This window comes from Mytilus galloprovincialis, chromosome 10 (assembly GCF_965363235.1).
Source record: "Mytilus galloprovincialis chromosome 10, xbMytGall1.hap1.1, whole genome shotgun sequence".
Lineage (NCBI taxonomy): Eukaryota > Metazoa > Mollusca > Bivalvia > Mytilida > Mytilidae > Mytilus > Mytilus galloprovincialis.
The window spans coordinates 44,031,996-44,176,174 of record NC_134847.1 but is presented as its reverse complement, the minus strand read 5'-3'; the positions used below and the strand labels follow the sequence as shown (position 1 = coordinate 44,176,174).

At 32.4% G+C, this 144,179-nt stretch overlaps 3 long non-coding RNA genes across 4 annotated transcripts; 1 reads left to right on the top strand and 2 right to left on the bottom strand.

Annotated features, from left to right (window-relative positions):
• Positions 1-33,681: 33,681 nt before the first annotated feature.
• Positions 33,682-136,381, bottom strand: LOC143047617 (uncharacterized). Of its 2 annotated transcripts, none has more exons than XR_012969614.1 (4): positions 136,334-136,381; positions 35,999-36,077; positions 34,998-35,160; positions 33,682-34,482 (listed from the first exon to the last, which is right to left on the bottom strand). It is a non-coding gene; the product is annotated as an uncharacterized LOC143047617 (long non-coding RNA). The 2 variants fall into 2 exon arrangements; XR_012969613.1 differs by lacking the exon at positions 136,334-136,381 and adding an exon at positions 37,152-37,247.
• Positions 105,184-109,319, bottom strand: LOC143049190 (uncharacterized). The gene is made up of 2 exons (XR_012970110.1): positions 109,232-109,319; positions 105,184-105,729 (listed from the first exon to the last, which is right to left on the bottom strand). It is a non-coding gene; the product is annotated as an uncharacterized LOC143049190 (long non-coding RNA).
• On the top strand, positions 114,336-120,049 carry LOC143047614 (uncharacterized). Its single transcript, XR_012969609.1, has 3 exons — positions 114,336-114,564; positions 117,943-118,100; positions 119,300-120,049. It is a non-coding gene; the product is annotated as an uncharacterized LOC143047614 (long non-coding RNA).
• Positions 136,382-144,179: the final 7,798 nt, after the last annotated feature.

Genomic DNA, 144,179 nt, shown 5'->3' with positions numbered 1-144,179 from the left:
TTTAGAACCAAAGTACTATTTTGTGTCCCTTGAATTATATCTAAAATTATTCGTTTCGCCTTTTATTATAAAAATTGCTATGCGTATAAGCATAAATTCTACGTACTTGCGCGATGTTTTTTAGTTTTACTGAAAACTGCGCAGACAATGACATGTTTTTACAGGTAGGAAATGTTCTATGGTAGATATCATTTTGTCAGACACTTTTCTTTTTTTAATTTGGTTCTTATAATATGCCAGACATCTGTATATCTGATAGAGTTTAACATTAAATTGTGCGTTTTACTCAGACGTATAATCAACCCGATTAACAGACCAATCGCCCATATAGCCACATACTCAATATAGATTAACCGACCAATCTCTCGATTAGCCGGGTGTCGGCTGTGGACATGACAGCTCCGTACGAAAAATCAAGCACAATCCCTCCGTTAGGGATTTAGTATCCTACAATAATAAACTATATGAGGAGAATATCACACGTATTATGCCAACAACTGGCTTTGAATAAATGTTTGTGTTTGTGATGCAAATACCCAATGATTGAATCAATATTAATACAAAAATATGCCATCTTTAATCGAACAAATTGAGATATATAAACACCTATAGATGGTGACAAGATAAAGAAACCATCTAAAATGGATAATTTACAATAGGAAATGAAAAATCATCTCTTTTATCAAAATTTTTCTATTAATTCCCCCATAAAAGATATAGATATCGAGATCCGGGAACGGGCAGTGGTCATTGTTAGTATTGTCTTGATTTAACGTCAGTTCCGTATGATTAATCTCTTTAGTGTACATACTGAAGTCGTCATTATTGAGAGCTTATATATCATCCAAATATATAAAAGTGTTATTATGTTTTTTGTATCAGATGTTGTTTCGATGGATGTTTGCTGCTTTCAGTTATAAATTATAACTCATAACAATACAGAACCAAGTGCGCAATAAGTCGTGAACAGTAAGTCACCTTTAGAATTCCGATAATTTGATGATCTGTGGAATCTCCATAGCGAACACAAGGTTATCTAGTTAAAATTCAAGGGCAGATATAGTATCAAAGCAGTACAGGTCCAATTACATAGTTCTTTTGATATTCTAGATATTTGCATTTCCATTCAATGATTAATTTTCAAGTGGGTTGCTGCATATAAACTCATCATAGACACAAGCAACACGACAAATGTCAGATGTGGAGCAGGATCCAGTTACCCTTCCGACACATCTGAGTTCTCCCCTTGTATTTTATTAGGTTCCTGTTGCTCAGACGTCAGTTTTTCTGAAGCTATGTTTTGAAGACTGTTTCTTGTATCTTGGTCGATGGCGTTGTCAGTTTAATTTCGACTTATGAGTTTGAATACTTGGTCTAATGCAATTGTGATCTTCATGTTATTATTCAACAATTTATCATAAATGATTTCTATAAGTCATATTGTTTGTCAAAGCGTAAAGATATAAAATAGAATATATATTTTCATATTCTCCGATACCAACTACAAAAACGACATCTGGCCGATTTCAGTTACTGTAAACAAAATATATACATATAATCTAGAATATTTTCTGTAGTTGGTGTTACTTCGTGCTCGACATTTCTTCATGTTCAGATCTTAATAGTCAGTACAAAAGAGAAATAATTCTTATTTGTCCAATGATTTTTTTTCATTTTACATATTATGAATTTTAAACCTGTAACCAATCAATTCACTCTTAAAAGCCGCATAGGTTCTCATCCAAAAAAGTGTGTGTGTGTGTGGGGGGGGGGGGGTGATGAGGGGGTCTAGTCAGCTAGATATATCAAATTGAAAAATGGAGGACGCATGTACAAAACAAATAATCGATATGACTTACAAAACCAGCTGTGATCCTTTTTGCCGATTTTTCCTTTTTTTAATACGAGACATACGGCAGCTTGTCAGAAAATAATACGTAAAACTGGCATTGGCATTTACCTTAACATTTCGCTATAAAGGTGATGTTTTATCCCTACAAAAAGACAATGATTGATGGTTAAACACACTTATCACATCGAGTTTGTTTACCAAAAACTCACCTGAGACGCTAGAACCAAAAAGGTCAAATAAAGTCAAGTGTCAGAGCATTTGAAATCACAGATACAGTTTAATGTACCATATCACGACTTTTATGTAGAATTTGAGAGTAAGGGTTGGTTGAAAACAGCCTTGATGACAAAGACATGATTTTATCCTCTCAGTTTGGATTTCTCTTAGATGATGCAACGTTCCAGGAGCGCCTGTATATGGAGAAAATATCGATCCCCAGTAAATACGAAATTTCAGACCGTAGCTGTCATATAATGAGATAATTATTTTGTTATTGCTGCTTTTGAACTAAGGATTCATAGTGGTAAATTTTGAGATATTCCATTAAATTTTTCATTAACGCCATCACGAGTTCTGTGACCACTAATCAGTCAGAGATTGAAGGGATATGATCCAATATTTCAACTTAAATCCCTTGATCATTCCCACTATTGGAAAACACCGTATAAGACTTATCAGCAATAAATCATAAGCAACATGATGGGATCAACCAGTTGTGTGAGGTCTAGTGGTATTACGTGAACAGCTGAGACTAATGGTAGTTTTATTTTATTTGGTTCGTATAATATTAGTTGACAAGTCTTTCAAATACAATAAACAAAAGCTATGATGGCTATACCGAACATTGAAATTCTTTCTCACAAAAAGTATTTTAATTATTAAAGAACATTCTTACATTACAATCTAATAAGAAAAACTATGAAGACTGTCACAACCCAAAGTTATAGACATGACCCTTAAATAAAGTAATTCCGATAAAGTAGCCCGGATGTGTATCTTTTCAAAAGATACAAGAAATTTGGCCATTGGACAACTGTTGCTTGCTGCCTCTTATTACATACTCACACTTTATGCACAGATATTAATCTGACGAAAATAATTGTTTCGAAAAAGAAGATAAACACTTTTAATTTTTAAAATAAAGTTTCTACACACTTTTGTGTGTTTGTTTATGTTTGTTTGATATAGAGTTTCTTACAAGCATGTCTAAATTGGTTATCAAATATAAAATATACAACGGGATTGCAAGCATTATTTATAAAGCATCCACGCAGCAGAACTGATGTAATGACAGCATTTGTAAGTGCTGACTCAGACACAACAATTGCTATTCCAATCGAAAACAAAATGAAACCACAGACCGATAATCCAGTTGCAGCAATTAGGCTGATTGTAACCATGAAGTTCGGTTTCCTTGTATTATAGCTAGGATTTCGTTGAATCTTGTTTAATTTTCCTCTTAGTTTAAAATTGTTTTCTTTTCTCTTTTTCTCTTTTTCAGATTGTTTACGTATTAGATATAATATCTTGCCGTAACAATAAGAACAGTATATGAAGCACGATAACCCGAATAAACCGACTATCCCCGCATATAATCCAGCGGTCAGTTTACCTCTGTACTGTCTGTGCGTTGTACATTGCGTTCCAGATAGTCCTGTATTATTCAACGTTACCGGAACTGTAACAATCCCAAGAAACACAAATAACGGAGAAGAAACTATTACGGATAGTATAATGATGAAAGTACAAACAACGTTTTGTTGGAAAAAAGTGGATTTTGATTTAAGCCAACTTGTTATTTTATTACCTTTTTTTGGCGATGAATGATTACCTAAGAATATACTGTAAATTTTCCTGTATCTCTCGTGTGCAATAACAGTTAATAACAACCATGAAGACATGATTGTCGTATGACCAATAAATCGAAATAGTTTACAAGCTTCATTTGATGACACGGAATAATTTAAGCGAATAGTAACTGTCTCAAACGGCATTACTGCAAAACATGTTATCAAGTCGATAACAGATAGCCATGTAATTAATGTACGAACGTGGGACCTCTGATTCATTTCTTCCACTCGAGCATACACAAGTATCGTATGAATATTTCCGAACGTTCCGATCAAAGACAAACATATCATCAATGAAAATTCTAACCACCGTCTTACAAATTCGTTATATTCGATATCATCTAAGACAGGTGACTTGGCTGGCATTGCTGTTGACATAATTAGCTGTGGCACATAGTGTGAAAATATATATGAGTAATTGTCCGATTGGTATACTGTCACAGCAACGGATGTAGCGTTCTGCATTACAATGAATTGGTTTTTTTTCAATTCTGAAATGTACAATGTCTTTCTATGAGATTAAGTACGTTAATAAAACATAATGAGATTAATTTCGTTTATTTCAGTAGTACCTTTTATTTAAACCAAATTAAAAACGACAATTTTTTACACGTACTAATAAAATAGTTTTATCTTTTAGATTAAATGCCACATTTTCAAATTTAAACTTAAAACGCCTTTAATAGTAAGTTTTAAAAAAAGATTTTATAAGGAAAGCCATAAATACGACCAAAGGTAAAAGTAACAAAAATTAAAAATAAATAAAAATAAATTCAGATTTACAAACCTTTGTTGTGCTTTAATTAAACAGAATTTACATGAAAAAAAATATGTTTCCTTGTTTCGTTCATTTGTTTATTGTTGTTATATCCTCTGTATTTATCATTTGTTTATTGTTGTTATATCCTCTATATTTATCATTTGTACAAATCAAGATTACATAAAGGATAAAATACGCATTTCTGGTTTAGAGTTTTAAAATGATATGATGTTTTTAAATTTAAAAAAAAGGTAATTTCTTTGGTAAATTTTTTTAATTTTCAAATTTCCTTCGGTAGGCTTGGATTAATATAAGAAAAAACAAAATGTTTTATGATTTCATTAACACGACAAAATGTGCAAGCATAGCAATACAAGTGCAATATGAATTCATCATTTATATAAATGAGGCAAGTGCCACAGAAATCTTATGATTGAATGAATGAATTTGGATGTCCCTAAATATTGACAAATTATGATTATAAAAAAATAAGAATATTTGGAATGATAACCAAGAGACAACTATACACTAGTTTTTACATTTATTAATTTAGTTGATATAAGCAATTATAAGTCACTAAAGACATTGCAAAAAAATATAATAACTTGTTATCGGATGGAGGACCTGACATAAAAACGTGTGAAACAATGCTCACAAGAAACGTAGCAGCATAATCTATAACAAACAATTTAACAAATACAAATATAACAGACATGAACTAAAGGCAACATATAAACTATAAGCTTCTGGCTCTAAATATGCACATACAGAATTTGGCGAGATCAAACATGTTTTTGATCGCTCACAACTCACATTTCCTGGTACTGTTGTAAATTAGCACAACACAAGAAGAAAGATTAAAGATCAGGTTAAATGAGCTGAACTAAAATAAAAACGCAAACAAACAACTGACGTTAAAACTTTTAAAAGACAAAAAAAATAATATAGAAGAACTTTCAGTTACAGAGAAAAGCTAAAAATAAATTAATAATGTTCTTCCTGACTAAAGGATCAATCAGTACAAATTCAACAGATGTCATAAGTAGTCTCCGAAAAATATGAACTCCAAGCTTGTGCAACGCCAATATTTAAAGTAGAAAACTAATATAGATTTTTTTTTCAGGCAACAGTGGTAACCTGCTGTTCAAATTCATTAATCGATTGAGAAAAAAAATCGGAGTTAAGAGAGACGACCGACAACCACTTAGTTGCATAAGAATGTGCATTAATTAGGTTTCTATAATTAAGTATCAAATTATGTTACAAATGATAAGAGCTAGCACATAAGAAAATGTCAATCAAATCATTTAGAACATAAACGAAACACTCCATCTTTGTTTAGTTTAAAACGCTTTGTAGTAAGGTGATTAACCAAGTTGTCTTCACAACAAATCCTCGAAAGGTTAATTATTTTATTTCAGGACGTAGCAACTTTATACATATAAATAGAAAAAAAACGATAAATTTAGATTTCAATGAAAAGGTATCTTCTTCTACACTGTATTTTAATCGGCTGTTTTTACTGATGGGTCTTGTGTGGGCGGGGCGCTCGTCTGGTGTGTTAAATTGTAGGCTTGGTACCTTTTGATAGCTATTATTTGTGTGTTTCTCTCTCCTGTATGCATCATGTATATGTTCTCCCATTTATATGTTTTGTAGTCCTGTCATGTAATGTTGTCATTTTAATGTTATATTTAAAATCGCAATAAAAGCGGGAGATTTGGCTAGCCACAAAACCAGGTTCAACCCACCATTTTGTTCTTAAAATGTCCTGTACCAAGTCGGGAACATGACCATTGTTATATTATAGTTCGTTTCTGTGAGTGTTGCATTTTTGTGTTGTGTTTCTGTTGTGTCGTTGTTCACATCTTACATTAAATGTGTTTCCCTCGGTTTCAGTTTGGGACCGAGATTTTTTTTTCTCAATCCATTTACGAATTTCGAACACCGATATACTACTGATGCCTTTATTTATGTTATTAATGTGTAAAAGTACAAATATGTTGGAATAATATCAAAACATTAATACAAAATCTCCCACATTTATCAATAAAGTTGACTCTTATCATTAAAATCTAATAAAAAATAGTTCATTGTGTTTTGTTCGATTTTAATTCATCAAATATTTTCCTTTCCGTCTATAAATGATTTTAATTTCTGATTTCAAGGAACATGATAAAGATCGTGTTTTCCTGGAAGACTGAAATATAAATAGGTATGTTCCAAATGGCATTAGTCGTATAACTGAGCAATGAAATATTAGAATACCAAATAAAGAAAAAAACGTGTCTTACGACAATACATATATATGAGCATTCCCAACCGTTCTTATTAAAGACAAACTTATATTAAATGAAAATTTAAACAACGTATAGAAAATTCATTATATTCGATGTCTCCCAGAATAGATGAACCTGTTGTCAATACTGAAGAAAAGTTGTGATGAGAGTGTCGATATTATGTGTAATCGACCTCTCTGTAATTTGGGACTGCAACAGTTGTAACGTTAATTCTCCATTTGATGGAGACTTGTATCATTGGCCCTCATACCACATATTCTAAGGGAAAGGTTGAACAAATAACTGTTTCCATGTGTTGTTTCTTATTGCAGTGTTGCTGTATCTGAAACCCTTATCATTTATGCATTTTATTCGATGTTTTCAGGAATGATAAATATGCAGTTCTTATGAAATCAATTGAAGCGTAACAGTATTTTTTCTTTATATGAAGAATTTGTCAATAAGTGATTTCAGACACTTTTTTTAACTATGTTTCAGTTAAAAGATCATAACATGTCACAGTAGTGTTTATTAAAGAAGAGCGGTGAAGATACCAGAGGGACAGTCAAATTCATAGTTCGAAAATAAACTGACAATGCCATTGCTAAAAAACCAAAAAGACACACAGACAAATAATGGAACACATTACACAACATAGAAAACTAAAGACAAATCAACAAGAAGCCCACTAAAACCTGGGGTGATCCCAGTTGCTTCGGAAGAGTAAGCAGATCCTGCTCCACACGTGGCACCCGTTGTGTTATTATAAACCCAGTAAATGGTCTAATTTGGTAGGTCATTTTTGTGAAAAAGGAAGGGGATTGTAGTTACGACAAAAATGAGTGTTCATATAACGTTCAAGATCCATTAACAATCAGCATTTATTTTAATAAGGCAATTACATCAGTTGAGATCGAAGCAATTATCAATATAGTCAACTCAAATTTGTTCTAAAATTGATATCTTCAAGATGTATTTTAATTTTCTTGGTAACAGATTTTTAACGTGTAACGAGTTGTTCAGTAAACAGTCTGGATTCTTCTTGTCGACCTATGCAAACGAGACTTTAATTAGCAGTTTCGCTAGACAAATTTAAGAAAGCTATAGTTTTCCTTCAGCTACTCCTTCTGCGTTAAAGATGATGTAATCTCACTAAATTATTCAATGTTTGGTATCTATATGTTATACGGAAGTATTCCATTGAGCTTGGAATAAATGAAACTACAGATTTCGTTAAGACAACCACACATGTGACAATGAGGGTTGCATGAGAACTATAAAAGCCGTTCCAGTCGTTTTCATTTTGTTACACGTACACGTTACAGGTACGCATAACATATTGTTTAACTACCCTGGAGATACGCGAATAGGTTTGTTCATGTACCGTAGAGTTACGCGTATTTTTTTCACGAACCCTAGAGATATGTACACTGTTTGTTCACATGTTTTGAATTGTCTTCATACCTTATCATATACACAATGAACTTGTCTGTTGTAGAACACCCATCCACGTTATTAAACATGGATTACGATTTTCAAGAAATCACATAAAGGTGCTAAATTTTGAATTTTATCTATTAAAATATTTATACTGCACATGTTATATACAGTACGATATATCTATAAATAGATTCATAAATTCAAATCAATAATATAACATATATGGTCTTTGTATGAAGTCCATACTTATATATTATCGTTGATCATCTCAACGAGATTGAATTTCTCGCTCGAGCCGGTAAAGCGAAAAGCAATCAAAATGACCAATTATAATCTGTTTATTGCTATTTTAGCTATGAAGAAATTGTTAATTTCCTTGACAACGGCAAGTGTTTCCTTAGTTTCTAACGAAAATTTTATATCACCTGAATCCGTTTTTCATACCACTCGACTCCACTGGGAAAGGATATAATCAATCAGTAAGATCAAAGGAAAAGTCGTAAAATAGCGATAAAGATGGTTACATATCGACTTTGAGATGTGTATCGTTCTCTGTCGATTGAAGTGAATAAAAATACGACTCAGCTTTTTTTTTTATTTCATTTATTGTCAAGCTTGGTATCTCGGTACTGTTTCTTATTCCTGAATGTTGAAGTTGTCACAAGCTGATATTGTTTGCCTGTACCTAAACGGAGTAGTTGCTTATGCAAACAAACTAAATGCACATCAAAGTAATCATAACAGAGGAAAAACAAAATTGCGATTGGTGAATAAGACATTTAGTTTCGTAGCAATATTTCAAACCAACTTTTTACAAAACTCTATAAAATTGTTGTTTGATCCTTTGGTATATTTAGTTTAAAATGTTTTTTTTTTGTTGCTTTTTCATTGTTCTTTAATTTGTTTCTTATAGACTATGATCTTGTTCATGATAATGATATCAATCATAGAAGGCATCTGGCATATGCCTGGTAAATAAAATTATTAAAAGGTATGCGCTTTAACAAAAGAACAAAATATCATTGATGGGCAGCACCACTACAAATAGTAGAAAAAGATATAACGTTGTGGTGTTATAAATTAACCTTCTTTATTTTGAATAACATGAAAAAGTATCATCTGCATATGTACACTTATTTTCAAAGTAATAAAAGCAATAGTATAAGATAAAACAACAACAATAATTAAATCTGCGGCTATCATATAATATATAGGGTTTGATAATATAAATCTATACATAAATACATACAAAGTGTACAATAAAAAACTGAATGAACAGAACAATACATAAGGTTATTTTATACATAATTTATAAGATAAATAACTCGCATGACTTTCCACACTTTTACCTGCAAAATCAATTGTACAGATGATACCATCACGATAACTCTCGATAACTGATGTTATTGCCCTTCATCATAACGATTCCGTCTTGAAAGGTGCCATCTAAAGACAATGTTTCTTTGACTAGCATCGTTTGAAATATTGTTAAGTCTCCATATGTCTTAAAAAAAATTGTACTGCTTAGTTAGGCGAATCTTTGATTAAACACTTAAACATTCTGTAGAATATTTCACTAAAGGGCACACTACAAAGTTTTCAGAGTTAAAGACTAATAGCCACCAATAAAATATAAAACGATATGTTCTAACAAAAATATCGAACTTAAAGGTTAATTCAAAACGGCAAAAGTTTACCAAACGTGAAAGAGAGCACACTCGACTATATCACATAGCGAACAACTGTAAAACACATACTCTTCTCCTGACTTGGTCCGGATATTTTCCATGAAAAATGGAGATTTGAACCGGGTATTCAAGCTAGTTAAACATCCAACTTCTATTAAAGCTGTTAATAGTAATCGTTATCTTGCTAGACTGTGTGAGCAACCGAGACAGAAATAATTGCTTAACATAAAACTAATTTAAATTCATCAGCCAAATAAATGTAAAAATACATAACAAATATATACAACACAACTGACAAAAAAATCAAAACAAAGGTACAAATAGATTTTCTTAGTAGTTGAAAGCTAAAAAAATGACAATTACGCACTTTGCTGACAAAGTACAAATTAATTAAAAAGATAAAAAAAAGAGAACAGAATAATTAAAAAAAGAGAATAAAAATTTCATTTGTCCAAATTGCACTCTGGGACAAGCCGCGTTCCCAAAGCCAAAAACCGATAGCTTGATGCGCAAAAATTGAGCATCTTAAGAGGCATACGAACAACAAAAACACATACAGGGGATATTGAGAGTAAATAAAACGATACACCACACTAGCCCATATGATTTATAACTCATAACCATCCTGTATTATGTTTTAAGGTGACATTAAACATTTATCTAAAATGTCTTTTAGCGCAGACACCTATTACGTTTTACAAAATCTAAGTAGCAGATGCAAGCTAATGAATGTCGTTCGAGCTGAGAAATATATAATCCTTCGTGGGTAAAGTGGGTATAAGCTTCTGAGGTGAGAGAAAACGACATCGTATCGATAGTCATAGACTTTGGTTGAAAATGACTAATGAAGTCAAATTCGATGTATTGTCTGAAGATTAGTCGGAGGAAGCTGGATATATGGTTTCTTTAATCTCCATTTTAGGCGGATAAAATTAATTAGGCTAAAGAAGAAATGATTGGATTGTTAGAACAACATCACTATACTTGTATGTAAAAATACTTACTCTTCTGGTTTTGTTAAATTGTCTGAAGCGATCAACTCGTATGGAATATTTTGGAAAATCTTGGCATGAAGAGGCGCACAATTAGTTCTTTATCCAAATATCGTAATTAGTTATCAAAGAAAGCAGGATTATAATTTAATACGACAGACGCGCGTTTCGTCTACATAAGACTCATCGGTAACGCTCAAATCAAAATATTTATAAAACCAAACAGGTACAAAGTTGAAGAGCATTGAAAACCAAAAATTCGAAAAACTTATGCCAAATAAATCTAAGGTAATCTATTCCTGAGATAAGAACATCCTTAGTTTTTAGTAAAATATTTTATCCTCATTGTGAGTAATTTTTCGCAATTTGATTGGCTGATATTGTCCAAATAAATTTCAGTACAACTCCTTATTACGTCAATTGGAATTATCTCCCTCATTTAGTACGTCCATCGGAATAATCTCCCTTATACCATTGATCTGATAAAATAAATTTGAGTTGCTTTATAGCTCTTATATTTTTGTTTTGGCACAGTTTTAGATTAAATATCTAAAATATATTTGGTTGATATTGTCCTAATATTGAATTTGAAAATAATAATATGCAATATAACAAAATCAGGATAAATTCGTTACTTAGTGTTCAATTGTCCTAATACGGAATTTATCGGGTCAATAAAATTCGTATCAGGTTTGTCGTCGCCTCATCCGAAATGAATTTCATTGACCCGATTAATTCTCGTATTTGGACAATTGCACACTGTATAACTAATAAACTAGGGTGGCATTTAAGTTCTAAACACAGACTTTTCTTACCATTTTAGTCATGTTTGTTACATTTTGTAACTTTGAAAAGATTAAAACCAAATAATTGTCTTAAGAATCTATTTTTATAGGCTTTATGAGTATTCACGGGATTTTGGAGATTGTATTAGCTTTTACAAAGGAATTAACTGGAAAATCGACCGACTAGTATTCATAGATGTCGTTCAACACCAAAGATCGAAAATTGATCGTTTTTTAGCAAAATTATTTTTAATCAAGTGCACTTTTGTGAAGTCAATGTCTTAGATATATTTACGAATAATTTAATTATGGATGTAACGAGTCTTCTGATTGGCTGACGTTGTTATGTTTATCAGCTCATAGACACAATTTTGTCATGTGACCGTGACGTCATCAACGTTTTTTCATGGATACTACGGTTTAAAATGGAATTTAGAATTAAATTATAAGAAATGATTGTAATATTTTTTGGGGTATTATTCGAAATAAAATTTTAAAAATAGGGTGTAAACTTTTAAATAACACGCTACGCGGGTTATTTAGTGTGCACCCTAATTTTTATGTGATATTTTCATAGACAGAACAAATATTACAGTCATTTCTTATAAATGAATATAGTTAAATGAAAAGAAATTACTTTGATAATTTTCATTACAATTATAATATAATAACTACAAATAAGGCTAAGATATTCATTTCTAAGATAAATTCACAAGTTATTAATTATTAAGTGCATGTTATATAAAGTGAACACATACCGTTCTTGATAATCGTGTTTCTAATCTTTCAAAAAAGTTCCAATTGTTTTACATGGCGGGTGATTTATGCATCGCATTCGGTGCACCCGATCATGCTCCTTTTTGAAATATGGCAATTTCCTCAATTTTGTTATGTATGTACACATCTTTGTTTTGTTCGTTTAGCATTGTTTTGTGTACATTTTCTTGCAAGCATGTCTATATTTGCTGTCAAAAAGAAGGTATATAATAGCATTGCATGAATTATTCAAAAAACAAAGCCCGATTTAGAAGAAGTGTACTGGTAGTATCTTTTAGTGGTGAATCCGAGACTATAATTGCTGATGCAATCGAATATAGAAAGAACCCAAAGAACTAGAGTGAAGTTGCAGCAATTAAACTAATTGTAACCTTGTAGTGCGGTTTTCTATTTTTGTAACAATAAGTTTGCTGAGCCTTATGCACTTTAACACTAAGTTGGATGCTGTTTACTCTTCTCGCTTTTTCTTTTTTGGATTGTTTATGAATTAGATATAATATCTTTCCATAGCAATAACAGCAGTACATAAAGCATAATATGCTACCCAAAACGGCTATCCCTGAATACAATCCAGCGTAGTGTCTAGTTCTGTACTCTTTGAGCGTTAAGCATTGCGTTCCACTTATATTTTCATATTTCAATGGAACCGTTTCAATCCCAATGACGACGAAAATCATGCTGAAGAGTATTGAGGAACACATTATGATAAACAAGCATACTAAATTTTGTCGAAAATGAGTAGACTTCCCTCTTAACCATCTGGTGACTTTACAAATCAGACGACGTTCTACTGGTTTAGTACCTAATAATATACCGTATATATTTCTATATATCTCGTGTCCAATAAACGTTAATATGGAGCATGAAGCGATGACTGCCGTGTGAGAGATATATCGAGTTAGTTTGCAAAAAAAGTTTGATGTTACGGAAAACCAAAATCGAACGAGAATCGTCTCGAAAGGCATTGCTACAACACATGTAGTAAAGTCGACAGCAGAGAGCCAGATAATTACTGTACGAACATGGACCCGTTCTTGCATATCTACTACCCGCCAGTAAACTACTATTGTGCGTATATTTTCAAACGTTCCAACTAAAAACAAAACTATCATAACTAAAAATTCGAACCAACGTCTTACAAATTCATTATACTCGATAACTTCTAGGGAAGGTGAGCTGGCTGGCAATAATAAAGTAGAAGTGTAAGTTCGAACGTGGAAGTGTTCAAAAGAGTTGAATAATTCTGTTCTTGATAGTTTAACAGTGCAACAGTTGAGGTTTTTTCCATTTTAATTATCTGATGATTCTATTCTAAAACGAAAGAAAATGTGTTACATACAAAGGAAGTCCATTAAGAATTGATACATTTAAGTTCTTTTCTATCTAAAAATATGCATTACAATACCGCAATAAATTTAAAAACCCTAATTTTAAATCAATTAGCTTAAATACAAGAAATACTTGTATGTCATGCTAAATATAAAAATACTAGTAATTATCTTGATAGCCTAATTTATATATAAAAAAAGGGTGATATATGATTGCCAATGTAGTCCAATCAATCTAGCATAAATTTGACCCTAACATTGAAGTAAAAGTAACAGAAGATTTTAAGTTTTTGTCCTCAGCATTATACCCCAAATATACACGCACAAAATTCCCATTAAATCTAACTTGAGGAAAACTAAAAAATAATGATTTTAAAATTCCTATGGAGATTTGTATTGATATGGGAGATAGTTCTGCAAAAAAGGCAAAAATATCAATGACAATTGATACAAAATTATAACTTTACCGCTTCTATTCAACAAAATGTATTAAAACTTGATATTTAAGCCGTCTTAAGAGTATAACAAACAACTCTAAACGTGTTTTCATATCTTTTATCAAGCTACAACCTAGATTTCCTAATACATTAGTTCACCACTTGTTAGATTTTTCATGCTAAACAAATATAATTTACAGATATAAACAATACCAAATATTCACAATATTTTTTCCAAAAGGTCACAAAGCCATAAATTTGCAATTTTTTTTAATGAAAAATGTGCCCCCCCCCCCCTTCCCCCGAAAAAAAATTTATACCCATAACACTTCAGTTTTGTTTCTTTCATGAGCAGAAGATTATATCATTTAGTCAAATACAAACTTATAACCCCAACAAAGTATCATATTTTACATGAATTTAAAGATTTTTAAGAAAATCAACTAAAAACTGACGAAAAAGACTTATTTTTTCGGAGTTATCTCCTCTTCCAATGTTAATTTCCATAAGAAATAAAATATGCAAAATTTTAGTTTTCCTCAAGTTATATTTTATGGGACTTTTTTTCTGTGTATTATATATATATATATTTGGAGCTTAATACTATAGATTAGAATTAAACATTTTCTCATGCAATTAGTTTAATTTTTCAAACTTAGTTTGCTTGAACTAATGAGACAAAATTGCATCAAAGTTGAAATAAATTGGATATAAACAATTTTCAAACAAATGAGGTAGTCGCAGGAGTTTAAATAGTATGTTTGCTTTTACCAAGAAATAAACTATAACGGTAGGTTAGAACAGTTTATTATATACTATTAGTAAACGAAGAAAAATGTAAGGACGGACATTTAAAGATTTTTATCAACGCAATAGAATACTAGGAAGTATAGTTTTTAGTTTTATTTAAGTTCATTTTACAGAATGGTTGATAACCATCAGGTTTATAACTTGTTTTATTATTTGTACACTTTTCGAGAATATATTATTCTATCATGATAAATTAATGGTACGATAACTTTAATAGTAGAAAAATCAATTCAAAAACCAAAGTCCAAAGCTTTTACATTAAAATTTTTGAGTTATATTTTTCCGGTTTTGTATATATATTGTGATATTTTTTCTCTGTACCGAGATTTGTGTATAGGCTGAGCCTGGAGCATTCCATACATTTTTCAGGTTTTCCAAATTAGCGATATTTTTCTCTATACCGAGATTTCAGCATAGGCTGAGCCTGGAGCATTCAATACATTTAATTGAATAAGAAAAGTCAGAGTTAAATGAGTAGAGCGTTTGTACCAAAAATTTATGAATAATTCTTTATTGAAACCAAAATAGCGTAGCGTTTTGTCAAACCTTGGGAAGATAAAATTGTATTTTATTCTTATTTCCAATAACATTATTTAAAATTTCCTTTCCATTGTTTCTGCTGCAAAATCTGTAGGTCTATTACCCTAGTTTGAAAAAGTATAAATTTCCTTAGAACCCTTATCTGACCTAATAAAAGCTTATTGATATTTTCCTCTTTATATGTTGTTTCCAATGGCTTGCAATCACTTTTGAGTACAATTATATGCCCTTAAAAACTGGAAGAACTTGGCTGTTGAGTTATACATTCTTTTAAAAAGAAAATCATAGGTTAATATATGTCCATGCTCTTCTAACAAACCATTTACAGTTCATATCCAATGGTGAGAAAAATGTTTAAATTCAACGTTGACATAATAAATTTTGATGTGATCATTATTCAAGAGAAATGCCGACATGTTCGCTTCAAAATAAGGACGACGTCTGAGTTTTGGTGTATTTTTCTAGGTATCAAAACTTCATATGATATGCACTAGAAATTAAACTGCTTGTAAATAAATACAGATACCGCCTTTGAGAAAAAAAAAAACAATCCGATAGAATGAATACTGTATTCAAATGATTATATTTGGTGTGAGGTATAGATATATAGATCAGAGATTATATTACATGTACATGTATACAAAGATAGAGATGATATTTATAAAGATATATGTTGCATAAAATGGGAGTTTTTTTCCTCATTTGTTTTTCCCCGACAAATGAGCCTGTAAAACTTAGGGGCCCCTTAGTTGCTTCCTGGTTGATGTTAATAAACTCATCATAGATACCCGGATTAAATTTTGTATTTAAGCCAGACGCACGTTTCGTCGTCTACAAATGACTCATCAGTGACGCTCGAATCCAAAAAAGTTATGAAGGCCAAAGAAAGTACGAAGTTGAAGAGCATTGAGAACCAAAATTCCTAATCATTTTGCCAAATACACTAAAGTAATCTATTCCTGAGGTAGAAAAGCCTTAGTTATTAGTATTTCAAAAATTTAAAAGTTTTGTGAATAGTTAATTTATAAATATGACCATATCAATGATAACTCATGTTAGCACAGAAGTGCTGACTACTGGGCTGGTGGAATTAAAACTCCACCAGCAGTGGCATCGACCTAAAGGTGATTATTAATAAAATATGTTTAAAATTTAAAAAAAAAACAAAAAAAAAACACTTCATGTCAAAATAAGTCTTTTTTTTATATTTTAATGCTTCGAAAATAAGCACAGGCAAATTCTGTAAAATTTATATTTCATAATGGGGTAAGGGACTATTTTGACAATTTTGGTAACATATTCAAATTCCTTTTACTAGTGGAGCATACTGTAGGCTTTAGATTCTATCTAAATTAACACAAAAAGTGCTACCAAATATTCGACAGTAAAAGAACCCGCCTTCAGTCCCCGCTTTTGACAAATGTTGTCATGACTATGTCTGCTTGTACCTACCCATATGATGTTTTCATAAGTCATAAATTATATAAATCAAATTCAGTGAAAAATGATTCGACCTGTAGCTCTTATCGATGCCTACATTACAAATATCATCACTAAAGCTTCAGAAAAATATTCTAAATTGTTAAAAAGGGTCGTCTTTCCACGTAATCGTTTTATAGCATGGTTCTCTAAATGGGTGGATAAGATTCTTATATTCTTTAAATTCTTAAATTGTTGATCAAGATCTTTTTTTTTTTATTGTTTATATTTTTTATACTTTTGGATATGAGCTAAAAAATTTGAATAAGAAATTGGGAATCATCAATGTTAGAAAATGTCTATGTAATTTATTTTCTTTAGTAGCATAGATTGTACTGAACACATTGTCTTCATGGCTATTGAATAAAATATTAAAATAAAAAAGTGAAATATGCATTCTATCAGTATATGCAATCAAAAGTTGAATTACCCTATCCTCTTATTGTGTATTTACACGTGTAATAACTTTGGACAGTGTGCTATCTATAGATAAGGAACAAAATAAAATGTCGGCCAAATTAAAAAGTAACTATTTGTTTTATTTACAAATAAATGTTGTTACCAGAAAAAATAAATATCAGATTTTGTTAAAAAATTCTATAATCATAACGATTTGTAAAAAAAGGTTACGATTTTGATTCCTTAAAAAAGACAAGGAGAAGAGGGTTGAAAACATTAAATACATGTCATTTATTGGGCAAAACCATTTTTTTTTTAATTTTTCAAATCGTTCAAATATAGTTTTATTGATTCACATGACAAGTGATGTATACACACTAGGAAATGCTTACCATTTGATGAACCATGTGTTGCTCTTTTCTAGTTCATGTGATTCTCTAAGCAGTTTTTTTTAACCTTTATTTGTAATGTTGCTTCTAATTAAGAGCATTTTGGTGAACAAAATATTTTAATATAAATCCAAAATTAGACCAAAATAAAACATTTGTTTAGGAAACGAAGAGATACATATTCCAATCCATGAGACAAAATCTGTACACACCTTTGCTTGTTAGCTCATCTTCTTATACATAAATACAGTTTTTTGCAAGCATGTCTAAATGTTATGTCACAAATAAAATATACTACAGGATTGCATGCGTTATTTATGTAAATTCCACGCTCCAAAACACCTTTAATGGTAGCATGTCTAAAAGGTGAATTCGACACTTCAAATGCTGTTACGATCGCAAAAATAATGAACCCTAAGAACGAGAATCCAGTTGCCACAAAGAGACTTATTGTAACCTTGTAGTGTGGTTTCCTTTTTCTGTAGCTGGTGGTTTGTTGGGCTTTGTGAACTTTAGCTCTAAGTTGAATGCTGTTTTCCCTTCTAGCTTTTTCATTCTTAGATTGCTTGTGAATTACGAATAATATCTTTCCATAGCAATAAGAACAGTACACGAAGCATAATATCCCAAATAAACCGACTACCCCCGAATACAATCCAGCAGTTACAAGACTTCTGTACTGATGATGTGTTGTGCATTGTGTTCCAAGAAGTCTTGAATAGTTTAACGGAACAGTTTCAATACTTCCGACAAATACAAAAACCGGAAAAGACATAATTAAAGCAGATATGGTGATTAGAATACAAACTACATTGTGTTTGAAAAAAGAAGACTTTCCTTTAAACCAATTTGTTACTTTACAAATTTTACAAGGCATAACTGACTTAGTACCAAATAATATACCGTAGATTTTCTTGTATCTCTCATGGCCAATTACTGTTAATATCAACCATGAAGATATGCTTGTCGTGTAATTAGTATATCGAAATAGATGACAAGCAGCATCTGACGGCACGGAATAGCTGAAGCGAACAAAGTACGTTTCGAAAGGCATTACTATAGCACATGTAGTAAGGTCCATAGCAGAAAGCCAGATAATTAATGTTCGAACATGGAACCGTTCTTTCATTTCTTTCACTCGCAGGTAAACCAATATAGTATGAATATTTCCAACCGTTCCAATTAAGCACAAGATGATCATAAATGAAAATTCTGCACACCGTCTAATAAATTCTTGATATTCGATATCATCAAGGTTAGGATATCTGGCTGGTATTAATGTAGACATGTTAACTTGTGATGCAGAGTTTGTCAATAATTTTGTTAAATTGTCCTCTTTGTAACTTAGAACGGTAAATGTTGCAGTTTTCTCCATTTTAAAAACCTGATGGGTCTATTCTGAAACGCAAAAAAAAACTTTAAAAAAGAACAAAGAACATTTTATTTTAATTCTTTTGGAAAAAATCAAATCATTACATTATTAAAATAAAATATTAATCGTAAGAAAATAATTTTGAATTGTATTCCTTACGTTTTATATTGCATATTCAAATTCAAATTCAAATGTTTCTGCAGTTGGCTTAAACATCTTTAAACAAAGAAAACCTAAGACACATCCATAATATATTGGTTGCAAAATGAACGGATAAAAATTACTGACCTTTGCTATAACTTCATTAATCAGAGTGAGTTAGAAATATTTCCTGGCTGTTTGAAAACTTTAAAATACTTCCTTGATTCGTTTCTCAGATACGGATCCCCGCTAGGGAAATGCAAGGAAAAAATATATTGTGCGCACAACTTAAATATATTGTGCGCACAAAATAATGTATTGTGCGCACGTAATAATATATTGTGCGCACGAAATATTTTGTACGCATAATTTAAATATATTGTGCGCACAATTTAAATATATAATATGGTGTGCACCGAAAATTAGTTTTAACTTGACCATGACCTCATTTGATGGATCATTGAACAAGGTTAAGTGATCGTGGTTTGGACGAAATCTCACTTGACAGGTGTCATCTGACCTTGACCTCAATTCTAAAAAATAATCAGAGCAGACTCAATTTATCTGTATAAATTAAAAGGAGACCTAGTGGTTTAAGTTCATATATTTTTATCTGAACGGTCCTTACAAGACCATACAATAAATAATGAAGAGTTTATTCATTCTTTCAGTCAATTTCAGACTGATGCACTGCCGCATTACTGTTTAGACAATTGGCCTGCAGACATATAAGATTGTTTTACTCTATGTTCTGACTGTGCAGTAGTACCCGAACAGTTATGCAAACTGCAATCGATTTGTCTGAACAGTATTGTATTTACCGCAGTTCATTGGATTAATTTACTCTGAAAATTGGCTAAAAGGTGGAATATGACTAATTAATCTACTGTTCAGGCTTTTCAGATTACGCTATGATCAAAATAATCGTTTCATACTTTTTATTCGATAATATTTGACATAAGCCCGGAATTAACTTGTTTTGCAGATAATGCTCGATTATTCTCTGACTTTTTTTTCTGAAAAAATTTGAATCAACGATATTTTTTTTAGTAAAATTGAATTTTACATACAAGTTTCATGAGGAATATCGATTCCCTTTGATTCTGATACATGTAGGTGAAGACAATAAGGATATTGTGCTATCTCATTATAAACTCATAAATGTTAACATTTAGCTGGACTGTCCGTGTATATATGCGTTCATTCTTTTAAAATTATTTTTATTATGAGATATCAGACCAGAAAACAGTTCGTTGTGGAAAATAAGTTATACAAATTGCAATTCATTTAAATACATTTGCACACGCCTTTGTTTTGATTGTTTAGTTTAATTTTATATACAGTTTCTTGCAAGCATGTCTGAATTAGTTGTCCTAAATAAAATATATAACGGGATTGCACACATTATTTAGAAAATATCCACGTTTCATTACATCTGTAGTGATTGATTGTTTAAGTGCTGAATCCGACACATCAAATGCTGCTCCGATCGAAGAAATGATGACTCCATAGCGAAAGAATCCAGTTGCGGTAATTATACTTATTGTAACCCTGCACTTAGATTTCCTCTGTCTGTAGTAAGAGGATTGTTGAGCTTTATGAACTTTTGCTGAAAATAGAATGATGTTTTCACTTCTCTTTTGTTCTTTCTCATATTTTTTATACAAAAAACATAATATCTTTCCATAGCAATAAGAACAGCACATGAAGCAGGAAAACCCAAACAAACCGACTCCAACTGAAAACAACCAAACAGTCAGTTTAGTTCTAAAATGGTTGTACGTTGTGCATTCCGTTCCACAAATTTTTCAACGGAACTGGTTCAATCCTAACAACGGCTATAATCGGTGAAGAAACCACTAAAGTAAATATTACCATTAAAACACAAACTAAATTGTGCTGACAAAATGTAGACTTTCCATTAAACCATCGGGTAACTTTACAAATATCAAAAGGTATTAATGATGTAGTACTAACCACATCCCGCAGATAGTCTTGTATCTCTCGTAGGCAATAACAGTTAAAATCAACCACGAAGACAAGACTGTCGTGAAAACAATATATTGAAACAGTTTATAAGCAGTGTTTGATGATATGGAATAACGCCAACGAAAATTGTACGTCTCGGCAGGCATACATGTAACTACAACACATGTTGTTAAATCTACAGCTGAGAGCCAGATAATTAATGTTCGAACATGGAACCGTTCTCTCATATCTTTCACTCGCAAGTAAACTAAAATTGTGTGTACATTTCCAACCGTTCCAATTAATATCAAAATCTTCATAATTGAAAATTCAAGCCAACGTCTATTAAATTCATTACATTCTATATCTCCTAGAAACGGTCACTTGGATGGCATTAATGATGACATAATAAGTTGTGATGAAGAGTCGGTCAATTCATTTGAATAGTTGTCCTCTAGATAACTTTGTCCGTCAACGGTTGTAGATTTATCCATCTCAATAACAAAAAGATTCTATTCTGAAACGCACGAAAATATTTTTATTTAAGTTTAAAGAACGTACGTGTTTAAATGTTATTCTATCTATGAATTTATCTATAGCATAACAATGTCAAAGTAAATAAGAAATTTTAATTTTTAAGGCAACAAAAGATGAATGAAGGGCATTTCTATTCCTTTTCATTAAATTATATTTTATTCAGATTTAATTTAAATATACCGGCTAAGAAATATTAAAAACCAAGCTTAGATTTAACGAAATACAATGGTTGCAATATTTAGAGATACAAATATAAAAGTACTAACCTTTGAATTTAGTTGACTAAACAGAGTGAGATTGTAATATTTTAGGATCGTTTAAAAACCCTGAATTACTTCCTTTGTTTTGTAAGAAATTCCCATTATTAAGACAACAAAAGTTAAATAAAGGACATTCTATTCCTTTTAATTTATGTTTTATACTCAAATTTGATTTTAATATGTATCTGCCTATGGAAACATTTTTTAACAAAAGAAAGGCGAAGACTCAAACAAATACAGTGGTCAAAATATTTAGAAATGGCAATATAAAAGTACTCATCTTTGTTTTTAATTGCTTATAAAACAGAGTGTTATAGAAATATCAAGGATCGTTTAAAAACCCTAAAATACTTCTTTTGTTTCGTTTCTTATTTAAAGTTACTATATCCGTCCACTCTACGTTCTTACTATGCAGTGAGCCTTACGCCTACATTTGCTCTTTATTTATCAGTTGACAAGCCCACTATGTAAAGGGTCAAATAATAAGAAAAGATACCATCAATCTATATAATTTAATAGGGGTGTATGGGCTTACGGTCATTAATCTTTGCACTCATACTCGATCCAAATTTAGCCAATCAAAAAACTTAATTTGGTGTATCAAGTATATATTTAGTACGCCTAGAACTAATCCATGTTTTATAACCTAGCTTCAGGCACCAATAGACCACTTTGAGTCTGAAACGGTCAATTTGATTGTAATTGATCTTATAAGACGTAACACTAAATTATAAAGTGTTAGTCTGAAGATATCTGCATTTTCTACAATTTTCAACGTTTGCATTAAGTTTAAACAACTCATAGCAAAGTTATTTCTAAGCTACATATATGAGGAAATGTAAGTCATTCCATCGGAAATTGTCGCCGCGTGAAACTCGAGTTGTATTTGTAAGTTACGTTGACTACAAAATTGGAAATATCTCTCACAACTTTAAGTTCGGGATGCATGTCAAAAGATATAGGACAATGTGGTATGAGTGCCAATACGACAATGCTCCATTCAAGTCAGAATTTATAAAAGTAAACCATTTCAGGTCATGGTACGGTCTTCAACACGGAGCCTTGGCTCACACCGAAAACCAAGCTATAAAGGGCCCTACAAAATTTTACTTCTCTCTCACACTCTTTTTTTACTTTCTCTCCCACACTCTTTCTTACTTTCTCTCTCACACTCTTTCTTACTTCTCTTTCACACACTCTTTCTTACTTTCTCTCTCACACTCTTTCTTACTTTCTCTCTCACACTCTTCCTTACTTCTCTCACATACTCTTTCTTACTTCTCTCACACACTCTTTCTTACTTTCTCTCTCACACTCTTTCTTACTTGTCTCTCACACTCTTTCTTACTTCTCTCTCACACTCTTTCTTACTTCTCTCACACACTCTTTCTTACTTCTCTCTCACACTCTTTCTTACTTCTCTCTCCCACTCTTTCTTACTTCTCTCTCACACTCTTTCATACTTCTCTCTCACACTCTTTCTAACTTCTCTCTCCCACTCTTTCTTACTTCTCTCTCACACTCTTTCTTACTTCTCTCTCACAAACTCTTTCTTACTTTCTCTCTCACACTCTTTCTTACTTCTCTCTCACACTCTTTCTTACTTCTCTCTCACACTCTTTCTCACTTCTCTCTCCCACTCTTTCTTACTTCTTTCTCCCACTCTTTCTTACTTTCTCTCTCACACTCTTTCTAACTTCTCTCTCACACTCTTTTTTACTTTCTCTCTCACACTCTTTCTTACTTTCTCTCTCACACTCTTTCTTACTTCTCTCTCACACACTCTTTCCTACTTTCTCTCTCACATTATTTCTTACTTCTCTCTCACACTCTTTTGTACTTTCTCTCTCACACTCTTTCTTACTTTCTCTCTCACACTCTTTCTTACTTCTCTCTCACACACTCTTTCTTACTTTCTCTCTCACACTCTTTCTTACCTTCTCTCTCACACTCTTTCTTACTTTCTCTCCCACACTCTTTCTTACTTTCTCTCTCACACTCTTTCTTACTTTCTCTCTCACACTCTTTCTTACTTCTCTCTCACACTCTTTCTTACTTTCTCTCTCACACTCTTTCTTACTTCTCTCACACACTCTTTCTTACTTCTCTCTCACACTCTTTCTTACTTCTCTCACACACTCTTTCTTACTTCTCTCTCACACTCTTTTTTTACTTCTCTCTCACACTTTTTTTTACTTCTCTCTCACACTCTTTCTTACTTTCTCTCTCACACTCTTTCTTACTTCTCTCTCACACTCTTTTTTTACTTCTCTCTCACACTTTTTTTACTTCTCTCTCACATTCTTTCTTACTTTCTCTCTCACACTCTTTCTTACTTCTCTCTCACACTCTTTCTTACTTCTCTCTCACACTCTTTCTTACTTTCTCTCTCACACTCTTTCTTACTTCTCTCTCACAAACTCTTTCTTACTTTCTCTCTCACACTCCTTCTTACTTCTCTCTCACACTCTTTCTGACTTCTCTCACACACACTCTTTCTTACTTCTCTCTCACACTCTTTCTTACTTCTCTCTCACACTCTTTCTTACTTCTCTCTCACACTCTTTCTTACTTTCTCTCTCACACTCTTTCTTACTTCTCTCTCACACACTCTTTCTTACTTTCTCTCTCACACTCTTTTTTACTTCTCTCTCACACTCTTTCTTACTTTCTCTCTCACACTCTTTCTTACTTCTCTCTCACACTCTTTCTTACTTTCTCTCTCACCTACTCTTTCTTAATTTCTCTCTCACACTTTCTTACTTCTCTCTCACACTCTTTCTTACTTCTCTAACACACTCTTTCTTACTTCTCTCTCACACTCTTTCTTACTTCTCTCTCACACACTCTTTCTTACTTTCTCTCTCACCTACTCTTTCTTACTTTCTCTCTCACCTACTCTTTCTTACTTTCTCTCACACACTCTTTCTTACTTCTCTCTCACACTCTTTCTTACTTTCTCTCTCACCTACTCTTTCTTAATTTCTCTCTCACACTTTCTTACTTCTCTCTCACACTCTTTCTTACTTTCTCTCCCACACTCTTTCTTACTTTCTCTCTCACACTCTTTCTTACTTCTCTCTCACACACTCTTTCTTACTTTCTCTCTCACCTACTCTTTCTTACTTTCTCTCTCACCTACTCTTTCTTACTTTCTCTCACACACTCTTTCTTACTTCTCTCTCACACTCTTTCTTACTTCTCTCTCACACTCTTTCTTACTTCTCTCTCACACTCTTTCTTACTTCTCTCTCCCATTCTTTCTTACTTCTTTCTCCCACTCTTTCTTACTTTCTCTCTCACACTCTTTCTTACTTCTCTCTCACACTCTTTTTTTACTTTCTCTCTCACACTCTTTCTTACTTTCTCTCTCACATTCTTTCTTACTTCTCTCTCACACACTCTTTCCTACTTTCTCTCTCACATTATTTCTTACTTCTCTCTCACACTCTTTTGTACTTTTTCTCCCACACTCTTTCTTACTTTCTCTCTCACACTCTTTCTTACTTCTCTCTCACACACTCTTTCTTACTTTCTCTCACACTCTTTCTTACTTCTCTAACACACTCTTTCTTACTTCTCTCTCACACTCTTTCTTACTTCTCTCACACACTCTTTCTTACTTCTCTCTCACACTCTTTTTTTACTTCTCTCTCACACTTTTGTTTACTTCTCTCTCACACTCTTTCTTACTTTCTCTCTCACACTCTTTCTTACTTCTCTCTCACACTCTTTCTAACTTCTCTCTCACACTCTTTCTTACTTTCTCTCTCACACTCTTTCTTACTTTCTCTCCCACACTCTTTCTTACTTCTCTCTCTCACACTCTTTCTTACTTTCTCTCTCACACTCTTTCTTACTTCTCTCTCACACTCTTTCTTACTTTCTCTCTCACACTCTTTCTTACTTCTCTAACACACTCTTTCTTACTTCTCTCTCACACTCTTTCTTACTTCTCTCACACACTCTTTCTTACTTCTCTCTCACACTCTTTTTTTACTTCTCTCTCACACTTTTGTTTACTTCTCTCTCACACTCTTTCTTACTTTCTCTCTCACACTCTTTCTTACTTCTCTCTCACACTCTTTCTAACTTCTCTCTCACACTCTTTCTTACTTTCTCTCTCACACTCTTTCTTACTTTCTCTCCCACACTCTTTCTTAATTCTCTCTCACACTCTTTCTTACTTTCTCTCTCACACTCTTTTTTACTTCTCTCTCACAAATTCTTTCTTACTTTCTCTCTCACACTCTTTCTTAATTCTCTCTCACACTCTTTCTTACTTCTCTCCCCCACTCTTTCTTCCTTCTCTCCCACACTCTTTCTTACTTTCTCTCTCTCACACTCTTTCTTACTTTCTCTCTCACACACTCTTTCCTACTTCTCTCTCACAAATTCTTTCTTACTTTCTCTCTCACACTCTTTCTTAATTCTCTCTCACACTCTTTCTTACTTTCTCTCTCACACTCTTTTTTACTTCTCTCTCACAAACTCTTTCTTACTTTCTCTCTCACACTCTTTCTTACTTTCTCTCCCACACTCTTTCTTACTTTCTCTCTCACACTCTTTCTTACTTTCTCTCCCACACTCTTTCTTAATTCTCTCCCACACTCTTTCTTACTTTCTCTCCCACACTCTTTCTTACTTTCTCTCCCACACTCTTTCTTACTTCTCTCTCACACTCTTTCTAACTTCTCTCTCACACTCTTTCTTACTTTCTCTCTCACACTCTTTCTGACTTTCTCTCCCACACTCTTTCTTAATTCTCTCTCACACTCTTTCTTACTTTCTCTCTCACACTCTTTTTTACTTCTCTCTCACAAATTCTTTCTTACTTTCTCTCTCACACTCTTTCTTAATTCTCTCTCACACTCTTTCTTACTTTCTCTCTCACACTCTTTTTTACTTCTCTCTCACAAACTCTTTCTTACTTTCTCTCTCACACTCTTTCTTACTTCTCTCACACACACTCTTTCTTACTTCTCTCTCACACTCTTTCTTACTTCTCTCCCACACTCTTTCTTAATTCTCTCTCTCACACTCTTTCTTACTTTCTCTCTCACACTCTTTCTTAATTCTCTCTCTCACACTCTTTTTTACTTCTCTCTCACACTCTTTCTTACTTTCTCTCCCACACTCTTTCTTAATTCTCTCCCACACTCTTTCTTACTTTCTCTCTCACACTCTTTCTTACTTTCTCTCCCACACTCTTTCTTAATTCTCTCTCTCACACTCTTTTTTACTTCTCTCTCACACTCTTTCTTACTTTCTCTCCCACACTCTTTCTTAATTCTCTCCCACACTCTTTCTTACTTTCTCTCTCACACTCTTTCTTACTTTCTCTCCCACACTCTTTCTTAATTCTCTCCCACACTCTTTCTGACTTTCTCTCTCACACTCTTTCTTACTTTCTCTCTCACACTCTTTCTTATTTTCTCTCTCACACTCTTTCTTACTTTCTCTCTCACACTCCTTCTTACTTCTCTCCCACACTCTTTCTTACTTCTCTTTCACACTCTTTCTTACTTCTCTCTCACACTCTTTCTTACTTTCTCTCTCACACACTCTTTCCTACTTCTCTCTCACAAATTCTTTCTTACTTTCTCTCTCACACTCTTTCTTAATTCTCTCTCACACTCTTTCTTACTTTCTCTCTCACACTCTTTTTTACTTCTCTCTCACAAACTCTTTCTTACTTTCTCTCTCACACTCTTTCTTACTTCTCTCTCACACTCTTTCTTACTTTCTCTCTCACACTCTTTCTTACTTTCTCTCCCACACTCTTTCTTAATTCTCTCCCACACTCTTTCTTACTTTCTCTCTCACACTCTTTCTTACTTTCTCTCCCACACTCTTTCTTACTTCTCTCTCACACTCTTTCTGACTTTCTCTCTCACACTCTTTCTTACTTCTCTCTCACACTCTTTCTTACTTCTCTCCCACACTCTTTCTTACTTTCTCTCTCACACTCTTTCTTACTTCTCTCTCACACTCTTTCTTACTTCTCTCCCACACTCTTTCTTACTTTCTCTCTCACACTCTTTCTTACTTTCTCTCCCACACTCTTTCTTAATTCTCTCCCACACTCTTTCTTACTTTCTCTCTCACACTCTTTCTTACTTTCTCTCTCACACTCTTTCTTACTTCTCTCCCACACTCCTTCTTACTTCTCTCTCACACTCTTTCTTAATTCTCTCTCTCACACTCTTTCTTACTTTCTCTCTCACACTCTTTCTTACTTTCTCTCTCACACTCTTTCTTAATTCTCTCCCACACTCTTTCTTACTTTCTCTCTCACACTTTTTCTTACTTTCTCTTACTCCAACAGTGTGAGTGTTAATGTCTGTGAGATATGTGGGAGAGAGAGTTTGTGTGTGTGTGTGTGTGGAAGAGTGGGTGTGTGTGTGTTTTTGAGGGGGGAGTGTATGTGTGTGTATGTAGGAGAGTATGTGTGTGTGGAAGAGAGACTGGGCGTGTGGCAGAGTGTGTAATTAGGAGAGACTATGTGTGTGAAGATAGAGTGTGAGGGGAGAGTGTTTGTGTGTGAGAGAGAGGAGAAAGTGTGTGTGTAGGAGAGTATGTATGTGTGGGAGATAGACTGGGCGTGTGGCAGAGTGTGTGTTTAGGTGAGACTATGTGTGTGAAGATAGAGTGTGAGGGGAGATAGTGTGTGTGTGTGAGAGAGAGAAGAAAGTGTATGTGTGTGTGAGGGAGGGAGGGAGAGAGGACAGAGAGTGTGAAGGGAAAGGAATAGAAAAGTGTGTAGGAGTGAGAGTAGGTGTGAAAGTAGGAGAGAGGGTGGGAGTAGGAGAGAGAGAGTGAGAGACTGTGATTATGGGTGAGAGTAGGAGAGAGCAGTGGAAGAAAACAGTGTAGTGACAGTACGCAGGACGACGGACGACGGACGCCAAGTGATGAGGAAAGCTCACTTGGTCCTTCGGGCCAGGTGAGTTAAAAGGAAAGTACAGATATTAAACAAATATTTAATGCGAATAGAATAAAATTGACAATGTACGCTAATCAGATAAAAATTCAAAAGCATCACAAAATAATCATAAAATCTATACAAATGTCTGCACCTGTCCTCAGTCAGAAATCTGATGTACAGTAGTTGTCGTTTGTTTATGTAATTTATACGTGTTGGTCTTTTTTTTTTTTACATAGATTAGACCGTTAGTTTTCCCGTTTGAATGGTTTGACACAAGTAATTGTGGAGCCCTTTATAGCTTGTTGTTCGGTGTAGGCCACGGCTCCGTGTTGAAGGCCGTACATTGACCTATAATGATTTACGTTTATAAATTGTTATTTGGATGGAAGGTTGTCTCATCGGCACTCACACCACATCTTCCTATATCTATAGACACAATCTACAATCAAACTAGTCTGTTTGGTAATTTATCTGTTATGATATATTTGAATTATTTAATTGTTTTCTTTCTTTTTGCTTTCATTTTGTTTGTACATAAACTCGAAGAACTGGTCGTAATGATGATTTCGAGCATATTTTATTATTTTAAGAAATACACGTTATTTGGCGAATAACTAAAGTACGAAAATGTTTCTCCTTAACAAAATATAACACGGTTTGCCTAACCGGTTAATCACATAATCTTTCGATCGATTAACCCGTTAATGATAGTTAAGTTGAGGCTAAAAAGCTGTTTCTGTAGTACTCTATAAATGAACGCTTTGTCATTCCTGATAATTTTAGTTTTAATGATACAATACTACTGTAACTACTATGACGTCTGTAAAGTTCAGATTGAGAAGATTTAAAGGAGATGCTTTTTTAGTGTTAAAGTCAGTAGATTTACTAAAAACATAACAGTCCAACTTTCCCTGTGCACAAGCCTTAATATGACGTGAAGCTGAAATGATTTCACAAAACATAAGTTTAACTGATTCAGAGAGACAAAGGGATTCCACTGTACAACTTCCACAAAAAAATACAAGTCAAGCTATGTCTGCGTACACACAAACATATAACCTACCTCAATTACTGATTACAGATAGACATGATTTTAAACAAGTCATTTTAGGGGCCCTTAAGTTTTTTATATTGTGTCTTGTGTACTATTATTTGTCTGTTTGTCTTTGTCATTGTTAGCTACGGTGTTGTCAGTTTAATTTCTATCTCTGAGTTTGACTGTCCCTTTGGTATCTTTCGCCCTCTTTTATCGCTTGCTGTTTGGTGTGAGCCAATGCACCGTTTTGAAGACCAAACTTTGACCTATAATGGTTTACTTTGATAAATTTTGACTTGGATGAAGAGTCGTTTCATCGAAACTCATATCACATATTTTTCTCTTGACATGTTTTCAATCTTTTCAAGAAGTTGTTTGGAATGATTACCAAATTTGCATAGATCTGACATTCTACTATAAACGTATATATAATGGTTTACTTTTATAAATTGTTATTTGGATGGAAAGTTGTCTCATTGGCACTCACACCACATCTTCCTATATCTATATACTGCATCACGGTTACTGGAGTCAGTTGTCAATTTTATTTAATATATGATTCTCAACATAAATATATACATTTATACAGGGGACAAGTTGTTTACACATGACATAGGTCTTCTGTTTCGATTCTACACTTTGGACAAATCAGCTCTACATCTGTCTGTTGAAAACTATGTCTATAAGCTTATAATATATATGTTCCTGTTAACATACGGCTTTTTGTATAATTGCTTTACTGATACATGAGACAGATGAGGAAACTGAAGGCGAAATAGAATATGTGACCCCTATTCCTAAGTTTGAAATTGCTTAATTTCGTAGAGGTAATTTTTCTTCACCTTCTAGGCATAGTTTACTAATCCAGTGTTCGTTTATTGCTAGTATGTAGTATCAACGACTAAACCTTTTTTTATCAATTGTTAAATTCACAATTGATCATAAACTAAATCTTTGCGTCTGTGTTTGATTTATGTGTATGTATGTTTAGATTTTTCAGTCAGTTGTGTATCTGTGATATTTTTGTACACAGTTCTAGCTTCTAGATCCAAAGTGTATTCACATTAATGTATCATGTATGTTTGTGTTGTTCATCAGAATAAGTCAATATACTGGAATTATAAACAACTGTAATACAAAAAATTAGAATAACAAAAATATCAAATTTCGAGGGAAATTCAAAACGAAACATCCCTAAGCAAAGGGCAAAACCAAGAGCTCAAACACCTCAAACGAATGGATAACAACTGTCATATACCTGATTTGGATCAGGCTTTTTTGTATGTAGAAAATAGTAGATTGAACCTGACTTTATAGCTAGCTAAACCTCTCACTTGAATGACAATCGCACAAAATTCCATAATAATTGACAACGATGTGTCAGCAAAACAAGTAGGCATAATATGTAAAAATGTCAAAAATTGGGGTGCAGCAGTCAACATTGTGTTTTAATCTTAATATGTTTCTATAAACATGCGGCTTTTCATAAATTGCTTTTCTGATACATGAGACAGATGAAAAAAAAGGAGGCGAAACAGGATATGTGATCCCTATTCCTAAGTTTGAAATTCACCTTCTAAGCATAGTTTGCTAGTCCATCGTTTGTTGCTAGTATGTAGTATCAACGATAAAACCTTATGGATATTAAAAAAATAGACTAACCAGTATAAGTAATAATTTACAAGGAAAAAGAAAAGAATACTGTAATACATTACTAAGATGATAAACCACGTCAGTACCTAGAATCTATTATTCAAGACCATCGTGCATTATTTGTGAAGTTGATACGGAATATTCATTTACCAGGTCTTTATATCTTCCGATGTACTCTTTTTTTTTTGTAGAAAAAGGACGATACGTATTTTGACATATCCCTGGTTAATCATCTTTCTGCTCAGACACTGATCGAACTTAATAGAATATTCAAAACGGAAGGTCCTCTATTAAGTGGCAAAGTCCTAAACTCAAAAACATCAACAAAAGGAAAAACAAATGTATTTATGATTAACTGTCATACATGTGGGAGTTAAGGCTAGCATCTAAACCAGGTTGAATCCATTCTTTTCTTCTGAAATTCCTGTACCTAGTTATGAATATGGCACTTGTTTGTCATTTGTTCCGTTTATTAACAATTGATTTTGTTTGGTTTGTTATGGCCTTCATCTATTATATTTGCAATTTGGTTCGATATTTTGTATCTACTTTTTTATGTAATACATGAATATTCGATCACCTCTTAAATTCAAAATCATAAACGGCTAATGATCAATATTTAAAAAAAATGAAAAATAACTGCTAATCATCAAATAGCAACATTCCAGCAACAGCAGTACGTATCTCCCAACTGATACGATATTCCCGTGCTTGTATTTCCTATCAGGATTTTCTTGATAGAGGGTTGCTGCTAACAAGGAAGCTATTAAACCAAAAGTTCCAAACGGTGAAGATGAAATCATCCCTACGTAAATTTTACGGACGCCATCACGAGTTGGTTGGCCGTTATTGAATATCCGTTTCACAGATGATATCGGACATGTTTCTTACGTCGTTACTTCCCCTTCTCTTTCATGAATGTGACCTACCAATTTGACTATTCACCGGATTTGTTATAATATGAGCAACACGACGGGCGCCACATGTGGAGCAGGATCTGCTTACCCTTCCGGAGCACCTGAGATCACTCCTAGTTTTTGGTGGGGTTCGTGTTGCTTGTTCTTTAGTTTTCTATGTTGTGTCTTGTGTACTATTGTTTGTCTGATTGTCTTTTTCATTTTTAGTCATAGCTTTGTCAATTTATTTTCGATTTATGAGTTTGACTGTCTCTCTGGCATCTGTCGTCTCTCTTGTACTAATATAGAGGATCAAATTATAAAAGCTGTGTAATTTAAAGTACAACTACATCATAATGAATGAGTAATGATTTTAATAGTCAAGTTAATGGCAGAATTGTTTAGAGTAGGATGAATGAAATACATCTTTGAAAGAAAGGGAAATGATACCAAAGGTATATTCAATAAAATTGAGAATGGAAATGGGGAATGTGTCAAAGAGACAACAACCCGACCATAGAAAAAATCAACAGCAGAAGGTCACCAACAGGTCTTCAATGTAGCGAGAAATTCCCGCACCCAGAGGCGTCCTTCAACTGGCCCCTAAACAAATATATACTAGTTCAGTGATAATGAACGCCATACTAATTTCCAAATTGTACACAAGAAACAAAAATTAAAGATTAACAAAAGACTAACAAAGGCCAGAGGCTCCTGACTTGGGACAGGCGCAAAAATGCGGCGGGGTTAAACATGTTTGTGAGATCTCAACCCTCCCCCTATACCTCTAGCCAATGTAGAAAAGTAAACGCATAACAATACGCACATTAAAATTCAGTTCAAGAGAAGTCCGAGTCTGATGTCAGAAGATGTAACCAAAGAAAATAAACAAAATGACAATAATACATAAATAACAACAGACTACTAGCAGTTAACTGACATGCCAACTCCAGACTTCAATTAAACTGACTGAAAGATTATGATTTCATCATATGAACATCAGGCACAATCCTTCCCGTTAGAGGTTTAGTATCATACCATCATAACATATATGAGAAGAACATAACCCGTGTCATGCCAACAACTGGTTTTTGAATAAATGTGTTTAGTTCCGATGCAAAGACCCTATAAGTGAATCAATATTAACGTCAAAATATTTAATCTTTAATGACCTGACAACAGTATCATAACTATATCCCTTCTTAATAAGTCTATTCAAAGGTTTTGTTAGTTTTTGAGGTGAATACTGACACCTTTGTGCTTATAAATGATATTTCCATAAAAAATTGGATGTGAAATACGTGAACGTATAAGAAGTCTGCATGTTGAGCTATATTTACGAATGATGTCCTTATACCGATGATAAAACTTAGTAAATGGTTTGACTAGGTTTTGATATCGAAAACCCTGGTGTAATAATTTTTCAGTAATACCTAAATTTCTCTCGTTAAAATCTAAACTCATTAGTTTAAAAAAAAAATGTCAATATAGTAGCAAACGAAAAACAACGAAAATTCAAACAAAAGTACATAAAACACACATAGAAAACTGAATACTGAGGAAGATGAATCCTAGGTTGGTTCTCTCCATGAATATCTAGTATGCCTTCGGAATATGTTAATAGTATTGTGATGAATTTCAATAACGGCCGGGTACCAGTCTAGATGAATCCTACCATAAACCAAAAGTGATGTCCGAAAGGGTAAACAGATCCTGATCCATATGTTGAGTTACGTTTATTGATTTTTTCATTCATTGTATAAGATATTTTATACGTAAAGTTTAAATTTGATAATCAATAGTCAAACATTTGGCGTTTCACTTCGTCTTTAAACCATAGTATTTTAGAAGTTCTTTCCTCGTGTATTTGGTATAGTCCTTTACATCTATAAAATAGAAGCATAACAATGCTCTTAAACTGCAAGAAACAATGGCCGTTTCATAATCATACTATACAACTGTTATAGTATTTTTTTATATTGTTTGTTATGAATAATGTGTCCTTCAAATTTCCCAATCTTTACAAAACTTATGCAGAAACCATCAAACTATGATATGATTTTCTATTGTACTGGTGAACCTATAAAAACAAGAGTTTCAACATGTTGGTCAGAAGTTTGTGAATCGAAATTTAAAAAATTGTATTTACATGCAGAAATCAATCGAAACCAATTTTAAACAATTGTCTTTTGAACAACATACTATGATAACTTCACAGATTATCAAAATTCAGAACTATAATATGCAAGAATGTATAAAAACCGAGTTTAAAGTATATATATATATATATGAACCTTATTTCTTTTTTTTATTCATTTTTAAATTTACAGAGAGCTGAACAAAATGGGTTCAATTATTACAAAAAAGTCAGCGGAAATGATTAATGATAATGAATACAAACCTCTAAAACTATCCAGCTCTGCCATCACTTAAATAACATGTGCACCGATATATTTTACCGTTGTAATAACAGGAACTTCTTAAGCTATGTTTAGGAGAGTTTCGACAATATCTTGCACAATGACGCTCCCAGGCGCTTGTGCAACGTGATTCTACATTTATAACTGAAAAGAATGTAAATCTATTTTGAATATGAGCATTCTGCATGAACTGCATAATAGTTATCAAAGCTATAAAGAGGGACGAAAGATACCAGAGGGACAGCATAAGCTAATATATTTCTGTGTCATAATTTCATTCGTAAAGTTTATTTAAAACAGACCTTACATTTTAATCTACTTTAAGAATCGACGAGTATCTGTTGACTGGATAGTACGAAAAATAATATGTAAGTTTTGCTCTACAACTTTGTTTACAAATTTTTATTGAATTGAATCTTAATAATTGCGTCATTTTTGTTTAATTCATGAGGAGAAAAAATAATGGTAAATCTTTTTTACGCCTTCCTGAAAAGGTAGTGGTTTTGGTTTTTTACTTTAAGACAAAGAACAATACACATTTATATTTCTTGTATCAATTAAAATGTTAGATTCAATAGACCTGCAATATTTTTATTTCAGAAGGTTGCACACAATATCACCAGCGGACGGGAATTTCGGTGAGATATATAGTAACTAAGTAAGAAGGTCAATATTTGGATAATGTGGGATCTGTTGTTGCTCAAATGGAGATATGTCTAGAATTCTAAAAATTAAGGCCAGTTGTTTCCTTTTATAACCGGTTCAACCCACCATTTTTTTGTTTTATTAAAATGTCCTGTACCAAGTCAGGATAATGGCCGTTGTTATATTATAGTTCGTTTCTGTATGTGTTACATTTTAATGTTGTGTTTCTGTTGCTCGTAGTTCTCCTCTTATATTTGATGTGTTTCAGGATTTTTTTCTTCTCAAATGTTGGTAAAATGGTCAAGTGTATCAATAATTCGAATTTAGAGATATTTACCACAATTCGTCATAAGAACAATTAGAAGTAAAATCGCAACAGAATTGTACCTTGTCATCTTTCATACAAACTGTAATATCTGAAAGGGAAAAAAACGCGTGTAGTACAATATTTGAAAAAAAAACAACGATGTTATCTTTGTGAAGCTGACACTTTGCGGGTAATCAAACTCATAAGTTTAAAAAGGACGAAGAACATTCTTGCTGGTGAAAAAAAAACTTAGTTGAAAAACGCAAAAAACACTATTGCCGAAATAGAATTGAAAAATGACGAAGAACACCCTTGCTTAAAGAAGACAGACTACAATATCATTAAACACTCAAAAAAGAGATTGAGCTAAAACAAATTTGGTAATTAAAAAAGATCTTTATCAGTTCCTGTTCTTCATTAATCTTGTCAATGTAAACATACAATAAGTGATTTCAATTAAAACATTAGCCACCAGTTAACTGAGATTGTCGACAAAAAGGTGCAACAATGTTGAAAAAAGGAATTTGGTATAACCAATGAGTCAACTCTTCACAGAAAACCAAGTTTGAAAAAAAGATATGAAAGCCGGTTTGGGAGCATAACAATACATTGACAATCAGAAAAAACACCGACGAAAAAATATTGCAATAGAATAGCAACTCAGAAATACAATACACAGCAACATCAATAAATGTAATACGTCTTAGGATTGATTGATTGATTTTTGGTGTTTTACTGCTACTTTAAATCACAACTTTTGGTCTATTTCATGACGGTCAGATTTTATGGGTCGGTGAAGCCGGAGTGCGCGGAGAAAATCACCTTTCTTAAACTTACTATCCTAGTCAACAAATATTGGAGACGAGTACACCTGCACGAGCGGAGTTCGAACTCACAGCATCAGTATTGACCGGCTACTGATTGCAGTAGAACTATTTAGACCACTTGGCCTTCGAAGCCCGATTCATATTAGAACAAAAAGTGTCTGTTTTTTTAAGTAAGATATAAGCTTTGTGTACAAATAACATTTATAAAGGCATAGAAAATATACTCTGTTTATATTTCTTGATAAAAGGTTTTCCGCCATTATATACTATTCTTACTTCAATGTTAAGCGTAATATTATAAATTACTTCTACAATTTAAGGCATTAAATTAATATAAGGAAAATCATATGACTTACCTTTAATTAAATGTTGACAAATCAAAACAACAAAGCTTACTGACAATGTAATATAAACACATCTTTATCAATATGTTAAAAATGCGTAGATTATTATACGCAACTTTTTCTTAACCTTTTTGATGTAAAACAAAAACAAGGTCAATAATGTTTTAGAATAATAACAAGAATAGTTATGCTAGTGTAAAAATTAAATGATTTATATGTTTATATGATAAGCAAACACATAATTAAATTTTAGTTTCTGTGTTGTTAGTACATTTCTGTTTTGTTAGCACATTTAATGTGTTACAGTCCAAGTATTCACTGATCACATCGAAACAGCAATACCCATGCTGAAATAAATAATCATTTCCTGATGGGGAAAAAAGCACGACCTATGACAACAAGTTACTCTGTATTGTGCGTAGTTCTTCTGGTTTTGCCGTATCAAAGAGGGGCGATAGATACCAGATTGACAGTCAAAGTCATAGATGGAAAATAAAGTGACAACGCCATGGCTTAAAATTAAAAATGGGGGTGAACTTAAACACACTATATAAACAATTGAAGAACTATTCATTTTATAAGGTTAAGGGAGGTATTCGGGTGGGAATTTTGCAGAAATATATTGTAACACATCAAATGCTGATGATAAAAAGAAGTGACCACAACACACTTACACGTGAGCTCGTGCTGACTCCGCAAGATCATTGACCGATAGAAAAGATGCAATCTACTCATGCACTGCTCAGAAGTGAAATTTCTCTGCACGTTAAAATATATTATCTAATTTTAACAATTTATCGTTTAATTAAGTAGGTCAACTCTGATCTTTGCACGAGACTGATGATATTTTAAATTTACAGTATAAATAGTTTACTCTTTATTTAAGTCTTAATAATGGTTCCCCTATAACACAAAAAGGGCACGGTAGCTTAATTGAAAAAGAGCACCTAGAGTGTATGGACAGTTAAAAAAAAGGGCACCTATAGTATGCTGCAGAAAACAAAAAAGTATCAGGTATTATACCAGATCAATAATCACTTTATGAAACAGAAGTTTTATTTTAACCATATTTAGAAATTATTGTGCATGTTCCTGATGTTGGTTGGAAGTTATTTAGTCTCATTTAAATAGTTGCAAAAAAGAAGTGAACACCAAAAAAATACAACAGATGGAACAGAAGATGATATATAGATGCAATAATACATTGCAGAAGGTATAAACAGTAACTTTTTTTCCTCCATGATTTTTTTAAAATAAAATAAAAAAATCAAAGGTATATGTGTTAAGTGCTCCTATATAAAGAGGATTATAAATACAAGAAGTTAAACAGGAAGTACATGCTTTACATAAACAAATGGATAACATGCGGATATTTTCGTTTTGAATTAAATATCCTATAGTGTTTGTTTAATTATATCAAATCCAATAATTAGCAGAGGTGGTAACTCTGCCACGGGCGAGGTATTTGACTCTATCCCATTGTCAGTTAATTAGAATGTTACACAATCAAGTATCAATTTTAATGGAAATGCCGATAGGCATGAAAATTATAATATTTTATCTTTGTAAAGTCTTCTATTTAAGGCATTTTAGAGACAATGGCGTCACCCAAAGAAGTGAAAAAAAGGGCATGGAGTCATTTAATAATGACATGGCGTCTATCCATGCTAAACATGCTTGGGGAAACACTGGTCTTAGATATGAAGAGTAACTACGGAATTATCTTCCCTGCTGTCTTAAATTAAATTATATTCTTTATATGTCATGTATTCATGTTACAGTTTAGGAAATTGTCCCGTAGCCGGTTTGTTCATATTTACTATTCATCAGTAAATTTTCACCCTATATATCTTTGTTTATACCATAATTAAAATTATTACCCCCGCCGACCATTCTAATTTGTTTTCTTTTCAAATTATATTTATATTTTAATGCATCATACTCTTTTTTGTTTTGTTTGCTTATGTACTTAACATTTTAGGGTTTAAGTTGTGGCTCTAAATTACAGTTACAGAAACCACATCAAATATGATTAGATTGTGTGGCCTTATGATTCACTTGGAATGAAAAGGACACGTAAGTAAGTAAATCTTAATTACCCGTATGTTGATCCAGTCGTCAGATTTATAATGTTAACGTTTTACAAACAGCTAGTTTAAATAAAATCTGTATTTGTAAATTGAAAAAGAACACCCAGGATTTCTTTTAAAATTAATACTTTAGGATAGGCAAAATACATATAGTATAAATGTTTGGTATATAAGACCTAGACTTTACTTCCATCTACTTTTATCAGTCAGCCATATAAATTAAATTGATGATCAGATGACGATCATCAATCAAGATAATGTCCTGTGTTATACATATAACTGGCATACAAAATTTCATACTCTTGTCAAATGTGTTCAGGTTATAATCTTTCGTTTAACTTTTATTTTCTTACAATGGGATGATATCTTTTTTAACATTTGATCTAAGCAAACGAGCAGACCTTTTCAATATTTTTTTACCTCTCATTCATGTATGTGTTTTTCTTTGTCTTATTTGTAAACCATTCGAGGGTACATTTTGACAACGTTCTTAATTTACATAATAGATTATAGTACTAATATTATTATGACTTCAGATAGTGAATAAATACCAACAACCCATATCGAAAAGGTTATCAAGGAGAAATGTGGATTAACAATATCCCTTTACATTTGTCAATTGTAATCCCGATTGGATTTTGCGCTTATTGTTCCAATCGCAAGTTTTTCAAAATGGAAAAGATCGATGCGAGACCGAACTTGTATTTAATTGACTTGAAGCAACACGATAGAGTCAGGCATTAAATTATGATTTTTTGGTATTTATACTACGAAAATAATTTTTTTACTTAAGTATGGGCAGTCAGTTCTTCTCCCAGGAAGCCCAGTCTTCCACCGCGCATACAAACTGGCCGCCACAAGATAGCGTAAACTGCTGACAGTGATTTTTGATATAAGGATTTACATTTCTCTTTTTTATTCAGATATTACAGAAATCTTTGGAAACTTTCCATGATAGAGGGTTGCTGTTCACAAGAAATCTATTAATCGAAGAGTTCCAAATGGTGAACTTGAAATCATCCCTTCGTAAATTTTACGGACGCCATCACGAGTTGGTTGTCCGTTATGGAATAACCGTTTCACAGATAATCTTGGATATGTTCATTATGTCGTAACTACAATCCACTTCCCTATTCACCAGGAATGTGACCTACCGAATTATACCATATACAGTGTTTGTAATAACATGAGCAACACGACGGGTCCAACATGTGGAGCAGGATCTGCTTACACGGAATAACGAAAGAAGGAAAAAGGAAACAACTTGTGACTGGTCATTTTGTTGACATTTTTAGCTATTATATATGTTTGTTTTGCTCAAACATTGTTGTCAATATAATGAAATCTACGCGACCATCATTAAAGTGAAAGCTTGAGCTTGCTATAAAACCAGATTTGATTCACCATTTTCTACAAAGAGAAAAATTCCTGTGCCATGTCAGGAATATGACAATTGTTATCCAATCATTTGATGAGTTTTGGCTATTAATTTTGTCGATTGATTAGGGACTTGAATTTTCCTTAGAGTTCGGTATTATTGTTTTTTCTTAAGGTGGTACCCAACACTACATGAAGATAACTCTGTTAAATCAGCTAAACGTTTTAATTATGTTGCGTTGTGAAGGCAATATAAAGCTTCTCAATGATCAAAATGAGTGTTTGTCAAACTGCTATATAACCAGTGTAATTTTTCTGATAAAACGCTTGGTTCAAATTTTTTCAATTTTTGTTAAAGGGTCAAAGTATAAATGAAGTAAATACTTTGTAAAAGTTTTATGAAAATTAAACGAGCCAAATTAATTTTAGTGAAAGTGTTGGGTACCACCTTAATAGAGGGAAGTCCTTACACAATAATAAAAATGAAATGCTCGACTATATCAATCAAATCGCGCATTAAAAACCACTAACATATTCCTGACTTCGTGCAGTCAAATTCCAGGGTAAACTATTGTTGTCTCGGAGTTATAGCACTGAATGAAAAGACATGTGTATCAGAGTTATACACTTGAACCCCTTGAGTAAATATTTTGTCAACAGACATTTATTACATTAGAAGCAATGAATTTCTGTGATTTTCACGAGAAATAAAAACCAAAAATATCACTCCTTTGCTTTCATAAATAACAAGACTTCCCAAGACGTTGCCGCTGCATCAAAGCAACATGTGAAAGTGTAAGAAAAATATTGTTGCATTTTCTACTTTATTTCCATAAAAATACATTGTCAATGTAATGAAGAGAATTACTAACCAAATAATTTAAATACTGAAAAAATGGAAATAGTTGTTGTTTTAGAAGGTTCAATTTGTTCAGGCCTTTGTTTTGTTTTGTTTGGCAAGGTTTATTTAATATACAGCTTTTTGCAAACATTTTTCACAAATAAAATATATGACGGGATTGAATGTATTATTTATAAAACATGCGCGCTTCAGTATACCAGTTATAATATGACAGCACGTTTTAGCGCTTAATCAAACGTTCCAGCAAATGCTGATCCAATCGAATATATAACGAAACCAAGGAATGAGACTCCAGTTGCGACAATAAGGCTAATTCAACTTTTAAATTTTTGGGAAATGTTTTACTAGCCGTTAAAGTTATTCTTATGAATGTCAACGTAGAACGTGATGGAGATTGGATTTTACACCTCCAATCCGTGTCTTCTTTGTTGCAATATTTCTTCATTGCAAACAATACAAATTATGCTAGGTGGACACCAGCTTATATAATTGACTTGCTGAATCTCCCAGAAGAAACTTATTCGCTTTCATGTCCGGAACGTTTGCAGTCAGACAAAAGCCTGGTGTATTCAATGGTATATGGAGTGATATGGCAACAGAGAAGACAATAATAAAGGATTCGAAGGGAAGCGGCGGTATAGTCGATATATACAATGCCATTGGACCAGTGATTTCTAAAACATTACCAGCTGATCACGCTCTAACGAGATGCGACACGACGTCTTCTTTTTTTTGAATAGGCATTGGGAAGGCAATATGAAGCTTCTCATGATCAAAATTAGTTTTTGTCAAACTGCTATATAACCAGTGTAATTTTTCTGATAAAACGCTTGGTTCAAATTTTTCAATTTTTGTTAAAGGGTCAAAGTATAAATGAAGTTAATACTTTGTAAAAATTTTATGAAAATTAAACGAGCCAAATTAATTTTAGTGAAAGTGTTGGGTACCACCTTAAAAGAGGGAAGTCCTTACACAATAATAAAAATGAAATGCTCGACTATATTAATCAAATCGCGCATTAAAAACCACTAACATATTCCTGACTTCGTGCAGTCAAATTCCAGGGTAAACTATTGTTGTCTCGGAGTTATAGCACTGAATGAAAAGACATGTGTATCAGAGTTATACACTTGAACCCCTTGAGTAAATATTTTGTCAACAGACATTTATCACATTGGAAGCATTGAATTTCTGTGATTTTCACGAGAAATAGAAACCAAAAATATCACTCCTTTGCTTTCATACAATAACTAGACTTCCCAAGACGTTGTAGCTGCACCAAAGCAACATGTGAAATCGTAGAAAAATATTGTTGCATTTTCTACTTTATTTCCATAAAAATACATTGTCAATGTAATGAAGAGAATAACTAACCAAATAATTTAAATACTAAAAAAAAGGAAATAGTTGTTGTTTTAGAAGGTTCAATTTGTTCACGCCTTTGTTTTGTTTTGTTAGGCAAGGTTTATTTCATATAGTACAGCTTTTTGCAAGCATGTCTGAATTTGTTGTCAAAAATAAAAGATATGACGGGATTGAATGTATTATTTATAAAACATGCGCGCTTCGGTATACCAGTTATAATATGACAGCACGTTTTAGCGCTTAATCAAACGTTCCAGCAAATGCTGATCCAATCGAATATAAAACGAAACCAAGGAGTGAGACTCCAGTTGCGACAATAAGGCTAATTGTTACTTTGTAGTGTGGTGTCCTCATTCTGTAGCTAGCGGTTTGTTGTGCTTTGTGAACTTTAGCTCTTAGATGAATACTGTTTTCACGTCTTGTTTTTTTTTCTTTCTTAGATTGTTTATAAATAAGATATAATATCTTTTCGTAGCAATAAGAACAATACGCGAATAAAAGAACCGACTGCCGCTACATATAAAAAGTAAAATCACAAAAATACTGAACTTAGAGGAAGATCAATTGGGAAAGTCCATAATCACATGGCAAAATCAAATAACAAAACGCATCAAAAACGAATGGACAAAAACTGTCATATTCCTGACTTGGTACAGGCATTTTCAAATGTAGAAAGTGGTGGATTAAACCTGGTTCTATAGCGCAAACCCTCTCACTTTAATGACAGTCTCATCAATTTCCGATATTTTTACATTGATGCGTTAAATTAACAGACACAATAAATATAATAGTCAAAATATGGGTACATCAGTCATCATCGTTTAACAATTTTAAAAGGATAATGCAACAGTCAGTTTACCTCTGTACTGTTTGTGCGTTGTGCATTCAGTTCCCAACAAAGATTCATTATTCAGCGAAACCGGTTCAATTCCAAGCATGAACAATGTCGGAGTAGAAAGCACTGTAGTAGATATGACAATCAGATAACTAGATTATTTTGATAAAAAATAGACTTGCCTTTCATCCAACTGGTTACTTTACAAGTTAGACTATGTTCTGCTGACTTTGTATTTAACAATATACCGTAGATACTCTTATATCTTTCATGACCTATAACGGTTAATATCAACCATGACAATACAACTGTTATGTGAGGAATGGATCGAAAAAATTAACAGGCAACAGTCAATGATATGGAATAACTGAAGCAAATAGCAAACGTTTCGAACGGCATTACTAAAAGACATGTAGTTAAGTCGACAGCAAAAAGCCAGATAATTAATGTTCGAACCTGGAATCTTTCTGTCATATCGTTCACTCGCAAGTAAACCAGTATTGTGTGAATATTTCCAAACGTTCCAATTACAATTAAAATCACCAAAATTGAAAAGTCGGAAAACCGTCTCACAAATTCATTATATTCAATTTTTACCAGGTCAGGTGATATGGCTGGCATTAATGTAAAATTGCAAAGTTGTAAGTTTGTTAAGCTTTTGAGTATTTGTGCTCTAGGTAATTGAGTACGGTAACGATTGAAGTCGTTTCCATTTCAACAGCCAAATAGTTTTATTCTGAAAAAGTTTCATTACATCTTATTTCCAATTTATTTACAAAAGTATTCTTTTTATGATGCTGTTGATTTTTAAACCCTTGCATGAAAGCAACAAAATTTATTATCTTATTTGTCTGAAACATTTTTAAACAAAAAAGTCAATCATTTAAAGATAAAAATATAGAAGAACTTTCCTTTGTTTTGACTTGATTACACAGAGTGTGTGTGTTTAAAATATATCTTAGCTGTCTAAAAACTACAAAAACTTCCTTATTGTTTCCTATTGAAAGATGATATATTCTCTTCTGAGTGTATGTGCATATTATTCCATGGGACTAGAAATGATGCGTAATATATATGTATATATATAGTTATACTGTTTGAAGTGTATTCAAATTCTGTGAAATTGAAAGATTGAGAAAAATCAAAACCATGGTTTTAGAAAACTTCATCAAGTAAAGAATGGAATACAAGTATAAATTATCATATCGGGGCCTTTTATAGCTGACTATGCGGTTTGGGCTTTGCTCATTGTTGAAGGCTGTACAGTGACCTATAGTTGTTAATGTATGTGTCCTTTTGGTCTCTTGTGGACAGTTGTCTCATTGGCAATCATACCACATCTTCTTTTTTTTTTATATATAAACTATAGTATAAAGTATAAAAGAGGGGCAAAATATACCAGAGGGACAGTCAAACTCATAGATTGAAAATAAACTGACAACGCTATGGCCAAAAAATAAAAAGGCAAACAGGCAAATAATACTTCAACATCTCACTAGCATTATTTTTCTCTATTACTGAACAGCACAACCGTTCCATTAATTCGAATATCAAAATGCTTTATTGTTTTATTTTGACAGTCATATTCTGAGCCAAAACGTAGATCTTTTAAAAGCATTGCCTTTAATTACTTGATATAAATTCAATTCATTATCCTTTGAATTGTCGATTTTTGTTAGTTGTTGACAAGAAGGTGACATTCCAAAAAATAGTCACTCATATGCCGCTCAGCCATGTGATAGAGTGAATTCACACCCTTGCATTAGACATTCAGAATATGGCATCTTAATGTGAATTAGTCACGTCCTATGATTATAGCTTATTAATGGTTCTTCAAACGAGTGGAAGTTTCCTGACGACAATCTCTTCGAAGGGCAATTCGAACTGAGATCGGATATGTTTTTGTTTTTTTTGTTATTGCTCTTTGTTGGATAAAGTGCATGCAACGCAGAGAACATTGGAACTTATACAATTGTTTATTTTGAATTATATATATGGAATAAAATATTCTGTTAGGCAATTTACTTCCTCATGTACCTAAACTTTCATTTTGATATTAGCAATACTAAAAGGGTTAGTCACTATACGATATTTTTTTTAATATCTCACAGAAGCTTTAAAATGAGGAACAGCAGAAACAGTAATATGTGTTTAATTTCTTATAATTTGATTAGACTTTTATCATGTAAGAATCTATTGCGTGATTATCAATGGTGTAAAAGTTAACATGTGTTCAATATAAATTGAAGCATCGATTATTGAAAATATCGTATTTATAACGGAAAATTACTCCTTTAACGTCCCGCAGAACGTGATGTTGTGCGAGAATTCGAACGCTTAAAATGGCGCCAAGAGTTTACTCCCTTTAAACTGTATCACGAATATAATATTGAGTTTAAAGTTAGATGAAAGACGTGAGATATTTTCTTTGGCTAGAAGTCATATCGCCGAGTATGACATATTTATAATAATATTTTTAACGCAGCGGGTATCGTTTATGGAGTGGGTGCTGTTTTGTCCTTTCGGAACACACACCTTTACTGCTAGAGTGGTTTGTGTTGTTCAATCTTGAATAACTATGTTGTGATAGCGTACTGCTCTCTTGATTTTTTCATTATCATCTGTTTTTGGTTTTTTAAAGTTCAATTAGGTTCAAAAAGGTAAAAAATAAAAGAAGAAAAAATAAGATAAAGCAGCTTCCTATTAAAACTACAATCATAAAAGTGTTAACTAAATTGAATACGAAGATGCGAGTCGTGTATTTTGTTACGGCAGACGTGCGTTTTTGTTTTTATATAAAGCTGATCAGTAGCGCTCGAATAGAAACAGTTGTTATGCCAAACACATCATATTATAGAATCATAGGTATACCTGAAATTTGCTTAAAACCATATAAGTTTTTGACAAGAAAACAATTGTGTGTGAGGAGGTGAACCTATCAGCACTTTGAGAATACCACTATCAATATAATGCATCTAGCATGCTTAAGATGTAATTCGTTTTTCCTTTACCACGTAAAAATTGATGGTTCTTACTTTAGTATCTAGTATTTCCTTTAAATAAATATAATGTAACGAAAGGGCACGATAGAATTTGAACAAGAACGATTCACTTTTATCAAATATATAATTTTGACTATCGAATTTCATGAAAGCAGACTAAAACCTTAACAAAAATGAAAATTAGCTGGCATAAAAATCGATTGCCAAATTAATGGAAACGTCGACCTTTATGCAAATATATTTAATAAAAGTAAATAATTCTCGTTCAAATGCTATGAATACTTCTCAATACATAATTGTTATTCAGCGGATATATTGGATACATAAGATAAAAAGTACAATAACAAAAAAACTGAACTCGGAGGAAAATTCAAAATGGAAAGTCCCTAATCAAATGGCAATATTAAAAACTAAGACACATCAAACAATGATGGGAAGTATAAGTACAGAGCCATGTCAAATGGATATCACAAACACAGACTAACCAGTAAAAGTAATATTCATAAATACAAATAAAAGGATACTGTAACACGTTATTAAGATGATTAACAACGTCAGCGCCTAGAATCTATATTCCAAGGCCATCGTGTCACGTATTACTTGTTCGGCTGATAAGGGATATTAATTAACAAGGTCTTATTTATGTTACCTTTTGATTAACTGTTTTTAGAAAAATGACGAGACGTTCTTTTTCCTAACCCTTTCTTATCAGACACTGGCGGCGTTCCACAAAGTCTGAGTAGCAGCTGCAAACGCTTGAATACCGAATAAGTTGAAAGCCATCAAGAAACATATACGATGCATTCTTTAATACTGTGTAGCTTCAACCAGAACAAAACCCTATAATCTTTGTAGAATTTTATCCTGACTAGTTTTCAAATAACAATATTAATTTTGTTCAGCTCGGATATTCGATATAATTATTTTACATTCGACACAGGAAAAGTCTTCATGTTTTTGATTTCCTTCTTTCCTGTTAATTTGATTTAGGATCTTTATGTTTGTATTACACTGTTACATCCCAGATGATCAATATAATTGATTAAAAAAAGGTAAGACCTTTCATTGCTTATTCGATTTTCATTTTGACATGAATATTCCTATGGAATCTGCTGGTTGTCAGTCAACACCCTAGAGTAACACTAGCTCATTTAGTGTTCATTTTTGTTGCACTAACATGCTTAAAGTTTCTAGGTATTATTTTCTTCTTTTGTTTTTGTCTCAAGTGGGCCAAATTTTATATAACAATATAGATGTAATAAAGGCGATTCGGAGCATTTTATAAACACAACACAGTTTTCAAAGGTTTAGCAACACAAAACCTTCTAATAATCGTTGCGTTACTTATGTTAAAAATATTTACGACAAGTCTGTGGTTAGGTTTCATGTCATATTATATAGTTATCAAAAGTACCAGGATTATAATTTTATACGCCAGACGCGCGTTTCGTCTACATAAGACTCATCAGTGACGCTCAGATCAAAATAGTTAAAAAGCCAAACAAATACAAAGTTGAAGAGCATTGAGGACCCAAAATTCCAAAAAGTTGTGCCAAAAAATATGTCTTACGAGTTTTGAAGTTAAAGCAAAAGCAATACCAAATTTCTTATACATCCACACGCTTGAATTGTCGAACTCTAAAACAGAATGTGTAAGTTCAAATGAAAATATGTATTTTTTTATTCAGGACAAAAGATTCGACAATGATCAATACTAGTGGAGTGACAAATCAGGAAAAGTCGCTTAGTTAAGGAGTTTAATGGACCGAAATACCTCATGGCTGAAAATGCACATGAAGATAGAGTTAACATTATACTTTCATTTCAGTGGCGGATCCAGAACTTTTCCTAATGGGAGGGAGCCCGCTGACTGACCTAAGAGGGGGCCCGTTTCAGTAATGCTTCAATGATTCCCTAAATAATCAACAAAATTTTTCCCACGAAAAGGGGGGGGGGCTGGATCCGCCTATGCATTTTAGCTCTGTCGTAGAGTTTTCCCAAGGTGCATTTTTTTTGTAATTGCGATAAAGTGCGACTTTCCGATTTTTTTCTTTTTCATTTTCAAAAACGGGAACGTTTATAACTTATTCCCTAATGAAGATATCATCTCAAAAGTTGTTATCAGATGAAAGAGTCATGTATCAGCTTTAATTTGATATCAAACTTACTTATCATATGAACATACAAATTAAGTGAATTGAACGATTTTCAAAAGTTTATGTCATTTTTTACAATGTTACCGTCTGACAAAGTATATAACATATCTTATATATATCACCAGTGGTACATTTTCACAAAAAATAGTACAATACTCAATATGCAAGAAGTTTTTATCTAAAATTTCGAAAAAAAAACATGCAAATTAAGTTTTTCGGGCCTTTTGATAATACTCATCATATACAGCAGTTTTACTATTCGATTTTCACTTCAATAAGTCTTGTTGCTTTCCCTTTTCCTATTTTCCCCTGACTTGCTGTGTTTTACAGAAAAAAACTGTGTATTTTCTTTTTTTTTCGTTTATAGTAAGACATATTTGTATCAAATTGAATGTCTGTGACTACAATGTAGTTTTGACTGAGTATACAGATTTAATGTGTTAGTGTTTTTTAGGTGTTTTATTTCTTGTCATATCCAGAAATCAACGCCACTTTGCTTATTTGAATATTATACTAAAGAAATCGGATACGGGTCACGGAAATTACATTAAAATGATAGGGAATTTTGAAAAAATGACTGTTTTAATTTTAATTTAAGTGATAGACAGGTTGCCGGGGCAGAAAATGAATATACACAACAATATACACCATTTAAACGAAACATAAGGGAGCTACCATTTGATTTTTATGGGGGGGGGGGAGGCTAGGATGAAAAATTTTGTCCTGCATTTTTTTTTAGCTGTAATCTCTGTCCTGCCTTTTTAATTTTCACTCTGTTCGGTCCTGCCTTTATTTCTTTAGTTTATCCTGACTTTTGTTTACCTAAATTGTCGTCCTGACATTTTTTTTTTGCAAGTGTCTAATCCTGCCTTTTTATTTTACTCAAAACTCCTGTCCTGCCTATTTTTTTCAAATTTCATCCTAGCCCCCCCCCCCCCCTCTAAAAAATCAAATGGTAGCTCCCTAATGACTGTTGTTGCAAAAATACAGGTTCCTGGGCTATTTTAAAAATCGAAGCGAGAGGCTTTTAACATTGCAGTGTAAAATACAGGCTAAAATGGCTGAAACGTCAAATTTGCAAACTTCGTGTTGAAAATTGGCTTACAAGGTCATTACAAAAACAGGTTGCCGGGGTGAAATATGAAACTTGAATTTCCAAAGAATAAGAAAGTCCAAACCTTGTATGTGTAGTCGTTGAACTCTAGGTTCCCACGTAAAACTAAAATGTCACTATTTCAAGAAGAATAAACTCACGAAAGCACGAAAAATTCACTAAATTCGCGTTCATTGTTTTGATTTTGACCGCCTGACAACTTTACGGAAATATCAAAGTGATTGTAAATAAGGACTCTGTGACGGGCAACTTATAATATCCGTGTTTTAAAGATTTTAATGATATCAAGCCTATCAAGCCAGTCCAGTTCAACGTACTATCACGTGGTACAATTCTCATTTACATATTATGAATATTAATTAGGAAAACCACTTCTAATTTCTGGCTATGTTGATTTTGTTGAATAAACTAATTTTAAACCGAATTGCTCCACCCCCGAAATAACCCGGAAAAATGGACACGAGTCCTGTTATGTTTGCTCACTCAGTTCCAAAAAAGAGTAGGCTAAAGAGTAATTGGGAATTATTCGTTATTTGCTAAATATCTACTGATGAAAATTTGTCAAATGCAACAGAAAAAGGGAAAACTACTCATTTAGACGCAATACATTTCATATAGGGTATTATTTATCGCCGTCTTTGTTACAAATTTGAGTCAACGAAAGTGATTCCATTAGAACAAATAAAATATCATCGGTCGTGTTACAAAGCCTATACCATCAGAAAAAACTTAGAAACATTTCAATAGGGAAAGAACAATGCTCAACATCGAGTGCAAACCATTCCGTGTTTGAATCAACTTGCGTTATAACATGCTCAACGGTATTACAATTAGACTGGTCTAAATGTTTATTCTGTAGACAAAAGTCCTACAAGCGAGGTAAGCAATTACGGTGAGTCGAGTCTTTTGAACGTGCTGATAATATATTAAATGCCGCAAAAGACAAGTTTGACTATCTAAAGGTAAGTTTAGTCTCTATGGAGAACTCCAATGGTAAGTTTACTCTCTATGGGGAACTTCAAGGACAAGGCACTGTATCAATTAACATGCATTGCTATTAAACTGCATGCTGAACTGGAAAAAGGAACCTGATGATGATGCTTAAAATGAGTCGGAGCATGACATTGTTTTCAAGAACCTGACGGAAGTTCTACACGATGATCTGTTTTTGAAGGAGAAAGCATTTTCGTTATCGAACTTACTAGACACATATTGTTCCTTTCTTCAACAAGAAATTAGAAGTAGATATGTCGTGTATAAGTTGCGATTTTGTACAGGTTATAACATGTACAAAAATAGTGTACATGTTACAACTTGTATAATGCAAAAATACAAGTTATAACATATACAAAAGTACCTCATACATGTTATAACCTGTACAAAATATTGCTTTAAAATGGTTTTAACTTGTACAAAATTTTAAATTAATATTAATGAAGTAGAATATACATTTAAATTCACCAATGGATAAAGAACAACAATACTCTTCAACATTTTTGGCCTTCAGCATGACTTATATTAATTTATAACTCAATTTTTGTTTATAAACTATAAGATCATTGCATGAGGCGAATGTCATTTTGATGTTTTAAATATATATCCTCTACTTTGAAAGCATGTATTTGTGACATTTAGATGTTGTCTGCTCCATGGGCGGGTTGTTGTCCTATAGACACAAACCCCATTTAAATTCCTAATTTTATTTGTAGACACATCTATCCTGGCTATCTTCTTATATCTTTTAGTGTCAACTAGAAAGAAAGTGTTTTACTATTGTCTTCAAAGTGGACACTCACAATTATAATTTATCAAATAAAGATATGTCCATAGATAGTCATAAGAGGATCATAATACATGTCCTAAGATATATCTTATGACAGGTCTTAGGTATGCTTCGTAATACCGACCCCTGGACATTATAACTGTATCAAAAAAGGACAAAACAGACTAACATGAAGGAATAATACAAAAGTTATGAAAATGTTATTGAGGTCAATATCATCTGTTTCGATAACAGAAAAATATCCTTATTTTTCGATTTTGTACAAGTTTAAAGCATTTTTAAGCAATATTTTGTACAGATTATAACATGTACGAAGTACTTTTGTACATGTTATAACCTGTACAAAATCGCAACTTGTACACGACAGATATACAACTACTAAACTGCAACACAAACTAGAAAATCACTACGGTGATCTCATTGTTGTTCTGATTCAAAGAGGACAGGTTAAATCAAATATGATTTTCAGTAGCTCTATCAGTGTTTCCGATGCTTTTTGCGCTGCCAGTAGTTTAAAAGCAGAATTAAAATTGTCTGAAATGAAAACCAGTTTTGTAAAAGATTACATACATCAAAAAGATCAACCATACATGATGCGGCAAAAATTTTAAAAAGCAGTTTACAATCGTTCAAAATTTTGCGGAATTTTATCCATCTCCTTCGGAAGTTTCTATCCCTCCGGCTTTACAATTCATACCTACCTCTTTGATAAACTTTCTTGCTATATTAATAGATAACAACTATTTACATATGTAGAATGATTACAATTCACTCCCAGGTGATACAGTAAGGAAATGTATTGCTTCAGCTAAGTATGTGATATCTCTGCATAAAAACCAGTTCACCCAATTAAGTTTATCATTGGCTGTTCAGTTGCATCATGAATATGGTTCGAAAAATCTTATTGAAACTTTACATTCACATTGCTTTTGTACGTCTTACACTGATGTTAGACAATTTCTGACTAGTTCAGCAAACCATGAAATTATAAGATCCCAAAATGGAACATATATTCTCGATGGCATATGTCCTAAATTGCAGGTGGAGACTTTATTCAAGAAGGGTCTGACAATGTTGATATCAATGAAGAAACTATTGATGGTAAAAACACATTCCATTCTATGGCTCGAGCAGTTTTCAGGTTGTGAACAATCCGACTTTTCAGACAGACGTAGGTAACGTCAAAATAAAACGCGGCCAAGAAAGATCCCTCGCTCTGGATGAAAACACTTCTGCTCTCATGTCTTGTTTGCCTTTCTGTAAGCCTAAAGAAAGATTCAGCCCACCTAGATGTACCGAGCCATATAGCTAAATTTAAGCATATACAACCAATAGATCTGACCTTTCTGATATGGCTTGGGTATTGCTCCGATCACCTTCACGCGACATTGTTGAAATACCTGTGTTTCAAAATGATTAAAAAACAAATAATACCTTTTTGGACAGGCTTTCACAAAAGACTTTCCGACCGAAAAGCAATTCATGTCGTCGTTGCATATCCCCCAATCATAAACGCAAAACCTGCTGACATGACGACGGTGTATACGACAATGCTGAAATGCCTAGAAATGTCAAAGGCCGCAGGTCAGAATAACCCAGAACAGACTTTCGACCAACAGCTTTATGCCATAGCCCATCAAGTAAAGTGGTCTATGCCTCAGATTTTTCACCCGCACGTTGTGAGATTAGGCTTCGTGTTACATTACAGCAATAGGCAAAAAATGAGCATCAGCTGGGCTTCGTGATTTATTGGTTGATTCAGGTGCATATGAAGGATGTACTGTAGATCAGATTCTCCAAGGCAAGCAGTTTAATCGCGGAGTTAGAGCTTACACATTAGCATATGAAACTGTGATGGCACTACGGTTCAAGAATTTTTTCCAATGGTGTTCAAGCCAACGACAAATTGCTAACATAGACGAAAAGTTCTTTCAAACAATGCTTTCTTGTCATTATGCATTCATTGACCTTACTACAAAAGTTGTAGATCTCTGAATTTTTGTAACATAATTTTCCCAAAAATATGTTTACATATTGTAATATATTATAGCAAAGCTGAATAGTTTTTTCCTTTGGTTTTGGAGTTCAGAGAGATTTCTTATAAAGCATCTTCAACTTTTAATTTTTTTAGAAATGTTTAACTAGCCGTTAAAGTTATTCTTATGAAAGTCAAAGCAGAACGTGATGGAGATTGGACTTTTCACCTCCAATCCGTGTCTTCTTTGTTGCCATATTTTTTCATTGCAAACAAGACAAATTATGCTAGGTGAACACCAGCTTATTTAATTGACTTGCTGAATCTCCCAGAAGAAACTTATTCAGCTTTCATGTCCGGAACGTTTGCAGTCAGACAAAAGCCTGGTGTATTCAATGGCATATGGAGTGATATGGCAACAGAGAAGACTATAATAAAGGATTCGAAGGGAAGCGGCGGTATAGTCGATATATACAATGCCATTGGACCAGTGATTTCTAAAACATTACCAGCTGATCACGCTCTAACGGGATGCGACACGACGTCTTCTTTCTTTGGAATAGGCAAAATAGCATTATACAAGGCATTAAAAAACAACACTAATTCAGATATCAAAGTTTTATCAATCTACCTGGTTCTGATATCGAAACATCTGTAACAGTGGGAAGACAAGTTATCGCTGATCTATATGACCCTAAAGGCAAGACTCAGTCTGTACATGTTGATCTAAATATACTGCGAGTGAAGTCAGCGCTATCTAAGGATGCTTCCTTAGTGAGACTACCAACCTTCAGAGGCATCTTTCAGACAACACATTTAGAGTCTCCCTACAAGTGTACGTCTTGATGAATGCCCATACCGCAAAAACCACCACCCAGATCACATCTTGAATATGGATGGACATTTGGGAATAGATCGATAGTTCCAGTATATTTTGAGGGCCAATGTCTTCTGACTTTTTAAAAGATCTTGTTTGCACATGCAAAGGCAAAACTAGTTGTTGTAAATCGTATGTATGTTATGAACAAAACTTGTCATGAACAAGCATGTGTGGTTGTCAGGCCAGTGATGATTGTAGAAACCAGTTTACTCATCAGACTGTTAGAAGATTACAACGATGAGGATGATAATTAAAGAATGAACCCCAATTCCCAATATTTCATGTGTTTGAAGCTAGTAGCCTTTTCTCTCTTGAAAATAAAGTTTTGAGAAAATTAAAAAAAAAAAAAAAAAAAATAATTAATTAATTAAAAAAAATTAAAAAAAAAACAAACCTACCAGTGGTCTCCGACCTTGATGTGGTTGGTGGGCTTGTTAACCAACTGGAGACTTTATCGAATATTTTGGAAGTATAAAATGTACTTGTGTTCGTTTCTCGTAACAACTTCAAATCATCGGACGTGCATAATAATGTCAAATGATACTGAAATATACACAAATATCTTAATTTTTATCAAAATATCTGTGAATCGTGTTTGTATGATATATATAGTGCTTTAAAAAGTCTACTCTAAAAAAAAATATGTTTGTGTTCTTTTATAAAAAGGTGGGCACACATCGTCATGCATTTTCAAAATGCTATTACTCTTGCACTGGTTGACCTATTTTCATAAATAAAACTTCATATACTATCGTGTTCATGCTGACATTTATGCATCAAGACTATTTTGATGATTTCAACATTATTTTTGATTTAAAAAAAGTAATAACGATTTTCATCATTTTTTCATTGAATCATTGACCGGGTGTAAACCTTACAGTACTAAATTCTCCTTTATTCTTTATGTTATCGTAACAAAATTTTCCCAAAAATATGTTTACATATTGTAATATATTATTGCAAAGCTGAATATTAAATATAAATATTTTTTATCGAAAAATTTTGTAAATAAAGATAATCTGTATCATTTTCTTCCTTATTGGCTGCGGGGGAAAACAGCACTTATCAATGTCAATCTGGCATAAATATTACAAGCTGAATTTGTGCAACATCCCCAGATCTTGCTTCCATTGAAAATTATCAGTTATCATGAGAGACTACCGAGAAATTGTCAAAAATGTCCAAACAAATCGATTTGTTAAAATCCCCCCTTTTTACCTATCGCAATTATCAAAAATCTGCACCACTTTGGTATCTACGACATGCCTTAATCGAAGGGTATTATATTTACCTTCAAAATGAGGCCAAAATTAGCCGTGAGGTATTTCGGTCCATTAATTTTTTTTAATTTATTTTACTTGTCACCGTACTATACATACAACAAGGACATTAATGTGTTGGTCAGTCTTTCGTTTGTGTGTAGTGATTTGCATAAGCTTTGGATTTCAAATATTTTGGCTAAGAGCATCACTGAAGAGACATGGATTGTCGAAATGCGCATCTGGTTCAAGAAAATTGGTACCGTTAATTTTATTACTACCACTGGGTCGATGCCTCTGCTGGTGGACTATTAGTTTAAACAGTATTTATTAATGAAAAATGTCAAGACAAATATTACAATGTTACATAAAGTTCAAATATGGGATTCGGAAACAAGTTTGGAAAAACTTTTATAAATCCGTCTCCCTATAAAAAAAAAACAAAAAAAAATCTATTTAACATACAATATTACGTGCCAACAGTATATTCATTTTATGGTAGCATATATGATACATTGAATAAATAAACACACACACACACACACACGCAAAAAAAAAATATAATAATTAAAAAAAATATACAAAAAATACAAAACAAATCAAATAAAGGAAAACAATAAAAAGTGAGGGAAAAAAAACAAAAAAAAACAAAAAAAAAACAAACGACAAAAACAGTCAACTCTTATTTACTTTTCTAGACAGTCACTGGAACCAACACACACGTTCGACCACAATCAATTACAACGGACAATCCACTCGATTTTACATCATATTTAAAAAAAAAGTATAAATATATAATATATATACATATACTAGGTTAACTTTCAAAACGTTTTGTTTTATTTATGTATTCAGAAACTTTATGAAATATTTGCATATTGTCCTCGTCAGCTTTTAGACCATCCCCATATAAGATAATCTTAAGATTAAAACAAGAGATCGTCCCGATAGTATCCCTTCGAATTTCATTATATTTTGGACATTTGAAGAAATAATGAGAAGTAGTTTCTACTCGACCACAGGAACACAGTGCGTTCTCGATTAGATTTTTTTTAAATAGATGGTCCCTTAGAACACTATTCTGGAGCCTTATTCTTGCTAAGCATATCTGTTCTCTTCTACAGCCGAAGTGAAAATACAATGGTATTTTATTAATATTTTGAGAGAGATAAGTCTTAAAACCCGATTTTGATTGATTTAGACGGATGTCGTCAGGAATATTGTTCCAAAGGTTTACTACGGCTGGTAGAAATGACTTTTGATAATAGCTTGTTCTGCATAATAGAGTTTGTAAATTTGAAGACCCCCTGGTCCTGTGGTCGTGTAGATCTAGTCTCTGATTCGGGATTAACACAGAAAGATAATCAGGACAATCTCCGTGAAACATTTGATGAAATTTTAATAACTTATGTTTCCCAACCGGTTTCATCGTACAGCAACTGTCTCGATGTTATCTTAGTACCACCTGTAACGATTCTTGCTGCTTCTAGTTGTAAGTTTTCCAGAGATGTTTTCAAATAATTAGGTATATTATCCCAGACAATGTCCCCATATTCTAAGACTGGGCGAATGAAAGATAAATAAATAGTTTCTAAATGTTTCCTTTTAAGTTTAAACTTTAACTTCCGGAATAATGCTAATCTAGGAATTGCCTTATCAATAATCAGTTTTACATGATTATTCCAGCTTCCATCTTCATTTATAATAACCCCTAAATGCTTATGCGACTCAACTTCTTTTATGATATTAGTATCCATATACACTGGCGGGTGGTGGGGTTTTTGATGCCTTTTTAAAATGGTCATTGTTTCTGTTTTGTTTGGATTGAAATTGACTAGCCATTGCTTAGACCAATTATGTATTTTCTCAATATCTTTATTTAACTTTTCTGCCGCTTCATATTCGTTATCAACCACTATATAAATTGAGGTGTCATCAGCAAAAAGTTTTATATCACATTCGATGTCATTAACTATGTCATTTATATAAATGAGAAATAAAATAGGACCCAAGATAGACCCTTGGGGTACCCCAGCTGAGACATGTTCGTTATTGGACGTTTCTCCACCAATGACAACCTGTTGCCTTCTTGAGTTTAAATAGCTTTCAAACCAAAGTAACAAGTTACCATTAATCCCTATTTTTCTAAGCTTATATAGTAAGCCTTTATGCCAAACTCGGTCGAAAGCTCGACTAATGTCGCAGAAGATTACCCTGACCTCTTTTCCTTCATCTAATGCTTTACCAAAATCGTTAATAATACATAGTAGTTGGTTTACTGTCGAATCACCAGGGATGAAACCAGACTGGAATTTTGTTAATAAAGAATTTGTAATAATAAAGTTAAAAAGGTATTTAAAAATGCATCTCTCCATTGTCTTACCAATGTTAGACAGCAAAGATATAGGTCTATAATTAAGTAAAAATTCTGGGCCACCTTTGTTCTTATAAACAGGTATAACATTTGCTAGTTTCCACACATCTGGAAACCTCCCTGTTAAGAGGGATAGATTAAAAAGTTTTGTAAATGGATACTTCAAGACAGTTGCTGCCGCCCTCAGTAGTCTTGGACTGATTAAATCAGGCCCAGTAGCTTTTGAAATATCAAGATTCAAAAGCACATCTTCAACATCCTGCTCACTTATAACCAGTTCCTCTAGTTTATTAATTTCATCATTTTCCAATATTGGTAATACATTATATGAATCATCAACAGAAGACTGTGCGCAGAAATAATCATTAAAATATGTAGCTTTGTCGTAATCACTTTCTATATATTGGCTATTGAAAATTAAAGTGGGATATGCTGATTTTTTGTTTGGTAGTCCGATCAAATTTTTAATGGTTTTCCACCATTGTTTAGTGCTTATTGTGTGAATACTATCAACTTTATTTGTTTTTCTAAGAATTTTTTTTTACTTGATCGAACATAGTTTATGCATTTATTTCTTATGCGTCGAAAATTTTACCAATCAATTTCATCGTTTGTTAATTTTGCTTTTTTATTTAATCTCTTACGCTTCCGAATCATTTTTCTTATATTTGAATTCATCCAAGGTGGATCATTTTTCCTGACCTGAACCATTTTATTCGGGATTGATTTTGCTGCCGCTTCGAGAATTTTTTCCGTAACATTTACTGCCGCGGTATTAATGTTGTGATTATCAATTAGAGAATCCCAGTTAATTTTAAGGAGTTCGTTTTTAAACAATTCATAATCGCCTAAGTGGTATTGCCAAATGTGTCTTTTAAAGGATTTTGTTAATTGTTTTTCGATATTTATTACTGCACTTATAGGGCAATGATAACGTACAGAATTTTCGAGAATGTTTTCACCAACTTCTGAGTAAAGTATTACCTCCGGATCATTTACCATAATAAGATCAAGTAGCGACACTGACTTTTCGCAAAAATATGTAGCATCAGTAATTATTTGATATAAGCTATTTTGGTTGCAAATTTCTCTAAGATTTTGTTTGCTATGATTAAGTTGGTCATCATTAAAATCACCGCAAATTATAATTTTATCTGCATTCGAATTAATGGCAAGATCTATTGAATAGTTTATTTTTTCCCAGGTTTGGTTATCTGAATCTGGCGGTCTATAAAAATTCCCAAATAATATATTTGTTCCTTTAACATGTATTTTGACCCAAACACATTCCAATCCGTTTATTTTAAATTCAGGTTTTTCTTCACTAAAAATATTTTCTTTCACATAAATAGCCACACCCCCTCCTGCTTTATGATTTCTATCATGTCTGTATGGTTTTTTAAAAGATTCCAATTTGATATTGCTGTCATCAGTGTGTTTATTAAACCAGGTTTCGGTAAATAACAAAATATCTCTGTCGCTAAGCTCAGCTTAAATTAAGTCTCGTTTCGCTAGGAAACTTTGTGTATTTAAACATGTAAAGGTTAGGAACTGACTACCAGTGAGCAAAGAGTCGGAATGTATTGAACAGCTACTTGAACTACTTGTAGAATTAAAGATTGGACCGGGATTGTTTTCTATATCACCAGCTCTAAACATGAGATAAAACAACCATAAACACGTGGCAATAATTAAGATGCTCAGTAAAATCACCAACGACGACAATACACTCAAGTTCATTTTCTGAAAATCGTCAAGTTTATGTTTTTGTGGACTATTGACTATTAATCCCCAAAGGTATCACCAGCCCAGTAGCCAGTACTTCGGTACTGGCATGAAAATACGGATTGTGTGTGTTATTAAAATTTACTGTTACAAAATGATAGAAATAATTATAAATTAAGGAATGTATCTCCCTCATGCAAAGCTCTGATTCCTTTCACGGATTTGGCTATACTTTTTGGACCTTTTGGATTATAGCTCTTCATCTTTTATATAAGCTTTGGATTTGAAATATTTTGGCTACGATCATCACTGAAGAGACATGGATTGTCGAAATGCGTATCTGGTGCAAGAAAATTGGTACCGTTAATTTTATTGCAGATGTTTGTTGGTCTTTTCGTCGTTTTTATGTGTTATTTGCCATGTTTTTGTTTAATTTTTTTTCTTTGACTTATGTTGTGTTTTTTCTTCTTCTTTAAGTATAATCCACCTCTTTTAACAAATAAAAGTATACGAAAAAAAGTTGCTTCTAATTCATACATTTCGGTCCCTATCTCCCTGAACAAAGTAGGTTTTATTAAAAAAAACTTTAGTAATCACTGTGTATTATCGCCACCGGAAATTGGGTACTAGCGAAGTGGAGAGAAAAAAGTAAACAAGGTAAGAATTCATTCACTTAAAGCATTTCTACTGATTTGACGAGGGTACCGCTTTAGAAATGATTTTCTGATATATAAATCTATAAATAATTAGGCCGATAAGTACAAAATAATACACGATTTTGGGTTATACTCCAAACCTTCCCACTTAGTACCCGACAATTTCGAGGTCTATCGTCCTTTGTCGCCCCATAGGCAAGATACCTAACTGTTTTTCATTATTTTTCCAGGCATGTTTTTAGATTATGATAATGTGACATGATATTTACTGAGATTTATTGTCATAAAGATGTTTTTTTTAAGAATATGGATCAAAATATTGTTTATTTATTGTACGGCGAAATGCAGAACGTTTTACGGCGAATTGCAAAATAATAACTTTTGTCTGTACGTCGTCTTGCAATATATTGTAATTTAAAGATGAAATTAATCACTGTTTAGATAATATTAAGTAACGATATTTTGTCCATTTCAAAACTTTACCGGATACCAAAATACAAAATAAACTACATATCAAATAATATATAATATATGCCGTTAATTTCGTTCAGAAATCGTCGTCGCGTACCTCTATTCGACTTTGTGTTTTTAAAGAAAATTTTTTTTTTTAAGCATACAAGTGTGGACACAGATCAGTGTGGATAGCATATTTGAATGTTTGACAGTGTTTTCTGATATTACAATGACAGCCAACCTGTACCAAACACTAATCTAGCAGTGTCTTTTCTTATATTTAGTTTTAATGTTCAATAGATATAGGAAGATGTGGTGTGAGTGCCAATGAGACAACTCTCCATACAAATAACAATTTAAAAAGTAAACCATTATAGGTTAAAGTACGGCCTTCAACACGGAGCCTTGGCTCACACCGAACAACAAGCTATAAAGGGCCCCAAAATTACTAGTGTAAAACCATTCAAACGGGAAAACCAACGGTATAATCTATATAAACAAAACGAGAAACGAGAAACACGTATATATTACATAAACAAACGACAACTACTGTACATCAGATTCCTGACTTAGGACAGGTGCAAACATTTGCAGCGGGATTAAACGTTTTAATGGATCCAAACCTTCTCCCTTTTTCTGAAACAATAGCAGAACATCACAACAAAGAAAAACATACGATAAAATATCAATTGGCAGACTTAACTCAATCAAAACGTGAAGGAGACACTAATTTAAATCAGCGCCAACCGTTCATAGATTTTATTTAGATAAAAAATGCGATTAATATCAAATTTGATACTTGTATAAGCCTCAAACTGTTTAGATTTCATTGCCACTGATGTGTCGTAAGAAGAAGAAACGCTCGTCTGACATTCCACATTATAAGACTGCTATCTGTTGTTTGTCGTATAAGATGGAAACAACTAATTAATTAAAAAATGGCTTCGAAAATTGAACGCAAATTTTTTTCTAATCCTGAACTGTACTCTACAAAAAGCACTAGACCCAGTACACATGACACGTAATTCGTTTGTTGATATTTCAGCTGAACTTCAGTATCATCATAAGATCTAGTATGAAGTCTGCCATTATTCTGGCTATTACCTTGTATGTTCTTTTTGCAGGTAAATGTAACAGTACAAATGTCACATATTGTTTGATATATTTTTCTTGCCTATGACAGTTTAAGGTGGTACCCAACACCTGAACTAAAATTAATTTGGCTCGTTTAATTTTCTTTAAATTTTGACAAAGTATTTAGTTTGACCCTTTGACAAAAATATAAAAATTTCAAAAACTTTGAACCAACCGTTTAATCAGAAAAATTACACTGGTTATATAGCAGTTTGACAAAAACTTATTTTGATCATCGAGAAGATTAATATTCTCGTAACAACACAACATCATTAAAACGTTCTGCTGATTTTACAGAGTTATCTCCCTGTAGTGTTAAGTACCACCTTAAGTGTTCAGAAGTACAAACTTCTGATAAGGAACGCTTTTAGTAATTTCAATACAACTTAATTTTGAGAAAGAATTTCAATCATGTTTTTATCTAATTACAAGTAAATCTAACCTAAATCATTTACATTCGGTATATGTTGTGGCTGTCAGTGTGTATCTGTGGAAGAATTTTGTAGTGACGGAAAAAAAACCAGCGACCTAGAAAACGAACAATCCTATTCAAATAAGATTGGAGCCGAATGCACCGGACATGTGCGGGATTCGAACTCACAACATCGATGTTGACAGTCTGTTGATACATATTGTCGACTACGTAATAAAACCAATCACCCATCGGGGCCTCTCAGAAAATAAGAAGGGTGCAATGAAAAAGATAGTCTAGTCGATGAAAAACAGACAACACAATGGTTGAAAAAATTACAAACAACATTGTATATAATGCTACACTAACGCTACAAATAATGCAACATGAATCTAGTCAAGAGTAACAGCAGTCAAACGAGGTGCACCGGAAGAGTCAGCAATTCCTTCGATACTTTTTTGAAATACATTGTTGATACATATTGTCAAAAGTTCTTCAACACATTCTTGGTAGATTTATATGAGGAAGACAACTCATAAAATAATTTAAAGGAGAGATAATTCATTTCCTGGCACAAGTTTGATGAATGTTTTTTCCTTTGAAGAGGTAAATTACAACAATTTTATTTATCTACAATGTTTCGTTTTAGTCCACGAATCAGATGCAAGCTGTAGATCCTGTTGTAGATTGAAATGTTTTGGAAAAGGATGCGGTGCTTACTTTGCTGCTCAACGTGGACCCTTTTGCTTATGTAAATGCTATCGGTGTGCCAATGAATCTGTAACAAAGATAGAAATAAAACAAATAAAAGAGTAAGTTCTGACAATTGCAGGTTCTCCTTGTCCTTTGTAGCTTAAAAGAAAAATTAAAATCAGATAAGTTAACCTTTCCAATGTGACCTTGACCATTTCTTATTCTCCAAAAATGTCCTTTGTAGCTTTAAAAAAATAATTTAAAGCAAGTAAATTTACCTGTCCAGTGTGACCATGTCAATTCCTGCTTCTCCAAAAATGTCTTTTATAGCTTTACAAATAATTTAAATCCGGATTTACCTTATCGATGCGGCCTCTATTAGTCATCATTAGCCTCTATTATTGATTACTATTTATGTATAAATGTTTGTAAAATTTGCAATCTGTTGGTTCAGATTGGTACATGTAAATGTTTTTGTAACGGCTAGTTTCAATCGAAATTCTTGCGTTGGATCTACATTACATTAGAACTATTCCTTTTTTTCGACTTATGTTTTTTATTGCCTACTTTTAGTCTAGTTTAGGAAATAAATAACTGACAAAATTAGCTCTGTGTATTAGCATAATTATGTCAATCTTAACATATGATCTCATTTTGATATGGATACATCTTATCTCATCGACGGTTGTTGTGCTTATTTAATATAACATTTTGGTTTTCTTTCAGACAATCTTTAATGTCTCATCAACAAAAAGACAACTTCGCTGAAGAACAGACACAGTTTATTCAGTAATCATAACACAGACTTCAGCTAAATATCAGAACTTTGTTTTCTTCAACTAAAATCGTTATTGTTGAACTTTTGAATAAAATCCCTTTTAAGTAAATGTATTTCGTACAGTTGTCTTTCTTTGTATAGTTGCTTTAAGCACATTCACAATACAACAAGAGCAGCCTCGACCTAATCATATTTTTCATTGGTTTATTGATAAAACAATTGCATGGGTATTACATGAAATCACTTCATCAAAACGAATAGCTAACGTAGATACTTATACCTTGTGTAAGGAATAGATAAATCATATTTTGTTAGAGAGAAAAATCTGTTGGAGAATTACATAATCAAAAAGCCTGATTTATATTGACAACATATGGGAACAAAACGTGCTTTTCTTTTTGCCGACTTGCCGCTCACACGTTATTGATCACAAACAACATGTGTTTTTTTAATTAGATATGCCATAAGTCATGAACTGTTGAATTGAACAACCCTTTTAAACGCATCGGCATATATACTAATTTTAGTCCTGGTATCTATGATGAAATTAGTTAACTTTCGATGCTAGTTGTCTCATCGACAATCATATCACATCTCGTGATATAGTTAAGAAATAATTCATGGAAGCCATAGATGTGTTGTAAATTTACACATGGCCTGGGCCGTGATATTCGTTAATTTTATCCCTCGCTAACGCTCAGGATAAAATTCGAATATCACGGCCCAGGCCATGTGTAAATTTCCAACACATCTATGGCTTCCATGAATTATTTCGATTCTAATAGGACAAATATGATCATTAAAAAACTGAAGCGATGATGGTAATACCGTGTGTGTGGCTGTTCTATTTTACCCACTGTTTGATAAATGTAAAACAAATCTAATAAACATGCATGAATGATTTCTTAACTAACCGCTAGAAAAAAAAATGTGATTACTTTATTTACTTCTCAGTAAACCCAACATTTGCAATTTTAAATTTACATTTTTTATCGTAAGCTACCGTCAAATTCACTGTTGACATGTTGTAACCAAGGAGTCGCCATGTTGACTTGCTGAAATCAGTAAATGTGCGAATAATGCAATAGAACAGAAAACAAGCAGCACCTACCTCAATACTTTATTTTAATGCAATTGTATCCGAGTTTAGAAGGTAAACGCAATAGAAAAACCTTCAGCTTTGACGTTTTCATTCGTATGACGTCATGTTTTGAAAAGACGTTAATGCGCCAAAATCATTACTGGAATTTCGCGGAATTTCAATTTATTTTGTTTTTGTCCATTTTTCCGTTCTCTAATGTATAAATTCTTTTTGTTATGCGTCAGAATCAGAATAAATGTCCTATATTGTTTTATTCAATTGTAATGTTAACACAGCGAAATCCACAACTGTTTACACATAGGTTACGATACATGTGGATTTACGTGGGAGGCATATATCGAGAATTTTATCACGGTGTTGTTTACAAAGCGAAAGAAGCACGTCATATTAGAATTTATATTAAATATGTCGTCCATATGGTTCATGTGTGTCATTATTTATACTCTCTCTCTCTCTCTCTCTCTCTCTCTCTCTCTCTCTCTCTCTCTCTCTCTCCTCTCTCTCTCTCTCTCTCTCTCTCTCTCTCTCTCTCTCTCTCTCTCTCTCTCTCTCTCTCTCTCTCTCTCTCTCTCTCTCTCTCTCTCTCTCTCTCTCTCTCTCTCTCTCTCTCTCTCTCTCTCTCTCTCTCTCTCTCTCTCTCTCTCTCTCTCTCTCTCTCTCTCTCTCTCTCTCTCTCTCTCTCTCTCTCTCTCTCTCTCTCTCTCTCTCTCTCTCTCTCTCTCTCTCTCTCTCTCTCTCTCTCTCTCTCTCTCATTCTATCACTCACACATTCTATCACTCACACACACACACTCTCACTCACACACACACACTCTCACTGTAAGAGAGTGAGATAAAGTCAGAAAGAGAGTGAGAGAAAGTAAGAAAGAGCATATGAGAGAAATCAAAGAAAGAGTGTGCGAGAGATCGAAGGAAAATAAATCCGTGTAAGAAAAAGAAAAAAAATGAAAGATTGGAAGATTGAGAGAAAGAGAAAGAGTGAGAGAATGGGAAAGATTGAAATATAAATAGCGAGACAAAATGAAAATTGAAAGAGAGTTATAAAGAATGAAGATAAGAAGAGATCCATTCCAAAATAATTTCTTCCAAGTTAGAAGAAATTACACCTTGTAGAGGTGCACGGTTACAGCAGTAACGGGTTCTCCTCCGTCGGTGTTATAAATTATAACAGTCCATTGGCAAAAACACCACTGCCTACCAGGATTTTGGAAGGGTTGGCGCTCTAACCTTCAGTTTCCTTCATTAGGTAAGAGCGCACCCAACATCTTGAAATTAATCATTTAATCTAATTAAAAATATAATGCAATTTGCGGTGTTTTTAATTTCTGATTCTTGCAATTAAACTTTTGGAAAGGAACTCGTAGATCTGATAATTGCATTTGTTTATGAATAGTTTATCACTCTATTGAATTTATAAGATTGATAGAGTAAAAAATGTTTTGTTTTTCAAAATTTTCAAAATAATTCAAATGAACATAATAATGGATGATAACTCCAGTTGTAAAATATATGTACTCCAAATAAAACATAACACGTGCTGTCCAGTCTATTCACGTGAGGTGATTTAATAATCAACAAAAAAACACAAACTATACTCACTTTTATCTATCTATATAAAAACAAGGAGATGTAGTTTAAATAACTATGAAATAACTATCCGCCAAAGTGCATACGAAATGGATGTAAATAGTTGACTATATTTAATGTCAAAGAGATTTATTAGAATTATTTACTCAGCCGATTTGTGTTTGTAGACTGATATTGTTCTTTTTTGTCATTTCAAAGCCTTGTCAGATTGTCTGCGACTTATGAGTTTGAATATCCTATGAGTTTTAAAAAAGCAAAGGCTAATATACCACATAAAATGCTACGAAAGTTTTCGTGTATTATAATACAGTAATGAAAACATGAGATAGAAGCCCAATAATTTCAAAATTTGATTTATTCCGCAATCTTTGTTAAGATTGATATATCAGCAATTAACAATTTTGGTATCAAATTCTCAGACTTTTAGTTTACATTCCTAAGAAATCAACACTGTTTGTATCCCGTCTTTAAAGAGATCACCAAAATGACATGTAAAACAAAACACCATAAAATTCAATATGTTAATGCCCTACCAACAAAAATAGAGTGCGTTGAGACTTATAGTCTGCGATATCCTAATGTCTGTTAATCCATCTTCCCTTTCACCCTTCTTCTTTGTTCTAAGATTTGTATGTACATGAACAATTTTGAAGTAAAAAGTAAAATCACAAAAAAAAAGTCAGTGCAAAATAGCCACTACCAATTTATCATACTTTGCCTGTTAATGCCTTTTCGTTATTCAAAGATATTTAGCTAACCGCAAAAAAAAAAGTTTTATGATGGAGAAATATAATTCTTTAACCAAGAGTTCCAAGGTGATGAAGTTGAAATCATCCTCTTTTTAAGTCTTGAGAACTCATCACGGGCTGGTTGACTGCAATGGAATATCTGTTTTACAGATGACAGCGGAGATTTTCCTAATGTCATGACTACAATGCCGTCCCCATTTTACAGAGTGTTACATACCGAATTCTGACACAGTGTGTGAGAGTGAGTGTGCAAGTTGGTCAGCAAGGCCGTGAGAAATTGAGAGAGAGGGATTGAGTTTCAGAGAGAGACAGTGTGTGAAACAGAGACAGTGTGTGTGAGAAAGTGAGTGTTTAAGAGAGAATGAGTGTGACAGAGAGAAAGTGTGTGAGAGAGCGAGTGAGTGAGTGTGTGAGAGGGTGTGTCTGAGACACTGACTATGTGTGTGTGAGAATGTAGGACATAGTGAATGAAGAAGAGAGTGAATGTGAGCGACAGTAGTAAAGACGGAGTGTGTAGGAGTGAGAGAAGGAGAGAGAGACTAGGAGAGACAGAGGCTGTGTGCTAGATTAAGGGCATACGATACAGTTCTGAACCTGTATTTACAAGATGATGAAAATTTGCATATAGGCTTTTTTTACCTGATTTAATCAAATATATAATAAAAAATATACCTTCATGTGCTACTTTTTGAGTAAAATGAGGTCAAAATTTTGTTTATTTGCTCAAAATTCAGATTAGTGTCCGTATTTTAAACACGAATTGTTTTTTGTTAAATAATCGGTAATTTCTGTATTCTATAAGTATCATTAAAAATTATGCAATTTTTATTCCATAATAACTCTATATTTATCAAATGTTCATGAATAGAGGAAAAAACGTCATTTTTTGCTGCATGTTTATCAAAATTAAAAAATTGCGCTATTTACAGTTTTATAAAATTTGGGTCACATAATCTCCTTGCAAAACGATATTTTAAAAAATAGGGGTCCATGCATTCGTTTTCAAATTGAATCAGTTTGAATGATAAAAATCAGTCGAAAAATGCATCTCTTCCCGATATGTCATAGTTTGACGTCGCGAAAATAACATTTTACGTTAGCAACGTCATTACCTTCCCTGTAACTGTATCGTATGCCCTTAAGTGAGTGTTAGTGAGATGAAGTGAGCTTTTGATAACATTTTTTTAGTCTTTTTTGTTTATTGGCATAATCTTAAAAAAAATAAAGAGGTATTTTATTCAACAGAAAAGATCTTCAATTCATTGACATATGCCCAAATCGTCAATCGATTTCTTTTTGAAATGTTATTTAGACATTTTGTTTTAAATATTAGTTTATGGGATAAAGAGAAACAGGCTGTAAAGGGCAAACAAGTGGGAAAATAAACAAAATACTATTGAAAATAAAATTTAAACCTGAAAGTAGTTGTGCTAGACCCTGAACGACTGTTTTATTCATTTATTGAGAGTTTTTATTGGGTTTGACAAAAACCTGTATTACATAGACGGAAATCTAACTTAAAACAGCTGAGAGGGTCCTTTACATGTACTTTCGATATTTACATTTTGACGAAAACTATCATAATAGTGAATAGAAAGGAACTGTACTCGCACATATCAGATTATGAAATAACGTTCATCAGGTACATCTTACAACGTTAAGAAGACAGATTAGTTAAACTTTGGTTAACCCTATTATACTATACTCAGAGGTAGACATGATCGGTTTTATGCCTTACCTGCGATAGTAGAGGGGCATTATGTTTTCTGATCTTTGCGTTTGTCTGTTCGTTAGTCTATACCGCTTCAGGTAAGGTTTTTTTATGAAGGTGAAAGTCCAATATCAACTTCAAACTTAGTACACTTGTTCATGGTTTTACAAATCTTGATGCCTAATAAGATTTTTGACTCCAATTTCACGGTCCCCTGAACATAGAAAATGATAGTGCGAGTGGGGCAGTCGTGTACTATGAACACATTCTTGTTATGTATTATTTTCACTGCTTCTTTTCTGTCTTTTTTTCTTATAAATGTGTTAGATGAATAATTTATTTTGTCCAAAACCCCACCAACCAAACGAGAATATAGAGACGATAAACTTGTTAAAGGGGGTTGTCTCAAAAGGCGTATTGATTTTTCTATAGTTAACATACTATATAAAGTCATATGAAGTATGACAAAGGAGAAATTCTATGATTTTCAGTCAATTTAATCTTCACAACTTTCTACAAAACCAGCACAGGTTGGAAAATCTTATCTATTTTCTAGCACGAATGACGCGACAGCGTACCAAGAACTAAACAACATTTAAGTTAGCGAATAGCTTGTTCGACATTAACTCGCTATATTTGATAACGGTATACATATATGTATGTGATAATTCAAAAGAGGGGCGAAAGATACCGGAGTAACATTCAAACTCATCAATAGAAAAAAAACTGGCAAAACCATGGCTAAAAAATAAAAAGACTAACAGACTAACAATAGTACATGAAACACAACTTAGAAAATAAAAGACTAAGTAACACGTACCCAACCAAAACATTGGGTGATCTCAGGTGCTCCGGAAGGGCAAGCAGATCCTGTTCTACATATGGCAACGTATCGTGTTGCTCATGTTAGTACAAACCCGATAATAAATTTATTCGGTGAAAACATTCGTGAAAAGATAACGGGATCGTAGTTGCGACATGAGAAACATATCGACCATCATCTTTGGAACGGACATTCCATTACGGTCAACCAACTAATGGCGGCGTCCGTCAAATTAAGGAAGGAAGGATTTCAACTTGACCTTTTGGAACTTTTGGAATAATAACATCCTTATGAGGTTTTGTCAAGATTCTATAGGTAATACATTTAAGTGCAGAATAGTGTAGTTTTCGTTGATAAATGTTTTGAAGAGGTGTTTTAGAGATGTTTTAAAAAAATAAACAATAATGACAATTATGACAATTATGCACTTTGGCGACATAGTTCAAATTTGTAAAAAAAAAAAAGATATAGAAAGAAGTGTTTTAGACAAATTTGAAAAATGTAATAAAACTTTAATTTTCCACATTCTGATTTTGGGTCTTTCAAAAACGTTCCAATTGTTGAACATGTTTATTCTATATATAGTTTCTTGCAAGCCTGTCTATATCTGTTGTCACAAATAAAATATATAAATTACATGAATTATTAATAAAACATTCCCGCATCAGAAGAAGTGTAATGGCAGCATCTTTTAGCGGTGAATTCGAGACCATAATTGCTGATCCAATCGAATATAGAACTAATCTACAGAACGAGAGTAAAGTCACGACAAGTAGACTAATTGTAACCTTGTATTTCGGTTTTCTTATCTTGTAGTTAGAGGATTGTTAGGCCTTGTGAACCTTTGCCCTCAGGTGAATGCACATATACTCTTCTTGCTTTTTCTTTCTTATACTGCTTGTAAATTAAGAATAATATCTTTCCATAGCAAAAACAACAGTACATAAAGCAAAATATCCCAAGTGAACCGCCTACTGCTGAATACAATCCAGCGGTGAGGCTAGATCAGTACTGTTTGAGCGTTATGCATTGCGTTCCATATATATTTGGATATTTCAATGGAACCGTTTCGATCCAAAGAAAGACGAAAATCGGAGTGAACAAAACTGAACAAAATATTAAGATAAAAGAACAAATGAAATTTTGACGAAAATGAGTAGACTTTCCTTTTAACCATCTGTTTACTCTACAAATTACACGCCGTTCTTCTGGTTTTGTACCTAACAAAATACTGTAGATATTTCTATATCTCCCGTGTCCAATTACAGTTAAAATCAAGCATGAAGAGACAACTGTCGTGTGAGCGATATATCGAATTAGTTTGCAAACAGCATTTGATGATACGGAAAACCATAAGCGAACGAGAATCGTCTCGAAAGGCATAACTACAACACATGTAGTTAAGTCGACAGCAGAGAGCCAGATAATTACTGTACGAACATGGGTCCGTTCTTGCATATCTACTACTCGCCAGTAAACTCTTGTGTACAATTTGGAAATTAGTATGGCGTTCATTATCACTGAACTAGTATATATTTGTTTAGGGGCCAGTTTGAAGGACGCCTCCGGGTGCGGGAATTTCTCGCTACATTGAAGACCTGTTTGTGACCTTCTGCTGTTGTGTTTTATTCTATGGTCGGGTTGTTGTCTCTTTGGCACATTCCCCATTTCCATTCTCAATTTTATAGTATTATGTGTATATTTCCAAACGTTCCAATTAAAAACAAAACTATCATAACAAAAAATTCAAACCAACGTCTAACAAATTCATTATACTGGATATCTTCCAGGGAAGGTGAGCTGGCTGACAATAAAGTGGAAGTGTTAGGATCGAACGTGGAAGTGTTCAACAGATTTGAATAATTCTGTTCTTGATAAGTTAGCATTGTAACAGTTGAGTTTCTTTTTTTATTTTAAATACCTGATGATTCTATTCTAAAAAGAAAGAAAATGTGTTACATACGAATAGAGGACGGCCATTAAGAATTGAAACATTTAACTTAAGTTTCTTTTTAAACGTGAATAATATTTCCGAAATCAATTTTAAAACCCTTATTATAAAGTTTAAAGTTTAAATCAATTAACTTAAATACAAGAAATACGTATATGTCATGCTAAATATTCAAATATATAAAAAAGAAGCAATTTTTAAATAAAAAAAGACTTTAACACCTCCGAATAGAATGTTAACAAAATCTAAAGAAACATCTAGAAGTACTAACATTGTGAATTGACGTCATTAAACAGAATGAGTTCGAACATATGCCAGCAGTTGAAGACATTTCCTTGGTTCTATTGTCATCGAAAGTTACCATATCTTTTTACTTTACGCCCTTTCAACCTTTTTTCTAGGAATGATGAACTTACGTTTCTGTAGTGTATCTTAATTGTAGAGAAAGAGTCTGCAATTTCTAGAAATAATGACGCCTTGTCTTAGATTTTTTTAAATGTATTGAGATTATGATTTGAATGCAAAACGTACGCTTGCATGTCAAAAGACTTAAGTCAACAAACTTTAGTTACCGAATAAAACAGTCTTGATCCCAGCTGTTTCCTTCAAATTTGTTGTCATGTCTTTCAGTGTTGTAAAATCTCAGTAGAAGTATGGAAAAATATACAATCAAGTGGACAATAGGGTATGTGAGGCATAGACGGTAAATGAGGAGGAAGGTGATAATTATTTTTTTTAAAAGGAAGTTCAAACAATGATGATCACTTCATTAGAAAAGATCTTCAACGATGATGATGAATGTCAAGTATGAATATTTGCGATTTATATAAAGGGACAATATCGACGACATAGATTAGTTCATAAATTTTGATATTCGACAATCAGAGGAAAATTAATCTATTTCGTTAATAAACATTTATTGTCTTTAAACAGGGTCGAAAACGTTAAAGAAAGTGGCATGAATTATTTCATACGGTAAAAAACTTTTCCAGTTTGTGGGAAGCTATAAGCTCTTTCTGGTTTTAAAAGATTCAAAATATAGACAACAGTTGTTTACGGGTGTTCTAAAGTCACAAATCGAATGAGGTAAAACAAATCTTAGTTATAAACTGAAACTGAGAAAAACACATAAAACAAAACAAAAACTCAAAAGAACACTAGGAGTACGGATGTGCAACACAAACAAACGCCAACAAACATAAAAACGAACTATCCGATAACAACTGCCATATTCCTGACTTGGTACAGGACATTAAACACACGGAAGGTTAAACCTGGTTCTAATGCTAGCCAAACTTCCCGCTGATATGTATGTAAAGAAACATCGCTTAAATGACAACACTACGGTACACCTAAACAAACACAAGAACATTAATCACAGAGAAACACACACACAAATAATAGTTGACATAACATGCAATCCACACACAAACAACGAACATATTACATCTACAACAGACACCACAGTGGCGCACTTACGTAAGAAAAAAATCTTTTGGTTACCATTATTTTCACAGTACCAGTCTATTTTTCATGACAAAATCGTCAGCGTCCTTATGACTACAAATATGTCGTAAAAATAAAACCAAAAACAAAATGAAATTGTAAATAAGCGAATATTTAAAAAAAATCAATCTGAAGGTAAGAACTTCGATTTTTGAAATGATTTTACTACTGTTTAAGATATCGCACCGTAGATTTACAATATAAAAAAATACATTCTTAAACAGTGTACAAATAAAAAAAGTATAAACCTGATGAATATCACCAATACTGTTAAATGAAATGAAATAAAACTAACTACCAAACTTTCTATTATTTTGTTGCGTTGATTAAAATCTTTTTAATTACATCCTTTTAATATATTAGTTGCAAGATTAACATGTATAATAGAAGGTTCCATAATTAACAAACGGAGCAACTGAAATATAGAAAATTAAATATGCCATATCTTTAATAGTGTAGTTTTCATTATTTTACTGCACAGTTTGCACAACTTACGATGTCTTTTAAGACCTACGAATGTACAAGAACAAAATCAATAAAAATTAAAAAAAAAAAACAATTGTTCAAAGAACAATTGCTGATCTTTCCACATCAATTTATTAAATTATTGATAAAATATTGACGTGAAGTTACTTTCGGTTTACTCAAAATTACGTTTGGCGTCCAAATATAGGTTTGATTTATATTAATTCAATGAATAAATGTTTCTATATATTTTTGCCTGAAATAAGACAGATAATTGTCAACTTCCAGTCTCACATGATAGTTTAATTTACACTGATTCCAAAACAAATGTTTTCTTTACACTTTTGCCTATAATAATGAAGATATAAGTTCTTCTGGTTTAGTGAAATTCCCTTCCGGTCTCAAATGATAAGTTGTTGTTGTATGCATATTGAATATGAAATCAGTTTTTAGAAAAAAAATCAGTTTTTAGGTAGTGTTCCATGAAATAAGTGCAAGAACAATTTCCTCAGGTTTACTGAAGGTCACTTCCGGTTCATATTTTTCAAGGTCACAAGTCAACCTACAGTTTTTGACCTTATGGCTTGATCATTTACCAAGTTGGAGGAATAATCAAATAACCGTAAATTGAATCATTTCAGGTCCAATAACTCTGATAACATTTTATTTAAATTTTTCAGACCAAATGTATCATATCTGATTACAACTTTGCAAACATTTTGCACTAGTTCTTTTATAAATATCTATAGTGACAGAGGAGATCAAGGAAACGAAAAGGTCAAATCTTAGAATATGATCTTGACCTACTTTTCTATTTTTTGGACCAATGACCTCAAATAAACAGACCCAAGGTCTTTATCTCCTATGGTTTATCAGTTACAAAATGCATATCACGTAATTCAGATGCATGAAGGGAAATAACTCTCACATGGAGTCTTCGTATTGCTTCCGTTAAAACTGGACAAAAAATCCTAAAGAAATAGCGATCAATTTGGTAAAATAAATTAATCGCTTTCTTATAAGGTTAAGTAGGAGATCTCACCACAAGAACAACAGAGTTTTGGTAGATAGCTGTTGCAATAACAAATCTTCGACTTAACAGGGTCAGTTTGAAAAGCGCAATTACTGTTAGATATAATATGCAAAATATCTAAACGATATCTTGTGAAACCACAAAACAAGGCACGTAACAAATTTGGCGGAAGAAGAAAAAAAATCATCAGATGACATGCAATAGGTCTTTCCATAGAATAGTTGAATGACCTAATTAACTTAATTGCAATATTTTATTGTATTTTATTGTTTTAAATTTAATGATAAAATCTTTCATTTTGTTTATATTTTGTTTATATTTAAATTTTCAAATGTATGATATTTCTAAAAGGAAAAGTCATAAAATGTCAGGCTGGACCAATTCTTGTTCTTTACGGGTTTTAAAGACAAAAGAAAAAAACAAACTATCTAGATTAATTATCATAATATTTGCATTGTCAATTCAAACTAAGAAATTGTCTCCCCTTAATGCGATGTCCTTTTTGATTCTTTTTTTAATCAGGTCTTCAACGTTTGTATTAGATTATAGATTTTCAAACATTTGATCTGATATACTAGACAGACTTGTATTGTCGAAATGCGAATCTGGTCCAGTAACATTGGTACGACTAATGGCTTCACTTCCATTGTGTTGATAAATACCCAGGTGGACTGTTGGTTCCCGAGGGTATCATTATCCCATTAGCAAGTACAAAAGTCCTGAAGTATAAGCTTGAACATACGAATAGATATAAATTCGCTGTTTTAAAATTTCATGATAATTGTACATTAAAGGTGCATTAGATGTCAAATCCCTGTTCACCGATTTGATCAACATTTTCATATTTAATTATTACATACTGCAACCTATCTACTATTACAAAAAGTAGAAAATAAACAGATAACAATTCATGGACTCAAATATATAAAACTACATTTCGTTTGTAATTTAGTAAAGACGCCATCTTTCCAGGATATGACATACGAACCCGAAGTATGTTTGATTTCATGGTATAGGCTAGAAACGTTAATCATATATATCACCTGTATGATAATTTTTAGTGTTGATAAAATCAGTTCACGAAAAGGTTCACCCTTTTTTCACTTGTTTCCACTATTTTCTACATAAGAAAATGTCCATATCAAATGAGTAATATGACAGTTGTATCCCTTTGTTTGATGTGTTTGTTTGAGCTTTTGAATTTGTCATTTGGTAAAGGACCTACCATTCTGAATTTCACTTTAAGTTCATTATTTTTGTTATTGTACATTTTCAATTTTTACATTCTTTAGCTTGTAACAACTGAACAAGCCATATACTTGCATGGCCTATCTCCAGCTTATGATTTGAATTAAGGTTACATAAATACGTTGTCATTGAAAAGTTGCTTTTTCACAATTTCACATTTGGTTAGGCAGAAGAATAATCACTTGATTGATGAAAAATGAATTTGGTGATGTCTTAGGGTTAGATAAGAGTCAATTACCGATTTTCTATTGTGTGATTTATAGATTAACGGATTTTCTACATATTGATATTGTAAAATATCAGCCGCGAGCCACATTGTAAAGCTTTTTGGCGAGTGAGCGCACCGAACGAGCTCAAAAGTTTCACATTGTGTCGTGCGGTTGATATTTTACGATATCTATACGATGAAAAACCCAATTATCTGTGTATCGTTCTATAATTGGTCTTTTCCCTCTTCCTAAAACAGTTTAACGCTTGATGAAATATGGATAACGTCTCCTCTCGAATTGTAACGTCGCTGATAAAACCTCCTCTCATATTGTGACGTCGCTGATAATGCATAGTCATTTTGAAGCCTTGATATGATAATTACGGAGCGACAGAGCAGGATGATATAGACATAGGGAAGGACGATAAGTATTATTATCGATAGAACGTTTCAATATATTTGATAGGAATAACACATGTCACATGTGAAGCAGGAGTTTCCTATCTCTACGGAACACCTGAAGTGTTTTCTTGTTTTGTTGAGAGAGTTTGCGTTGTTCAGTGTTTTCAGAAATGACCTATTGAAAGCTTAAATGCATTTTAATGAATTGTAAAGTAAAAAAAAATAACAGAAATATCGAACTCCTAGAAAAATTCAAAGTGTAAGTTCCGTAATTAAATGGCTGAATCCAAAGCTCCAACACATCAAACAAATGGATTACAACTGGCATATTCTTGACTTCGAAAAGGCATTTTCTTATGTAACAAACTATTATTTAAACCTTATGGTTTATAGCTAGCTAGACATCGTACATGTATGACAAATGGATATACACCATAACAGAATTAACAGTAAAATTAATATTCATAAAGACATGTTAATAAAAGAATCTTACGTTATAAAGATAACAAAAAAACGTCAGAACCTAGAATCTATACTTCAAGACCATTGTGTATTCTTTGTGAAATTAATACGGAACATTTACCAAAAGGTATTGGTACCTTCTTATGACATTGCTTTTTTTTTAAGAAAAGTACGAGACGTGATTTGACATACCCCTGGTTCGAAGACTTTCTACTCAGACGGTGGTGACGTTTTACAAAGTCTGAGTAGCAGCTTCAAGCTCTTCAATACTGAATTAGTAACGAAATATTTATTCCATCTGAAGGCGAAGTTGGTATATAGCACTAAGGTGAGAGATATTGATAATTTAAAATCACAATCGTCTCGTTGGTAATAGACTCTGGTACTGAGATGACTGAGTATGCGAAACTCGAGGTCCAAAAATGAGGCGAAGGAAACCGTGTCTGTTGTTTCTTTCATTTCAAGTTCTATGTGATACTTTGATGGAGTCCAATAAGGAAAATTTGGATTGTTAATGGAAAACACATCATCAATATATCTGAATGGGAAATCAAATGAGCTAACTTCTTTGATTTTCTTGTTTTTAACAAGGGTCTGAAGGAACTTCGGCTTTGTTAAAAACTTAATAGACACTACAGACACAGATAAATCTGCTTCATATTTAGACCTTTTTCGATGATTTTTATTTTCCTATAGTCAACTTTCCATTTATGTGTAGCAACATCTTAGCGACATCAGCATATGGAGTATATGTGTCTCAATTGATACGTTACTCTTGAGCTACCTCAAAGTACGTTGATTTTGTTGAACGAGGAATACTGCTTTCTCAAAAGTTGCAGGACTATGAATCAACCATGTTAAGGTCATCACTCAAGAAATTTTACGGTCGCCATCATGAGCTGATTAGCCATTATGACAAAAGTGTTTCAGAAATCATATCTGATATTCTTCCTCAGTCATAATAACCTTCCATCATTACCGAACTGAACAAAGAAATAACACGACGGGTGCCGTATACGGTGCAGGAATTGCCTACCTCTCTGGAGCACCTGATTTCACTCCCAGTTTTTAGTGGAATTCGTGTTGTTTCTTAATTATTATTTATAACTGTTGATGTAAATGTCCTTTGGTTTTGTGAGTCTTTGTTTACTACTTGGTTTTGATTGTTATTGTCTTCTTCATTTTTGATTATTATTTATTGATTTTGTTTGTTTCAAAAATCAACTTGAAAAATGGTTTCATTCCATATTGTTTTCATCGTAGCAGGTACATATTAAATCGGTTTTGGGAGCTATGTTATTTTGTCTCTTCTTGAAAGTAGGCTCTTTAGTTCTAATACCAGATCGTGTTTTTATATGTTGTAGCTTCTACTCAGTAGGAATATTTATGTTTTGATGGTCATTATTAAGTAGCTGTGTCGTAATTCTTATTCCCAAACACTTTTCTCCGTTTTACGATGTTGTTCAACCACAATGCAAGACACTCAATAAGTACAGAAGTAAACTGATTGCTGGATTGTATTCTAGGGTAGTCGGCATATTTGGGATATCGTGCTTCGTGTACTGTTCTTATTGCTATGGAAAGATATTATATTTAATTCAATAACAATCTAAGAAAGAAAAAAGCAAAAAGAGAAAACAGCATTCATCTTAAGGCCAACGTTCATAAGGCGCAGTAATCCTTTTACTACAAAAAAAAAAAGGAAACTGCATAACAAAGTTTCAATCAGTCTTATTGTCGCAACCGGATTCTCGCTTTGTGGGTTCATTTTTTTTTTGCCATTTGCAACATTTGGAGTGTCGAATTCAGTCCTACGACATGCTATCATAACAGGTGTTATAAAACGTGTAATCCCGTAAGATACTTTATATGTGACAGGAAATTCAGACAGGCTTCCAAGAAACTGTATACAAAACAAACCTAAACAAATAAACTGTTGGATTCTAACACCGGTGAATGTCAAACAAGATAACTAATAAAGTCGATCAATTATCACTGTTATACTGTTACACTGAATGGTGTCTAGTGACGTCACCATTGTACGGGAAAGGCTGTGAGTCCTGTAAAAGAGCATTAGTAATGATTAGAAAACGTTAACTTTGTACAGTAGATGTGTGTCCTTGCAATCAAATTATAAACTCATGACATTTTCTAAAATCTATACCGATGTTTCAGTATTTATTCTCTCCACATATACCTCAAAATGTGAATTTTTATATTCTAATTCGTCCGTACTAGGCACATCGCATAACAGAAACATAAAATAAAAGGATGTAGCAGTTTCTAATAGGAAACGAAACAAGGAAGTATTTCAAAATTCTTAAAAAGCCGGGAAATATTTATAAATCACTCTGATTAAAAAAGTCATAACAAAGGTTAGTTTTTTCTTGTCTGAAAAGTTTGCTTTATAATTATAATTTAAGGTCTCAAGTTCACTTTGATTAAAAGATGCTTAAGTCTACTACAAAAACATTTATTCTAATTTAGATATGCTGCATAAAATATAAGGGATTCAATTCGCAAAATGTTTGTCCTGCGGAAGTATTTCATATTTATAATGTAATGAATACATTTTTTGAAAGATTGAAAAAGAATGTCCTTCATCATAACATGCATAATTAACTTTTTCATGCGTTTCAGAAGGACTCCTCTAGATGGTAATTGAAATGGAGAAAATTACAACAGTATCTGTTCTAAATGATCAAGTGGACAATTATTCAAAATTATTGACAACCTCTGCATCACAACTTAACATTTCAACGTTTATACCAGCCAGATCCCCTCCCCTGGAAGATATCGAATATGATGAATTTGTGCGACGGTCTTCAGAATTTTCAGCTATGGTAATCTTGTGTTTATTTGGAACGGTTGGTAATGTTCACACAATATTGGTTTACTTGCGGGTGAAAGATATGCAAGAACGGATCCATGTTCGAACATTAATTATATGGCTCTCTGTTATCGACCTTACTACAAGTTTTGTAGTTATGCCATTCGAGATGGTCGCTTTTCGATGGCGTTATTCCATATCATCAAATGCAGTTTGTAAGCTATTTCGATATATTTCTTGTCATCATATCTTCCTTAATTGTTTCCACTCCGGTTTTTGTCTTTATTGGAATTGTTGACACGGTTCCGTTGAACTATGCAAGACTTCTTGGAACACAATGCACGACACAAAATAAGTACAGAAGTAAACTGACCGCTGAATTGTATGCGGGGGTAGTCGGTTTATTTGCGATATCATGCTTCATGTACTGTTCTTATTGCTATGGAAAGATATTATATTTAATTCACAAACAATCTAAGAAAGAAAAAGCAAGAAGAGAAAACAGCATTTATCTAAAGGCCAAAGTTCATAAGGCGCAGCAATCCTTTGACTACAAAAACAGGAAACCGCATTACAAAGTTACAATAAGTCTAATTGTCGCAACCGGATTCTCGCTTTGTGGGTTCATTATTTTTGCAATTTGAACAGCATTTGGAGTGTCGAATTCAGTTCTACGACATGCTATCGTAACTGGTGTTATGAAACGTGGAAGTTTTATTAATAATGCATGCAATCCTATTATATACTTTATGTGTGACAGCAAATTCGGACAGGCTTGCAAGAAACTGTATATAAAACAAACCTAAACAATTAAAACAAAAGTATGAACATATTTTGTCTCATGAATTAGAATATGTGTTTTTGGTTTTGTGGTCTGATTTGCATATGCATAACAAAAATTTGAATTGTAAGAATGCCAAAATGCACTCATTTAGTGTTAAGATTGTCTCTCTTTTCTATGTTGATGAACAAAATCTTAAAACCTTCGTTAACTTAAAGTATATGATAAGCTGTTTTAAACTACTTATGTTTCTAGTTTATTAACAAAATATAATTTTTTGAACCAAAGTTTTTTGTGACATAGTATCTAATTTAATCATTTGCGAATGTTCTTGTTTTACGTGAACTTTATATTAAAAGATTATCACATGTACGATGCATAGATAAAACTCCAATCATTTGGTTTTATCTATAATGCAGTCAGAATATTGATAACTTATTTTGCACATATAACATTTGACGACTGGTCCATTGAACTATTAAAACTTATGGGTTCGAAATGTTTCATTTATTTGAGAATTGAATGGGTTTTTTTTGTAGTTGTCTCATTCACAATCATATCCCATCTTTTTTTCAAGATATAATTACGTTATCAAGATAATTACTAGCATAAGATTAAATCTATTTGAAGATGAATATTGTAGCAAACATGTTTACAGGTGATTGCGAATAAGTTCGAATTACGACACAGTTAATTCTAAGGGATTATTAAAAAACATGAAATATTTCTACCGAGTAGGATATTATACGGTGGTACTACTGCCAAAGATACAACTGTTACATGTAAGCAGCTACAAAATTAGTAGAACTTAGCATATTTGCCTATAAATCACCGTAGAAGCCCCAACAATTAGCAATACCGCAAATCAAAATATAAAACGCATCAACATGAACAATATAAATAGTTTAAACAAAAAAACTGATTTATGTAAATAATTAAAACGTTAAACAGCAACAATAAAACAACATTATCTTAATTGATACAGGCATATGCAGATCATAATACTTCAGGCTTAAACATACTTGCGGCACTGGTGTATCAACATAAAATTAAAACAAAAATATACAAACAAAAAGCCCTTTTCAGCGGTTTGTATACTTTGTTATAATTTTGTGCTGTTACACCTCTGCCACTTATGTAAATAATTAGACGATATACAGCAGCAAACAACAAAGGTCAAGAGTAACATATACTCCTTTGCCATGCCAAGACATAAGTATCTACAGAATGTAGCGCCGTAATTAGTCATAGCTGTAAAGCAACATACTTTTGTTCTGTTTAGAAGAAAATGATAAAATGAAAAAACTCTTGATGGATAAGTCGAAATTAAAGCAATTTTTCTTTGACAAAGTATTTATGAAACTGTCAATTTAACTCCTGATCTAGAGATGTTTTACGCTTGTATATAGCTTGGTCAGCTATCTAAAGCAAATGAAGGCCACGTTGAAAAGTGAATTAAAATAAGTACCAACCTCCAATAAAAAATTCAAAAGCATCAAACGAATGGGACACAACTGTCATATTCATGATTCGGTATAGGCATTTCCTTATGCCCGCGTCACACTGTCCCGATTTTTATATACGATGGACACCCGAATGCGAAAATTTTAAGTTCGTACGAAGTTGGTCCCGATCTCGTTAAAATACCAAAAAGTGGCCGGAGCAAGTACGATAAATAACGAAGTCTATACGATGGTGCCGAAATTATATACGATAGCAAATGATGGACACACGAAGGTTAACCGAAGACGGGTATTTAAGCTTCATATCTCAGCCGAAGCCTACACGATGGATCACGAAGGCTACACGATGGATTACGAAGGCTACATGATGGATTACGATGATGGCGCGATGGCCATATGATGTCTAAAAGATACGAACAGAATTTTTACAACATATCGTTTCTGTATAAGTCTGCCATGCATGGCGGGAATTCGATCTTTTTGTCTAATTCTTATAAAACTTAGTTTATTATTCCCTCGCCTACTACATGTAAGTTGCGTGTAGATAAAATGGTTATGGACACTCTAGAACCAAAATGCTCAAAACTTGGTATGGTGTTACTCGTTAAGAATATCTTAAGCGCTATTGACTTTAAAGTTCAAAGGTTAAGGTCACAGTGGCAGTTGTAATACAAGGCAATATCACCCTTGTGGACACTCTAAAACCAATATGCTTCAAAAGATTTTAACCACGTTTGGTATATTGTTCCTCCTTGAAATGATCTGACATTTTTTACGTTCAAGGCCAAAGGTCAAGGTCATGCAGATGGACTTGTTTTTTCTCCTTGAAATAGCATAATACACAGGAAATTGGTTGCTCATTTTTTTACCTGCTGGTTTTAAAGACAATATTAAAGGTATTTCCAGTTACTGAATGTTTTGGTTGATTTCTAAAAAAAATTGTTTATGTATCAAATATGCATATTCAATTTACCATTTTCTGCATGTGTCATATACAAATATAGTGTCAATATTTGTCCCCAATATGTTACATACGAGGGGATGCCACGCTCGGCATTGCCTTGTTTTAACTATAAAATGTGTGCACTAGTCTGAATAATCACCCATAATTATGCCCATGTTTACTGATCTATCTTAAAGGTAAGGTAATGGGTTCGTTGATCCCTTTTATTAAAATAGAGCTCTTTCCAGGAGAATATCATAATAATATAGACAAAAGGAAGGATGTGGGGAAAGCAACAAATGCGGCAAAATATGACATATAGAAAACAAAATGGTTATGGAGTAAATATTCGTGTGACAACAACTCAGACGATTCATAAAAAATCAGAATAATGAAGAAAAAGTTTGTTTCCCTATGTACGTGTACCTGCAGTGTTGGTGTTCGAGGCGCGTTTATGATTTTCATTATGTTACTTGATATGAAAAATTGACAAAAAATAATATTTTAAGTTGTAAAAGTAAATCCTGAGCCTGTAATAGCTGCTCTTCTTGTTCCATTTGAATTAATAGAAACAACGCTGTCGCCTTTCTTGTTCTCATAGAATCATATGATATGAGCTGCATGTTTTGTGAACGTCTTTCTTAACTGTCGTATTAGACTGACCAGGGCATATCGCGCATGGCACTTTAAATGTATTTTAGCGCGAAAATTAACTTACATTAAGCTGGATTTATTGCCGTCGTAGTTTCATCTTGTCGCCTTCGTACTTTTATTCGATGGCAACACGACGGGATTACGAGGTCTTCACGAAGTCGTATTGCCATCGTAAGACCTTCGGGTATCTTCGTGATTCATTCATGTAGACATCTTAATGTCAAAACTGCCCGATGGAAACGATGGAAAAACGAATGCAATACGATGTGCAAAGATGCATTCCCGGTGACATTACGATGGTGAGGTTGGTGATACGAACTCAATACGAACCCGCAACATCGGACGCAACTTCGGGGATTTTTTAACATGTTAAAAAATTTAGAACCCTTCCCGAAGTTGTCCCCGAAGGCTAGAAAAATTGGCCGATGATTCTACGATGGTTAAAGATGGCACTACGAATAGCCCGATCTGGATACGATCAGTCCCGATTTTGAAAATTTCCATTATCGTGATGCCATCGGCGTAAAAATCGGGACAGTGTGACGCGGGCATTATGTAGAAAATGGTCATATCATTGGAAGATAACGTCTATACAAAAATACAAACGAAATGTTGGTACATATGATCGAGTCCATGGCCATAGATTGTTTACTGTTTATTTTATACTTTTTGAAAATGATACTCTTAAACAAACGGTGAAGAGCTGATTAAACAAAGAGTATCAGAAGAACAAGGAAAACAATAAAAAAAAGTTGAAAATATAAGGATGATTAATCTAAATCTAGACAAATATTCAACTATTGTCATTAAAGAACGTAGTAAACAAGAATTTGTTCAGCCAGAAATGTTATGAATTTTGCCATTGCAAAAGCTATTCAAATATAAATAACACAAATCAAGTCCAAGAGAAACAGTGTAAAGACGGAGATTAAAAGAGTTTATAATTAAAATTCAAAACAATTGGTAGCATTAAAAAAACAGCGTAAAAAGAGAAATGGTGCATTAAACATACATATTATAAAAATTATGAAAGCTACATTTTATCAATTTCACGCGTCACGAGCGATAACGTGATTAGTTCAAATTTGAACTATATATTATAAGACCTTTATATTTACCTCGCGAACGTAGAATTTCACATCGACAGCTATGGACGCTATATTCAAATTTGTATAATTTAAGGTGGTACCTAACACTACAGGTAGATAACACTGTATAGTCAGCTAAACGTTTTAATTACGTTGGGTTGTAAAAGGAATATTAAGCTTCTCAATAATCAAAATTGGTGTTTGTCAAACTGCTATATAACCAGAGTAATTTTTCTGACAAAACGGTTAGTTCAAAATTTTTGACATTTTTATATTTTTGCTAAAGGATTTACTTTGACAAAATTTTATGAAAATTAAAAGAGCCAAATTAATTTAAGTGAAAGTGTTGGGTACCACCTTAATTGCACCCTATTGTTGATTATGGAACCTTCTGGTTAATATCAATCTCTCAGGGGAAAAATGTAAGGACGGACATTTAAAGATTTTTATCAACGCGATACAATACTAGGAAGTATAGTTTTTAGTTTTATTTAAGTTCATTTTACAGAATGGTTGATAACCATCAGGTTTATAACTTGTTTTATTATTTGTACACTTTTCGAGAATATATTATTCTATCATGATAAATTAATGGTACGATAACTTTAATAGTAGAAAAATCAATTCAAAAACCAAAGTCCAAAGCTTTTACATTAAAATTTTTGAGTTACTGTGGATTCATTATTATTCGTTGGATACCAATTTTCGTGGATTTCGTGGGCACAGTCAAACCACGAAATTCAATATTCAACGAATGATAATTTTTCTATAGGTTTGAATGCAGACTTCAGCAAAACCACGAAATTAAATATCGACGAATATGCAAGTTTTTCTAAATCCACGAAAATTGGTACCAACGAAAATAAATGAATCCACAGTATATTTTTCAGGTTTTGTATATATATTGTAATATTTTTTCTTTGTACCGAGATTTGTGTATAGGCTGAGCCTGGAGCATTCCCTACATTTTTCAGGTTTTCCAAATTAGCGATATTTTTCTCTATACCGAGATTTCAGCATAGGCTGAGCCTGGAGCATTCAATACATTTAATTGAATAACAAAAGTCAGATAACAAAATGCCGAACTCCGGAGAAAATTCTGAAAGGAAAGTCACTATAGTAGCAAATCGTAAAATAAAAGGTCAAACCCATAAAACGAATGGATAATAATTGAATTTATAAACAATATATATGTCGACGATATTGTCCCTTTATATTCATATTTATATTTGTAGGACTCTAAAGTACGACGGGGACGCTTCTTACGATGGTCACGATAAAGTGCGATGGTCTACGCTAAAGTGCAATGCTTCTATACGCTAAAGTCCGATGGTCCGCGAAAATATAGACGTTAGAAACGTAGTTTGTTATTTAGAATGACGACTGTAAGGGAGGTTGTAACATGAGTGTGAACGGCAAAATACACTAATCATCCAAATAATGCATAATTTTGCGATACATAAATTACCCTTTTAGCAGTTATTACATGGTCGGTTTTCTAAATTTAAAAACATCTACTTAAGCCTACCGGTAAATTATAAAGCCTATCAAATATGTTATACCTTAGCATATTAGCTTTTTCAAAAAGACTACTTTTTAACTTAAATGTTTTAATCCCTCGAATCTTACCCTTTTGGTCCATCACACTTTAACGCAATTTACCATCGTACTTTAGCATACACCATCGCACTTTAGCGTGACCATCGCACTTTACAGTCCTACATATTTATTGACCAACTGATTATTTTGTATACTACATAATGTTGCTCTTGGTACACACAATGTGTGTCTGAGTGTGTTAATAAACTTGTCAAACTTGTAAAAAAAACTTGTATATGAAACGCTAATTTCCCATACTTGACATTCAATAACTATCTTTGAAATTTCCTTTCAAATGTAGTGATGACCATATTTTGTACCACTTTTTCCGAAGGATTAATTATCACCATCGTCCTCATCTTCCTTGTATGCCACAAATTACACATTATCTACTTGATCAAATTGTTCGAATCTGCATTACTTGAACTGATATCTGGCAACAGTTACAGACATTGCTACAAATTCTACGGAAACAGCAGTGTTGTCCAGCATTGGTGGACAAAATGTGAAAAAGTCTGTTGTACGAAGTAACTAAAGTATTTCAATGGCTACATGCAAGTGCACGTTTTGCAATTCAAAGATAGATTGAATAAATCTTTTAAAAGGTTTCAGTTTTTCTAGAAATTATAGCACCTTTTTTTAAATTTCAATACACTTCAAATGTTTCCCTAGAGAAATGTAAGTTCATAACTCCCAGAAGAAACGGGGCGATAGAATTCATAAAAAAAAGGATATGGTAACTTTCGATAACAATAGAACCTAGGAAATGTATTTAATTTTAAACTTCCAGTTAATTTTCTAACTCACTCTTTTTAATGAAGTCATTACACAAGGTTTGCATTTATAGATGTTTTCTTTAGATTTTTTAACAGTTTCATTAGCACGTGTTTAACCTTAGCTGTATTTGGCAAAACTTTTAGGACTTTTTGGTCCTTAATGCTCTTCAACTTCGTAATTTAATTGGTCATTTAAACATTTTTTCATTCGAGCGTCACTGATGAGTCTTTTAAAGACCGAACGCTCGTCTGGCGTAAGTGTCAAATTTTAGTCCTGGTATCTAAGATGAGTTTAATTAAGACTTTTTTTGTTTAAAAATTGCTTCTTTTTAATTATTAGAATATTCAACATAATATATACATATTTTCTGTATTTTAGTTGATTGCTTTCAACTTGAATCTAGAATGAGGGTTAAATTTACTTCGGCATTTTAATGCACATTTTTAGATAGAAACGAAAATCAATGTATCATTTCTTAATGAACGTCCTTTATTCGTATGTAACACATTTTCTTTCTTTTTAGAACAGAATCATCAGATAACGCAACTGAAAACAAAACTCATCTGTTGCAATGCAAAATTAACAAGAACAGAATTATTGAAATCTTTATATTCCACATGTTTATATACTGACCGGCGTTAGAAACGCAACACTAGATTATTCTTTTCAATTTTCATTTTTAATTATGCATTTTTTTGTAAACAAATTTATGAATAAAAAGTTCTGTCATTACTCTAATGTTTGAAAAAAATGCAGTTCGAAAGTTGAATTGATTACGTCATTTTCGATGTTCAAATATTGTGGTATACACTGAAACCCTGGTTTTCCCCTTACCAATGAACGTGTCACCGTCAAAAGCAATGACTGCCTGTAACAAACGCCAAAATGATTGTCAGAAAGGTCAACCATTTCTGTTCGGCACGTTTTGGGTTCTGTTTTGCACCTTCTCATTTTGCCGTTGTTTCACCAATTACAAAGGGTTTTGTCAATTATGCAGTTTAAAATTTAAGGCTCTAAATGTTTTTCTGCAGTCGATTCTTTGCCAGTTCAGTTAATGGGAAACATTTATGGCATAAATCTGTGCAAAATTTCATTCATCAATTTGGTTAGCAGTTGATGTTGCGGCCGTAGATCCGTTTCACAAATGACGTTATCTAATCAAATTCTATTGACGTTACATAGTCACTACATGTTGATCTAGTCTGTGATGGTCTTCAACAAATCCAGTCTACCGGTATCATTGTCGGAAGGACAGTAAGACGAGTTTCTGACGTTTTTTTTTTGTGTCGCAGCACGTTCACGTTTTCCTGTTTGCAGAATTCTAATGAGTTGATTCAGCTTTTCATTCCTGAGTTTTGGCAATATGGAGATGCAACATTTTTTAAATGATTAAAGTGTGTCCAAGGATTGAACGAACTGTTTCACAAAGAAAAAAAACCGGAAAAAATCTTTTATTGACTCGAAATTTCTCTTTCTGAAATTTCGTGCGATCTAAAAAATCCGGTATGTTCAATAACCACAGGTAAGTCAGATGTTTATTTTTCGAAAGGGAAAGACATATGATGAGCATGAATAGTAGTTGTATGAGGATCAAACATTATTTGGTGAAAAAAAATCTACAAAATGAGTGTTGCGTTTTTAAAGCCAGTCAGTATATAATCTATTCTCACCAAGTAAACTCAACATTAAATTCAAATGTGAAAACATGTTAACGAATGTTTTTCCTTGTGTCATGTTCTCAGGAAAAATTCAAACACGCCTCATGTATGAGGTGTGCTCAATTTTTGCAACATTTAAATGAATGCATGTTTGAGATTAATGTTGTCTAATGAGATTCAAAATATTATCGTGTTTTATGTAATGTTAATTTCATATTTGACGTTGGATACTTCAAATGGAGTATTCAGGAACAATTTCTGTAAACCACTATAGAAACTATAGAAACTGCTAGTTTAAAAATAGATAAAGAGTACACCGTATCCGAGCAAGGTCCGTTTGATTAACACGACCAATAAAATGGAACCTTCCTATGAAGCTTCTTACGTATCAAGCAGCCTATGAAAAAAACAGCTTCAGAAATGCTTTGTTTAGTTTGTAATATCTGTCCTGCCTTTTTTATTAGTTTATCCTGACTTCTTTTACATACATTTTCATCCTACCTTTTTTTTGCAAAGTGTCTCTTACTGCAATTTTTACTAAAGACTCGTGTCCTGTCTTTTTCAAAATTAATCCTAGTCCCACCCCACCCGCCGAATGAATATCAAATGGAAGCTCCCTCAGATGTATTTCGTGAAAGTTATATATGGAAAAGCAAACGTCTGTTCAATATTTTGTCTCAGATGTCCAAAATCATCAATAGAACAAATTTTATACCCAATTGAATTTTGTGGTCTCTTATGAATTGATGCTGCAAACTTCATTGAATATTTATGAGAGAATGAAATGCAATAGGAAAAATCTGAGACACAGTTTTGGAGGTCAAACTGTGTTGTGTGCAAGAATCCATAAAATATTTTGGAATGCTATGAATAACAAAGAAGCTAAATTCATTCAAGTATGGACATCACAATATGGCAACTAATTACATAACAATTAATTATGTAATAATTATGTCATAATGAAATTATCACAATTTGAAAGATTGATCCTTCTTCTTTCTTTTGGTACCTCATTTATAAAATTTAAAGAAAGATGAGTGGAATTACATCAGTTTAAAGATGACTGATTGGGAATGAAAAATCTTTGTATTGTGCTACCTTAAGCGAGAGTTTCAAGTACAATTTGTGTTCTTTCCCACTCACTGGTTTTGAAGAAATTTGTTTCATTTTATATAACTTTGATGTCCTTTTATTTGAGGTCTTACATCTTGCACCACACATCTGTAACTGATCTACTTTGTGAGTGAAATACTTTATTTTTGAGAATTTTCAATTTATAATTTTCATAGATGCCAAACATGACAACACACACATTTAGTTGAATTTCGAAATAAAATATATAAAAAGTCCAAGAATTCATATTTTGCTAAATGTCAGCTACAATATGACAACCCAAAAGTGAATGTTCTTTAGATTCTTGCTCTTTTTTGAAAATCGTACACACATTGAAGTTTAAAATGTTCAGTTAAATGAGAAGAGCGTTTGTACCAAAAATTTATGAATAATTCTGTATTGAAACCAAAATAGCGTAGCGTTTTGTCAAACCTTGGGAAGATAAAATTGTATTTTATTCTTATTTCCAATAACATTATTTAGAATTTCCTTTCCATTGTTTCTGCTGCAAAATCTGTAGGTCTATTACCCTAGTTTGAAAAAGTATAAATTTCCTTAAAACCCTTATCTGACCTAATAAAAGCTTGTTGATATTTTCCTCTTTATATGTTGTTTCCAATGGCTTGCAATCACTTTTGAGTACAATTATATGCCCTTAAAAACTGGAAGAACTTGGCTGTTGAGTTATACATTCTTTTAAAAAGAAAATCATAGGTTAATATATGTCCATGCTCTTCTAACAAGCCATTTACAGTTCATATCCAATGGTGAGAAAAATGTTTAAATTCAACGTTGACATAATAAATTTTGATGTGATCATTATTCAAGAGAAATGCCGATATGTTCGCTTCAAAATGAAGACGACGTCTGAGTTTTGGTGTATTTTTCTAGGTATCAAAACTTCATATGATATGCACTACAAATTAAACTGCTTGTAAATAAATACAGATACCGCCTTTGAGAAAAAAAACCAATCCGATAGAATGAATACTGTATTCAAATGATTATATTTGGTGTGAAGTATAGATATATAGATCAGAGATTATATTACATGTACAGGTGTACAAAGATAGATAATATTTATAAAGATAGATGTTGCATAAAATGGGAGTTTTTTTCCTCATTTGTTTTTTCCCGACAAATGAGCCTGTAAAACTTGGGGGCCCCTTAGTTGCCTCCTGGTTGATGTTAATAAACTCATCATAGATACCCGGATAAAATTTTGTATTTAAGCCAGACGCACGTTTCGTCATCTACAAATGACTCATCAGTGACGCTCGAATCCAAAAAAGTTATAAAGGCCAAATAAAGTACGAAGTTGAAGAGCATTGAGAACCAAAATTCCTAATCATTTTGCCAAATACACTAAAGTAATTTATTCCTGAGGTAGAAAAGCCTTAGTTCTTAGTATTTCAAAAATTTAAAAGTTTTGTAAATATTTAATTTATAAATATGACCATATCAATGATAACTCATGTTAGCACAGAAGTGCTGACTACTGGGCTGGTGGAATTAAAACTCCACCAGCAGTGGCATCGACCTACAGGTGATTATTAATAAAATATGTTTAAAATTTAAAAAAAACCCAAAAAAACACTTCATGTCAAAATAAGTCTTTTTTTTTGGTATTTTAATGCTTCGAAAATAAGCACAGGCAAATTCTGTAAAATGTATATTTCATAATGGGGTAAGGGACTATTTTGACAATTTTGGTAACATATTCAAATTCCTTTTACTAGTGGAGTATAATGTAGGCTTTAGATTCTATCTAAATTAACACAAAAAGTGCTACCAAATATTCGACAGTAAAGGAACTCGCCTTCAGTCCCCGCTTTTGACAAATGTTGTCATGACTATGTCTGCTTGTACCTATCCATATGATGTTTTCATAAGTCATAAATTATATAAATCAAAATCAGTGAAAAATGATTCGACCTGTAGCTCTTATCGATGCCTACATTACAAATATCATCACTAAAGCTTCAGAAATATATTCTAAATTGTTAAAAAGGGTCGTCTTTCCACGTAATCGTTTTATAGCATGGTTCTCTCATATTCTTTAAATTCTTAAATTGTTGATCAAGATCTTTTTTTTTGGATTGTTTATATTTTTTATACTTTTGGATATGAGCTGAATAAGAAATTGGGAATCATCAATGTTAGAAAATGTCTATGTAATTTATTTTCTTTAGTAGCATAGATTGTACTGAACACATTGTCTTCATGGCTATTAAATAAAATATTAAAATAAAAAAGTGAAAAATGCATTCTATCAGTATATGCAATCAAAAGTTGAATTACCCTATCCTCTTATTGTGTATTTACACGTGTAATAACTTTGGACAGTGTGCTATCTATAGATAAGGAACAAAATAAAATGTCGGCCAAATTAAAAAGTAACTATTTGTTTTATTTACAAATTAATGTTGTTACCAGAAAAAAAAATATCAGATTTTGTTAAAAAATTATATAATCATAACGATTTGTAAAAAAGGTTACGATTTTGATTCCTTAAAAAAGACAAGGAGAAGAGGGTTGAAAACATTAAATACATGTCATTTATTGGGCAAAACCATTTTTTTTTAATTTTTCAAATCGTTCAAATATAGTTTTATTGATTCACATGACAAGTGATGTATACACACTAGGAAATGCTTACCATTTGATAAACCATGTGTTGCTCTTTTCTAGTTCATGTGATTCTCTAAGCAGTTTTTTGTAACCTTTATTTGTAATGTTGCTTCTAATTTAGGGCTTTTTTGGTGAACAAAATATTTAAATATGAATCCAAAATTAGACAAAAATAAAACATTTGTTTAGGAAACGAAGAGATACATATTCCAATCCATGAGACAAAATCTGTACACACCTTTGCTTGTTAGCTCATCTTCTTATACATAAATACAGTTTTTTGCAAGCATGTCTAAATGTTATGTCACAAATAAAATATACTACAGGATTGCATGCGTTATTTATGTAAATTCCACGCTCCAAAACACCTTTAATGGTAGCATGTCTAAAAGGTGAATTCGACACTTCAAATGCTGTTACGATCGCAAAAATAATGAACCCTAAAAACGAGAATCCAGTTGCCACAATGAGACTTATTGTAACCTTGTAGTGTGGTTTCCTTTTTCTGTAGCTGGTGGTTTGTTGGGCTTTGTGAACTTTAGCTCTAAGTTGAATGCTGTTTTCCCTTCTAGCTTTTTCATTCTTAGATTGCTTGTGAATTACGAATAATATCTTTCCATAGCAATAAGAACAGTACACGAAGCATACTATCCCAAATAAACCGACTCCCCCCGAATACAATCCAGCAGTTACAAGACTTCTGTACTGATGATGTGATGTGCATTGTGTTCCAAGAAGTCTTGAATAGTTTAACGGAACAGTTTCAACAATTCCGAGAAATACAAAAACCGGAAAAGACATAATTAAAGCAGATATGGTGATTAGAATACAAACTACATTGTGTTTGAAAAAAGAAGACTTTCCTTTAAACCAATTTGTTACTTTACAAATTTTACAAGGCATAACTGACTTAGTACCAAATAATATAGCGTAGATTTTCTTGTATCTCTCATGACCAATTACTGTTAATATCAACCATGAAGATATGCTTGTCGTGTAATTAGTATATCGAATTAGCTGACAAGCAGCATTTGACGATACGGAATAGCTGAAGCGAACATAATACGTTTCGAAAGGCATTACTATAGCACATGTAGTAAGGTCCATAGCAGAAAGCCAGATAAGTAATGTTCGAACATGGAACCGTTCTTTCATTTCTTTCACTCGCAGGTAAACCAATATAGTATGAATATTTCCAACCGTTCCAATTAAGCACAAGATGATCATAAATGAAAATTCTGCACACCGTCTAATAAATTCTTGATATTCGATATCATCAAGGTTAGGATATCTGGCTGGTATTAATGTAGACATGTTAACTTGTGATGCAGAGTTTGTCAATAATTTTGTTAAATTGTCCTCTTTGTAACTTAGAACGGTAAATGTTGCAGTTTTCTCCATTTTAAAAACCTGATGGGTCTATTCTGAAACGCAAAAAAAAACTTTTAAAAAAGAACAAAGAACATTTTATTTTAATTCTTTTGGAAAAAATCAAATCATTACATTATTAAAATAAAATATTAATAGTAAGAAAATAATTTTGAATTGTATTCCTTACGTTTTATATTGCATATTCAAATTCAAATTCAAATGTTTCTGCAGTTGGCATAAACATCTTTAAACAAAGAAAACCTAAGACACATCCAAATATATTGGTTGCAAAATGAACGGATAAACATTACTGACCTTTGCTATAACTTCATTAATCAGAGTGAGTTAGAAATATTTCCTGGCTGTTTGAAAACTTTAAAATACTTCCTTGATTCGTTTCTCCGGTACCGATCCCCGCTAGGGAAATGCAAGGAAAAAATATATTGTGCGCACAACTTAAATATATTGTGCGCACAAAATAATGTATTGTGCGCACGTAATAATATATTGTGCGCACGAAATATTTTGTACGCATAATTTAAATATATTGTGCGCACAATTTAAATATATAATATGGTGTGCACCCAAAATTAGTTTTAACTTGACCATGACCTCATTTGATGGATCATTGAACAATGTTAAGTGATCGTGGTTTGGACGAAATCTCACTTGACAGGTGTCATCTGACCTTGACCTCATTTGAATTGTGTTTTATATTGATTTACATAGCGGGTGATACATGTAAAGCAGGAAATGCAATGCTTTCCTGCTAAACAAACTTGGTGTCGCTCCTTTTGAGTTCATGCAATTCTCTCAGTGTTTGTGTTATACCTTTAATTTATTTTCCAAATGAATTGATGAGATTGAAACATCAATAAATTGCTGCTCTCTCTATTTTACTGTTTGGTTGAGAAAACAAAAAACTTGAATACAAATGTTAATTTTACCACCCAAAACATTGTCTTGAAACTTAGAATGAAATTCATAACAGTGTAGCTATGGCCATTCATTGACTGGGGAAAATTAGGTGAACGTTCGTCCGTAATGCCCACTGCTCACGACGTACTTATCATAGACATTTAAACTGTGAGGTCACCAAAGGTTCTAAACGCCTAAATAAAATAATAAAAAATACTAATCAGGAATAACCTTTGTAATTTAAAAATAAATAAAAATGGCCTTCAACACGGAGTCTTGGCTCACACCGAACAGCAAGCTATAAAGGTTGAATACTTAATATTCTTTACTTGATTTTTTGTTATGGTTTGACCATCAATTTTCCTAATATGATATCGCACGTTCTTTCAGATTATTTTTTTTACTTAATTGGCTTTAAAAGTTACAATGCATGATGTCGTCTGTTTATGTAGTTCATATGTGTTTTTCGTTTCTCGTTGGTTTTCCCGTTTGAATGGTTTTACACTAGTAGTTTTGGGGCCCTCTATAACTTGCTGTTCGGTGTGAGCCAAGGCTCCGTGTTGCAGGTCGTACCTTGACCTATAATGGTTTACTTTTATGAATTATTACTTGGGAGGAGAGTTGTCTCATTGGCACTCATACCACATCTTCCTATATCTATCTATATCAATACATTTTTTTTCCAACAAAAGAATACATCACAAGAATATAAGTTTTGTAAGAAACGTGAGAAATTGTGTTGGACTTGAAGATAAGGCAAAGTGACAAATATCTAAAAGAATGAATCGTTTTATTGTATTAAACAAAGAAATCAAATGATTTTTTAATTATCCAGAACTCTTCACAAACAAAACCCACATGTATACGCACTGAATACATAGTAGGCCATTCTTAAATGATCACACCGAAGAAGTACAATGGATAAACCTATTTTTTTATTATTATTAAATAATATCATCTCTGAACATTATTATTCTTATAAATGACACGGTTGTATGTGATGATTATAATAAATATTTAAAACAAATTCCTTTCAAGCTTTGTAAAAAGAAAGTTTCATTTTATGTATCGGAATGTGTAACAAGTGAATATTTCAATCCCCACTGGAAGGCCTCTGACAGACTGGGTGAGCATGAAATCATATCCGTTGACAAACAAGTTACAACCTACAAACGTTTTACTGTCGACCACACTGTTACGCAATTAATTCTATAAATGTTGTTTCACAAGACAAAATCTGCAAACGCTATCACTTTTTTTTATATACAGTTTTTTGCAAATTTGTCTGAATTCATTGTCACAAATAAAATATACAACATATAACAGAATTGCATGCATTATTTATAAAAATTCCACGCTTCAAAAACAAGATTTTGCAACATCATTCATTTCAATTTATGTTGCAATCGCAAAGATAATGATACCATAGAAACGAAGATCACGTTACGAAAATAAGCTAAATAGACTGATTGTAGCCTTGCAGTGTGGTTTTCTGTAACTAACGGTTTGTTAAGCCTCATAAACCTTTGCTCTAAGTTGGATATAAAGTTGCGATTGGAAATGGGGAATATTTCAAAGAGACAACAACCCGACCTAAAAGCAGACAACAGCCGAAGTCCACCAATAAGTCTTCAACGCAGCGAGAAAATCCCCTGAATAAAATTGTGTACTAGTTCAGTTAAAATGGACGTCACACTAAACTCCAAAACATATAAATAAACTAAAATTAAAAAAAAAGTACAACAATAACAAAGGCCAGAGGCTCCTGACTTGGGACCGGCGCAACAATGCAGCGGGGTTAAACATGTTTTGTGAGATCTGAACAACCCTCCCCCTATACCTCTGCCCAATGTAGAATAAAGAAACACATAGAAATACCCACAAGAAAACTCAGTTTTAAAGTAGTCCTAGTCCGATGTCAGAAAAGATAACAAAAGAAACTAAGAAAAATGACGATGATACGTAAATTTACAAAAGGACTACCAGCTGTTACTGACATGCCAGCTCCAGACCTCAATTAAACTGATTGAAAGATTATATCTTAACCACAGGAAAATCAAGTACAATCCCTCCGTCAAGGGTTAAGTATCCTACCATCATAAAATATATGAGACGAACATAACCCTTATCATGACAACAATTGGTTTTAGAATAAATGTGTTTATTTCCGATGCAAAGACCCTATACAGCTATGAGTGAATCAATATCAATACCAAAATATGCAATTCTTAATGACCCGACAAAGTATCTTAACTGTATCCTTTCCAAATTAGTCTGTGTAATGGTTTGGTTAGCTTTGAGGTGAATGCCGACATTTTTGTGCTTTGTAAAAATATTACAATAAAATATTGGATGGGAAATACCTGAACGTATTAGATGTCTGCATTTTGATTTAGACTTACGAATGATGTCCTTGTACCGATGATACAATTTAGTAAACGTTTTGACTAGTATGATATCGAAAAGCCTCGTGTCATAATTTTTCAGTAATAGATTTCAAAATGTTGTTTTCTTCTTGTTTTGCTTTATTAGATTCTTTGTTGATCAAATATAAGATAGTTCCAAATCAATTAGAACAGTATATGATGCAGAAAAACACCCAGAAAAAAACCCGACTATTCCCGAAAATAATCTAGCGATCACTTCACCTCTATAGGTGTACATATCTGTACATATCGAAACACATAACCACGACACGTGATGTTAAGTCGACACTTGAGAGCCGGGAAATTAATGTACGAATGTAATTGGAATACTTTTTCTCCATATCATTCATTCGTAATAAAACTAGTATTGTGTTAAAATTTTCAAACGTTCCAATCAAATACAAAACAATCTTAATTAAAAATTCAATACAACGACTAACAAATTCGTTATAGTCGAGTTTATCGAGGGAAAATGTTCTGATTTGGCATTAATGTTGACCTTTTAGTTTGGTTGCAAAGTATGACAATATATTAAATAGATGTTTTCGCGTGGTGTAGTATTAGAATAAAATGGGTACCTGTATTACGGATTTATCTAATTTCAAATCTATCTGTTAATTTATTCATTGCATTATAATGTCAACATGAATAAATTATGAAACTGTAATTACAGGACATGTTCATCCTTAACGCTTTATGTTGTTTATTTCAATTTAAATTTGATTTCTCTGCATGAGGATAAAAATAAATAAACAAACAAAAAAACAAAAACACATTCAAATGATTAAAAAGAAAGAAATAACAGTATAGTAGTTCTCACCAATGTTTTGAATTGATAATATATAAATATTTCCGAGCACTTTGAAAGCATCATAAAAAGTAAAATAAAAAAAAATCAATTCAGAAAGTCCATAATCACATGTCAAAATCAAACAACAAAACGCATCAAAAACGAAAACGTCCTTGTTTCGTCCCTTATTCTAAGTGTCTATATCCTTTCACTTTAAGTGCAAACTATTCCGTGTCTCTAACGCCCACTCATAATATTATTGACAAACTTACTTTGTATAGGGTAAAAAAATCAGAACAGACGCAATTTATCTGTATAAATTAAAAGGAGACCTAGTGGTTTAAGTTCATATATTTTTATCTGAATGGTCCTTACAAGACCATACAATAAATAATGAAGAGTTTTTTTATTCTTTCAGTCAATTTCAGACTGATGCACTGACGCATTACTGATTAGACAATTGGCCTGCAGACAGATAAGATTGTTTTACTCTATGTCCTGACTGTGCAGTAGTACCTGAACAGTTATGCAAACTGCAATCGATGTGTCTGAACAGTATTGTATTTACCGCAGTTCATTGGATTAATTTACTCTGAAAATTGGCTAAAAGGTGGAATATGACTAACTAATCTACTGTTCAGGCTTTTCAGAGTACGCTATGATCAAAATAATCGTTTCATACTTTTTATTCGATAATTCTTTGACATAAGCCCGGAATTAACTTGTTTTGCTAGATTATTCTCTGACTTCTTTTTCTTAAAAAATTTGAATCAACGATATCTTTTTTAGTAAAATTGAATTTTACATACAAGTTTCCTCACAGTGCTCACATGTACGTACAGAAGGATCATTGAAGTAGAACAATGAGGAATATCGATTCCCTTTGATACTTATAGGTGAAGACAATAAGGATATTGTGCTATCTCATTGTAAACTCATAAATGTTAACATTTAGCTGGACTGTCCGTCTATATATGCGTTCATTCTTTTAAAATTATTTTCATTATGAGATATCAGACCAGAAAACAGTTCGTGGTGGAAAATAAGTTATACAAATTGCAATTCATGTAAATACATCTGCACACGCCTTTGTTTTGATTGTTTAGTTTAATTTTATATACAGTTTCTTGCAAGCATGTCTGAATTTGTTGTCCTAAATAAAATATATAACGGGATTGCACACATTATTCAGAAAATATCCACATTTCATAACATCTGTAGTGATTGATTGTTTAAGTGCTGAATCCGACACATCAAATGCTGCTCCGATCGAAGAAATGATGACTCCATAGAGAAAGAATCCAGTTGCGGTAATTATACTTATTGTAACCCTGCACTTAGATTTCCTCTGTCTATAGTAAGAGGATTGTTGAGCTTTATGAACTTTTGCTGAATATAGAATGATGTTTTCACTTCTCTTTTGTTCTTTCTCATATTTTTTATACAAAAAACATAATATCTTTCCATAGCAATAAGAACAGCACATGAAGCAGGAAAACCCAAACAAACCGATTCCAACTGAAAACAACCAAACAGTCAGTTTAGTTCTAAAATGGTTGTACGTTGTGCATTCCGTTCCAAAAAGTGTTCCATTTTTCAACGGAACTGGTTTAATCCTAACAACGGCCAAAATCGGTGAAGAAACCACTAAAGTAAATATTACCATTAAAACACAAACTAAATTGTGTTGACAAATTGTAGACTATCCATTAAACCATCGGGTAAATATCAAAAGGTATTACTGATGTAGTACTAACCACATCCCGCAGATAGTCTTGTATCTCTCGTAGGCAATAACAGTTAAAATCAACCACGAAGACATGACTGTCGTGAAAACAATATATTGAGACAGTTTATAAGCAGCATTTGATGATATGGAATAACGCCAACGGACATTGTACGTCTCGACAGGCACAACTACAACACATGTTGTTAAATCGACAGCTGAGAGCAAGATAATTAATGTTCGACCATGGAACCGTTCTTTCATATCTTTCACTCGCAAGTAAACCAAAATTGTGTGTACATTTCCAACCGTTCCAATTAATATCAAAATCATCATAATTGAAAATTCAAGCCAACGTCTATTAAATTCATTACATTTTATATCTCCTAGAAACGGTGACTTGGATGGCATGAATGATGACATATTTTTTTTTTTTTTATTTTTTTTTTTTTATTTTTTTATAAAATAATATCTTTATTGCATTTTTCTTTGCTGTTTTTACAAATTACTCGACCTACAGCAGTTGGCAGAGTATCCCTGTAAATTAGTCACTGGATAACCAGGGAATTTATGCAGTGAATTCATATTTATAGATAGTTTGTTAGTTTTACAGTTCATGGTTATTACAAACATTTTACAAACTATATTGTTTCATGATTACGGAAAGTGTACAGTTTTGTCCGGTTTTGTTTCTAAAGATTAAAACTTTATGATCATTGACCTTTAACCTTATTGATGAAAACCGTTGAAGCTGGTTGATCAATTGTGCCGATTAATTTATACGTTTTGTTGATACTCATGAACAACTTAAACTTAAGTTAAAAATTATATGTGGTAAGTTTCGACATTGTAAATGGAAATTCATTTGATTAAGTGATTAAGGTAGATCACAAGTATATCTTTTTTGAGACAGAATTTTTTATAATTTGCCAAAATGAAGATTTTACTATGCTCTTTTCAAAAATTTAATAAAAAGTATGGGTCACCGTGCTATTTTTCAAGCTATGAGCCGTTGAAAATTGCCAAAATTTGGTTAGTTTGTTCATGAAAAAACACATTAATGTGCATAAAAAAAATTCTAAGAGATAGAATTTTGAAATAAATTATGAGAAGAAAGGTTTCATAACATGTTTTAAGAAAATAAAAATAAAACATGGTGTCACCGAACTTGTTTTCTTGCTAGAAGTAAAAATAAAAAATTTCCCTATTAGCCCAGTATAAATTTTTTACTAAAAGAGTTATCTCCCCTTAAATGGCTCATTTGAAAAAAATAATTTTAAAACCAAAAAAAAAAGATATATAGTTAAAATATTTTGAACAATACCATTAAATAACAAGTTTTCTTTAAAAAGAAAAAACAGTATAACCATTTAATTGCAAATCTGTTTTCAAATTTGCAGATTTAGGCAAATAACTAGACCGATTTTGTACTGTGATTGTACAATCCAAGATGGCGGTATACCATGAATCTACCTTAAGTGTGTAATAAATGCGTTTTGAGACAAAATTCTGTACATTTTCACGAAGCATGATGTTTTGGTTTAATACCACGTGTTCAGATATATTGTCAACTTTTGCTACACAAATTTTATACATGAAAATATATTAAATCTAGCTATTCATGATCATATGTATCTTTTTACATCATTTAAAAATTTGCTGTTTTTAGCATTAATATATTTGTTAATTTCGTATGTGTTTAAAAATTCATTTCTAAAAACTGCATAAGCGTCTATGCCTTTTTGTTTATAATTTGATATATGAGTACTTTTATGAACTGAATATATTAAGACAGTTAGGAAGAGATTTATATCATTATACATAGGATCATGTTTTTTATAGCCCAGTACTAAAGTTTTAAAATTAAAAATATGTGACCCAATTTTGATTTTGCTTACAACTACATATATTTTCTTCCAAAATTCATGAAAGAATTGACATTTGAGAAAAAAGTGTTCGTAATCTTCAGTCAAGTTACACAAGTCACACATACTTGTTTCTTGTATGTGCCATTGTAGTAATAATTGTTTACATGGGAGGATGTAATGGAGTAATTTCCATCTTAGCATTTTATATTTGTTATTTATTAAATAGGTAAAAGTAAATTGAAGCACATTATTTATTGGAGTGATTGATTCTAGATTGAAGATGTTTTTCCGTTTGGAAAATCCTAGTGGTCTCTCATCAGTTTTGTTATTTAAATGGTTATATATATCTTTGGATGACATATTTTCAATTAATTTTGATTTTTTGTTAACAGTCAAGGACAAGTTTAATTTTGTTTTTATAGAAGTTTTCAAAGATTTGTCAGATTTTAATGTACTAACCCATTCTTTTGGAATACAATTACTCAATTTTAAAAGTTCGGAGATCCAATAGTTTTTGAGATTAGTTTTTCCAATATAACTTTTTGTGATATGTGACCTTTTTGATCAATTATATCGTTTATGAAAATAATACCATCTTTTATCCAATTTAGATAAACTAAACATTTTCCTTTAAATTTTATGTTTTTATTACCCCACAACTTTTGCTGCCTAATATTTCTAAAATTTATGATAGGTGTATTACTTGATACACTACCAATAATTTACCCACACTTTTATGGTACATTTCTACCCTCGTACATATCAGTACTGTTAGGAAAGACTGAAAACTTATAATGTTATACTTTCAATGAAATCAGTACTGATTTTGTCAGTACTATTTCAGTACTGATTTTTTCAGTACTGTTTCAGTACTGATTTTGTCAGTACTATTTCAGTACTGATTTTGTCAGTACTGTGTCAGTACTGATTTTAACAGTACTGTTTCAGTACTGATTTTGTCAGTACTATTTCAGTACTGATTTTGTCAGTACTGTTTCAGTACTGATTTTTCAGTACTATTTCAGTACTGATTTTGTCAGTACTGTTTCAGTACTGATTTTGTCAGTACTATTTCGGTATTGTTATTTTCAGTACTGTTTCAGTAGATTTGGTGTTGTTAATCTTTTTTACTTGAAGGTGTATTGTTTCAAAAAATATTTGGAACTGAAAACTTTTAAACTAGGTAAGTATAGTATGCTATATAATAATTGTGGCATATATATTGTATCTTTTGTAGATATCTCTGATTAAGTGTGTATCATTAGAGAAGTTTTCACAATGTGCATCTCAGTACAATTGGTATCCAAATATAGGTTTGATACATTTGATACAAAAATTTAACAATACTTTTAGATATTTGGATGATATATTGGCTCTAAATAATGACGACTTCAGTATGTATACTAAAGAAATTTATCCTGTAGAACTTACTTTAAATAAAGCTAATGATAACAATGACCACTGCCCTTTCCTCGATCTTGATATCTATATCATAAACGGGAAGCTTAATACAAAAATTTATGATAAAAGAGATGATTTTTCATTTCCTATTGTTAATTATCCATTTTTAGATGGTGACGTTCCCTTGTCACCATCTTATGGTGTTTATATATCTCAACTTGTACGATTCGCTCGTGTATGTAACAATGTATTAGATTTTAGCGAGAGAAATTTATGTATTACTGAAAAATTATTACACCAGGGTTTTCGATATCACAAACTGGTCAAAACATTTACTAAATTTTATCACCGGTATAAGGAAATAATTCGTAAATATAACTCAACATGCAGACATCTTATACGTTCAGGTATTTCACATCCAAAATTTTATGGAAATATTCTTTATAAAGCACAAAAATGTCAGTATTCTCCTCAGAAACTAACAAAACCTTTAAATAGACTTATTAAAAGGGGATATAGTTACGATACTGTTGTCAGGTCATTAAAGATTGCATATTTTGGCTTTAACATTGATTCACTGATAGGGTCTTTGCATCGGAACTAAACACATTTATTTCTAAAAAAAACAGTTGTTGGCATGGCACGGGTTATGTTCTTCTCATATATTTTATGATAGTATGATACTAAACCCCTAACGGGAGGGATTGTACCTGATATTCATATGATGAAGACATAATCTTTCAATCAGTTTAATTGAGGTCTGGAGCTGGCATGTCAGTTAACTGCTAGTAGTCTGTTGTTATTTATGTATTATTGTCATTTTATTTATTTTCTTTTCTTACATCTTTTGACATCAGACTCGGACTTCTCTTGAACTGAATTTTAATGTGCGTATTGTTATTCTTTTACTTTTCTACATTGGCTAGAGGTATAGGGGGAGGGTTGAGATCTCATAAACATGTTTAACCCCGCCGCAATTTTGCGCCTGTCCCAAGTCAGGAGCCTCTGGCCTTTGTTAGTCTTGTATGATTTTAAATTTTAGTTTCTTGTGTATAATTCGGAGTTTAGTATGACGTCCATTATCACTGTACTATTATGCATATTTTAGGGGCCAGCTGAAGGACACCTACGGGTGCGGGAATTCTCGCTACATTGAAGACCCATTGGTTGCCTTCGGCTGTTGTTTGCTCTATGGTCGGGTGGTTGTCGCTTTGACATATTCACCATTTCCTTTCTCAATTTTATTGATAATTCTGTGACAATATTATTATTATCCTTTTTTAGCTGGTTACGTTTTTCTCTTTGACTATATCACCCTGCTGCGCAGATTTTTTTTAGCGACGTGAACATGACCAAGGAAAATTATCAAGCTTACTCTCGTCTATCGAAAAACTATTGAAGCGATAGAGAAAACAACAGAAATGAAGCAAGATAAGCAGTTTATCGGATTTTACCCATTAGGAGCACCTGAATTCACTACCGGTTTTTAATGGAGTTCGTGTTGTTTTTATATATGTATTTTTCAAAGTGTTGTTGTAAATGCCCTTTCGTTTTGTGATTCTTTGCTTACTTCTTGATTTTGATTGTGACTGTCTTTCAGTGTTTATAAAAATAATACGTACTCGACATCAGGGAGATTCATACTGTGGTTCGAGGCTGATATTTTACAGTATCAATGTGTGTAATAGCGCATAATTTATATATATATCAAACAAGATTAGAATCTTCAATACTGTTCATTTTTTGGTATTTTGCTATTGCTTAAAATATGTTGTAATTAATGCAGTCATATGTTACTATGTTAGGCAATGCATTATAACCAACACAAAACAATGTCTCGATTACCTTATTTTTAATCATAACTGAAATTTCTTTTATTTATCATAACCATTTTTTAATATATAATAAAACATTCAATGTCATACCAACATGTGAAGTTTGTGGCAAAAATCTCTGTCATTTGCATGCCCCTTGGTTATTTTATGAACCTTTAAAGCTCATAAATAAAACAATCAAAGAAACAATTAATTTTGCATGTATCATGTTTCATTGCTCTCCCCCTATGCCATCTTTTCTTTGGAATGCTTTGTTGAATGTCAGTTTCCTGGCTCTTTTCCTCAATTCAGTCCCGGATATGATGTGTCTTTTTACATGTACAGTGGTAATTCAAGAGGACACTTTAGTTCTAATATGAGCTCATTTTAAGCATCCACCTTTAATGTTTTGGTACTTGTACGAAACTCAGGATTCAATGGTTCATGATTAAATGTTGGGTTTTTTTTTCTGATGAGTGCCATATTGATACATCATTTTGTTTATAGGTCTTCAATTTTCACATTGAACATTCCCATGTCTGCTCCTGTTTCCATTGCTGTTTATCATTCTGAGGAAAGAAAATGTAATGAATTTATAAAGGCTACTATAAATTTTCTTATGTTAAAACTTTCCTCATTTCTGTGTTATGTAAAAATAAAAAGAATGCACAATTATGGAAGGGAATGGTCTGACATCAAAATTTACTTATTACTGTATATACTACCAGAAGTCCAGTAATAATGGACTGGACTTCTGATACTACATGTATATATTATAATCAATCAAAGTTGAAATTTGTTTCTAAATAAAAAAAAAGGAAAATATGATAATTTAATTCATCATCATCAAAGTATTGGTGTTTGCCAGTGGCAAGTATTTCATACACGTGTAGCTTTAACCATCGGTCTATTTATGTGCTCTTTATAATAAGATCTGTGAAACAACGACAAAAGACATTTAAATATATACTAACTACTTTATACAAATTTTTAAAGTACAAAATGTTTAACAGATTGAAGTGGAAATTCAATTTAATTGAAAATTTATCGTACATAGTCATATATGTAGCACCAGAGATGTTATACATCTATCTATGGTAGCACACAGAAACGTGTCCGATTCCTCCAAATCGCGTCAATGTGACGTCAATGATTTGATAAACATGTCAAATTGCATTGGCGAAACCACTTCTGCGGGAAGCCGGTCGAGCAGTACCCTCATAGACATACATTTTGTAAAAAGACATTTAGGCATCACCGGATAATATTAAAACAATAGAATTTACTTACTATTAAACGATGATTTAAACTTTACTAAACGTATTAAATGAAATGTTAATGGGTTTTTTTCTAAATACGCATGACATATTTGCCACTGGACATTAAGTAATCAATAGTTAATTATGTGTTGTAAACTTAGCCTGCAGTTATGCTTGTTATGAATTACCTATGCTGAACAAACTAATGCTTATCAATGACATACAGTAAACATGGTCAAGCACCGGGAAAAAATACAATATAAAATGTACATGATGTATTAGTTTTCTAAATTGTGAAGTACCTCTGTCTGAACTTTATTATAATAATAATCATATTGATGAAAATCATAAATTAAAGCGCTTCAAATAAAAATAACTTTTTATTGTGCAATTTTTTTTTAAAACCAGACCTATAGTCTGTGTCTGCAAGCAGAAGAAAGAGTGCACAGTGTAGCATACCTTGGACATTTGTCTGTACGGATTACTAAACCTTTCCTCCAGATTTTTTTTGGCACCTGCTTCGACTTTTTTTTCTAATCATTTATAATCCAACCGAACAATAAGGGTTCTATCGTATCCCACACCATTAATATTGAATTGCGTTTTTACTTTACAGAGTATCATTGGGGGTATATGAGTTTTGAAATATTCTGGCGTTTTTAACCGGACACATTCTTAAATTATCGGACACGTTTTTGAGATTGTAACAATACAAAAAAAATAATTGTCCTAAGTCAGGAGTTTGGTATTCAGTAGTTGGTTTTCCCGCTTGAATGGTTTTACACTAGTAAATTTTATTGAGTGCCTTCAATGGTTGTCGTCTGTTTATGTGGTTTATAAGTGTTTCTCGTTTCTCGTTATTGTATAGATTAGACCGTTGGTTTTGCCGTTTGAATAGTTTACCGTGGCACTAATAATTTTTGGAGCCCTTTACAGCTTGCTGTTAGGTGTGAGCCAAGGCTCCGTGTTGAATTGCCGTACCTTGACCATAACTGTTTACTTTTATAAATTGTCACTTGGATGGAGAGTTGTCTCATTGGCACTCATACCACATTTTCCTATATCTATAGACCATTGGTTTTCCAGTTTGAATGGTTTTACACTAGTCACTTTTGGGGCCCTTTATAGCTTGCTGTTCGGTGAGAGCCCATGCAGGCACGGTGTTGAAGACCGTACTTTGACCTATAATGGTTTACTTCTACAAATTACGACTTATATGAACAGGAGACTTTTCTCATTGGCAGTTATACCACATCTTCTTATATATTAATACAACACTGAGCCACCCAACCCATCCACCCCAATTACTCGTTTGTGAGGGCTGCCTAGAGTCAGAGGTGGATTTAGGGGAGGCAGGGGACCCCCCCCTTTTTGGGAAAAAATTTGGATGCTTATATAGGGGAATCATTGAAGCGTGACTGGAGCCGGCCCCCTCTTAGGTCAGTCAGTGGGCCCCCACTTATGTAAATTTCTTGATCCGCCACTGAGAGTGGTTACACCGGGCCAAAAATGCATCGGACTGAAACAACATACTGGTTGCGTGTACACTGACAATCAAATTAAAATTTAAAATTTGTATAAAATATTGTTAAAAATAATTTTTCATTTGAGTGCATTTACGTAACAATAACACAATGTAACCGTAGACATAAATATCATTGTTACACTCGTAAGTAATAAATATATGTAACCATAGCCAGTACCAAAATAAAATAGAAATTTAAATATTTCACAGACATCTTTCTTTACAATATAAAAATAGGAAGACTGTTGGATGATTTTTACCACATCAAATGCCCAATGAGCAAACCCATATATCGCATTGCCCAGATCGCATAGCATGCTAAAAAAATATTTAAAAAAACCCGAAGTAACAGAAATGTTGTTGTAAAACCATTTCAAACGAGATCACTTATATATAAAAATATATATATATATATATGCAGCAACAACTGAACAGCAACAAACACAGCAGTCAATGTGGCGAGATGAAATAATTTTGTAGGCACCTAGGACTTATATATTAAATTAAATGAAGCATTGGTATAAAAAAAATCCAGTCAAAATAGGAAACATATTTTTAAAAGGGGGTTCCAAATCTGGAGATAGGGTTTCCAAATAGATTTCCCTTTAAAATTTATGCATTTATCGTTAAAAAGGGGGTCCAACCTTCGGACCCCTCCCCCTTCTTACGCCGAGGGTTGTACCGCACCTCCCTTTATCCAATCATATGTTTAGAAAAACAGGCTGATCATTTCTCAAATATGAATTTGACAAATATTAATACTATAATCTATTTAATAAGGTTTGGTAAAGAAGTAATAATTCTTGGTATAGATATAGGAAGATGTGGTGTGAGTGCCAATGAGACAACTCTCCATCCAAATAACAATTTATAAAATAATCTTTATTGCAAAATTACACCCATGAGGGTCAAGCAATATATATATCCAAAACAACCCGAGATTTTATACCTATTTTGACATTTACAGAAAGTTCTGTAACCAGAGGCGGATCCACCCATTGTTTTAAAAGATGGTTCCAAACACTCGGGATAAAAGGAAAAAGGGGGGTTCCAACTTTATGTCCCAACACAGTCGCCTACAGATTTCATAATTATAGCGAAAAAATGGGGGAAATAAAATATTTTAAGTAGTATTATATAGAATAATGTATTGAACGTCCAAAATAATTTGGTGTTCCAACCCCCGGAACCCCAGGGGTCCGCCACTGTCTTTAACTAACGTAATATGTTTTGAATTAGCTATGCTACACTTTTCTCAGTTTTAAAATATTCAATGTACTACTATACCTTGATCTACCTTCAATCCCATTGTGGTATTCAATCCAGAAGAAGTTTGAACTGTTGAACGGTTGAAATGTCAGTGCGAGTGCAAAAATAACGTTTGTAAACAATGAATGACGTCATGTGTAAATAAATCCCCAAATAAGGTGGAAACAATTCCTAAAAACAAGAACCTCGATACGGTGAATAAACCAAAGTCAGATGTCAATCAGAAACCTAAAGTCATTATTGTGGGAACCTCTAATACAAGTCGTTTAAACACAAATTTCTTATCCAAGAATTTCACCACAACTAAATACACAGCTTTCCACTTAGAAGACACAGCAAAAACTATAGAGGAACTCAAATTATCTCCAGCACCTAATGTTATTGTATTACATTCATTGACAAACAGTTTAAAGGATAACTCAGCAGATAATTGTGTTACAAAATTGGACAACATTGTTCAAACTACCAATAAAAAGTGGCCTTCTTGCAAAGTTGTGATCTCGCTTGCCACCGTTAGAAAAGACAAAGACACTTATAACAACCAAGTGCACTTAGTCAATGCCCTTGTGAGGAATCATTTTATAAAATACAATTTCGTCTCTCTATGCGACAACGACAACCTAGCAACAAGAGGAAAACCTATTGATAGGTTTATAAAAGACGACGGCTTCCATTTAACAGATCAAGGTGTTGCCCGTCTCGCATCAAACATTAAGCGGTCATGTGAAGAAATACTTAACTGTCAACCATCGACGAAGAGTTCCAAAAAACCTTACAACTATAACAACCAAAGATACGGCTATTATTATGGAGACTATTGGGGTGACAGATGGAACTAAGTTGACCTTTTGCCTTTATGTTGATTTTTTATTTTATTTTTGCAAAAACTGTCATAAAATAGTAAATTGACCCATACAAATCAAGTGGTTGATTACTAAATTTTATACACTGTCTCATTTTTAGTACAAATATCTTACTTTTGTAAATTCTCAAAAAAAAACAAACACTCACTTTTTGAGTTATCTGTGCCTATAGAAAATTTTGTTTTCATTTAGAGTACATAGAAAGTCTAAGCTTTAATTTGAATTTGTTTGTTTTTTTGGTTTTGCTTTCTGTTTTGTTTTTAGTATTTGTTAAAAAAAAAATTAGAAAGTTTGAATATCTTTTACTCCAAATAACTTAATATTTAAGACCAAACAAGTATTATAAAAAGTTAAATATACACTTGATATACAGCAGTTTGTGTTGTCTAGACACCCTGTAGCAATAGAACATTGTTTATCTATAACTGCTCAATTTTATTGTAAGAGCATTACCTTATATTTTTATTTGTATTTTAACATCTTGTTATTATGTGTCATAGTAAAGCTAATAGATCTGTTCCATCAAGATCTCAAGGTAATGCATGTAATTCTAGTAAACCAAAAGTAAAGAAAGATCTTAAATTTTGCTTCTGGAATGTTGGAGGCATAGTGCATGGTGGTATGAACAAATTGGACGATGATATGTTTCTGTCCGAGATCAAAGCATATGATATTATTCTCCTAGCGGAAACACACATAGGGTATAATACCCCCCTCTCTATAGATGGTTATAAATACTACCCTGTTTGTCGACCCATTTCTGGCAACGGTAGATATTTTGGAGGGTTAGCTATATTTATCAAACAGGCCCTAAAGCCTCATATTTCTTTGCTAGTGAACTCACAAAAAGACTTTCAGTGGATGAAATTTGATAAATCTTATTTTAACTTTAATCATGATTTATATTTATGCTTGGCATATGATCCACCAGCCCAATCCATTTATACTAAAAATCTGTCCACTGATATACTTCAGCTGTTAGAAAAGGACATATTACATTTTAAGTCTAAGGGTGATGTCCTACTTTGTGGGGATTTTAATGCACGTTGTGGTAATCTATTAGACTTTGTGTCCTCGGACAGTACAGATCATCTTCCAATTAGCAATGATAATTATCCAGTTGATTTCAATTTAAATGTTAGAAACAGCAGAGATACAACAGTCGATACTAGAGGTAAAGAGCTGATTGAATTATGCCTGGGGAACCAAATTCGTTTGTTAAACGGTAGAACTTTGGGTGATTCGTTAGGTAAATATACATGCTATAATCACATGGGTACCAGTGTTGTCGATTATTTACTGGCTTCAGATAGTTTGATGCAAAACATTTTGTATTTTAATGTTTCAACTTTTAACCCAACTTTAAGTGACTGTCACTGTAAATTATCATGGAAAATTCTTAGCCATCATTTCCTTGATATAATTCCACAGCCGAATTCTAAAGTCATGGGTAGTAAATTCAAATGGCAGGAAAACTCCCCTCAGGCCTTTCAATCAGCTCTGCAAGATAAAGACAGCAAAAATCTTATTTCACATTTTGATACCAGCTCTGATATTAATGAGCTGGCTGTGAAACTTAATGAAATTTTATTAACAGCCTCTAAAAAATGTTTGAGGCGTCCTTCTCCACCGAAAAAATCTTCAAGAAAAATATACACAAATAAAAAGTTTTTTGATATAGACCTTATAAAAATGAGAAAGAATGTTGTATCTTATGCTGAATTATATTCTAAATATCCAAATGACCCTTACATTCATGGTAGATTCTATAAATTGTTGAGACAATATAATAAAAGTAGAAAGCATAAAAAAAGAAAATTTCGAGAAGACATTTTAAATCAGTTAGATAATCTAGAGTGTAATAATCCTCAGGTCTACTGGGATTTAGTTAGAAAACTCAAGGAATCCGATAGTTGTGATCCCTCAGAAAATATTGCTGCTGATATTTGGTTAGATCATTTTAAGTCACTTAATTCTTTAGATAATAGATTCAAAAAGCGTAATGAATATATAGAAAAATTAGTCGAAAGCATTGAGAAACACTCGACTTCCTCTAAACTTGATTTTGCAATAACTGATACCGAAATACTTAAAGCTATATCACAGCTGAAAAACAATAAAGCTTGTGGCTTAGATTTTATAACTAATGAAATGCTAAAGGCAAGTGCCAATAGTTTAGTTCCATGTTATAGAAAATTATTTAATTTATGTCTTAATACAGGAAAATATCCCGAATGCTGGGCTGAAGGATACACTCTACCCCTTTTTAAGTCAGGGGACCCAACTGATCCCTCAAACTACAGAGGCATCTCAATTACATGTGCAATTGGTAAACTTTTTAATACAATCTTAAATGATAGACTTGACAAATATTTATTACAAAACAGTCTAATTACTGAGTTTCAAATTGGCTTTGTTAAAAAGTCCAGAACATCTGATCATATGTTTTTGCTTAAAAATCTGATTGACTCGGTACTTTCCACAGGTAAAAAATTGTATGCCTGTTTTATAGATTTTAAAAAGGCGTTTGATTCAGTCATACATAGTGGTATTAAATATAAACTATTACAGATGGGATTAGGAGGAAATTTTTACAACATTGTAAAGAACATGTACAATGTTAGCTCAACTTGTGTCAAAGCTGGGAAAATTTTAACTCTTTTAGAGTTAAATTAGGGGTTCGACAAGGTGATAACCTAAGCCCTAATCTTTTCAAAATTTTTATAAATGACTTTCCATCATATATTGATAATGTTGATGATGATCTGATTTTGGGTGATACTAATATTAATTGTTTAATGTATGCTGATGATATTGTTTTGCTCTCTACCACATCATATGGTCTTCAATCTAAGTTAAAAAATGTTGATAAGTTTTGCTCTGACTGGTGCTTAAACATAAACACCAATAAAACAAAAATTTTAGTATTTAATAAGCAAGGTAGACTTATCAATGAAAAATTTACTCTTCAGCAAGTTGAACTGGAATGTGTACAGCACTACAAGTATTTAGGCCTTATATTTTCGGCTTCAGGAGTCTTCTCTCATGCAAGACAGGAATTGTACAAAAAGAGTCTAAAAGGCTATTATAAATTATGCAAAGATGTTATTCGTTCACATCCAAAAATTAATACCAGTCTACATCTATTTGATCACATGATCAAACCTATTTCTTTATATTCCTCTGAAATTTGGGGTACATTTAACCCAAAGAGTAGTAAATTTAGAAATGATATAGTCTTAGATAAAATTTATTCAGATCTTGAACCAGATAAATTACACATGAAAATAACAAAATTTATTTTGGGTGTAAACAGAAAGAGCAGCAATTTTGCTGTACTCTCTGAACTAGGTAGATTTCCTATTTATATTAGTATTGTGAAAAATCTACTGAATTATTATTTTAGAATTGAAAATATGCCTGAGGACTCTTTATTATATAAAGCCTTACAAACCTCTAAAGATTTAGATGATAAAAATCACAATAGTTGGTATAGCAGTGTCAGACACTTATGTAAAATTATTGACCTGCCTAGTAACTTCATTAATTTTAGTAAATACAAATTCAGAAAATGTTTACTTAATTGTTTAAAAGTATCCTATGTCAAATCTTGGGAAAATGCTTATAGCCAAAATAGCCAAGGAAAACTAAGAACATATTGTCAGTTTAAAACATCATTTTGTAAAGAAAATTATTTAAATATCTTGAAAAATTTTGATTTGAGAAAAGCTATCACAAAATTCAGGATTTCATCTCATAGACTTAAAATTGAAACTGGGAGATATTCCAAATTAGAAGTTCATCAAAGAATTTGTGATAAATGCGATTTGAATAAAGTGGAAGATGAACTTCATTTCCTTATAGAATGTCCTGTATACTCTAAGGATAGAGACATGTTATTTGATCTGATATTTAAAGAATGTAAAAATTTTTACTCCCTGGATATGGTCAATAAATTTATTTGGCTATTAAACTGTGAGTCTATTAATATTTTAAAACAACTTGGCTATTTCTTATCAAAACACCTGCCTTGAGTAAACATTTATAATATAACACTGGGATACTGTAAGTAATATTTAAAATGTCTAACTTTTTAAAGCATACTGTTTTGTTGTTTTGCTTTATTGTATTTGTAATTGTTTGTAACTATATATTGTCATGAATGTATATGCACTATGCCCCTTGAGGGTACCTCTTATGGAAATAAAAGATATTCTATTCTATTCTATTCTATTCATAAACGTTTTACGATAGGCAATTGTATGTTCCATATTGACGCGCTTTTGTGATTACGATAATAACATCAACGGCAAAATTTGAGACAACAGCAGATCAGCCGGGAAGGATAGGATACAGAAATACAGCAGAGAAAATATCGGTTTACCAGCCACTTGCAGAAAGTCTTAAAGTTACAGAAAGAGACGATTGTTACGACAAGTCAGAGATGGCGGATCCTTTTCGAATCATCTACGGATTGCTATTGTTCATGTATGTTTTACAAATGACATGTATGTCTTCTTCCATCACAAGTTTTTTTCCGTGAGCATCCTGTCAGATCATATATTTTGCCGGAATCAACATTCTGAAAACTGTGTCAACAGAATACAGAATGTTGATTCTGTATTTTGTTGACACAACATTTTGTATTCTGTTGACATTTAAACAAAAACAATGTCTTTCCCTTCAAGAATTTAGTTCAAATGTGGTTCATAAGGGAAAACAGAACATTCGATTTACATATATATATATATATATTTGTTTATAAAAAAAGATGCCGTATTATTGCCAACGACACAACAACAACAGCAACAACATATATTTTATTTGCCAATCATGGCACCCAAAATGAGTGGAATAATCACAACTCTCCACAACAGATCAGATGACCAGAAATTAACAAATATAGGTCTGTGACACCATACGGCCATCAATAATGAGCAAAGCCATATTGCATATTCAGCTAAAAAAGGCACCAAAATGACAAATGTCAACGAATTTAAACAAGAAAACTAACGTTCTTATTTATGTACAAAAATGAACGAACAATGAATATGTAACACCAACAAACAACAACCACTGAATTACAGGCTCCTGACTTCGGACAGGAACATATATACAGAATGTGGTGAGGTTAAACATGCTACGGTCTTCCCCCTAAACCTGGAACAGAGTTGTAACAGTACTACATAACAACAAACTATAAAATTCAGTTGAAAAAGGCTTATTTAACTTTAAATTTATAACATGAATGCAAATAGAAATACATCTCAGTAACAAAAACATAATGGACGTTACCGTTACCCAACAAAAAATGTCACTAAATACAGATCTGAGAGTACTTGCAGTTACTGACAGCTAGTTCAAAGCCACTAACAACTAATAACAACAAGAGTGCACACACTGAAATGTCTCGCCCTCTTTACTAATCCTTGATACTATCTTGATAGACCTAAATATAAAGCTTTATTACAACTGTCACATAAACTCAATATTAACCAAGAAAATTAAAACATTGATCAATGAACCATGGAAATGAGGTCAAGGTCAGATAAACCATGCCAGGCAGACATGTACAGCTAACAATTCTTCAATATTACAAATAAAGTTGACTTATTGCTTATAAATAAAGAAAATCAGACCAAAACACAAACACTTAAAACTTAGCAATGGACCTTGAAAATGAGGTCAAGGTCAAATAAAACCTGCGTAACCGACATATATATCATAAAATATTTCCATACACCAAATATAGTTGACCTAATGCATAAAGTATTAGAAAAATAGACCATAACTAAAAAACTTAACTTTGACCACTGAACCATGAAAATGAGGTCAAGGTCAGATGACACCTGTCAGCTAGACATGTACACCTTACAATCATTCCATACACCAATTATAGTAGACATATTGCATATAGAATAAGAAAAAACAGACCAAAACACAAAAACTTAACTATAACCACTGAACCATGAAAATGAGGTCAAGGTCAGATGACACCTGCCAGTTGGACATGTACACCTTACAGTCCTTCCATACATCGAATATACTAGACCTATTGCTTATAGTATCTGAGATATGGACTTGACCACGAAAACTTAACCTTGTTCACTGATCCATGAAATGAGGTCGAGGTCAAGTGAAAACTGTCTGACAGGCATGAGGACCTTGCAAGGTACGCACATACCGAATATAGTTATCCAATTACTTATAATAAGAGAGAATTTAACATTGCAAAAAATCTCAACTTTTTTTTCAAGTAGTCACTGAACCATGAAAATGAGGTCAAGGACATTGGACATGTGACTGACAGAAAGTTCGTAACATGAGGCATCTATATACAAAGTATGAAGCATCCAGGTCTTCTACCTTCCAAAATATAAAGCTTTTAAGAAGTGAGCTAACACCGCCGCCGCCGGATAACTATCCCTATGTCGAGCTTTCTGCAACAAAAGTTGCAGGCTCGACAAAAATCATGCATCTAACTTCAAAGACTTAGTTCATAGTTTTTTTATACTTCTGTTGATTATATTTAATCTTAGTTTTTTCCTTCTGTTAAAAAGAGATTAAATAACAGACGCAATGATCAACATATTTGTTTTAAGATGGCAAATTTGTGTTACATTCGTTTAATTTATAATAATACACACAAACTAAAGAGACAGAAAGACAAAAGTTTGCCTCCAACGACAAGCAAGAATAAACCAAGAAACAGAAAACAGACAATTTTCCAATGTCCTATTTGGCTGGCTTTCATATTATTCCCATTGTTGTTATAAAGTAGACAAAAGCAATGAAGAATCGATAATAGTGTGGTGCTTGAATATGAAGAAAAGAGAATAACAGGCAAAATTAATAATAAAAAGTGAAAAATGGTATAGAATATTACAGAATACAGAAATGAAGAAACCACTTCCAGACCAGACCCTTTTATAAGTTGCACATTTTTTAATTTTTTTTTGCCTTTTAAATCTTTCTGTTCGGACACCATATTGGTCCGACACCCCAATAGCCTGACGCCCTATTAGTCCGACGACCCATTGGACCGACACACGAATATTAGTAATCCGACACATAATTATTGAGCAATACTTTGTATGAATAATATTTATATTTCAAGAGGATAATCCCAATAGTTTAAAATGATCCTACTGAGATTCCTCAAAATAATATTTATTGGAGTACATGTGTTAAAAATTTGCTTAATGTCCAGTGGCAAATATTACATGCATGTTCAAAACAATTGTTAAATAAGTACAATAGGTAAGTCCTGTAAAAGATGTCATTTGGGGTGAAAGAAGGTCAATGAAACTTGGACTGCCACTGGACAACGAAAGCATATTGAAGGTGGACAGGAATTTGCCCTCCTGCATATTCAGACAAAAGGCCACCCATGGCCTCTAAAAGAGTTGTTGCAATAGTTATTAACCTGCAGAGATCATGGCACTCTCTTTCTATACATGCTATATGAGGCATCCGATTAAAGGTGACCAATCTTACATTTGTTGAAAATTAAACATCCCGCATAATTTTACTACCAATGTTTTTACTGTTTTTACTGTATCACATAAACATTATCCGTTGTGATGACAGACTTGCACTTCTGGTGACATTTTCTTAGTGAGAATGTGTTCACATATGGAACAAATCTTGTCCTTATGTCCCACGTAAGTGTCATCAATTACTCCTGAACCACTTTACAGAATTTTGTAAATCATCAATACAATCTTTATCTCATGATGTATTTTTTCAAAGGACAATTTACAAAGTGTTACGTCCATAATTAATACCATAACATGCAGGTTGGGAAAAACAACTTTTTTATAAATGCATGCAAAGTATTTGATGCAGTATGATCTATTGTTATAGGTATCTAAAAATGGATCCCACCAGAACACAAAGACTAAGTCTATGAGGAAAATAAAGTTTTAGATCAACGACTAAAAATTGTCATGAACAGATAAAATATGAGATAGAGATAGAACTGGTATGAAAGGTGACAGTAGAACATTGACATAATTTGAAAGGTAGGTATATATATTCATAGTTTTACACTCAATTATGATTTTTTTAAAGTAAGTATTTGCAATTATTCCTATAATTTTATTTCAATATCATGAAATGTTGTAGTGTGTTCATATGACAGCAAACCAACAACGAGCAAATTCAAAAGAATAAAGAGTAGAAATACAATTCTTCAACAATTGAAAGATATCATTAAAGTTAACAAAAAAAGTCTACGGGAAGTACATATTCGTACACACAACTTCTCATTTAACTGTTTCACAGATTGCATTGATATTGTGCTCGAATAATCAGATTATATTAATACATATGTGTTTTGGTGCCGATCCAAAGATGTCAGAGTGTTACAGCAGGACATAGTTGAACTTAGAAACATAAAGGAAATATAAACAAACATCTCCTTCTCTGTAACCGAATAACAGATTTAAAAAATAGTAATATATTATAATCATTAATGAGAATTTCCACTGGTACTAATAATGAAAAAATTCACAAAAAGAATACTTTTATTATTTTTTTAAACTATTGCATAGTGTATAAAATAATAAAAAGTTGTAGGATTGTCACTTAGACAACTATCCACCAAATTTGAGACGATGTGAATGTGAACAATAATATACAACTGTGCAGACTTCAACAATGAGAAAACCCATACCGTATTGTCGGCTACAAAAGACCATGACATAAACAATATATGAAACAATTTAATTTAGAAAAATTAACGACCTAATTTATAACAAAACAAATTAAAAATGTTAAAAGTGCAGCCCGTATTGAAAATATGGAGATTTGCCATGAACCTAGACTTGGGACGCCAAAATTCTTCTCCAAATCGTATAAGATCAGGCCCTGAAGTCATAAAAAAATTTCTCAGTGCCCGGAGAAAAAAAGCGTGGTCGAAAATTGAAATCCAGCATTTTGATTGGTTGATTTGTTGATTTTGGAGTTTGAGTAAATAACTGACTCGAAAGTTTAATGACTTCAAGGCCAGTTTTCAAGTAGGTAAATCAAACATTGTTCCATTTTTTTCTTTCATTTTTCTCCCTGTATAATATAAACCTTGTATAATTAACGTTATACCACCTTTAGCAATGCATGTACACTGATTCACATTATGTCATGGTTGACCTATGTTTAATCTTATTTAATTATTGGACTTTAACAAAATGATAAATGTTATAATCCACTTTTTCCTTTCCAGAAACAAGTTGGCAAAGATATATATAACATGCATAGGAAGAGCAGTGGAAAATAACATTGAAGCAGAATTATGAAACAGTTATTTTAAAAAACATTAAATTGAGAGAGAGAAAAACACATTTTTTTACTTTTTAATGCTGTTCATTCTTAAGATTACTGTTTATTGTATTTGCAATGGAAGTTTTTGCAGTTGATAAGAAGATAGAACTAAAAATTTGAGTTCTTCAGCTTGTTTTTATTCAGTCAATAAAAATCAATTTTGAAAATCAAACCATATATGTTCAAAAATCAAAAAGGTTAATTATGTACCAAATGACCTCCGTCAGACATTAATCAGTCTGTTGGAAATCTTTCTTTAAATTTTTATACTTATTTTACAAAATGTACCTCTGTTTGTATGTCTGTAAGATTCAAATCCATCAGAGATTTCTGAGGAACTACAAACCAAGAGTTTCTGAAAGTCATCAGTCCTCATGTGAACATGCTATACTGAGTAATGTAGTTCTCACCCTTTCAACTCCCCGTTAACGGGATGCCTAAATATTGTAACACCAAATTTCATATATTCTTTTCGTAAAATACGCTCTGCAGTTTTATAAGAAAGAGTACAAGAGTTATACATACATGTATTTAAGTTACTATTCACAATACACTCATTACAAGTGAATGAAATTGCAGCATGATTAATGTATACAAAAAAAAAAGAAATCTGTCAATAAATGTATTTAACCATTAAAAATCTTACAATGAGCATATGATTGGAAATTTATTTATGAGAAATTAGACTAAAAAAGTGGTCGTATTCTGAATATTCGCTCAGCTCACAGTAAAAGGAGAAAAACATACACTGTTCAGTCTGGAGGTACCTGTTCATGTAGGGGGACATGTCTTATAGCAGATTCTCTCCTTGTGGTGAACTAGCATGTTAAAAAGGAGCTCAGTGCATTATTGGTCTAGTTCTGTACAAAGTATGTTAATTACATTGTATTTATATCTGAGTATCATGTCCTCTTCCTGCACTTAACTTGCCACTGGATCACATAACATCAATCCATCCAGCCATCTTCTCAAAAGTAATATACCGAGTTCCAATGTTCAATATGTTCTGATTTGACTCAAGCAAGATATAAATACATGTAATATGGTATTGTCAAATAGAAGTATTAATAAGTATTAAAAACATAAACCTTATAGACCACACAAGATGCAATTCTGACAATAAATATGACATAAAGCCAGAATATTTAAAAAAAAAAAAAAAAAGGCTAAAGTAACTGTCGAAGAGCTGGATCTAAAGCAAAACCACTTCAGGACAACAAAAATCAGAGAAATAAAAAAAAACATAACGAAAACATTAACATGTCACGATATAGAAAATGAATGGAAATGGGGTTAGTGTCAAAGAGAACAATTAACCCATCCCAAATATACAAAACAACAAGGCATCACTATACACATACAGTCTGATTTAAAAAGTGTTATAATGAAACAGTACTGAAGAAATCCGTAACGAAACACTACTTACGAAATCAGTACTGAAACAGTATTGTCAAAATCAGTACTAAAACAGTACTGTCAAAATCAGTACTAAAACAGTACTGTCAAAATCAGTACTAAAACAGTACTGTCAAAATCAGTACTGAAACAGTACTGTCAAAATCAGTACTAAAACAGTACTGTCAAAATCAGTACTGAAACAGTACTGTCAAAATCAGTACTAAAACAGTATTGTCAAAATCAGTACTGAAACAGTACTGACAAAATCAGTACTGATTTCATTGAAAGTATAACATTATAAGTTTTCAGTCTTTCCTAACAGTACTGATATGCACGAGGGTAGAAATGTACCAAAAAAGTGTGGGTAAATTATTGGTAGTGTAGTTTATTATTTGCTTCGTACCAGCTCTTTAACATGTTCAAGTAAAATGAGGGTAGTATATTACTTAAATTAGGTAATGATTTTATGTTGTCAGGCATTATATGAAATTTAAGGTTGTTTTTACCAAATTTATTGAAATAATATGTTGGAATGACTTTCCAATTAGCAAATTCTTTTGCGGTTAATCGTTTAACCTATGAAATTTGTAATGCATTCAAAAGTAATCAATGTCTGTCATTTTTAGACCTCCATTTGTGTAATCTTTGGTAAGTGTTGAACGTTTTACCTTTTCTTGTTTATTATTCCATATAAAATTGTATATGTGTTTTTTAAAATCTTTTATGTACATTTGGGGTATTGAAACAACCGAAGCTAAAAAAGTAAGATTAGGTAAAATAAGCGACTTAACAACTGATATTCAACCTATCATTGTTAAATTTCTTTTTTCCCAATCAAGTATTAATTTTTTTGACTGTTTCATTGTTTTTTTTTCAAAATTTAATTTGTCACATTCACTTTTATTTAATCCAAAGTAAACACCTAGACTTTTAATTGGTTCCTTGCTCCAGTGTATATTTTCAATATTTTCTTTACAATGTTTAAGTCTACCCAACCATATACCTTCTGTTTTAGATTTATTCAGTTTTAAACCAGAAAGCGTTCCAAATATTTCTATTAGATTCAATACTTGGTGAATTTCATTTTTAGAATTGAGAAAGAGAGTTGTATCATCAGCTAATTGGGAAATTTTTAGACTATGTGTTTTTTCATCAAGTTTAATTTGAAATTCTTTAATGTTAGAATCTTGTCTTACTCTACAGGCCAAGATTTCAACTGCTATTACAAAAATAAGAGAACTTAACGGACATCCTTGTTTTATACCACGGTGAAGTCTACAGGTTTCTGAGATCCAGCCGTTATTAGATAGGCATCCTTTAGTATCATTATATAAAGTTTTTACCCATTTTAAGAAGGAAGGTGGTACTCCAAATTTTAATAGGGATTCATACATGAAGGGTCATTCTAAAGAATCGAAGGCTTTGGAAAAGTCTATGAACAATAAGATTCCTTCTATATTAAATTTTTCTGAGTAGTCTATTATATCTTGAATCTGGCGAATATTAAAACCTATGTACCGATTTTTAATATATCCATTCTGATCACTATGAATAATTTTGGACAACACTAGCTTTAATCGCTGCGCTAAGGCATAGGCCATAAGCTTAGTATCTACATTTAATAAAGTGATTGACCTATAGTTGTCTAATGATAATGGATCATTTTTTTATATAATAAGGAAATAACACCTATTTTTTGGAGTGTTGTCATTTCTTCTTTTTCATAGAATGTATTAAATACTTTTACTGCGGATTCTTTTATGTATGACCAAAAGGTACGATAAAATTCTACACTTAAACCATCTTGTCCAGGGGATTTATTTAGTTTCATATTAAATATAGCATTTGTACATTCTTCTACTGTTAGGTTGCCCCCCAATAGTTCACTCTCAGTATCGGATAGTGAGTGATCTATCTTTGTTTCACTTATCTGGATCTGGTTCAGTACTTTTATATAAATTTTGGTAATAGTTTTTCCCAAGAATAAGAATATCAGATGCATCTGTAACTATATTACCTTGATTATTTTTGAGGGCAGAAATAGTTTTCTTAGTTTGTCTTGATTTTTCAAGACCCAAAAAATATTTTGTGTTTTTTTTCCCCTTCTTCTGCCCATTTGACTCGGGTTCTGATTTGTGCACCTCTGGTTTCTTTTATATATAAATTTTGTAAGTTGTTTTCTACATTATTTATTTCTATTTTAGAATGTTCAGAATTACTTGATTTTTCGTATAAGAATTTAACTTATTTTCTAAATGTTTAATTTTATTTTTACTTTCAGCAGCCTTTTGTTTGCAGTATGTAATGGTTGCCTCCCTTACTTCAGTTTTCAGAATGTCCCAACTGACTCGAGGATCGTTATTCTTGGTGAGTATTATTTCTTTATGGGTGTCAATTAATTTAATTATTATTTCTTTGTATTTTGTATCATTCAGTATACTGTTATTTATCTTAAAGAATCCTTTGCCTTTATTTTGAGCTTTAAGTCTTATTTGATGACATATTAAGTTGTGATGAAGAGTCGGTCAATTCATTTGAATAGTTGTCCTCTAGGTAATTTTGCCGTCAACGGTTGTAGATTTATCCATCTCAATAACAAAAAGATTCTATTCTGAAACGCATGAAATATTTTTATTTAAGTTTAAAGAACGTACGTGTTTAAATGTTATTTTTATTTCAACTCTATCTATGAATTTATCTATTGCATAACAATGTCAAAGTAAATAAGAAATTTTAATTTTTAAGGCAACAAAAGATGAATGAAGGGCATTTCTATTCCTTTTCATTAAATTATATTTTATTCAGATTTAATTTAAATATACCGGCTAAGAAATATTAAAAACAAAGCTTAGATTTAACGAATTACAATGGTTGCAATATTTAGAGATACAAATATAAAAGTACTAACCTTTGAATTTAGTTGACTAAACAGAGTGAGATTGTAATATTTTAGGATCGTTTAAAAACCCTGAAATACTTCCTTTGTTTTGTAAGAAATTACCATTATTAAGACAACAAAAGTTAAATAAAGGACATTCTATTCCTTTTAATTTATGTTTTATACTCAAATTTGATTTTAATATGTATCTGCCTATGGAAACATTTTTTAACAAAAGAAAGGCGAAGACTCGAACAAATACAGTGGTCAAAATATTTAGAAATGACAATATAAAAGTACTCATCTTTGTTTTTAATTGCTTATAAAACAGAGTGTTATAGAAATATCAAGGATCGTTTAAAAACCCTAAAATACTTCCTTTGTTTCGTTTCTTATTTAAAGTTACTATATCCGTCCACTCTAGCCTTACGCCTACATTTGCTCTTTAATTATCAGTTGACAAGCCCATTATGTAAAGGGTCAAATAATAAGAAAAGATACCATCAATCTATATAATTTAATAGGGGCGTATGGGCTTACGGTCATTAATCTTTGCACTCATACTCGATCCAAATTCAGCCAATCAAAAAACTTAATTTGGTGTATCAAGCATATATATAGTACTCCTAGAACTAATCCATGTTTTATAACCTAGCTTCAGGCACCAATAGACCACTTTGAGTTTGAAACGGTCAATTTGATTGTAGTTGATCTTATAAGACGTAACACTAAATTATAAAGTGTTAGTCTGAAGATATCTGCATTTTCTACAATTTTCAAAGTTTGTATTAAGTTTAAACAACTCATAGCAAAGTTATTTCAAAGCTACATATATGAGGAAATGTAAGTCATTCCATCGGAAATTGTCGCCGCGTGAAACTCGAGTTGTATTTGTAAGTTACGTTGACAACAAAATTGGAAATATCTCTCACAACTTTAAGTTCGGGATGCATGTCAAAAGATATAGGAAGATGTGGTATGAGTGCCAATACGACAATGCTCCATTCAAGTCACAATTTATAAAAGTAAACCATTTCAGGTCATGGTACGGTCTTCAACACGGAGCCTTGGCTCACACCGAAAACCAAGCTATAAATAGCCCTACAAAATTTTACTAGTGTAAAACCATTCAAACGGAAGAAAAAAACAATATTCTCAAAAATGAAAGTTCAGATATAAAACAAAAATATAATGCGAATAGAATAAGATGGACATTTTACGCTAATCAGATACAAATTCAAAAGCGTCACAAAATAATCATAAAATCTAAACATAGACACAATCTACAATCAAACTAGTCTGTTTGGTAATTGATATGTTATAATATAATCTAATTAATTAATTTTTCTGCTTTCTTTTTGCTTTCATTTTGTTTGAACATAAATTCGAAGAACTGGTCGTAATGATGATTTCGAGCATATTTTATTGTTTTAGAAAATACATGTCATTTGACGAATAACTAAAGTACGAAAGTTGTTTCTCCTTGACAAAATATAAAACGGTTTGCCTAACCGGTTATTCACATAATCTTTTGATCGATTAACCCGTTAACGATAGTTAAGTTGAGGATAAAAAGCTGTATCTGTAGTACTCTATAAATGAACGCTTTGTCATTCCTGATAATTTTAGTTTTATTGATTAACAAAAACATGACAGTCCAACTTTCCCTGTGCTCAAGCCATAATATTACGTGCAGCTTGAAATGATTTCACAAAAGATAAGTTTAACTTATGCAGTGAGACAAAGAGATTCCACTGTACAAATTCCACAATAAAAGTCAAGATATGTCTGCGTACACACAAACATATAACATACCTCAATTACTGATTACAGATATACATGATTTTAAACCAGTCATTTTGGGCGCCCTTAAGTTTTTTATATTTTGTCTTGTGTACTGTTATTTGTCTGTTTATCTTTGTCATTGTTAGCTATGGTGTTGTTAGTTTAATTTCGATCTATGAGTTTGAATGTCCCTTTGGTATTTTTCGCCCTTTTTTATCGCTTGCTGTTTGGTGTGAGCCAAGGCACCGTTTTGAAGACCAAACTTTGACCTATAATGGTTTACTTTTATGAATTATGACTCGGATGAAGAGTTGTTTCATTGAAACTCATATCACATCTTTTTCTCTTTACATGTTTTCAATCTTTTCAAGAATTTCTAAGTTTTTTGGAATGATTACCAAATTTGCATAGATCTGACATTCTACTATAAACGTGCATACTGCATCACGGTTACTGAAGTCAGTTGTCAATTTTATTTAATATATAATTCTCAAAATAAAGACTTTGGTATGAGTATATAATGCTTTCCTTGTTCTCATATACATTTATACAGGGGACAAGTTGTTTTATATATATATTTAATTATTTTAGGAAATACATGTTATTTGGCGGATAATTAAACTACGATAATAATGTTTCTCCATAACAAAATATAAAACGGTTTACCTAACCGGTTATTGACATTATCTTCGATCCATTAACCGGTTTACCGATAGCTAAGTTGAAGCTAAAAAGCGGTATCTGTAGTACTCTATAAATGAACGTTTTTTTCATTACTGATAATTTTAGTTCAAATGATACAATACTATATCTACTATGACGTTTGTATAGTTCAGATTGAAAAAAAATAAAGGGAAATGCCTTTTAAGGTCTATAGATTTACCGAAAACATAACAGTCCAACTTGATTAAAAATTTCCAACAAACAATCAAATATTTACCTACATGTATTGTACCTTATATGTCCTCCAGGCTAATTTGTATTTAGGACCAAGAAATCATGCATGATGATGATGTACTAGTATATTGACAGTTGTTATCCATTCGTTTGATGTGTTCGAGCTTTTGAATTTGACATTTGATTAGGGACCGTCCGTTTTGAATTTTCATAGGCTTTCGGTATTTTTATGATTTTACTTTTTACTTCAGAATTGTTCATGTACATACACATCTTAGATTAAAGAAGAAGGATTGAAGGGCATATGACTTAACAGACATTAGGATACCACAGACTATAAGTCTCAATGCACTCTATTTTTGCTGGTAGGGCATTAACATATTGAATTTTCTAGTGTTTTTTTTATACATGTCATTTTGGGGATACAAACAGTGTTGATTTCTTGGAATGAACTAAAAGACTGAGAATTTGGTACCAAAATAGTTAATTGCTGATATATTAATCTAAACTTACAGAATAAAAACAAATCTTGAAAATATTGGGCTCCTATCTCGTGTTTTTATTACTGTATACACGAAAACTTTCGTGACATTTTATGTGGTATATTGCCGTTGCTTTTTTAGAACTCATAGGATATTCAAATTCATAAGTCGAAGACAATCTGACAACGCTATGACAAAAAAAGACAAAAAAGAAAAAAGATCAGTCTAAAAACACATACCGACTGAGCAAATAATTTTAATAAATCCCGTTGACATGCAATATAGTTAACTGTTTACGTCCACTTCATTTGCACTTTGGCAAATAGTTATGTCAAGGGCATTCAAACAACATCTCCTTACTTTTATATATATCGGTAAAAGTGAGTGTATTTTGTGTTTTTTTGTCTTAATGATTAAATCACCTCACGTGAATATACTGGAAAACACGTGTAATGTTTTATAATGTTTATTTGAATTATTTTGAAATATTTGAAAAGCAAAACATTTTTACACTATCAAACTGATAAATTCAATAGAGTGATAAACTATTTATATACAAATGCAATAAACCCATCAATGAGTTCCTTCCCAAAAGTTAAATTGAAAGAATCAGATATAAAAAAATACCGCAAATTGCATTATACTTTTATTTAGATAAAATGATTCATTTCAATATGTTGGGTGCGCTCTTACCTGATGAAGGGAACTGAAGGTGAGAGCGCCAATCCTTCTATTATTCTGGTAGGCAATGGTGGTCACGCCAATGGACTGTTACAATTAACAGTGCCGACGGAGGAGAACCCATGACTGATATAGTCTTGCACCTCTAAAAGGTGTAATTTCTTCTGGCTTTGAAGAGATTATTTTGGAACGGATCTTCTTATCTTCATTCATTCTCTTTATTCTTTTAAACTCTCTTTCAATCTTCAATTTTTTATCACTCTCTATATTTCAAATTATCTCACTCTTTCTCTTTCTCTCAATCTTTCAATATTTCATTTTTTTCTTTTTCACAAACTGATTTTTTTCCTCGCACATTCTCTTTTACTTTCTCTCATATGCTCTTTCTTACTTTCTCTCCCATACTCTTTCTTACTTTCTCTATCACACTTTTTCTTACTTTCTCTCACTCCAACAGTGTGAGTGTTAATGTCTGTGAGATATGTGAGAGAGAGAGTTTGTGTGTGTGGGGAAGAAGTGGGTGTGTGTGTGTTTTTGAGGGGGAGTGTATGTGTGTGTGTGGGAGCGTGTGTGTGTGTAGGAGAGTATATGTGTGTGGGAGAGAGACTGGGCGTGTGGCAGAGTGTGTTTAGGAGAGACTATGTGTGTGAAGATAGAGTGTTAGGGGAGATAGCGTGTGTGTGTGTGTGTGTGTGAGAGGAGAAAGTGTGTGTGTGTGAGAGGAGAAAGTGTGTGTGTGTGAGGGAGGGAGGGAGAGAGGACAGAGAGTGTGAAGGGAAAGGGATAGAAAAGTGTGTAGGAGTGAGAGTAGGTGTGACAGTAGGAGAGAGGGTGGGAGTAGGAGAGAGAGAGTGAGAGACTGTGATTATGGGTGAGAGTAGGAGAGAGCAGTGAAAGAAAACAGTGTAGTGACAGTACGCAGGACGACGGACGACGGACGCCAAGTGATGAGGAAAGCTCACTTGGTCCTTCGGGCCAGGTGAGCTAAAAAGAAAGTACAGATATTAAACAAAAATATTATGCGAATAGAACAAAATTGACAATGTACGCTAATCAGATAAAAATTCAAAAGCATCACAAAATAATCATAAAATCTATACAAATGTCTGCACCTGTCCTAAGTCAGGAATGTGATGTACAGTAGTTGTCGTTTGTTTATGTAATTTATACGTGTTTGTCGTTTTTTTTTATATAGATTAGACCGTTGGTTTTCCCGTTTGAATGGTTTGACACAAGTAATTGTGTTCCCTTTATAGCTTGTTGTTCGGTGTGTGCCACGGCTCCGTGTTGAAGGCCGTACATTGACCTATAATGGTTTACTTTTATAAATTGTTATTTGGATGGAAGGTTGTGTCATTGGCACTAACACCCCATCTTCCTATATCTATAGCCACAATCTACAATCAAACTAGTCTGTTTGGTAATTTATCTGTTATAATATATTTGAATTATTTAATTGTTTTTCTTTCTTTTTGCTTTCATTTTGTTTGTACATAAACTCGAAGAACTGGTCGTAATGATGATTTCGAGCATATTTTATTATTTTAAGAAGTACATGTTATTTGGCGAATAACTATAGTACGAAAATGTTTCTCCTTAACAAAATATAACACGGTTTGCCTAACCGGTTATTCACATTATCTTTCTACCGATTAACCCGTAATGATAGTTAAGTTGAGGCTAAAAAGCTGTTTCTGTAGTACTCTATAAATGAACGCTTTGTCATTCCTGATAGTTTTAGTTTTAATGATACAATACTACTGTATCTACTATGACATCTGTAAAGTTCAGATTGAGAAGATTTAAAGGAGATGCTTTTTTAGTGTTGAAGTCAGCAGATTTACCAAAAACATAACAGTCCAACTTTCCCTGTGCACAAGCCTTAATATGACGTGAAGCTGAAATGATTTCACAAAACATAAGTTTAACTGATTCAGAGAGACAAAGAGATTCCACTGTACAAATTCCACAACAAAATACAAGTCAAGCTATGTCTGCGTACACACAAACATATAACCTACCTCAATTACTGATTACAGATAGACATGATTTTAAACAAGTCATTTTGGGTGCCCTTAAGTTTTTTATATTGTGTCTTGTGTACTATTATTTGTCTGTTTGTCTTTGTCATTGTTAGCTATGGTGTTGTCAGTTTAGTTTCAATCTATGAGTTTGACTGTCCCTTTGGTATCTTTCGCCCTCTTTTATCGCTTGCTATTTGGTGTGAGCCAAGGCACCGTTTTGAAGACCAAACTTTGACCTATAATGGTTTACTTTGATAAATTATGACTTGGATGAAGAGTTGTTTCATCGAAACTCATATTACATCTTTTTCTCTTTACATGTTTTCAATCTTTTCAAGAAGTTGTTTGGAATGATTACCAAATTTGCATAGATCTGATATTCTACTATAAACGTACATATAATGGTTTACTTTTATAAATTGTTATTTGGATGGAAAGTTGTCTCATTGGCACTCACACCACATCTTCCTATATCTATATACTGCATCACGGTTACTGGAGTCAGTTGTCAATTTTAAAGTTGTTAATATATAATTATCATAATAAATAGTTTGGTATGGGTATATAATGCTTTCCTTGTGTTCATATACATTTATACCCTTCCGGAGCACCTGAGATCACCCCTAGTTTTTTGGTGGGGTTCGTGTTGTTTATTCTTTAGTTTTCTATATTGTGTCGTGTGTGCTGTTGTTTGTTTGTCTTTTTCATTTTTAGCCATGGCGTTGTCAGTTTGTTTTAGATTTATGAGTTTGACTGTCCCTTTGGTATCTTTCGTCCCTCTTTTATACAGGGGACAAGTTGTTTACACATGACATAGGTCTTCTGTTTCGGTTCTACACTTTAGACAAACCAGCTCTACATCTGTCTGTTTAAAACTATGTCTATAAGCTTATAATATATATGTTCCTGTTAACATGCGGCTTTTTTATAATTGCTTTACTGATACATGAGACAGATGAGGAAACTGAAAGCGAAATAGGATATGTGACCCCTATTCCTAAGTTTGAAATTGCTTAATTCCGTAGAGGTGATTTTTCTTCACCTTCTAGGCATCGTTTGCTAGTCCGGTGTTCGTTTATTGCTAGTATGTAGTATCAACGACAAAACTTTTTTTCAGCAATTGTTAAATTCACAATTGATCATAAACTACATCTTTGCGTCTGTGTTTGATTTATGTGTATGTATATTGTGCCTGATATCCATATGATGAAATCATAATCTTTCAATCAGTTTAATTGAAGTCTGGAGCTGGCATGTTAGTTAACTGCTAGTAGTCTGTTGTTATTTATGTATTATTGTCATTTTGTTTATTTTCTTTAGTTACATTTTCTGACATCAGACTCGGACTTCTCTTGAATTGAATTTCAAATGTGCGTATTGTTATGCATTTACTTTTCTCATTGGCTAGAGGTATAGGGGGAGGGTTGAGATCTCATAAACATGTTTAACCCCGCCGCATTTTTGCGCCTGTCCCAAGTCAGGAGCCTCTGGCCTTTGTTAGTCTTGTATTTTTTTAATTTTAGTTTCTTGTGTACAATTCGGAAATTAGTATGGCGTTCATTATCACTGAACTAGTATATATTTGTTTAGGGGCCAGCTGAAGGACGCCTCCAGGTGCGGAAATGTCTCGCTACATTGAAGACCTGTTAGTGACCTTCTGCTGTTGTTTTTTCTATGGTCGGGTTGTTGTCTCTTTGACACATTCCCCATTTTCATTCTCAATTTTATGTTTAGATTTTTCAGTCAGTTGTGTATCTGTGATATTTTGTACACAGTTCTAGCTTCTAGATCCAAAGTGTATTCACATTAATGTATCATGTATGTTTTTGTTGTTCATCTGAATAAGTCAATATACTGGAATTATAAACAACTGTCATACAAAAAATTAGAATAACAAAAATATCAAAATTTCGAGGGAAATTCAAAACGAAACATCCCTAAGAAAAGGGCAAAATCAAGAGCTCAAACACCTCAAACGAATGGATAACAACTGTCATATACCTGATTTGGTACAGGCTTTTTTGTATGTAGAAAATAGTAGATTAAACCTGGCTTTATAGCTAGCTTAATCTCTCACTTGAATGACAGTCGCACAAAATTCCATAATAATTGACAACGATGTGTCAGCAAAACAAGAAGGCATAATATGTAAAAATGTCAAAAATTGGGATGCAGCAGTCAACATTGTGTTAAAATCTTAATATGATTCTATAAACATGAGGGTTTTCGTATAATTGCTTTTCTGATACATGAGACAGATGAGAAAAAAGAAGGCGAAACAGGATATGTGATCCCTATTCCTAAGTTTGAAATTCACCTTATAAGCATAGTTTGCTAGTCCATCGTTTGTTGCTATTATGTAGTATCAACGATAAAACCTTATGGATATTAAAAAAATAGACTAACCAGTATAAGTAATAATTTACAAGGAAAAGGAAAAGAATACTGTAATACATTACTAAGATGAAAAACAACGTCAGTACCTAGAATCATTTATTCAAGACCATCGTGTATTATTTGTGAAGGTGATACGGAATATTCATTTACCAGGTCTTTATATCTTCCGATGTACTCTTTTTTTTGTAGAAAAAGGACGATACGTATTTTGACATATCCCTGGTTAATCATCTTTCTGCTCAGACACTGATCGAACTTAATGGAATATTCAAAACGGAAGGTCCTCTATTAAGTGGCAAAGTCCTAAACTCAAAAACATCAACAAAAGGAAAAACAAATGTAATATTTATGATTAACTGTCATACATTTGGGAGTTAAGGCTAGCATCTAAACCCGGTTGAATCCATTATTTTCTTCTGAAATTCCTGTACCTAGTTAAGAATATGGCACTTGTTTGTCATTTGTTCCATTTATTGACAATTGATTTTGTTTGGTTTGTTATGGCCTTCATCTATTAGATTTGCAATTTGGTTCGATATTTTTTATCTACTTTTGTATGTAATACATGAATATTCGATCACCTCTTAAATTCAAAATCATAAACGGCGTATGATCAATATTTAAAAAAATGAAAAATAACTGCTAATCATCAAATAGCAACATTCCAGCAGCAGCAGTACGTATCTCCCAACTGATACGATATTCCCGTGCTTGTATTTCCTATCATGATGTTATTGATAGAGGGTTGCTGCTACATGTAACAAGGAAGCTATTAAACCAAGAGTTCCAAACGGTGAAGATGAAATCATCCCTTCGTAAATTTTACGGACGCCATCACGAGTTGGTTGGCCGTTATTGAATATCCGTTTCAAAGATGATATCGGACATGTTTCTTACGTCGTTACTTTCCCTTCACTTTCATGAATGTGACCTGCCGAATTAGACTATTTACAGGATTTGTTATAATATGAGCAACACGACGGGTGCTACATGTGGTGCAGGATCTGCTTACCCTTCCGGAGCACCTGAGATCACCCCTAGTTTTTGGTGGGGTTCGTGTTGCTTATTCTTTAGTTTTCTATGTTGTGTCTTGTGTACTATTGTTTGTCTGATTGTCTTTTTCATTTTTAGCCATGGCTTTGTCAGTTTATTTTCGATTTATGAGTTTGACTGTCTCTCTGGCATCTGTTGTCCAACTACAACATAATGAATGAGTAATGATTTTAATAGTCAAGTTAATGGCAGAATTGTTTAGTAGAATGAATGAAATACATCTTTGAAAGAAGGGGAAATGATACCAAAGGTATATTCAAACTCATTAGTCTAAAAAAAACTGTCAATATAGTAGCAAACGAAAACCAACGAAAATACAAACAAAAGTACATAAAACACACATAGGAAAATTAATACTGAGGAAGATGAATCCTAGGTTGGTTCTCTCCATGAATATCTAGTATGCTAATAGTATTGTGATGAATTTCAATAACGGCCGGGTACCAGTCTAGATGAATCCTACCATACACCAAGAGTGATCTACGAAAGAGTAAACAGATCCTGATCCATATGTTTTCATTCATTGTATAAGATAGTTTATACATAAAGTTTAAATTTGATAATCAATAGTCAAACATTTGGCGTTTCACTGCGTCTTTAAACCATAGTATTTTAGAAGTTCCTTTCTCGTGTATTTGGTATAGTCCTTTACATCTATAAAATAGAAGCATAACAATGCTTCTAAACTACAAGAAACAATGGCCGTTTCATAATCATACTATACAACTGTTATAGTATGTTTTTATATTGTTTGTTATGAATAATGTGTCCTTCAAATTTCCCAATCTTTACAAAACTAAAGCAGAAACCATCAAAATATGATATGATTTTCTATTGTACTGGTGAACCTATAAAACAAGAGTTTCAACATGTTGGTCAGAAGTTTGTGAATCGAAATTTAAAAAATCGTATTAACATGCAGAAATCAATCGAAACCAATTTTAAACAATTGTCTTTTGAACAACATACTATGATGACTTCACAGATTATCAAAATTCAGAACTATAATATGCAAGAATGTATAAAAACCGAGTTTGAAGTATATATATATATATGAACCTTATTTCTTTTTTTTATTTCATTTTTAAATTTACAGAGAGCTGAACAAAATGGGTTTAATTGATAAAAAAAAGTCATCGGAAATGATTAATGATAATGAATACAAACCTCTAAAACTATCCAGCTCTGCCATCACTTAAATAACATGTGCACTGATATATTTTACCGTTGTAATAACAGGAACTTCTTAAGCTATGTTTAGGAGAGTTTCGACAATATCTTGCACAATGACGCTCCCAGGCGCTTGTGCAACGTGATTCTACATTTATAATTGAAAAGAATGTAAATCTATTTTGAATATGATCCTTATGCATGAACTGCATAATAGTTATCAAAGCTATAAAGAGGGACGAAAGATACCTCTGGGACAGGATAAGCTAATATATTTCTGTGTCATAATTTCATTCGTAAAGTTTATTTAAAACAGACCTTACATTTTAATCTACTTTAAGAATCGACGAGTATCTATTGACTGGATAGTACGAAAAATAACATGTAAGTTTTGCTCTACAACTTTGTTTACAAATTGTTATTGAATTGTATCTTAATAATTGCGTCATTTTTGTTTAATTCATGAGGAGAAAAAAATAATGGTAAATCTTTTTTACGCCTTCCTGAAAAGGTAGTGGTTTTGGTTTTTTACTTTAAGACAAAGAACAATACACATTTATATTTCTTGTATCAATTAAAATGTTAGATTCAATAGACCTGCAATATTTTTATTTCAGAAGGTTGCACACAATATCACCAGCGGACGGGGATTTCGGTGAGATATATAGTAACTAAGTAAGAAGGTCAATATTTGGATAATGTGGGATCTGCTGTTGCTCAAATGAAAATATGTCTAGAATTCTAAAAATTAAGGCCAGTTGTTTCTTTTTATAACCGGTTCAACCCACCATTTTTTTTTATTAAAATGTCCTGTACCAAGTCAGGATAATGGCCATTGTTATATTATAGTTCGTTTCTGTATGTGTTACATTTTAATGTTGTGTTTCTGTTGCTCGTAGTTCTCCTCTTATATTTGATGTGTTTCAGGTTTAGTTTGTAACCAGGATTTTTTTCTTCTCAAATGGTGGTAAAATTGTCAAGTGTATCAATAATTCGAATTTAGAGATATTTACCACAATTCGTCATAAGAACAAGTAGAAGTAAAATCGCAACAGAATTGTACCTTGTCATCTTTCATACAAACTGTAATATATGAAAGGGAAAAAACGCGTGTAGTACAATATTTGAAAAAAAAACAACGATGTTATTTTTGTGAAGCTGACACTTTGCGGGCAATCAAACTCATAAGTTTAAAAAGGACGAAGAACATTCTTGCTGGTAAAAAAAACAAGTTGAAAAACGCAAAAAACACTATTGCCGAAATAGAATTGAAAAATGACGAAGAACACCCTTGCTAAAAGAAAAGACAGACTACAATATCATTAAACACTTAAAAAAGAGATTGAGCTAAAACAAATTTGGTAATTAAAAAAGATCGTTATCAGTTCCTGTTCTTCATTAATCTTGTTAATCAATGTAAACATACAATAAGTGATTTCAGTTAAAACATTAGCCATCAGTTAACTGAGATTTTCGACAAAAAAGGTGCAACAATGTTGAAAAAAGGAATTTGGTATAACCAATGAGTCAACTCTTCACAGAAAACCAAGTTTGAAATAAAGATATGAAAGCGGGTTTGGGAGCATAACAATACATTGACAATCAGAAAAAACACCGACGAAAAAAATATTGCAATAGAATAGCAACTCAGATATACAATACAAAGCAACATCAATAAATGTAAAACGTCTTAGGATTGATTGATGTATTGTTGGTGTTTTACCGCAACTTTAAAGCACAACTTTTGGTCTATTTCATGACGGTCAGATTTTATGGGTCGGTGAGGCTGGAGTGCGCGGAGAAAATCACCTTTCTCAAACTTTCTATCCTAGTCAACAAATATTGGAGACGAGTACACCTGCACGAGCGGAGTTCGAACTCACAGCATCAGTATTGACCGGCTACTGATTGCAGTAGTAGAATTATTTAGACCACTTCGCCTTCGAAGCCCGATTCATATTAGAAAAAAAGTGTCTGTTTTTTTAGGAAGATATAAGCTTTGTGTACAAATAACATTTATAAGGGCATAGAAAATATACTCTGTTTATATTTCTTGATAAAAGGTTTTCCGCCATTATATACTATTCTTACTTCAATGTTAAGCGTAATATTATAAATAACTTCTACAATTTAAGGCATTAAATTAATATAAGGAAAATTTTATGACTTACCTTTAATTAAATGTTGACAAAACAAAACAACAAAGCTTACTGACAATGTAATATAAACACATCTTTATTTATATGTTAAAAATGCGTAGATTATTATACGCAACTTTTTCATAACCTTTTTGATGTAAAACAAAAACAAGGTCAATAATGTTTTAGAATAATAACAAGAATAGTTATGCTAGTGTAAAAATTAAATGATTTATATGTTTATATGATAAGCAAACACATAATTACATTTTAGTTTCTGTGTTGTTAGTACATTTCTGTTTTGTTAGCACATTTAATGTGTTACAGTCCAAGTATTCACTGATCACATCGAAACAGCAATACCCATGCTGAAATAAATAATCATTTCCTGATGGGAAAAAAAGCACGACCTATTACAACAAGTTACTATGTATTCAGTGTAGTCCTTTTGGTTTTGCATTATCACACTACTCAACCACACTATATATAAAATTGAAAAACATATTCAGTTTTTAAGATGCGTTGTTTTACTCAACGTCCTATCTTATCTGTTTTATGTTTAATCGAAAATTCTCAAAAAAACATTTTAAAGAAGCACATTCATTTAAAAATCAAACAAATTTACGACGAAGGAGACCCCACAAGATCATTGACTAATTAGAAAGATGCAATCCACTCATCCATGGGTCAGAAGTGAAATTTCTCTGCATTTGATAACATGTTATATAATTTTAACAATATATAGTTTGATTAAGTAGGTCAACTTTGACTCTTCAACCAGACTAGAGAGCTCATAAATTAATTATTTGCAGTATATATAGCTCACTCTTTATTTATGTCTTAGTAATAAAGAGTTAATACAGAATTATCTTCTCTGCTGTTTAATTTATATTCTTTCTATTTCATGTATTAATTTTACATTTCAGGAAAATTGGTCCGTAGCCGGTAAAAAAAGAAATTTAAGCATGCATTGATTATTCCGTTCATGCACTTTAGCATTAAAGTTGCTAACTAGAACAAGATACAAATGTTAAAACCATTCACAATTATTGTTTTTAAATATGGTTGCACTAAATATGAAATCATCACCGCGATGCATCCATCAACTAGTCCTTGCCTTTGACTTAGGATAGTCATTCGTAAAATGATCTGTCATCTCGCTATTTAAAACAAATAAATAAACTGGTAACATTCCCAAATTATGTCTCTATGAGATGCAACCTACAGGGCAGAACTGGAAACCAGTATGTAAACAAAATTATTTATCTATGAATATTCTAAATTTTCCCAAAACGACATGGTTTAGGAAACAGATGTACAATGTTTTAACAAAGTGCAACCTACAGAATCCACAACAAATGTAATTTGATTTGTATGGCCTTATGTCCCACTCGGGATGAAGTTCATAATGTGCTACACACTGATCTAGTTTAAATTAAATTTGAATTTTATTTGTGAATTGAAAAAGAACCATCTGATTGTCAAATCCATTATAGGTTGCATTTCTGTAAATATTGATAATGCATTTTCCCATAGGAACTCCCTTTACGGCTACAACTGTACCACTTTATTATGAAGTTTTGAAAAAAAATCATATCCGAGAAGGGAAAGTTCATAATTTTTTTCAAAGGTCAAGTTATAGGGCTTTGCGGCATATTTTCAACGTTTATATGCCCTGAAGGTCTAAGAGGTTAAACTAACACTAAATGTCTTTACTATCCCTACTTCGACTGTAGGGTTATCATAGATTTCAATATAAACAATATTCACATGTATATTTTCTGGTAACTTTCCCAAGTTATGTCTCTATGAGATGCAATCTACAGAATAGAACTGGGAACCAGTATGTAAAGAAAATTAATTTTCTATGAATATTCTAAATCTCCCCAAAAGAGACAGCTGTATTTACAAAGTGCCACCTATACACACATTTATTCAAATAGAAAACTCTCTAAAACACTTTTTCTCACATATATAGTCACTTATTAAAATTAAAGTCTGAAGGAAATCCCTGAATATACTCTGATTTTAATTTTACTGTACATTTTATACCCACCCCTGTTTTAATCTTTTAGAAAATTTGAAAACAAAACTTTAATTATTACCAGCTTGCCCTATTTGCATGTTTTCTGACATAAAATGCCTAGAACCGGTTTAAGACTGTTCTGAGAACATATTGAAACCATTTTAGAATACTGTAAATGTAATGTTTAGCAGTCAATCATTCCAACATTCAAGATTATATAAATTATCCAATCCTGTCCCTGTCTCCAGTCCACATCTTACTGTATGCCTATTTGTCAATAAAAGTTCACATTTTCTGCCTCAAATGGTCAGTCTACAATTATTGTCACAACAGTATAATTTGTAACCATATGTCTGACACAATCTAGCTAATATATGGACAAGAAGTGTTAAAACAAAGCCATATTTGCAATAGTTGAATGTATGCAGATACCAGTCTGATTTATAAATTCACTTAAAATGCTATAGAGATTACTTCTTGCATCTGATTTTTGCAAAACTTCCAAGCACAATTATTGGTTTCTATAAAAAGACCTGTGAAATCATAAAATCAAAGCATTTACAAGTCAGCCTCATAAATATAAAGAAAGAAGTCGGTAAGAAGAGGGGCACAATCAGTTCCAATTGGTATGCTGACATTCTGTTGAAAAACACATCCTCAAAACGTAACAAATATGGGGTCAATAAAAAAACTCAAACATCTCCATTATGTCAGTTTCAGAGAATGTTTTTTTGAACCAGAATGATTCTTTACAAAGTAGGATTTATCCCTCCCTTAGACTTGATACTTGAATCTATGTTCGCCATTCTTTTTATGAAACAAATCAATACCAGTTTAGTTTGGAATGGGGAATACTTGTGTAAAGTGTAGATTTTTTTTTTTAAATGTTTTGTTTTATCTGCGGGGACAACAACATAAACATGTAAATATAGCTCCCGTTTCATAGGCTGTTTAAAGTCTTTTTTATATTAAAGATACATTGTTAAAAAGCTTATTATTAAATATTATAGTTAAACCAGTCAAAACTTATTCACACATTATTCATTCAACGAACGAACGAACGGGAAAATGAACGAACGGAAAATTGAACGATCGAACGAATTTCCATATATATGTCCTTAATATCTGCCTTATATCTTAAATAAATTTTTAAACTCAAGCAAGTTTATTTGATGGCAAAATAATACAAATTATATAAGTAATATAAAATCATTTACTAATACAATAAAATTATAGATTGCATTGAATTTCAAATTTACAAATTTATCGGCAATTTGTTCATTCTCCTTTTGATCTTACTACATATATTTTTAAGATAATGAACAGGACTATAAAGTATTAGGCAATGTATAATGTGATGCGACGTCGCGTACTCATTTCCATCCGCGATAAAGTATTAATGAAATGCACGCGTACTCATTGTGTATTTGTAGAAGTAGTTTTACTAACTGTTTCATTCTATGTTCTCAACCAAAAAACATACAGTTATGACAAATTGTCGATAATAGGCATAATGGCATTTTTTTTATACTGACAGTATCAGCTCGAATACCAGCTCGACATAACGGGCTCGCTTAATATTCTTGCTGATAAAGTCTCTATCAAAAACTAAAATACCATTATTTTATATATATTAGATTGAGAAACAAATAAACATATCAATGTATACAACAAATAATAAAATGCTGCCGCTGTCTGTTACAGTACATAAATCACATATAATAATAGTTTAACATGTTTGTGTGTATGAAAATTAAAAGTAAATATAAGTCTTAAAAGGGCACTAGCTGTCAATGAGCATGTCTACCGATTTGACTCAAATTCTCAAATTTGATGAAAATAAAATAACAAATTAAACAATTAATAGGGTATGAACTCGATAGTGGGTATGTTTGTGTCGTGTGTATTGTAATCCTGACGCCATCTAATTAACTTTCGAGTTGACTTTTGAAGACCTCCTAAGGTCATATAAGCGATATAAACATAAATATAGATATAAATTAAAAGTGAGCATGTGCAGTTGGATTTTTCTAGATCAGTTTACTTTCATAGTATAGATTTAAAATATATGTTGATCATCGTTTTCAACTGTATAAGAATGATTTTTGTGTAGATCGAATGATTTACCTTTGTTTTGCTTTCAACATGGACATTCTTTTCCTTAAAATAACCAACTACTCACAATTCACGAGCTTTCCTGTTTAGTTAAGGGTTAAATTGAAGTTCACATAAATACGGATTCAATGAGGTCAGATTATATTAACTTGCAAGTTAATAATTCATCATTAATGTTTCTTATTATACTTTTACAAAACTTAATCATACTGGCTACTAAAAGCGAATTGTCATTTCACTATTTCACTTTCATTAATGATTGAAGCAAACAATTATATCATACTTTAGATTTTTTATTTATCTCTAGTGCCCCTTTAATACTTATATTTCTGTCTCGATCATTAGATCCGATTAGAATTTCAAATATTAATCTGTAATTTGTAGATTTGTAATGTAATATCTTGATTCAGGAATTTTCCGAAACAAACGTTGGGTTTAAAATATAATTAAACCTCTTGTTTTTAATCATTGTTAGTTGTTTATAGTTCAGTTTTATTGGCACAATTGTATAAGCAACCTTGAAAGACATGATAGGTTGATGTGACATATACATCACAGAAATGATCAAAATTCAAACAATGTTTCAAGTTTATCCAACAAAGTCGCTAACAAAAAAGGTGTATAGAATAATAATAACTCATTGTAAATGCAAAGATCACAATTTTGTATATCATACGCGCGTTTAGTCTACAAAAGACTCATCAGTGATGTAAAGAAGACAAAGACGTCACTAACAAAAAGTGTTTGTCGTATATATACCACGTTTTTACTTTTAGATAACGTAAATTCCTTTACATATAAATACATACATTGCAGTAAACAAAATAGATATAACCCTTTTAAGACCATTAGTGTCCGACTCTCTTGTAACAGAAATGCCCACAGTTAAAAATAGAGAAAACCAGGTATGATAGACCGTCTGTGTACATTTTCGCCAAATATTTGTCATTTTAAAATGAAAAATACATTTTGCAAATTTCTCTGCAACTTTTTACGTTAATTGGTTAAACAAATGTTACAGCAACCTTTCGAAGTAATTTCATGATTAAACTAATCAAAGAAAAAAAATCAATTCCTCAATGAAATATGAATTTGTAATTTTCATGAGATTACAATTGTTTGATTTCACGAGGGTATTAAAAAAACAATAATAAGTTTGTGTTAAAAATTATTTAATTTAACAACAATTTGAATAAAGCAAAACATTTGCATTTGCTTGTTTTAGAAAAAAAATATTTGAATTTCATTTTAAAATGCAAATATTGAAATTGTTGACCTTTAACATTTTTCTATTTGACTTTATTAAAAAATTAAAAATTAAAAATTTGAGAATGAAAAATGCTCCATTTTTCAATTTGACTTGAAACATTTATAGAATAAAAAATGATCCAATTTGCAGTGGTATACTGAACAGGTCAATAATGACCAAAAAGATGTGAATTTTATAAATTAGTTTATAACCGCAAAACACACGACTTTATACCTACATGTGTCTTGAAAATGCCAAATATCCTTGAATATATAGACAACAACCCGATCAAAGAGCAGAAAAGAGCTCAAAGCCACCAATTGTTTTTCAACACAGGGAGAAAATCCAGCACCTGGCGGAGGACTTCATGCAGCTGGCCCCTACAAAATGTGAACCTGTTCATTGAAAATGGAAGTCACACTAAAATCCAAAATATAGGAATAGAATTAATGAACTAAATTTGAAAAAAAAAACACAATCAAGACTAACAAAAATCAGATTCTAACATAACGTCCTTCAAACGCTTTGAGTACACACCCGTGGTAAAATATAAATATATTGTTATGGCTGTTCCTTTTGTACTCCAACGTCGTATGTATTTTAATGAATGAGCTACCCGACGTCATAGAACAACGACGTCAGAATATAAGCATTTTACGGGAAAATCATCACAACAAGAAAACGTAAACAAACGATGCTAAAATGTGATCAGCCAATTTTTTTAAACATATAAGACATATAAGTAAATTATCATTAAATTCATCCAAAACTATCTAAATACATTATTGTAAATAGTTTAAGCATGTCGATAATTCAGTTTGTTCCGTTCTTTTACGCAAATTGAATAGTGCGTTTATTTATGGGAACGGCAAATATCAGCCTCCACCTAGAGCGCTTCGATTAAAAAAAATTACCGTATTTGTCCTATTAGAATCGAAATAATTCATGGGGGCTTGAATATATCTAGATTTTACCACGGGTTGTCCCTTTATGCAGATATTTTCACCCCTCGTTATCGCTCAGGGTAAAATATTTGTCATAAAGGGCCAACCCTTGGTAAAATCACGATATATTCAAGCCCCCATGAATTATTTCTTAAGTATAAAAAAGGGACGAAAGATACCAAAGGGACAGTCAAACTCATAAATCTAAAACAAACTGACAACGCCATGGCTGACTTGAAACAGTGGTTAAATATGATTTGTGAGATCTAAACCATCACTCTATACATGTACAAAAATGCACCTCTAACCAATGTAGAATATACAAACACACAACAACGTGCACAGTAAAAATCAGAGTCAGATGTCTAAAAAGATTATAAATGAAACTAAGCAAAATGACAATTAATCTTCTAGCAGTTACTGAGTTTACCACTCCAGACCCTAAATTAAACTGATTGAAAAATAATGTCTTCATCAAATGAAAATCTAGCACAATCTTTCACGTTATGGGTTTTAGTATTTTTACATTTGTACTTGTTTGGCTTTATAACTAATTTGATCTGAGCGTCACTGATCAGTCTTATGTAGACGAAACGCCGGTCTGGCGTATCAAATTATAATCCTGGTACCTTTGATAAGTATCATATCATCATAAAATAAGCCGATCACTTTGGTCATGTTGACTTATTTGTAAATCTTACTTTACTGAACATTATTGCTGTCTACAGTTTATCTCTATCACTATCAATAATAATCAACATAATAACCAAAAACGGTAACATTTCCTTCAATTTACCAATTCAGGCAGGCAAACTTACAACGGGTTGTCCAATTCATCTTAAAAATTTCAGGGCAGATAGAATTTGATCTGAGAAACATTTTACCCCAATCAGATTTGTTCTTATTGCTTTGGTTTCAGAGAAAATCTACATTTTACCCCTATGTTCTATTTTTAGACATGGCGGTCATCTTGGTTGGTTGGCCGGGTCACCGGACACATTTACAAAACTAAATACCCCAATGATGATTGTGGCCAATTGTTGTTAAATTTGGCTCAGTAGTTTCATATTTGTAAAAGTATAACGACATACGACGACGGACGACGGATGCCGGACGCCAAGTGAGGAGAAAAGCTCACATGGCCCTTAAGGCCAGGTGAGCTAACAATTAACTTTAAAATTTGTAGAGTAATTTTCAAAACCTATTTTGTCAGTTTAAAATGCCAAATGTTTGGAGTAAATATACACGGTTCAAAGACGTTTTCGCTATACAACATTAAAAGAATTAAAAGAAAAATGAATACAGTTAAATCACCACAAATCGTCCTATATCTAAATATCAGTATATGTAATGAATCTCATCTAATTATGCTAATTTATCAAAACTATACTGAACAAACTACAGATGTATAAAACAGTCTTTTATAATATAAAAACCTTAAATATAGAAAAGAAGATGTGGTATGATTGGCAATGAGGCTACTCTCTACAATAGACCAAATGATACAGAAATTAACAGCTATAGGTCACCGTACGGCTTTCAACA